This window comes from Phyllostomus hastatus, unplaced genomic scaffold (assembly GCF_019186645.2).
Source record: "Phyllostomus hastatus isolate PE091 unplaced genomic scaffold, TTU_PhHast_1.1 phas_contig_30, whole genome shotgun sequence".
Classification (NCBI taxonomy): Eukaryota; Metazoa; Chordata; class Mammalia; order Chiroptera; family Phyllostomidae; genus Phyllostomus; species Phyllostomus hastatus.
Window position 1 is genome coordinate 5,171,270 of NW_025333841.1, and position 144,179 is coordinate 5,315,448.

Sequence of the window (144,179 nt, forward strand, 5' to 3'; positions counted from 1 at the left end):
CTCTTGCTTCTCTTTCTCCCTCCCTTCCCTCTCTAAAAAAATAAATAAAATCTTAAAAAAAGAAACTTATATTCTATATGATTGTGACTGAAAAATACCATAGTAAAGATGGCATTTACACTAACAAAGTAAACAGTGTGTTTCACACACTAGAATCATGTTATGCGGTTGACTGTGGTTCTCAGTGTCACTGATATTGTTCATCTCTCAAACATTTTACCAATATGCCTCTCTCTCATGTAACTAAATTAAGTAACAAGATTAATATCTCTTTCTGTGACTACCCATGTGGACTACTGTAACAAAATATCATAGACTAGGTGGCTTATAAAGAACAGGCATTTATTTTTCATTGTTCTGGAGGCGGGGAAGTCCAAGATCAAGGTGCCAGCAGATTGTCTGGTGAACACTCATTGCCAGGTTCATGGACTGCAGTCTCTCCCAGGTGTCCTGCCATGGCAGACAGGCTGAGAAGCCTCTCTGGGTTCTCTTTGACAATGGCAGTAACCCCATTCATAAGGGATCCACTCTCGTGACCTAATCACCTCCCTAAGGCCCAACTACACTACCAAATACCTGCACATTGGAGATTAGGTTTCAACATATGAATTTGGGGGACGCAAATATTCATTCAGTCAATAGCACATACACAATAGCAAACAATGCCTTTGTAGTCAAATACACAGAACCTGTTGAAAGAAAACCCCTAATGTAAATTTATTCCTTACATTAACACTTCAAAAGATCTCTCCCTAATGAGTGACTCAGATGATAGATTAATTGCAATTTTGATTTCCCATATCAAGATGCCTACATCTTTTTAGCTTTATTATACTTCAAATATTAAATTATTAAGAATGTATACAGCACAATAATTAAACATGAAAGCCAGCTCAGAGGCAATGAAGTATAAAAGCAGAAATTGCTTCTTAATTCCTTTGACAATTACAAAATAATACAAATAAGTGAAAAGCTAGGCCTTGCACTTTCTAAAAAGACATTTCTGAAAGTCAAAATTGTGAATCCATATGCTGTATTCCTAATACTTGGGGAGCTTTAACAAGACTCATTTGCTAATAAGCAAAGCATGGATTTGGGGGTACCTCCTAAAATGCAAACCTACCACTTTTGAAATTTGCATTTAGTTTTGCATTTATCACCGATAAAAGCCTAGTAAGCCTAACATTTGTAAACATGGGACAGTCAATAACAAACTCTACAACTGCACTCCTTTCACAGTTCCACTACAGACCCTGATTATCTGTTTGGTCTCAAGTCCTATTAGTTTATCACAGCCATTATTGTCTCCCAGAGAGCAATGACTGAGATTTGGCCAAGTGTGAATTGAATACATCATACATTTCCTCCTCTGGGTTTCAGTACCCTCCATATTTGACACTGTAGAGGAGTCAGCAATTGCCTTTCAACAATGACATATCAATAGGAATTCATGTGATAAATATGCTGCTATTCTAAAAAACTGCTAGAAAAAAAGGGGTTAATGAACCATGGCACATTATGAAAATCTTAGATTCATCATGTCAGAATCATAAGCTCTGGTAGACATCGTGCAGTTAAATCCCCACAGAGGCAAGGAGATGGTGGTTTGAATCGGTTCATCTTGAAGTCAGGAGTCTTTTGGACTCCTGTCCACTATTCGTCCAAGATTGGGATTGGGGTGTGTGTGTGTGTGTGTGTGTGTGTGTGCATTTCAGAAAATATATCCCCTGTTTGAGGTCCCTAGCAATTTGTTTAATTGCAAGTACTTTCTCCAGAGCAAATCATAATCTAATCAGGTTTCATTGCAATAATTTCCCATTTGTGAATATTAACTCATGTTAACTCTTCAGCCATCACTATTATATTTGGACAAAACATAAATATAATCTGGGAGAACTTCCACATTACAGGCATTTTCTATTATTTATAAATAATTTTTCATACATAGCTTCTTAGGTTTATACTAAAAATGTCACATGCTAAGAAAGTAGCTATAGAATCATTTCTGTGGTCTTCAAAAGTGGGATGGTGGGTTGAGGTGGAAGAGGGTGTAGGAGGGATAAATGGTAATAGAAAAAATACCATAAAAATGAACTATTAAAAAGTAAGTAAGTAAGTAAATAAAAGACAATGGTGTCACTTCATTTATTTTAGGCAAACTAAGGAACTAGGGAAACAGAGAAGTTACCTTGAAAATGGAATTGCACAGCAATGGTAGGGTTTGTGTGTTTTTAGTGACTTCATAGAAGCCCATTGCCATAATATTTCATCTAAACTCTCAAGAGCAGATAATATAATCATATAATAACCATCTAAACTTTTTCTCTGATTTGGGTTCAACACCTATTCTGACAAAGTGCTTTCCTTGAGGGACACCTCAGCTTTGTATAGTCCTTCCTGAAAACTTCAAATATATGCTCAGTCCACCAAGATCAAGCTCCTCACACATCACCATCAAGGCATTTTGCCTCTTAACCTAATTCTGTTGCTACCTCTTCGCTTCCTGCTCCCACTTACTCAAAAGAGCTGAATCACTTGCCTCCTAGCCAGATTCTATCTAGATATCAAAGTTTTGAGGACTGCTTCATGGAAACCCATTTAAGGGAGAGCTGCAGGCTATGATCTTCTTTTGGCCTCTTGGCAACAAAGAACCCCAGTGCTCCTGTTGCTGACCATCTGGCCCCTTTTGTTTCAGTGTCCCCTGCGGGACAAGGGATAAGGGGAACCCATGCTATCTAGATGTTGCATTTCCTGACCTATGTGGGCTAATTGTCTTTTACAGGAACTCTGTCTCCAGGTTTGATGCCGTGTGTATCGGTAAACACCCCAAGCTTCAGAGCAAGGACGCCAGAGTAGAAATTCCAAACCTCTCACTTATAAGCTGTGTGACCTTGGGCAAGGTAATATAACCGTCCGCGCCTTGATTTCTTCATGTTATGTATTATTACCTAAGCCTCCATAGCAGTAAAACAAGTTTACCATACCGAATACACCAGTCCACTCAGTGTCATAAAATGAGTATGCCAGTTTTTTTCACCAACCATCACCGTAATTTAATGACAGTTTTGCACTAAGCATTATAGACAAGACAACAACTTTAAGACACGAAGCTCTTTCATGGAAACCATTTTGTTAAGATTATTGTAGTGAAGGACATGTACCGCATTTTCCAGACTACAAAATGCATTCTCTCTCTCTCTCTCTCTCTCTCTCTCTCTCTCTCTCTCTCTCCCCCCCTCCCCCCACCAGATTTGGGAGGAATAATGGTTGTTAATGCTGCTGTTGAGTTCTGTTTACATTTACATTGGTGAAATGTTATGTTATTTAATATTTTAGCACGTTTTTGGCTTCAAAAATTTTTTCCTATTTTCCTCTAAAACCTAGGTGTGTCATATGGTCCAGAAATACGGTATTCAGTGAGGACTATGCACAGTAAGTCCTCCAAGAATTCAGAGGAGGGACAGCCCACACTGACCTGGGGCCACAGTGTGGAAACGACCTATTTATCTTCTGCATTTAATCTCCAGTCTGTTTTAGCAAAGCCGTAATTTTCTTTCCTATTCCAGAAATGCATCAACCGTCCCTTATTTTAATGATTCTAGACACCAACCTTATAATGATAAACTCATAACTTACACAGCAGAAGCACGATACATAAGTCCTATGTTTTTGTTCATCTTGTGAAATTCACTTTCATTCAACTGTTCATTCTTTTCTGCTTAGGAAATAATACATACTCATTAAAGAAATTTGAAGAAAATGCCTGAAAAATCATCTATAACCACTTTTCACACTTTGGCATCTTTTATCCTATTTTTCTATGCACTGTCACTCTATTGAGATAATATTGAATAATTTGCTTTTTAAATAACATTTTAGTTTTCTCTTAATTTAAAATGTATAAGGACTGAAACAAAAATTCCATATAGCTGTACTACTAACAAACCCCATATGACATTTTTTAAAAACTTTCATGTGTTTAGCAAATTTACACAGTATAATGGTGCATTTTTTCACTGCATATATATCAGACTATATCTATATGTGCTACATAATCTACCAAAAGATTTTCAAATAGATTTTCAATTATTTGAAATTATAAACAATGCTGTGTTCGCTATTTTTATCAATATATATCACTAACACATGAACATGGTTGCGTGAATTTTCACCATATTTTTAGGATATGTTTAGAATAGTCTGACTCAAACTATAGGCTATTTGAAATACACAAGCCTCCCTTCGGGGATCAGGAAGAAACCCCTCACAAAAATGTGCTTCAGAGAATCTACAGCAGAGGTTCAGCAAGAGGGCTTTATGTCTGCTAAATCAAGAAACCCTTGCCATACCATTAAGATGCCAAGGAGATAAAAATCAAACTGGTGTTTATGCAGAAGCCTCTTTTTGAAAGTCACAAAGGCGGATACTCCAAATGATAATATTCTAAATCACAAGCACCAATTTTCTACGGAATTGTTTCTCAAATAGGTAACTCAATGTTATGTGATCCAGAGTAACAATAGGGATAGTATTCATATTATGATCATTGATAATTAACTTTAGCAGCTCAGAAGAGGCTCACTGAAAAATAATTGCCTTTTACCTGAAGATAATGAGCAGCATGAAAAAGTGCCTCCAAGCTGAATAGAGGAAATAACTCCAAATAATTAATTCAAGAAATAGAAGAAAAGTTTCAGAAAAAAAACTCTCAGATTCAAGAGGATTTTTGTGCCTATAAAAGAATAGAATAAGCTACTGTGGAAGGGGAAAAGATATAATTGTTCAGCTTCGGTGAATTTTTTCTGAAGACTCTTTCCATGCCTTTGGCCATTTCACGATGGGTGATTTAAGAGCACACCTGCCCACACCGTGCTGAGTGTTCAGCACTTTTTGACCCGAAACAGCATGACCCTTGTGCCCCACTCTCCCTATTCACCTGGTCTCGCCCCAAGCAACTTTTTTTTTTTGTTTTCCCGGATGAAAAATAGCCCTCAAAGGGGAATGTTCGGCCAGTGTGGAAGAGGTGAAACAGAAAATGGCAGAAGCACTAAAAGGCATCAAAATCAACAAGTTCAAAAACTGTTTTGAGCAGTGGATAAAATGTCTCGATAGGTGTATTACATCAAATGGAGAGTACTTTGAAGAGGACTGATGTTTAAACATGTGAGAGGAAATACACAATTCTTTATAAATAAACTCCAGTTTGTGAGGGTGTATATTGGGGAGATATGGAGGAAGAGAGCAGAGAGCTAAGAATGAAAAGTTGTGAGGTATGGGGAATAGATATGTTTGAGTCAATGTCTGTCTAATGGAAGTTACACATGGCAAAGGAGACAAAGGAGAGACGGGAAAATATAATTAAAGACATAAAATAAGATACACTTCCTCACACTGAAAACTACTGCTTTGAAGTAAACTTCTGAAAAATGTCACACTATGGTGTGTTGTTTGTAAGAAGGGCCACAGTCATTTTCCTCTGTATCCATGACCCCTTTCAATGTGACTTTGAAGCTCCTCTTGTTGAGTGGAATCTACTTCCCCACACCTTGGATTTGACTTGCTGACTTGCTTTGTCCATTAGAACGTAGTGAAAGTAACATTGTGTTAGTTATAAGCTATGTCATCCGAGGCTTTGCATACTTCTACAGCTGATGGAACCAGACCCTCTGATTAATGTGTAAAAAGCCAAGGACAGTTTGCTGGTGGGTGGAAATTTAATGTGAAGCAGACACAAGCCATTATAGCTGAAGCCTTTCAGCACCCAGCTGACCTATTAGATTATCACAGATGCAGGAGTGATCTCAGCTGAGACCAGAATAGCCAAAGGAACTAGTTATCTGATGGAAGAGTACTTCAGGCAAAGAGATTAGTATGCACAAAGACCCTGAGGTGGGAACATGCCTGCTGTTTCTGAGAAAAAGCAAGGAAGTTGGTGTGGCTAAAGGGGAGTAAGTAATAGAGAGAGGTGTAGGGGAGGAAATGAGAGGAGTGTGGTAAATTGTAAAAATAGCCACACATTATTCCTCTTCCTGCATGCTTGCCCTGGCAATGTATTGCAGGTCCTGCCATCACAAAATGGCTCTATATCTCTACTCCTCACATCTGGGTTGGCCCTGTGGCTTTCTTTGACCAATGGGCTATTAGAAAATATAATAGAAGCAGAAGCTTGAAAAGCACTTGCACATAAGGTCTTGCTCACTCACTGTTTCCATAAAAGTAAAGCATTAATGAAACTCATAGAAAACTGCCTGATACTCTATTTGAGCTACTTATATCCTACACTTTTAGATTCCCAGGAGTGGGGTGAGGACTTTTCTTTGCAGAATGAGGTTTAAACAATATGATGGAGATTGTCTGGAGCTGTACAATGTGTGGCCATCTTAAAGAAATAGAAGCTAAGAGAGAAAAGAATGGAGCCTGCTAAATTGGGAGTGAGGCTCACAACACAGTAATTTGAACACTTGGTATGGTTTCTAAACACATAGTATTTTATAAAAGAAAAAAGTCAGTAGAAAGGGGGAAAAGTTGGTAGCACAAAAGCACAAGTGAAAAATTGCATTAATAAACACTCACTAAACCAGGTAAAGAGAAACCACAACTTAAAAGCAGTAACATGAATTTGTGGTGTATTTGGGGGGAAAAAGTAATCCTTTTGATTCATCGTGAAAGTGGATAGCAGCTGCTATGTTGTTCTGTTCTACTCCAATCACTCACGTGAAATAATTCCTATCCCTAGCCTCCTGAGTTTGGTCTCTCAATTTTTCAGTAAAAAGAAATGGAGTCTTTATCAAGTAACATACTTTAAAATTAGCCTGGAACAACCTGTTCTTGTGAGGAAATAAGGATACCTTCAAAGATGTCTGAGTTGTGACATAGAAATCAGCATAAAATCACCATTATGGGCCTATGGAATTTTGAACATTAAAAACGTGACTATGGCCCTGGCTGGTGTAGCTCAGTGGATTGAGTGCTGGCCTGCAAACCAAAGGGTCACTGGTTCGATTCCCAGTCAGGGCACATGCCTGGGTTGTGGGCCAGGTCCCCGGTCGGGGGTGCTCAAGAGGCAACCACACATTGATGTTTCTCTCCGTCTAATTCTCCATCACTTGACCCCTCTCTAAAAATAAATACAATCTTAAAAAAACATGATTACCACCCCCCACTGCTAGTGACGTCTATGAAAGGCCACACGTTCATGGTGATGCTCAAAAGGGACAACACCAAGTGAGTAAGAAATAAGCTGCACAAATGCATACATGGTCGCAATCCTCAGACAAATTCTGTGTCAGGATGACCTGGGTCTGGGTATTAAATTGGATCTGTGGGCTTTCTCACCGACTGGGAACTTGGGGGCAGATGCTGCACAAGCACCTGAGCTCATTTTCATTTTTCACATTGCTGATGAAAACAGAACCTTTTTGCTGATGAGCTTGGCTCAAAACGGACTCATATTTTGGTGAGTTCTTCCTGAATAACAAAAAACCCACATATAAGAAGGTGGTGGCACAATGAGTTTAGATGTGTCCGGACCCCACCCTGTGTGTATTTTTGTGGCAACATTTTCCTAGGAATTCTAGGTACCCACAAGAAGATTTGTTGAGATATGAAGGAGTTTATACTACAGTTTAGGAAAAAATTAGGTTTTTGTTCACAAAAAATAAATGCATGCAAGAAGGAAGATTTGATGCTAACAATGATTAATGAGGGAAACATGTTGTCTTAATAATTATAGCTTAGTGTGGTTATGAAATTAAGAAAAAATATTGTTAAAGTCCCAAAATAGGAATGGCATAGTGTAAACTATCAAAAATCTTTTGAAGTCTAGAAAATGGGCAGTGGTTCATCAAGAATTCAGCTTTGGCCCTGGCTGATGTACCTCAGTGGACTGAGCACCTGCCTGCAAACCAAAGGGTCGGCGGTTTACTTCCCAGTCTAGGGCACATGCTGGGTTGCAGGCCAGGACCCCAGTAGTGGATGCTTAAGAGGCAACTGCACACTGATGTTTCTCTCCCTCTCTTTCTCCCTCCCTTCCCCTCTCTAAAAATAAAATAAATAAAATCTTAAAAAAGAAAGAATTCAGCTTTTATGCCCTGACCAGCGTGGCTCAATTTGTTGGGCATCCACTTGCAAAGCTGAAGGCCACCTGTTCAAGCTGACAGTGACCAGAGGGGAGAGGGGAGGCAATTATAGGGGAAAAGGGGAAGGGTTTGCAAGAACAATTATAAAGGACACATGGACAATAACAAAGGGAGTGGGAAACAGGAGGGGGAGGTGGGGAGGGGTGAGGGAAAGGCAGAAAACTGTACTTGAACAACAACAAAAAACGTTTATAAATAAATAAACAAATACTGCCTGTTCAACTCCCAGGCACATGCCTGGGCTATAAGCCTGGTCCCAGGTCTGGGCACCCACGAGGCACAACTGATTGATGTTTCTCTCTCACACCGATGTTTCTTTCTCTCCCTTCCTCCCTCCCTCTCTAAAAATAAATAAAATCTTTTTTAGAAAAGGAATTCAGATTTGCTCATCTACCAGAAGTCCACCTCATGAGGACGGTATTTCTTGGAGCTGTACTCTCTGTACTCTCTTCTGGGAACCCTGGGGACAGGGTGATCTGGAAGAACTGGTAAGGGAAACAAAAATATAAAGTCATAAAGTCTGCTACCGACCTTGTGTTGTTGGGTGGGAGCGCTGTAGATACCTGAGTATTTCTTGGCATTGATAAGAAAATGTTTTCTTCGTGCCTAGCATTCTTGGGCACTATTCTTAGCTTCATTATAAGGTAGGAAGGGCCACTGACTAAAATGGAAGGAAAGGCTCTGTTGAGGCTTCTGGCCTCGAGCAGCCAGTAGAAACTTCCAGAGGAGCTCCAGGTCACCAGCTAAATGCTGATGTGCCCCCAAACAACTCTCAAGGAAATGGGAGATTGATTAAAGAGGACTCAGAAACTGTGGAAAGGGTTCAATTAAGTTGATGTTGACCAGCACTGTTATTAATGAAAAAGTGTTAAGAAAACATTGGTTTGGGGTGAGGGGTTAATATCAATCTCAAAGATAAATCATTTTAGGAAAGAGTCAAAATGTCCCTTTTCAATACATGTCAAAGGCCTTAAGGTTTCGTGGTCAAAAATGAAGTCTGATTCCACAGGTTTGTGACTAGACTATTTCTGCTGCTTGAAGATGCAGGTCTTCCCTAATGGAAAACTACTGGAACAGAAGAATAACTTATCTTGTAAAACAGGTATTGAGATTCTTTGTGGTTGGGTAGGACTCTGACAAAACAGAAAAAGGTAGAGAACAAAAGAAATGAAAATAAAGAAAGGAACAAACGCTGATTTGTAAGAGAATGAGGAAACCAGTCTGACTAGAGTAGATGGTCCACAGCCAAACAGAAAATGGGAATGGTTATGTAGGGAAGGTCATGGAGGACTTGGGTGCCGGGGGTTGAAGTTTAATTAGGAATTGAGTTAGATGAATAAAATGATACTTTATGGAGATAATCCGGTAGCAATAAACAGGGTAGAGAGGAGTAGTGAGGCATTGAGAGGTTGGCGGAAGAATATAAAACCTAGGTGATGAGAGCCCGAGCGAGGGCCATGAGACTGGTGAGTTGCAAAGAAAGAGGAGACACACAGAAAAGCAGATGTTTTTCTTTGTTTTCCTATCGCAAAGGTATTATATGCTCACTTTAAAAGTTTTAATAATACTGTATAAAGTAAAAAATCAACACATATATACATATATATGTATGTGTATATATGTGTGTATATACACACACATACATACATACATGGTCTGGCACAAATAACATGCCTTTTTATTACAAAGTATATTTTTAAAGATTTTATTTATTTATTTTTAGACAGAGGGGAAGGGAAGGAGAACGAGATAGAGAGAAATATCAATGTGTGCTTGTCTCTCAAGTGCCCCCTACTGGGGACCTGTCCCACAACCCAGGCATGCGCCCTGACTGGGAATCGAACCCAAGACCCTTTGGTTTGCAGGTCGGTGCTTAATCCACTGAGCCACACCAGCCAACGCTATTGTGAAATCTTTTATTACAAAATCTTAAGCATGTGATTCTGTAACATAACAATATCATCCTCAACCACACCATAGGACATTTTAGGTGAAATGTTCAAATTAAAGCTATAAATTATTACATCCACATTATTACCTTACCAACAACACCCCAGCAGGTGTTACTTCTGCCAGATGCTGTGTGTGTGCATATATATACATTTGTGTGTATAAATGTGTATGTGTGTCTGTGTGTGTGTGTGTGTGTGTGTGTGTGTATAAATAAAATCGGTACAATCACTATTCCAAGTGATATTTCAAACTCCTAGATCACTATAGGGAAAAGGAGGACATGTACTTTGACAAATCTAGCAAAAAGTGATAAAAATAAAAATAAAGTGACAGAATTATGAATAAAATATTATGGAATTCAGTAAACATGAAAGTTTTCATTATGAATTAAAAGGTAGATATTATCAGATGGAGGAAAAATATCATCATGTGCTATTTTGAAAAGATACATTGAGAACAAAACAAGACAGAAAAGTTGAAAATATTGGAATGGATAAAAATACACCAGACAAATGCTAACAAAAATCTATTAATAGTAGAAGTGGCAAAAAATGTAAGCCAAAAAATGCATTGAATGAATAAAAGAAAGTATCTTTCTGTTGTGAATTAACACAATCCAATAAGATAATCATAAAATTTAATGCAATGAAAAAGAATTTCAAATATGTAAAGTAAAAAAGGTTAGAAATAGGAGACTGTGATAAAACTGAGATTTTATATACTTTTATCAGAAAATTTAGATTAGCCAAATACATAGGGAAAATCTGAATCACAATTAAAAATTTGATTTATTATGTATAAATGATATAATAATACCCAAACAAAAATACATTTACTTCAATTGTGCACAGAATATTTATTTTAAAATTTTACATTAGGATGCAAAATATACCAAAGTGTATAATTCATGCAGGAAGCATTCTCCATCCATGAGGCAGTATAACTAGTAATGAGGAAAACAAGCATAGAAAAGCCAAACATTAACGAAAACCTAATCATGTTGAAATATGTAAATGTACTTCTAAATAACTGAGTTAGAAAGGAAAACGAACTACAGATAAGGTATCAAAGAATGACTATTATCACACTGCAAGTGAAAGCTATGCAACAAGGTCAAATATATTACAGGAAAATTTATTATTTAAATGCATTAAATAGAAAATGAGAAAGACTGAAAAATAAACTAGGCATCCACTTAACTGTAGAAAGAGATCAAACAGAAGCCAAGACTGTAGAAAGAAGGGATCAACAAAAGCAGTAAGTGATATTTTTAAAAACATTTTTTTAATAGTTAACAAAAAACAAAATATATAAACAGTCCTATTAAGGGAAAGAATAAAAAAGAGGTATTTCCATACATATGCAAATTCATTCACATTAGAATATTTTACATAAAACTTACAAACAATACATTTAAAAATCCAGATGAAATGGAAAATTTTTACAAACAAACTGACAAAACTGACTCCAGGAAATGAGTCTAATCATCAAAGAAATTGAGAAGAGGATTTACTATATTGTTACTCCCCCACTTCCCAAACAAACATGAGAACAAAATGTTTTTATGGGTGAGTGTTACCAAATGTTTAAGGGAACAGTTTGTGTCTAATTTACTCAGACTGTAAACTAGAAAAAAAATTAAGTTGATTCACAGAGTAATACCATCCTGATATTAAGTCAGCAAGAGGAAATTACACAAAGGGAAATAATAAATGAGAATTTCCCAACAAATGTGCACATTGGTGTCCTGAGGATAGGTTTTGTCTGTAACATGATATCTTCTAAGGCCTTGCGGGCAGACAGGAAGAGCTTGGGAAGCCAGCTGCTTCTGCCCTGAGCAATCCTGTCCATTTAATTTCCCACAGCGTGCCATGATGTGAAAAAGGTACAAGGCACTGCTCTAGGAACATGTTAATAGAGTTTTAGGTGTGGCATGAAATATTTGCATAAACAAAACACTGCTACCAAGTCACTTTTATTCCAAGGATGCAAGAATAGTTCAGCATTAGGAAACCTATCAGTGTAATTAACTACACTAATGGATTAAAAAGAATAATCATATTATCACCCTAGCAGATCCCAGAGAGGGCATTCGAGAACATTCTACATCTTTTTCTGACAAATCTGTCACTTAGGAATCAGGAATAGCAGGGTGTTTCCATAAGTTGAAATAGGGTATCTGTCAGATTCAATAGGAATCATATTTGAGAGTGAAACAAGGAGGTATTGTTATTAAAGTCAAAAACAAGAGAAGGAGGCCTATTTTTATTCTCAGTATAAATCTGCACTGTCCTGGAAGTCATAAGATCTTTACCAATGTGCCAAAAAGAAAACCAAATCAGAAACAACCATTTGCAATGAAAAGACAAGCTTTTTCTCATTTACAACTGACGTGATTATGTAGCTAGGAATTAAAGATGATTCATGGGGGGAAGCACAGAGATAAGAACAGAGTTTAATATGATGCCTGGGGAAAAGATAATTGCAAAATTCTGTGTTGCAAAGATGCCACTTCTTGACAGGTTACTCAAAAGGTCCGAGGCACTTCCAGGGAATTTTTTTCTTTATACCAAAGTTGACAAGTTGACTCTATGATTCACCTGAAAAAGAAAATATAGAATAGCCAAGTAAATTCTGAAAAAACAAAAAGAAGAAGGGAGAGCAGCCCTATCAGATTTCAAAACATATCATAATGCTCCAGTAGTAATTTAAGCAGTGAGGTACTAGTGCAGTAATAGACAAAAATGAAACAAAAAAGAAACATAACAAGCATGCCAATATAGTTCATCATGAAAAGAAAATTCCTTAAAGGAGTTCATCATCACCAAGGCTTTATTATATGAAATGTTAAAGGGACTTATCTAAGAAAAGGAAGATAAAAAACATTTATAGTAAAATGACAGCAAACTCACAACTATCAACAACTGAACCTAAAAACAAAAACAAACTAAGCAAACTAGAACAGGAACAGAACCACAGAAATGGAGACCATGTGGACGGTTATCAGTGGGGAGGGGAAGGAGGGAGAGAGTGGGGAAAGGCACAGAGATTTAAAAAGCATAAATGGTAGGTACAAAATAGACAGGGGGAGGTTAAGAATAGTATGGGGAATGGAGAAGCCAAAGAAATGGTATGTACAACCCGTGGACATGAACTAAGTGGGGGGATGCTGGTGGGAGGGGAGGTGAAGGGCGGAGGGGAATAAAGAGGGAGAAATGGCACAATTGTGATAACATAATCAATAAAGTATATTTAAAAAATAAAAATAAATGAATAAAATCTTTTTTAAAAGTTAAAAAAGCCAAATGAGTGTAAATATAATTAATACAATAAATAATTTAGGAAAACTACTTATGTCTTCTGAAAAAAATTAACATAGGCCCCTACTGTCCATCACACACACACACACACCAACAGACACAAACAATTCCATATGGGTTAAAGGACTAAGAAATAAAATATGTAAAATATTAGAAGAAATATTGAGCCATATTTTTATAATCTTGGTGTGAGACAAAACCAAGGAACTATAAAAGAAAAATTAAAATGTTTGCCTATTTACATAATTAAATCTTTGTGGCAAATAGCATCACAAATAAACTTTTAAAAAGACAAAGGAAAGGCATTTGTAATACACAGCAGACAAAAAGATATCATCACTAATATTTAGAGACCTACATATCAACAATGAAAATAAAAGATAAATGACTCAAAAGAAAAATATGCAAAGGAGATGAATAAGAAATCTCCAGAAGAATACAAATAGCTAATAAATATATTAACAGGTGCTTAACTTTACTAGTGGATAGGGGAAAATAAAGGAATGAGATTGAAATTTCCATCCAAAATGCTGACAAAACTAAAAAGAATAATAGTGTCCAGCATGCCATGAAGGCCATTTAGTTCACTCTTTTATCTAGCAGGTGTATTTCTAGCTTATAAAAATGCTTCTAAACATGCAAAAGATAGATTTAAAAGAATGCTTTCCACAGCATTATGTGTAATAACAAAAAACTGTTAACCTAAAGATTTGTCATGTGGAAAGAGTTGAATAAATGATACAGTGCACCCTACTGTGGAATTCTACTAGCTGTTACAATGACTTTCTACTGAAGGGGAAAGGAAAGGGAGACAGGACAGCAAGTTTGGAACAGTACAGTTAAATTGTCACTTAACTGCATAGATAGGTTCTTGGGAACTGCAACTGTAAGGGAAACAATGTGTAATGAAACCAATTTTCCCGGAGGCTGATTGATAGAAACAAGAGTTTAGTGCCTATGGCACATTTCTGGTCACAAAAACATCACCAAACTTTTAAATAAAGACCCAAACACTTGTAATATCAAACACTGAAAGAAACAAATATGAGCCCTGACTGGTGTGGCTCAGTGGGTTGGGCCTCGTCCAGCAAACTGAAAGGTTGTGGGTTCAATTCTCAGGCAGGGTACATGCCTGGGTTGCGGGCCAGGTCCCAGGTTGGGGGCATGCGAGAGATCAATGCTCTCTCACATATCAATGTTTCTGTCCCTCCCTGCCTTCCCTTCTCTCTAAAAATAAATTTTTAAAAAATCCTTTAAACAAAAGAAAAACAAGAAATATAAGCTATACATATGAGTACATTTGAGAAAGATAAATAACAACAAGTAACAATGATTTCCCAACCTGCTTATTCTAGTTCCGGGTCACAGGTGGCTGGAGCATCTCCTGGCAGCTCAGGACAAAAGGCGGGATCCACCCTGGACAGGACGCCTTTCCTTCGCAGGTCCTCTCTCACACATCTACACTCACTTAGACGGGGATACTGCACACGTGCCACTCCACCTCAAATGAACATTTTGGGGTGTGGGAGGACACCGGAGTCCCTGGAGAAAACCCACGCAGACATGGAGAGAACGTGCAAATCACATAGACAGTGGCCCTGCCCAGGGATCCATTTTTTTTCTCACAAACTTTAACAAAAGAACATTGAACAAAACAATGTTACTAGAGGACCTGCTTCATGTGTAGGATGATTTCATTTAGTAAAACACACAAGAACACATTTACACATACAGAAAGTAGTCTGGAAGAAACAAAGCAGACATATCATCATGCCTGTCTCTGGGCAGTAGGCCTGGGAGAGAGATATTTTCATTTGTTCCTTTATATACTACCACCCAGTTTACTTGTATAATAAACATGTGATACACTTGTTACAGAAAAATGACAACATAATCTCACTCTATAACATTTGGATTTTCAAAACTATAAGGAAACATAAAAATGCTATATGAAATCTCATTGCACAGAGGCGATTACTATTAACATGTCAATACTTTTTCAGTCCCTGTTACGCATTTTTGGCATATCTAAGATATTATTCTATGTAATTTGGGGCTTGTTTTTCAATTAGTATAATATTATATGTATTCCATATACAAAATTTAGAAAATAGAGAGCCACAAAAGAATAAAAAGTACATGTATTCTGAACATCCAGAGATAATTGCTTAAGAAAAATATGAAATTCAAGTGCACAAAATTGGGTTAAGAATAATCCATGCATGCTGTCATAGATCATGCATACTGTCTCATTTATCCACGCATAACCCTCATTTATTTGTATCCATTAACATGTTATTTAGTTTTCATTAAGTCATACAATTATTAACAGCAATAATATGCTTTTAATTAATTAATGAACACGCACCCACTCACCCATCAAGAGCACTAGAATACTGACAAAAACTTCAGTTCACTCTCCTATTCCAACCTCCTTTCCTCAAACCCAATGACCATTACCCTGAATTTTTGGTTGATATTCTTTTGCTTTTTAATAACATATTTTAATCCCCAATATATGTGCCTAAATAATATAGTGTTTGAGTTTACTTTTTTTTAATAAACAGGATATCCAGTTATATGTACTTTTCTGGGATTTGACATTTTTTAACATCAGAGAACCAACATCCATCCACATTAATACTGTTTAGCTGTAGTGTATTCATTTCACTGCTGTGTAGTATTCCATTGTGCACATATACCCCAATTTATCGATTTTCCTTTTGGGGCACTTACTACAAACACTTTAGTGTATATTCTAAAATAGTGTATATCCCGAGTACATTTATATCGTTTCCCCCCACAAAATTTTAATATTATATATGCATCCATGTGACCTATTCCTCTCACTAATGAGACCTTGTAAACATATCCCCATTTATTCTAGTAAATAAGCCTCTGTGGTATACACTGAAATGGCTGCATAGTATTCCATCATATATTTACAATATCATTTTATTTATCCACCTCAATTGTTGAGCATCTCAATTGCTTAGAATTTTTATGCTGTGATAAGCTTTAGGATGTAAATTTCCTTTGGATTAGCAACTGGCCTGGGCAGAATTTATTGTAAGTAATATCTGAACAGCTCTGCACACACAGCCCTGCACACACAGGGCCTCCACTGATGAGGCAGTTAGCATTCTGCACAACTTGCACAACCTAGGTGCTCAGCACAGCAGTTTTTATATTACAAAACAATGGAAAGAACTTAATGAAGTAAATAAGTTATGTACTAAAATTACACTACAGATGCACAGTTACTGATATAGAAAGATGTTTATAATTTACTAAGTGGAAAAACTAGGTTAAATGGCAGCATAACATCATCTTGTAAAATAAAACAAACATACCTGTGAAACTACGGAAGGGCATACACTAAAATTTTACAGTATTATCTGTGAATATTGAGGTTATTTGAGATTTTAGCTTTTTCACTTTGCTTATATTTTGAAATGTTTTCAACAGTAAAACTTGATTACATGTGTAAACTAAAGATAAATAAATAATGATTTTGTGCACAATCAGTCAAAATTTTTCCTGAATATAAGAGACTTTCACACTGTAAGAACTATGGAAGAGAAAATAACAAAGAAGTAAATGAAAAATCACACATTATTCTATCTACCCAGACATTATTAGTTCACAATCTACAATGGACTTATTTCGAGTCACTTGTCTCTGATTATATATTTAAAATAACTGCAATTTCACTTTATATAATCTGTCCCCTGATTTCTCACTTAACATTATATAATATAAACTGACCATAAACATTTTAATGGAATAATATTCCATACATGGAAATAGCACACTTACTTAATTATGCCTTCAAAGTTAGACCTTAGTTTTTCTGTTTTTAAGTCTTCGAGATAACTGTGTGAGGCATGTCTTTGTACATGAATTGTCCACATTTTAGATAATTCTCTTGAGTAGATTCATTGAAGTGAAAATACTAAGTCAAAGAGCACAAAACTTTTTATATCCCTTGATATATATTGCCAATATTGTACCTACAATATATTCTAAAGCAGCATGAAATACTTGAGAAAAGAAAGTCAAAATACAGAGTCTGGCAGAAGTAACGCCTGCTTGAGTGTGGTTGGTAGGGTCATAATAGGGGTGTAACAATTTATAGTTTTAATTGGAACATCTCACGTAAAATGTCATTGATGTGCTTGAGGGTGATATTGTTATGTTACAGAATCACAGGCTTATGATTTTGTGATAAAAACCAGGCGTTATTTGTGCCGGACCCTGTGTGCGGATCCCATGCCCATCTTTAGTACTTGCTGCTTAACCTCTGATTAGGTAAAAACTGTTATAAAAACATCTATCTTATCTAAATGACAGAGTTGTTGTGATAATCAAATAAGAATATAGATTCTTCAGTTCCCATAAGTGTTACCTCCTCAGGAATGCTTCCATTAACTTTCTAGACTCCCACAGCATCCTATACTCACTGTTCCTTCTTGGCCTTGCAAAATTTATAAATAATTGTTCTAATTATTTGAACATTATCTCTCTTTCCCCCAGATAATTTTTAAGTTCCATTAAAATATGCCTGGCACACATTTGGCGCTCAATAAATATTTGTTGAATTAATGGATGAATGAATGAAGTGACAACACTTTGTAAACTAAATCATTAAACATTTGTAAGATATTAGTAGTAGTAGTAGTAGTAGTAGTAGTAGTAGTAGTAGTAGTAGTAGTACTATGTAGATAATTTCATTATATTACCTAATGAAAATTTCATTGTATGGCTTTAATGCTTGTCATGCCAACCAGAGGTGTGGGTAGCAATGTTGTTGGAAGCACCTGATAGTAGCTGAGGCTCGGAGAACCAAGTAGTTAGTACTCTAGGTCAGCATGCTTGGAGTTAAGGAGTTGTAGTCACCATTAGTCAGACACAAGGCAGTGGGAGGAATCCAAGAGGTCTGTGAGATTTGAAGCAGGTGGATCCTGGAGGTCAGAAACAAACTAATGGTAAGTGGTGTAGATAGTAAGGTGTAAAGGGGGAAATGGTCATAGAAAAGGAATTAAAGTAGATGGGACAGCTAAATTCCCAGCACCAGAACTCAAAGCATGGAGCTATGAATATGAGTCTAACACGAAGGCTACTTGAACTCAGTACTCCTTTATATCCTGTCTACCCAAACTGAAAATGACATGAGGAAGTGTTTGTGCCAAGTTCCATATACATGAGCAAGGGAATGGTAATAGCTAGTTGAGGAATGAGATCTGTGAATATAAACAGATAGGTCCTCATACTGATGAAATACAGTAAGACCATTTATATATAAGATTTTATAACAGTCTACACATAAAGTGGGAGCAATCAGGCTTTGGATCTCATAATCCTCATCTTGATTTTCAACAGCAGATATTATAGCATAGTGGTTAGGATCATGGACTCTGAAAGCAGGCTAGTTGGGTTCAAATCCCAGCTCAATCATTTATTAGTTGTATCCTTTGGACAAGTTACTTCACCTCTGTGTGCCAGTTTCCTCATCTGTAAAACAGGGATGATAGTACCTACCTCAATGGGTTATTGTGAAGATTAAGTGAGTTGATGCATGTAAGGACCTTAGAACAGTGCCTGGATATAGCAAATGCTATGTTAAGTGTTGTTATTATTATTAGTCACATGAGACCAAACAAAATTGGTGCTATAAAAAAGACACATTGTGTATTTTCCACTGTATGTTAACTTTAGCTAAAATAAAAAAGTCTCTAAATAGTTTTCTCATTAAAATAAGACTTTCACTTGTACCTAAACATAATTGACTATATAAAAACTATAAGCATTAATAAACAGCAAAATTTATCACAGCAATCCCATGTGTTTATTCTATAGAAGCTGTTTTATGAATATTATATTTTAAAGCTGTAAAGAATAAACACATATTTCCTAATAGCAAAAAAACACTATTAGGCTGCAGTACAGTCAGTCCATAATATCTGGTCTATAAGAAGGGATGCCATAATAAATTTTTGGAAGCTAATTCTACTAGAAACAGGAATATTTGAGTTAGAAGGCTTGTCTGTGGAAAGATCTGAACAGGAAAAGGCTTAGACTTGGGAAGACTAACTTTGAAGCCTGGACCTGGGGAAAGTTGGAAAGACCTGGACTACAGAACATGTTAGAATACCTGGATGTTGTAGACACTGGAAGACCTGAATGTTAGAAGATCGGTACACTGGAGATGGAAGGCGTGGATATTTAGCCCACTGTTGGAAGACCGGGTAGTTGTCGGAAGATGTGGAGATGCTGGAAGACGAGCAGATGCTGGAAGCCCTGGAGATGCTGGAAGACTCGGAGGTGTAGGAAGACATGAGTTTTCTGAAAGGCATGGCTTAGTTGGAAGATGTAGATTTTCTGGAAGACGTGCCTTTGTTGGAAGAGGTGGATGTTCTGGAAGACGAGGATTTTGTGGAAGATGTGGTTTTGTTGGAAGACATAAATCTGATGGAAGACACAGCTTTTGGGAAGACAAAGATTTGCTGGAAGAGAAGGATTTACTGGAAGACATGGTTTCTCTGGAAGTTGCGGATTTTCTGGAAGTCATGGATTTGATTGAAGACATGGATAGTCTGGAAGACCTGGAAGTGATTGGAAAGCATGGATTTCCCGGAAGACATGGTTTGCTGGAAGACGTGGATTTTCAGAGAGACCCGAATTGTCCGGAAGACCTTGCCAGTTCGGAAGATGTTGATTTGCTGGAAGACTTGGAGGTTACTGGAAGACGCAGATCTCAAGGAAGACATATTTGTGGAAGACAGAGATTAAGTGGAAGACGTGAATTTTCTGGAAGACATAGCTTTATTGGAAGACCTGGATTTAGTGGAAGACATAAATTTTGTCCAGAAGAAATGGATGGACCGGAAGGCTGGACTTGGTGGAAGACACGGATTGGTTGGAAGACCTAGATTTTTCCGGAAGATGTGGATTAGCTGGAAGATCTTGAAAGCATTGGAAGACGTGGATTTTCCTGGAAGACGTAGATTTTCCCGGAAGATATGGAAGACGTTGATTTTTGCGGAAGACCTGTAATTGCTGGAACACTGGATTTAATGGAAGACGTGGCTTGCCTGGAAGGCGTGGCTTGTCTGGAAGGCATGGATTTTTCTGGAAGACTGGGATTAGCTGGAAGACCTCGATGTTGTTGGAAGACTTGGAGTTGCTGGAAGACCTTGACACTGGCGCCGTTGGAAACCCTGGACATTGGAGACATTGGAAGCACAGGATGTTGGAGACATTGGAAGCCTTGAATGTTGGAGTTCATGGGTATTGGAAGCCCTGAGCACTAAAGACATTGCAAGTCCTGGACCTTGGGAGCCCTAAACATTGGAAGATATTGACACTAGAAGATCTAGACATTAAGAAATATTAAAATCAGACACCTTCAATATTGGGAAATATTATAACACTTAAACATTGACATATTCATGTTAAAAGACATAGAATTTGAAAGATGTGATCCTCATGATGCTGTAAGTCAAAAATGTTGGAAGCCCTAGATATGGGGAGGCCCAGCCTTTAAGAGATCAGGATGTTAAAAGACCTAGTCATTCAGACATTGGGGATGTTGCAACACCTGAATGTTGAAAGACCAAGTTTTTGGAGATATTAAAAGACTTGGGCATTGGAGGGAGTGGTCATTTTAGAAGACATTGTAAAGTCACAATTTAGGAGACACTACAATTTTTAGGAACTGAATGATGTAAGTGCTGGAAGATACCGGAAGAGCTGGATTTGGACTCAATGAAATATATGAGCTCTGGAAGAATGGTATGTAGGCAGTAATGGAGAATTAGAAACATAGTAAAATTTGAGGTTAGAACTCTGGGCTCTGAAAGTCAAGACCTAGAACCTGAAGGTTGATTGTTGGAGATACTAGACGACCTAGGCTTTTAATGACTGATACTGAGATTAGAAAACATTGGCATTGGAGATGTTGCAGGCTAAAAAGTGAAAGATACGGATGTCGTAACATTTAGAAGATAGGGCAATTAGAGATGTTGGAATCTCTGGAGCACAAACACCTTATGTTAGAGACACCGAAGAATTGAAAAGCCTAATCTTAGAGATATTGAAAGGTCATGTTGAAAGATATTGGCAACGTTGAAAGACATTAGCATATTAGAATCTGATACTACATTTAAAAACATATCATAAGGCTATTATAATAGACTTTATGACTATGGCATTTCTTTCACTAAAATACACAGGAAAAGGCCATTCTAGAAAGATGACAGAGAGGAAGCAGGAAAATCCAAGTTAAAACAAGCAGTTTCAATGGGCTGGAACCTAGCTTAGTTTCAATAAACTGGCCTTCTGGGTCTGCACTGCTTAACAGGATGAAAATGAAGAATTAGGTCCTGGCTGGCGTAGCTCAGTGGATTGAGCGCGGGCTGCGAACCAAAGTGTCACAGGTTCAATTCCCAGTCAGGGTACATGCCTGGGTTGCAGGCCATGACCCCCAGCAACCGCACATTGATGTTTCTCTCTCTCTCTCTCAATCTCCCTCTCTTCCCTCTCTAAAAAATAAATAAGTAAATAAATTTAAAAAAAAAGAAAGAAAATGAAGAATTATCAAAGAATAAGCATATTGCCCTGGCTGGTGTGGCTCAGTGGATTGAGTGCCAGCCTGGGAACTGAAAGGTCACTAGTTTGATTCCCAGTCAGGGCACATGCCTGGGTTGTAGGCCAGGTCCCTGGTTGGGGGCATGCAAGACGCAACTGATCAGTATTTCTCTCACACATCGATGTTTCTCTCCCTCTCTTTCTCCCTCTCTTCCCCTCTCTCTAAAAATGAAAAAAAAAAAAAAAGAATAATCAACATCAAGGTTAGGGAAACTACTTGACTTTAGATCAGGGGTCAGTAAACATTTCCTGTGAAGGGTCAGATATCAATATCCAAGGTTTTCCAAGCTGTACGGTTTCAGTTGTAACTACTCAAACCTGCCATTGTACCGTAGCTATAGACAATATGTAAATGAGTGGATATGGCTTTATTATTTTTTAATTTGGCCAATTTTGGCCCAAGGGCTTTAGTTTGCCTGGCCTAGATCTAGATGCTACCTCGAGGGTATGGTAAACTTCAGTACATTCCAGACAAGCATTCACATGCAGGAGAATGTATACAACAATTTGGAGCCCAGTGGTGAATAAATACACATACACTATGTATGTGATGATATTCAGGACACAAGGCTGGCCAGAACCTAAGACTGGAGTTTAGATCTCAAATTAATGGTTCAGGGACCTGAACAAGGAGATTCATATTCAGAGCCAAAATTAAGTGGCTAGCCCCCCAGATAAAGGTGGGCTAGGGTTCAGTGAGGATGACTCAATTTTGTAGACTAGAAGCTCAAGAAGAAAATTAAAGAAACTCACCCCCACAGACTGGGGTTCTCCTGCCAGAACTAAGCACCACTCTCTCTCGGGCAGAGACCAGCCAGCCCAGGGCAGACAAGAAGTCAGTGGCAAACCCCTCACTCTAAGTCCCACATTCTCATCGTCATGGCACTCATCACACCACTGCCAATGAATCAAGAGCTAATGCTAAGTGTTTGCAATGATGGAGGAGAACAAGAAGGAGGCTACAGTTTGGGAGGCACATCTCAGGCACTCTGCCTTTAGGTAATGCCTAATTTCTGATCTTACCCACCAGAGATTAAGTGACAAGTTTAAGAGATCAGGGTTGACCTGTAGGCTGAAGATCCGTAGTATATAATCAGATAGGGCTGAGGAAGGCAGGGACTGTCACAGACACTGCACGACGGAGAACACTGGCAGATACAGGTGATGAAGGGATGCTGGGGCTGGGCACTGATGTAAAGGTTAAGCAGTGGATACACAGGAGAGGGCAAAAGTAGGTTTACACTTGCGAGCCTGCGAGACACGGAGGTTACTCTTATGTTATCGCTTATTTAACCTGCATGTCTTTTTCCATATGAACTGTAAACATACTTTTGCCCACCACTGTAGGGACAGTGGGCAGCCACTGAAGAGTTTTGAACAAGGAAGTAACAGAATCAGAATCGTGCACAAGGGAAGTAAGTCCATCAGCAAGTAGCTAACTACCAAAGACTGCTAGATATATATACACACACCAGGACAACAAAGACTCCAAGATAAAACACTCTCAGGGTTGGGATGTGAGTTATGAGGCTGCTACTGTCATCAGGGGTTAAGGGACAGTGGGGGCTGGGATTAAGGCGGTGGACAGTTCTGGTGCTCAGCAGACACAGCACCAGAGTTACAATGAATACTCCTCATTCTGAATACGGCTGTTTTCAACTCCTTCAGTCACAGAACACACGAAACACAAAGTAGTTCAGAAGATAGTTATGAGGGATTGTCCTCACCTAGTAAGATTATTTAGACATTCAGTGCTCTCAATGACTAATACCTTGTGGTTTAAGCAGAAGTAGGTCCTGTATAGTTTTACCTGTAGCTCCTATCAACACGAGTGACTTAATTATCTTAAAAGTGAAACCAAGTTGATGGGTTATTTTCTAGAGAATAGGAACACTCTAGATGTGCAAAATCATTACCTTTAATCTCCACATAAATAAATATCATGCAATGATAACCACATTGTAAATATAGCATAGGAAATCATGCCACAGTTCAAAGAGTAACATAGGGACAAAGGAATTATTGTTTTAGGTATCTCTCAGAAGCAAACAAGTAATATTAAACATCAACTTTTATTCCTTCTGTCTTCTTAAAACCATCATGCATACCTTATTTTGAAAGAAATTAGATCAAATATAAATGTATCATAATTTCGCAAAGACAAGAATAAATCATTATGTTTTAGTTCTATAATGCTTATCCATTATAATAATAATAACAGCGACAATTTATTGAGCGCTTACTATGTGCCAGGCACTGTACTAGGCATTTCATATAATCTCATAGCAAGCCTATAATGCAGGTGTTTTTGACCCCGTTTTACAGATTTGAAACCCAAGTCTGGGATGGTTCAAAAACCTGTTCATAGTCACAAATCCAGTAAATTGAAACAGGATTGAAAACAAGTCTGATTCCAAAGCTTTAGGCCTTATGCTGGCTTCTCATGCCCCAAGAGCCGAAGGGTTATCCCGCCAGGACTAAGCACCACTCACCCAAAGAGATGGAGTCCTCAGCCCAGGGCAGCCAAGAAGCCAGCACCCAAGGCCTCAGTCTAAGTCTATGTTCTTCTCATTATTGCATTCATCTTTCCACTGCCAATTAATCCAGGGCCACCTCCAGGTGTTTGCAATGTTGGGTTAATTATTTCTCAGGCTTTATGTAATAGTGCCTGAAAGATGAAGTGCAATGCCTCACGCCCACTGGAGCCATATTTAATTTCTCGATATTTGTTATTCACGCTAATGAAATACACTATTTATCCTTTCATCTATTTTCTCTTTGATTTTATGGTTTCCAAGAACATATACACTTTGTTCACTTCACACATCACATTTCTGAATTCTTAGATAAACAACCAGAACACACTGACTTCAAAGGCCATTAAAAGGTAATAGTATGGAAAGTTCAGTGATCAATGTATTTCACAGCACAAACATGAGTCACGCACGCTTTAGACTATACACACTGTAGAAGCCCTTTATTAGCAGGCAGCTGGTGACAGCTATGAAATCCAATGTCTAGTTAAAAGAACCTTCTCTGCACTTTGAACTGAAGGCATTTTAAACAAACGAAAGGCTTCCTAAAAATGCAATGACAGTTTCCTAATATTTTCTACAAATTTCAGCAACCTGGGCCACCTTTTCTCTCCACTTTTTTTTGCCACTTTTTAAATATTTTTGGAAAGGAGGAAATTCCCATGCCCTTCATCATATTGAACACAAGAATTAACCTGAGCCATTTGATGACAAATAGGTTCTTTCCACTTGAACTGTATGTCAACTATACTAAAATAAATTTTAACTTTTCAAGTGGAGGGACTATTCTTAACTTAAAAAAAGAAAAAAGAGGCACCTGCTTCCATGGCAGTGTTATTAACTCCTAATTCTGCCACTTAGCCTATACCGACTTTCGCACCCTCCTATAGGTCCTGCTGACTTGTTCAACTCAATCCCATTAAAATGGTCTATCATTTCCCCTCATTAATGATACTTCTTAGATTATTCTAACTGGATATTCCCTTAAAGAAGAATTAGATATATCCCAATGTTTTATTTCAATTGTCCTGAGCCCCAGACAAATATTGCCATGTAAAAAGGCAAAGTCTAGGCATTCCTATGACAACTAAAATCCTATAACAGTCAGTTTCCCACTACATGAGTTCATATTCAGTTTCTGGTTTGTGTTGCTTGATATAAAATTTGATTTCTCCAACTCTAGTCAAATTAAGAGAAAAAAAATTGCCAAGGTAGCAATCTCAATGAATGGTACAATTACCAGCAAGACACATTCTTTAGAGGCATACACGGCCACTGATTAGACTCATAAAACAATCACTGACTTAAAAATATTCACCTCCAGATGTGATTAACACTATGCCAAATGGCATTGAACCTGGAAACAGTAAACTGCACAGAGTTCTCTGCTTGGGTTTATGAAGACAATAAATATAACAAGGTAAAATGTTTTACTCAAAATATCTATTCATCATTATTTCCCATAAACCTAGTAACTCAGAAGAAAAACAGTGATTATCACATAAGAAACTCACAGGAGGTACTGTCTTTTCTTCCAGGAAGTTTATGCTATGTTTGTTTCCCCTCTTTTTTTTTCTATGACATCTACATCTAACTCTCTTTTCTGGGAGGGACTAAAATGTGGACAAGCTAGAACCAAATGCACAATTTTTAAAATAACAAAGACAAATGCATTAATGCTACTACTTAACCTTGGTCTCTATGAATGGGTTGGCCAAAATGTTCCTTTGCCTCTTTCCGTGCGATAGCTCTAGTAGCGCTTAGCTGTCTTTAACTTCATTCAAAACAATTTTGTCACATTATATTGTGACAGCTGTCATATCAGTGTGCATTAAAAAAGACTTATCAAAATGGGTTAATTTTTTGTGTGGTATTTTAATATTGAAGATGGAAGAAAATAAACAATTTCAGCATATTATGCTTTATTATTTCAAGAAAGGTAAATATGCAACAAATGCAAAAAAAAAGGTTTGTGCAGTGTATGGAGAAGGTGCTGTGACTGATCAAATGTGTCAAAAGTGGTTTGTGAAGCTTTGTGCTGGAGATTTCTTGTTGGACAATACTCCATGGTCAGTTAGACCAGGTGAAGTTGATAATGATCAAGTTGAGACATTACTTGAGAATATCAATGTTCTACCACACGGGAGACAGCTGGCATATTCAAAATACCCAAATCAATAAAGTTATTGGTGAAAAAGAAAAATGTATCTTTTATGGGAAAAAACTAAACAGACTTTTTGGCCAACCCGATACTTGCAAAAACCAACCAATGAGATTGATACACTTTCCTGTCAAGGTAATGATGTCAGAGGTAGAAGGACCTTAGAGACATAGTAGTCCTATTCTCTCATTTGACAGATATCAAATAAAAGTAGGGAGATTTGATTAAGACCATCCATTTACCTAGTGGCAAAGCAGAAACTTGAAATCAAAGTTTCCTAGCTCCTGGACTCATACCATTTGTGTTGTATTTTCTATTATGATTCTGTTTACACTTCAGGAGCTTTCAAAATATACAGATGCTTGGCCCCATCCCTGATTCAGCATACCTAGGGGCAGGTCCCAGAAATCTGGGAATTTTTTTCCACATCTCCCCATCATGATTTTGATGTGCAGTCAGTATTGAGAATCACTGTGGCTTAGAACAACAGCGTAATGGTCTCTGGCACCGTGACAAGTTACCAGCTCCAAAGCACCCTCTAACACAGGGGTGTCAAGATCATTTTCACCAGGGGCCACATCAACCTCACAGTTGCTGTCAAAGGGCCGAAAGTAACTTTAGGACTGTATAAATGTAACTACTCCTTAACTAGGGGCAAGGAACTCAGTGCCACTGGGTAGAAACAAGGGGCTGGGCCAGATAAAACAAGGTGGAGGGCCACGTGGGCCTTGTGTTTGCCAGCTGTGCTCTAATGAACTTTCATCTCTTATCTGCTTCTTTTGAATTTGTTGAGGAATGTCTTTCATCTCAACTGTAACTATGCAAGCAAGCCCTTTAACTTTTGTATTTTTTCCCTTTCCTCTGATCACTTCAAACTCACATACAGGTAGCCTATAATTCAGACCTCCATAGGGTGGGGGGATGTTACTGGGTTTCTACCACCTTTAAGGAAGAGGAACTGGCAATATCTTTTTCTGGAGGATATTCAGCTGTTCAAATCACTGGGAAGACCAGATATGACAAGAGATAAGATTGATGGAAGTGAAGTCTAGCAGCGTCTCCCCCAGGATTAGGTACCAAAGTAAAGCCAGGAATCCATTATAAATATACTGCCTTTCCAGACCAACCTTATACAATTGCTGAAAGACAAATTAATTGATATCAAATTAGTTAAAAGGAGAAGATTTGGATCCTTTCTGTTGAGATAGAAAGTTAGGCTTAAACAGAATTAAAATATATTGCAGAATGAAGAGAACAAAAACAAACTGACCAACCAAGTAGAGGATCCCCCCTCCCTAGGTACTAGAATTCACTCCTAAATCCCGCATTGTAGGAGAATTTGTGTTGGAGGAACTTATGAGCTTTGGGGGAACTCAATGAGCCTTGGGGGGCTCATTGAGCCAGGGAAAGGAGTATTATGAAAGCTCACACAATTGGTTTGTTCACTTAAATAAAACACTAGATACAGTGAATCTTGATGGAATTTTAATAAATTTACACTAGCAATTGTGATTGTTGGGCAATTCATTTCTATTTCTCTCTGATCTCAAGGTGAGGACAATCATGCATCAGTGAAAATGCTGGTCACCACAGTAGTGATAGGGAGGGAAATAAGAAGGTTGGATTTTGTCTGGAGATTAGCAAGCTCTGTCTTCTGTTCCACGTTCACCCTCTAGCACACAGGTGGCAAACACAAGGCCCGAAGACCAGATCCGGCCCTCCGCCTTGTTTTATTCATCCCGGCACCTTGTTTCTACCCAGCAGCAGGGCCGACCCCTCACTTAACTGTTAAGGAGTAGTTACATTTCTACAGTCCTAAAGTTACATTTGGCCCTTTGAAGGCAACTGCGAGGCTGATGTGGCCCTGGGTGAAAACAAGTTTGACGCCCCTCCTCTAGCACAGGGATCTCCACACCAACAGAGCTGCCCAGAATCTGAACCGCAAAGTTCAACTATCTGTGCACACAGCCTTTCTGCCTGCTGTTTGTGGGATGTGTTTGAATGACACAGTCCAATACTCCAAACTCTTCTTTCCTATTGAAACAAGCTAGCAGAGAGAAAAGACTTACTGACCTTTGTTTGAAAGTTTCTTATTACTGCTGTATAGGGTTATGGGTAATTATTTAAGTCTTGCCTAAAGGTCAGTAAATAGTCCACCCAATGATCTCTTTCCTCTGAATCACCATGGCATTTCCATTTGCAGAGGAGTTGCTTCAACATGCTTTGTGTTCTGCATGTTAACCTATGCTGACCTCTTTTATCAACCTTCTCAACTGTCTTCCGAGGGTGAGAATCCAACAGTTCAGCAATGCCACTTAATTCAATGTCTCCAAATTCTTTCCCACCTAAACACTTTGCAGATGCTACAATCTTTTCCATTTCTTGTACTGCTGGAAGGAAACTTTCAGAATCAGGTACAACCTCATTCCAAAGTTTCTGCCAAGCTCCCTTAAGGGCTGATCATTGTATTTCTCTCACAATCCTTCTACTATCACTAAAGCATTACAAACAGACATTCTGCCAAGTTTCTTTCACAGTAAGTTCTGGTGTCTCTCATAAGACCTGCAAGGTAGGCAAATGTACACCGAGTACAGTACGTCGTGAACATTTCTAGCATTCCCAGACACATGCGTTGAAGGAGTGCAGTTGTACTGAGGCAGGGGTGGGTAGGTGGAGATAAACTTTAACACAAGAATCAGCATTTACTATCACACTTTCATCAGTGGGAGTAGTGTCCAGAATCAGCAACACTTTGAATTCAAGATTCCTTAGTTTAAATACTGTTTAACCTCAGGAGCAAGACATTTCAAAAAACCAGTATAAAAAGAGTTTCTCAGTGATTCAAACTTTATGGTTTCCCCTCACATAGACAGAAAAGTATTTCTCACGTTCTCTTCAAACAGGATATGAATTTTGAAACCTGTGAAGCAACATGGGTTTAATCAGAAAGGTACCCCAAGCACTGGAACAAAGCAGACCTTTGATCATGTCTTTTCCAGGCTCGAAGCCTCTGGCCTTTTTCACAATGAGTGTGCGAATAGGCACGTGCTTCCAGAACAGGACCATTTCATCAGCCTTGAACACCTACCTGTTCAGGCAAATAGCCATTTTCCTCCATGAGTTTCTCCAGGTATCCAGGATACTCTGCAGCATCTTCACGGTCTCCTTCTTCTGCCAGCCACTTCTTTTCCTACAGACTACAGCATTTCCTAAACCCATCCAACCACCATTACTCGTGGTAAGTGTTAAAACTTTATATTTAGATCAAAATGTAAACTTGCATTTTTGTGAAAGAGGCCTATTCAGCCTCTTTCTGTTTTAGAAACCACAAAAACAAATCTCTTTCCATTTTCTCTATTTTGGCATTTCAAGTTATGTATGATTTTCTCAATGATTCCCGTATGCCCCTCAACTCGCTGGCCCTAATGACTTTCTCATTTCTCTCCATCGTATGAACCATAGATTCATTAACACCAAAAAATGCCCTATAGAGGTCTTAGTTCCACCGTTATCAAGCACTGCAAGAACTTTCATTTTGTTTGCAATACACATCACCTTTCTTGCCCTCTCCACCAGCCTTGCATTTATTTCTATCATCTACTTTTTGCTTTTTTGATTGGATGCTATTCTTACCCAAACTTATGCAAATTTACGATTATTGAACATTTTGCATCACTCACTGGTACACAACACTAATTTGTAATGTAGGAGAAGCAAATGACAACATTCACGAGACAAATAAAAGGGGCAAAACAGCTTTTGCACGACTGCACATGTGTGATAGATAGCTGCAAAGGAAGCAACAGACAGAAGAACAAGGGTAGAAGCGAGCAACTCAAATGTTGGTCTCATCACAAGACAACATAATGGTGACTTGAACTTGCGTATTGTTCCAAAACTCTCAAAGGTGCAGCAGACTAGGTCGACTCCAATTCTGCATGAGAATGACTTGCAGTTGTGGAGAAATCATGAAACTCAGGAGTCAAGGTCAGGCCACCAGGCTGAGGTGAGGAGCCCAAATATCGCCATCTAGGAGAAAGTAGACACGAAAATAGGAAATGAAGTCAGGAGCAGAGGCAGTCTGCCCAAGATTATAAACTAGAGAGGCAACAGAAATTTGGGATAATAATATATGCCAAATTGCCCTTACAAAGGCTGACCCAATTTGCATGCTCACTAAGAGTGGATGAGAATCCTTCTCCTCCATATGCTCACCAACAGGAAATATTACCAACCATTGTGCCAAGCAGAAGGTGAATAACAAGGTATCTCATTTTGGTTTTAATTTTCATTTCTTTAATCATGCTTCCATATGGTAAGCCATTTCCGTTTCTTCATCTTTACCTTAGTTTATATGCTTTGTCCATTTTTAATTTTTTTCTTGCTGATTTATAGGCACCGTGAGCATATTAGGGAGCTCTTATTTTTAATTTTATGTTGCAAACATTTTGTCCACTCCTGTCATTTACTTTGTAATTTTATTTAAGATTTCTTTTGTTATAAAGATGTTTCAAATATTTATGTAGTCAAATGTTTCATACCTTGCTTTGAAACGCTTGCTCTTCCCTAAGATAATAAAATTATATTCACTTATTTGCATTCATTATTTTTCTAGTTCTGTGGTATTATTTCAAGGTATTGAGGAAAATATGGACTATTCAATAAATGGTGGTAGAATAACTGACTATCCATCTACAAGAGTGTCTGAAGGCCTTTCTCAGTGGTGTTTCCCAGCTTAACCAGAGACACAGGAGTTAAGGTAAAGAGCCCCACGGAGACCAGATTGGGGGCTCAAGTGGATTCTAGTTGGCCACTCCAAATCTCCAGAGGTCAGTGTAGCTTGGGGAGGGGAGTGTTTCCAAATGAATAAAGAATTACTTTATATTTTTCTGGTTTAAATTCTGTTCTGCCACCAATCTATACTCCTGACTTTTAACTGAGTGATTGTACCAAGTCCTCAGCTCTCTGATCTGCTGATAACGGATTTACTAATAATTTATAAACAGTCACGGTTTGGCACAACTGAAGCAATTTGAAAATGAATTGGCTGTTAGATGCGATTAGGTAATTACTGTTGACTCTATTAGAGCTAATAATGGAACTGTGGTCATATCGGCAAATACTCATTTTTTGGAGGGAAAGCCGAAGCAAATGCACATAATAATGTAATGAGTAATTTATTTTATGGAAAATGTTAACAATTGTTAAATTCAGGTGGTTGGTAGCTGAGCACTCATTACCCTGTTCCATTTCTCTGTAGGTTCGAACAATCTCACAGTAAAAAAACTGTGTGCGCATACCTTATGAGTGCGTGAAGTAATAATCTGATGTTTCGAGGCTATGTTTTAGGCACTGTAACATAGGTCCCTTTCCAGATTAAACACAAGATGAAGAGTTACAACTAAAGAACAACTGATTGTTGGAAGGAAATCACTTTAAAAGAAATCATTTCCTCTCTTTAAGTCACTAGATTAAATACTAAAGCACTACGAAGCCTGAATCCCAGTGTCAATCGAATGGTGAGGCTCAATTTCCAAGTATTCTTTTTGTCTACCAAATTTGGGCAAAATATAGTAATTTTACCTGAAACCAGATTATTTGAGCCTGGGGACAGTTCACCTTTGTAATACTCATGACAACTGTTTTCTGTACCATACAAAAGATAGAGATTAATGCAAGACCGTAAGGAACAAAGAAGAGCATGAAAACTGATAACCCTGGGTAGGGAGCATGACTCCCCTATGTTTAACAAAACCATTGGGTAAAAGTTCATTAAACCAAATTTCAAATGCCAGACTATACTTCTCCCTACAACATTCACTTAGGGTCAGAGTTTCATCCCATGTTCTCTAACCTTGCTAAGAATATGTCACTTATGTAAGATTCTGGAGTCACGTGAGTATGAAGAATAAAATCTCTGAAATCAACTCCCTATGTTATCTTTTAGTTCTGCAAACTATACAGGAACTTGAGGCTCCTAGGATGGTAATGAATAATGGTATAGTCAAGTGCACCCCTCTTTCCGGTGGTTTTCCAAAGCACATGTATCTACAGGGTTGAGAGTGTAACATCGCTCTTCCAGTCCTTGTGAGTCTAAGGCGCCTGGCATACTCTGTAAGGAGAAATGAAGCCTAGCTGGTTGAGCTCTGTAGTCGTGAGCTGGGCTGACACTGCTTAAGGATCCAAAAGGGCAGGATGTTCTCAGGATGTTTTTCTGCCGGCATTTCAATCAAGAACAAGGTGGGGCTTTTTTTAAAGAACTTATTTACTTATTTTTAGGGATAAGTGAAGGGATGGAGAGAGGGAGAGAAACAGCAATGTGTGGTTGCCTCTAGAGTGCCCACCACCAGGGACCTGGCCAGCAACACAAGCATGTGCTCGGACTGGGAATCAATCCGGGGACTATTTGGTTTGCAGGCTGGTACTCATTCACCAGCCAGGGTGGTTGTTTGTTTGTTTGTTTGTTTGTTTGTTTTTAATGCTACACCCTGTGAGGATTTATATGTACAAACAGGATTGTGTTCATTGCAGCTTCTGTTGTGAAAGGACATTTGCTCTTAAGGGGTTTGTTTTTACACAAGCTGTGCAGAGCTCATTTTCCCTCTTGAAAAACCTTCATACACACACACACACACACACACACACACACTCACTCAAGTGGTGAGTTCAAAAATGCAGACCATCAGAATCATTTAATTACTTTAAATTATAATACCCATAAACACTAATCAATGATGAGGCTTCCATAAGAAATCTTATTTTCAGGGGGGAGTAATGGGGGCGGGAATGAGGATAACAGTCATTGAACAACAATAAAAGAAAAAATCTTATTTTTTCCAAATTTATAAACTACCCACAGTGTATTTATTAATATGATAAAGATGTCATTCAACTGACTTTTGAGATCAAAGAGCAATATAAGAGCACTTCCAAAATATCCAAAATTTCAGAAATTCACTCATTTCCCTCAATCATCTCATGCTGACAAAGAGCTTATCATGTACAAGGCCATGTGAATAAATATATTGATTTAAAAACCCTTGATCTCAAGGAGCTTAGTCTTCTAGGGGAGATAAATGTAACACAGTATAAGGCAGAAAGCCACACATTCCATAAGAGTTGCAAACAACGTGTCATGGGGGCCAGATGTACTTTATCTACCCTGGTGAACTCATACCCTGCTTATCCCTCATCGGAAGAATGCTGTAACTTCCTGACTCACAGCTGGCAAACACAAGGCCCGCGGACCAAATCCAGCCCTCCACCTTGTTTTATCCAGCCCAGCACCTTTTTTCTACCTGTTCTCCTTGCTCTAGTTAAGGAGAGGTTACATTTACACAGTCCCAATATTACATTCGGCCCTTTGAAGGCAACCGTGAGGCTCATGTGGCCCCAGGTGAAAATGAGTCTGACACCCCTGTCCTAAGTCATCTGCCTGCCATTCAAGCCTATCTTCCACAGTGCCTCCAGAGCAAAGTTTCTAAAATAGGGGTCTAATCCAGTACTCCCTCCACTTTAAACGACTCCCATGAGTCCCCACAGCTTACTCCATAAAGCCCAACATCCCTCTGTATGACAGTACCTGTCCACTTTCCCAGTCTTATCTTTTCCTCCCTCGTCCCTCATTACCTGTGTGTCAGACATTTAAGGGGCTATATCAATCATCCAGATTTCTTTCATCTTCAACACTAGTTCAAGCACCACCTCTTCCAGGAAGCTCTCCCTGTTCCCTCCAGATGGCTCTGAAGCACTGATTGGAACTCTCAGAGGCTCCCTCCCACACTTAACTATGATTACAGCATTTTGACATTTCACTGTAGTGCCATCTGTTTCCCTGTGTTTTAATCATTTCTGAATGCCTTGACAGTATCTGCCAGAGAATAGATCATTTCATTACGTAAAGGCTGACCTTGGAAGGGAGTAAGAACTGCATGTAACGCTCACAAAAGGGTTAGCATTTCAAGTGGCTTTTGAAGAACAGGTAGGATTTCCAGTGCGTGGAGAAGACGGTAAGCAAGTGGGAGGTAAGAGGGGTCAAAGGCAGAGGCAGGAAAAGGCAAGGTATGGGGATTAGGTGAGATCAGGATAAAAAAAGAGTGGCCGAAGTGGATAGTAAAAAACAAAATTGGAAAAGTCTGTTAAGGAAAATCATAGAGGGCCTCAGATGCCTGATTTCTTTGGTGAGATGGAGTTATGTTTAAATGCCTTGGGTTTGGGTTTGCAATGAATAAAAAAGCAGCTGTTGAAGATTAAATCTCGTCCATTCTTTCTTGTTACTAGGTCTCAGCATAAACATTCCTAAGGAAAAAAGTCATAACTATTTGTGTCATAAGTAATTTAGGGACATCACGCTGATATTTATTATCACATTGCTATTTTGTTCTTGCACTTTAACCTTTGATAACAAAGACAGTCACAAACACCTTCAATTTCCTTCTATGGTTTGATGGGTCACTAATCAAATAGACATCCACAGTTCTTAATAATAATCTATTTTTCACATTAAAATTTCATGGAAAATTGGGCATATTTCTTACTGGGTCCCAGGATTTTTTTACAGCTGTGAAAAATTCTACACTCAAAAAGTCAAAATGGAGTCTATGCTGCAACAGTGCCCTCTTCTGGCTCCAGTGTGGAATAGCTAAACTCCAGGTCAAGAACTAAGGCATAAGCCAAGGTCATGGGGGTAGGGGGGGTGGCCGGGGGAGCAGGCCTGCAATGTCTGTATGTCCCCTTTCATGTTAAGCAGAATGTTGACTTGAAAGCTCCTCAAGGGAATTAACTCACTTTAGCAGGCCAGGAATTGGGCAAGTGTTTTGACAAATTCCATTTTTTCCCTTCCAAAGATTCTAAGAAAAGGCACATTAATTCAAACAATAGTTTTCTGATCTCCTCCATTTGCTTTTTCTCTTTACCTTATTTTCACTGTCCTGTGTAAGACAAAATGAAGCATTTAGTTAAGGACTGACTGCTTTAAGGAATCCAGCAATCATGGACCTAGTGACCTCGTGGAGGGCCAGGTTCCAACCTGAAATACAACGAGGCCATTTCCTCAGGCTGGTGCTAGATGCTATTTGCCCCATCTCTTAACCTTAAGGGTAGCAAACAATACAAAATCAGTATACGACGGCTCCTCCCGATGACAACTGAAAGCAGCTTTTAGCCAGAGCCTAGCACAGCGGCCTCCTGCTGGGAATTAGATGACTTAATACGTTAATATGATAGGGCCAGATGCACTGGAACTCATGGAGTGTGATCTTCCTCAGAGGTGCTAGGATTGCAAGTAAAGACTGCACTGCAAGTCCCCAAGTGCACAGGCAACCCTCTCTGCAAAAACAATTTCAAAGCCCTTTCCTGGCTACCCGTGGTTCCTTCAAAGCACTTTTTTTCAACCCAATTCTAAATAAGTCCTAATTAAGGGACCATAGGCTTCTCTTGTGCCTTACTTCTATGAGGTTTTGGTGGTTCCAATGCAGAGCTTTACAACCTGGAACCCTAGGATAAATTCTTACTTTCAGTCCCCTCCAAAGTCCATACTGTCCCTATGGCCTCCATGAGCAAAGCACAGGGCTGTGCTCCCTGAGACACAGGTGGTAAAGCGGCAGTCCCTCCTTCCTTCAGCACAGCCAGGGAGGCACGTACACAGGGCAAATGCAGCTCACTGCCACAGACACCAAATGATAGGTACCACAGAGGTCTGGGACGTGGGGCCACAGAGAGAGGAGGTCATCACTTCACAGTTGACTTGCAAAGCCTGGCATTAGGGTGAGGGGAGGGTGGCCAAGTCATGGGACCAGATCGTGCCTTTAACATTTTCATATATTGTTCATCATGGAATTTTTGCATCAACTTTGAATGTTCAAGATATCATGTTTAACATTTTTCATCGATTATTGAATGCCTTGGTGCCCCCTTAAAGTTTGCTCCTGAGGCTAGTGCCTCACTACATGTGCCCTTGTCCCCGCCCTGGTGATTTGAGTGAGGGCATTAAGTGATGGGCATGATTTTGCAGATAGAGGAGTAAAAGGCAGCCCCGTGGAGGAGGAGGCTGGAGAGAAGTACTTGGCTGGTGGGCGGGCTGGGAGCTTTTCGGAAAGGCTAATTTGTGGCAGCCCCAGAGGAAATCAGCTTGGTTAAAGCGGAATACTGAAAGGACATCTGCTTACCTGGTTCTGGCTGCTCCAGGCCCCGCAATCTCCTCTCCTAAAGGCCAAGGCACGATCGAGCCCCTCTGGGGAGGATGCGTCTGGTCTTTGCAAGGCGCCTACTCTGAAGTGCCATCCCTCAGCACAGACTTCCACAACCGGCTGCTCTCCACAGAGACCAGCCCTTGAAGTGGCCCCTCTGGCGTCCCACCCGCGGTGCCCCTTGCTCGTCTGAAGTCCACTCCCTCGGCGCAGGGTGGGCTGGTCCCCCGCAGGAATGGGAGGACTGTATGCTGTCACTTCCGACCGTATGTCAGGACACTTCCTCATTTATGCTGCTCAAACCCCTGGCCCCCGCCCCACGAGATCCCAGCAGTGCAGCCAAAGGGCCTTTTCAATTAACCATCTCAAGACCAAAGTCATAAGACACTGTAAAGGGTCCGTTTGTAATTGGATGCAGCTTAACAGTCGCGGATGTGCCTGATCTTTTGGACAGGGGGCAAATTTTACCGCTGGAGCAAACATCAGATTTGGTTAGGATATAGTATTCGTTCGTTGATTTTTGTGAAAAGTCACCAAATTAAGTATGTGTCAACATTTAGTACCAGCAGTGCATCCTAACAAGCGCGCGCGCGCGCGCGCGCACACACACACACACACACACACACACACAGAAACATCGCTAAAGCAAGCTCTGTAATGCTGCCTGTGCACACTTGAATCTCTATCAAGAGCTGGGCAGAGAAGTGTTTAGAGAAGGGGGGCGGGTTCTGGTGGGAACTGGCCTGACATAAGCGGAGTCCCCTGGAACTCCAGCTTTGGGGGAAGGGGGAAGGAGGGGCTGAAATGTGTTGCTCCCACTTAAGCCCTTTAAAAGACCTCCAATTTCTCAAAAGCTCTTTGCAAGTGCCTGACTCCAGGTTACTTTGGCTTTCTTGCAAAGCAATTAAAATGGCTTGTCCAACTGAGACTGGTAGCTCAGGGAAATACTCCTAGAAAATGTATGTGAAACATGGCTGTTTATGCCACACAGTCGTTTTAATGTTAACATACACTGAAAGCAACCAGGGCCTGAAGATATCTATTTCCCCAAATCTCTAAACACATATTTTGCTTGAGGAATCCTGTCTGCAGATTGTTGGTTGTTTTTAAGGACTTACTGAATGAGTCACAGGAAAAATAACAAGAACAAATGCCAGAATTAGCAAATAAAAAACACACGTCACCCAATTACAACCAAATCTTGGATAAATGAGAAATACTTTCATAATATAAATATGTCCTGTGCCACACATAGGATACACTTGTACTTTATAAAAGTATTTGTTGTTTACTTGAAATTCAAATTCAACTGAGTATCTTGTGTTTTTTTTTCCTGGCAACTCTAGGAACAAGGCAACGACTACTTGAATTCTTATAGTCTAACAAACAAGACACAAGTCTATACTGGCAGTCAAAAATATCACGAGGGTTCTTAATAATTAATACATGCAAAGTAACAGTCACATTGAAATATTATAAAAGCAGTACATCTGTGTTTTTGTGGAGAAGACTGTCAAACTGACCGTTAAGACTATTAAGGCTTTTAACAGGGATTTGCAAAATACCCACTGAGGGCGGAATCGGGTTTGTAGCCATTTTTTTTTTTTGGTATGGTCTTTGAGCTAAGAATGGTTTTTACATTTTTAAATGGTCAAATAGAATCAAATGAATAATATTCCATGGCAAGATAAAGTTATGTGAATCTGAAATTCCAGTGTCCATTAAAAAAGTCTTATTGCAACCCATCTATGCTGTCATTTGCTGAGTGTCTTAGGCTGTTTCCCGGCCACAAAGGCAAAGCTCAGTCAAAGCTGGAAATATGCCCTCCCTGGCCCTCTACAGAAGCAGTTTATTGACCCCTGATGAGATGAAAACATTTCCTGCCAAGTGGTATAACCAATCATTCGCTGTGTTAGCTATCACTCTAAGTGAGCTGAACATTTTCTTTACTTGCAGAAATTGCTTAGCAGTCCTTTTTTCTCAGTGTCAAAAACAGACCATGTTCACACTGATGCAAAATTTTGATAAACTGAAAAACAATGGTGTTTGAGATTTCTTTGAACAATGCAGGCATCTCTGTTTTTCACGATTTCTAATTTACTCCCTTGTCCACTCCCACACTGCCTCACAAACCAGAATATTTCTGTGGTGTTTAGTTGGATCCCAGATCCCGGCACCAGTCAGTACTTTATCAAGTAGCTAGCCTGCCACCTAGTGGGGAAAGATATAAGTGCTCTATGTGTATATATACAATGTGTAGGTTTGTATACGTGTATATCTATGTATTTACTTATTTAGACAAACTGACTCGTTATAGGCTGTAGAATCATGAGCAGATGGTAATAATAGCAATTCCTTACATTTGAATAGTCCTTTGCCAGTTACAAGGCATTTCCTCATATAGTATTTTAATTAATTCTCCCTCAGGACAACGCTGTTACGAGTGGATCGTCTGTGCTGTTTTTCAGATGAAGAAATTGAGTCTGAACATGGGCTTATTCAAGGTCATACAGGTGGATTCAAACCCAAATGCCATGTTCTGTTTGCAGAACTTAAGCCCTCCGAACTTACTTTTCCTGGTTTCTACATTTCTAGCTCTACTATATGAACTGTTTGAAAGCCTGTTTGGCACAAGTACATTTATTTAAAAAAAAAATCCAAGGATAGACTCCTAAAACAAATATAAGCCATCTGAAATATCCCCTCTCAAGAAAAAAATTCTGTGAAGACCAACAAAACTGTTTTTCTTGGTAAATGTTTAATTGATGTTTATTAAAAACAGGGTATGAGTTAAGATCCATCTTGTGATGGAAAGTGCATAAATTGCACAGAAGACTCTTAAGGCTTAATCCTTGGAGGATTCTTTGATTACTGGCAGAACACCTGTCACCAGCCAGCTTTAAATCCTTTTTTGATTAAGGCATAATAACATTTTTCCAATGCAATGTGATTCCAATACTTTTAGGCCTACAAAATGATCTTTGCATAGAGCTTTGAGTAAAACACAGAGGTCTCAAAAGGAGATCCGTTTTAATTGGTCTGCATCTCAGGAACTTCCAGGGGCTTGTTGTGAATCTGCAAAGGGAACTTTGAGCTCCCTGTGCTAAACCTCATTTGAGAAGGGAGACTGATGGGCTCACCCAGGACTTAACTAAGATGCCTCTGTAACAGTCCGTGTGCTTAGTGATGACCAAGGAAAAACCTTAAGAAAGAATCATGTGTTCAATGACATCCATCTGCTGAATGTGCACTTGGGAACACCATGGGAATATACTAAATCATGGGCCACCTGCCAAATGCAGCTGTACTTGTCAAGCATATCCAAAAATGCGCAAAGGGTCAATGCCAGAAAGAACAGTTTCCACAGCTTTACATATCACTGTTCTCCGGCTGTGCTTCTTGCTGGTGAACACCCCTCTAGTGGGAACAAGTATTACTTGCAAATAGCTATACTTCCATGTTAAAATTTTAGCTTGAAGATGACAGCGGTCAAAGGATAAGGGGGCTGGGGGGCTCGATGAAAGAAGGTGAAGTGATAAAGCAAACACACACACATATCCCATAGACGCAGACAATAGTGTGCTGATAGCTAGAGGGAAAGTCGGTGGTGGGAGGTTGAGGAGGGCTAAGGGGGGTGGGATGGGGACAGAAAGAGACTTTGCTTGGGGCGATGGACACAAGATGCTGTGTGCAGATGCTGTTGTGTTGAGTTTTACACTTGAAAGCTGTATGGTTTTAAGAACCAATGTCACTCCAATAAATTCAATTTAAAAAAAGAACTGACAATGGAAAAATAAAAGTGGGAAGGTGAAAGCTGTTCTGGTTTAAAGACAGCAGATCTCTCCTGAGGGATATGATCACATGGTTTGTTAACCACAAGCTTAATGTTAAACCACTTGAGTTAAAAGAAAATATTAGAAATATGGACCTGGCTGGTATAGCTCAGTGGATTGAATGCCAGCCTGTGAACCAAAGGGTTGCTGGTTCGATTCCCAGTCAGGGCACATGCCTGGGTAGCAGACCAGGTCCCCAGTGGGGGACACACAAGAGGCAACTACACATTGCTGTTTCTCTCCCTCTCTTTCTCCCTCCCTTCCCCTCTCTCTAAAAATAAATAAAATCTTTAAAAAAAGATATGGTGAATATTAGAAAGAAATATATATTCCCTACTCTTAATATTTCTCTCTATGTGGAGGTGTATCTATTAAAGAATAAATTTCAAAAAGTAAAAAATAAAATTTCACCTTGAGGTAGGGGTGTGAAAACTAAGTCACAGGAATTAAATTATTTTTAATTTAAATATGGGACATATTTAAATATGTGTCCATGGGACACAGGAATTAAATTATTTTTAAATTTTTAATTAAATTTATTGGGATGACTTTGGTTAATAACATTGGTATCAAGTATGCAGTTCTAGAATACGTCATCTATATATTGTGTTGGGTGTTCACCACCCCAAGTCAAGTCTCCGTCCCTCTTCATTTACCCCCACCCCTTTACCCTCTCTTACCGCCCCTCAGCACCCTTCCCGTCTGATAATCACCATGCTATTGTCTATCCGTGTTTTTCTTTTTTGCTTAATCCCTTTAGCTTTTTCACCCAGCCCCTCAACCTCCTGCCCCTCTGACAGCTGTCAGTCTGTTCTCTGTATCTATGAGTCTGTTCTGATTTTGCTTGTTACTTTATTTTGTTCATTATATTACACATAAAAGTAAAATCATATGGTACTTATCTTTCTCTGACTGGCTCATTTCACTTAGCGTAATGTTCTGCAGTTATACCCATGCTGTTGCAAAAGGTGAGATTTACTTTTTTAATAGCCAAATACTATTCCATTGTGTGAATGTCCCACAGTTGTTTGATCCACTCACCTACTGATGGGCACTTGGGCTGTTTCCAACTCTTGGCTACTGTAAATAGTGCAGCAATGAACATAGGGGTGCACATATCCTTTTGAATTATTGTTTCACATTTCTTTGGATATGTTCCCATAAATGGAATAACTGGCTCATGAGGCAGATCCATTTCTCCATTGATGATCTACATTTACTATTTCTTTTTAAAATTTCTTTCAAGTTTTTATGTTTTAAATTTTTTTGATATATTGAGGTGACATTGGCTAATAAAATTAGATAGGTTTCAAGCGTACACTTCTATGGTGCATCATCTGTATATTGCACTGTCAAATCTCTTTCTGTTACCATATGTTTGCCTCCCTTTATCCTTTACTACCTCCCCCAAATGGCCAGGAGTGAAATTCTCTTATTGCTAGACTTTCAGCACACTCTTAAATTTAATCACAGGCGATCCTTACCGTTTGTAAGCTTGGCCGATGATGTGATTTGCATCATAGGTAAAGGAGTTCTCTCACACTCTCGGCTGGACCTGATCCTGGACCTGTTTCACGGATTGCCTCCATTGTCCTCACAGCCAACATTCAGGTTGGGCCACTTCTAGCTGCTGTGGCCTGACCATTTATGCGGCTAGTAAGTGGCTCAATTCAGATGTACCTCAATAATTATGCAGAGAGGACAAGATCGATCATTTTTAAATGTGCCCCGAGGTTCACTACTAGTTTCCTCAATCCAGTCAGGTCATCCTAACTATGTCCCACAGCACACATGTTCCCTAAAAATGCCCCAGATGGCATGTCTCAGTTGGTTGAGTGTCATCCCACAAACGGAAAGGTCACCAGTTCATTCCCGGTCAGGGCACCTACTTGAATTGCAGGTTTAGTCCCCAGTAAGGGCACATACAAGAGGCAACCAGTAGATGTTTCTCTCTCATATCTTTGTTTCTCTCCCTCTTTCTCCCTCCCTTTCCCCTTTCTCTGTAATCAATAAAAGGGAAAAATTTAATCATTCCCTAAAACTGCTAGTATTTATATCACAACTGTAGTTCATACTACTACTACTGTTACTAACAACAACAACTGACACACACAGTATTCCCTCTGCCTAGGCACTGCTCTAGAAGCTTCATAAACACAAACTAAACCAGTCCTTATGGATTGATTGTACCTGTGGGGTACAGTATTATTATCATACCCTCTTTAAGATGTTAAAACCAGGCCCTGGCCAGGTAGCTCAGTTGGTTAGAGCACCATCCCAATGCGCCAAGGTTTCAGGTTCAATCCCTAGTCAGGACACATACAAGAATCAACCAACAAATGTATAAATAAGTGGAACAACAAATCAATGTCTCTCACCCTTCCCTCCCTTCCTTTCCTCTCTCTCTAAAATCAACAAACAAAATATTTTTAAAATGTTAAAACCAAGGCCCAGAGAGGCTGAGAGACATGCTCAAGTTCATGTGGCTAGTAAAACTGTGGGGCAGTGTTTAAACTCCAGCAATCTGATTCCAGGGCCCTAGCTTTCAACTAACGTTGCCTCAATTCCAAGGCACAGTCAGAAGACAAGGAACACTGCCCACCCAGGGAAGTCCAATGACCCAGCTTGGTGTTTGCTCCCTTCCATGATCTAGCTGCATATTGTATTTTCTGCCACAGCCCAGCCTAGTGCACTCCGGCCACTTTGAGGAACCCATCACTAACAAGTCATGCCTTTCTTCATGCTGTTCCTTCCACGTTACCCTCCCCTCACCCTTTGCTTATTGAAGTTCTACTCATCCTTTAAGGCCCAGCTCCACTTCAACCTTCTTGGTAAATATTTATCCGAAGGCCCAGCTGGAGGTAAACATTCATCCCAGAATCCTCCCTCATGGCCCTTTATCGAAATTTCTCTAAAGGTACTTAGCACCTTTTACCTAGGGTTGGAATTATTGACATTCGTGGCAGCCACATTCACTAGACTACAAACTTGCTAAAGAAACCCCAGCTCAATGTCTCCTTCTACCATGACGTTTCCTTGGCTACCCAAAGATTATTAACTCTTAGGCTCCCTCAACACTTAGTCCTGATCTTAATTGTCTCTGAGACTTCGCCCCGGGGTGCTGTCATTAGTTGGATATCTGCCTTCCCCTAGAAGATAAAGTCCTTGAGGGCAGACAGTATTGTATCTGTCTCTGCCTCCTCAGCCTAACAAACTCTCTTGCTCACGTGCTTGTAAAATGAGTGAATGAATGAATGAATGAATGCTTTCCTGAATCCCCCCAACCAAATGTAATCACCCCCTTCTCTGAATTCCAATAGCTCCTTATTCTTCATTGTGACATTTCTGTTTTCTTTTATCTTGTGTTAGAATTGTCCATAGACAGGGCTTGGCTTCTTTTTAGATTATAAGCATCCTAAGGTTGGAGCTACGCCTTTGGCATCTCCATGGATCCATTACTTAGCAGAATTCCTGGTCCCATAAATGGGCTGGATAAATATTTTCTGAATAAATTCATCAAAATGAATATGGCTCCTTAGTGATGGGCTTATAGCTAGTCCCAAAGAATAAATGAAAGAGGACTGTGCTGGGTGGGAATCACTCATCCGGGCTGAGGTGACAGCTGTGTGACGGAATAGCTGTGAGCTACGGGCTGTGTCCCACCTACACAAACAAGCAACCACCATTCATCACTGTCGGTACTGACATTAAAGGCAATTCATTATTCTTTGCTTTACCACTGAAGAAATTAGAGGAACATCACTTTTTTCCCCAAGAGAATAGAACAAAGCAATCAAAAATGTATAAAGAAAACATTATTTTTAGGTTCATACAATAGCTGCACATGTTCAAGGAAAGGAGAACGATGCATTCATTTGCTAATGCAATTGTATTCCAGTCCTAGTACAGTGGACCCTTCGTATCTATGGGTTCCAAATTCATGGATTCAACTGACTGAGAATTGAAAACATTGTTTGGGAAAAACAGGTTATGCTGTTGCTGACATGTGCTATGTAATTAATTCTATGATGGTTGTATCTGGACTGAACATGTACAGACTTTTTCCTTGTCATTATTCCCGAGACAACACAGTATGAACAACTATTTACACAGCATTTATATTACATTGTAGTAGGTATTATAAGAGGTGATTTGAAGTATAAGGGACAATGGTGATAGTAAATGACTACATCACTGGTTTATATATTTATTGTACTATATTTTGATCATTATTTTAGACTGGACCCTTTCTACTCGTAAAATAAAACTTGCTGGAAACAATATGCCATGTTACACTGGCAACAGCCTCATGCATCTCATATTTATTTGGTCTCCTGATTGCATCATTTCTATTGAGCTTGATTTAATGTCATGTTGTTTTGTTCATCACAGTCCTCAAGCCTACAAAATCCATTGGTAATATGCCAGTAGGAGGCCACACCAATTTATTGAACTGAAACAGAATTAAAAGTAATTAAAGACTACAAAGTGGAAAATCAGTGATGGTGATTGCTTGCCAGTCAGGCATGCCCCACAGCCAGATTTTGAAGAACAAAATGGGTACGATTTTGAAGAACAAGAACAATGTGACAGAAGCAATCAAAACACCTGCTTCATTGAGACTAATTCCAGAAGGGCTCTGGCTGGTGTGGCTCAGTGGATTGAGCACTGGCCTGCAAATCAGAGGGTCACCAGTTTGATTCCCAGTCAGGGCAAATGCCTGAGTTGCAGGCCAGGTCCCCAGTAAGGGACACTCAAGAGGCAACCACACATTGCTGTTTCTCTCCCTCTCTTTCTCCCTCCCATCCCCTCTCTAAAAGTAAATACATAAAATAAAATAAATCTTCCAAAAAAATCCCAGAAGGGCACATTACACATGAAGAAACTTCTAATGACCTAGAGCGAACATCAGGCACACAGGCACATCCCTTTCAGCACCATCATGGTCAAAGCCAGAGCGGATAGTTTGTGGTGTTGAAAGACAACATCGCACTGCAATGTACTGTTGAATTTAGCTCAGGGTGCTTTAAAAGTTTCAAGAATCGTTATTCATTATATAACATGACCGTGAGTGGTGACTTTGTAACTGCTGATGTAGAGGCAGCTAACAAAAACATTTTGGAAACTCTAGATAACCTGATTTTGAGGAAAACCAAGCAAATCACAATGGACATTTCTGAAAAGAGTGACATATCTTCAAAAAGAGACTCAGGCGGGTCCTTTGGGAGGTGTGGCAGAAGTGCGTATGGTTGTGCTCGGCAATGACAGCTCCATGCCTATTATTGTCCCCAAAGGCCTTCCACTGGGACAAGAAATGGAGGTGGAGGGCAGTGATATTGATGAACTTGACCCTGTGTAGGCCTAGGCTAATGTGTTGGTTCGTGTCTTAGTCTCTAACAGAAAACTTTAAAAAGGAAAAATATAAACTTAAAAAGCTCAGAGAATAAGGATATAAAGAAAATAGTTTTGTAGATGTTCCTGAAAACCCTTCTACAAAACTATTTTCTTTTTTCTTTTTTTTAAAGATTTTATTTATCCATTCTTTAGGGAGGGAAGGGAGGGAGATAGAGAGAGGGAGAAACATCAATGTGTGGTTGCTGGGGGTCATGGCCTGCAACCCAGGCATGTGCCCTGACTGGGAATCAAACCCACAACACTTTGGTTCACAGCCCGTGCTCAATCCACTGAGCTATGCCAGCCAGGGAAAAACTATTTTCTTTATATCCTTATTCTCTGAGCTTTTTAAATTTATATTTTTCCTTTGTAAACGTTTTTGTTTGAGAACAACTATAAAGGACACATGGACAGAACCAAAGGGGGCTAAGATCCAGTGTGGGAACTGGGGATGGCTGGGGTGGGGGGGAATTGAGACAACTGTACCTGAACAACAATAAAAAAGAAAAATGATATAATGTCTGGCATCACGAAATAAACAATAATAATGGCTAACAAAAAAAGAAAATAATTTTTTACAGCTATACAATGTGCTGTGTTTTAAACTGTTATTACGAGAGCCAAAAGTTAAGCAATAAAATGTTTAGAAAGTAAAACATAAGTTTCAGTAAACTAAGGTTAATTTAGTATTGAAGAAAGAAAACATTTTAAATCCATTTCTGCAGCCTGAGGGTACATGTTTATAAAGCCTACAGCAGTGTGGAGTAATGATCTGGGCCTTCTTCACATTCATTCCACTCACTCGCTGCCTCACGCTGGGCAACTTCCAGTCCTGCAGTCTCCAGTCATGGTATGTGCCTTATACGGGTATAGCATTTTTCACCTGTTATACTGCATTCTTACTGTACCTTCTCTATGTTTAGACATATTTAGAAACACAAATATTTACCATTGCATAACAATTGCCCACAGTAGTTAGCACAGTAACATGCTGTACTGGTTTGTAGCCTAGGAGTCATTGGGGCCATATGCTGTAGCATGTAGGTTAGTGTAAGTTCACTCTATGATGTTCATACAACGAAATCACCTAATGATGCCGGTCTCAGAACTCACGCCTGTCATTGAGCAACCCATGGCTGCGTTCTCTGCCCACTCCCCCGATTCCATGGAGCTCCTGTGATGGAGACACCAACAGAAAATGAGCCATGGGATGAAGGAAAAATAAAATGAATAGAAATCCCACTGAATTATGCCAGGATTGATTCTCTTACACTTGACCTACCTTCAAAACGCATCACTTTTACTCATTGTAGGCCACTACTGTCTCTCAGTACAAGAGGTTTCAAATTTTATTCTTTCTGAAGTTTTCCTGAAATGTGATTAGGTTATGAGTATAGTATGAAATTGGATATCCTCAGTAAAAAAAAAAATGTTATCTTTTCAAACTTCACCTTACATAGAAGAATCTAAAACCATGGTTCCATGTACTATCTCTTTGTTAAGTAACTATCACTATCCTCTTCCAGCTGTTCTGCAAATAAAAACTTGGGCTACTGGTTTTCTATTTGCTATCTTTGGGGTTAGGGGAAATTTTATATAAGCAGTTCAGAGAATTCTACTCATTTATTCAAGTACTTAAATATATATGTTTCATGTTTCAATAATATATAATTACTAATTACCAATCTAACTATGTCCATTTTAATAGCTCCTTATGTAGTAGAATTTATTTATATTTGGCTTTAAATTACCCATATTTATCCTCTTTTTTACATTTGAGAACAATTTGATCCCCTAAAATATCTCTGCAATGAAAAATGCATACTCTGGCCCCTGTGAAACCCAAAACACATTGGTACAAGATGCTTTCCTAGCTCTCCATCTGTGCCTAGCATCTATTTTATCAAAACGCCAGAGAAAGAGATATGCTGAGTCTAAATATTTGATAGAAGAACTAACTAATCCTTAGCAATTAGTTTCCATACTAAACTCCGGCACTCTCAGATTGATCTAGAAAGAAGGCATCTCTGTAAGCATGTGCGTTCACTGCAATATTAATATTCATGAATTCATTCATCTGTTCACTCAACAAATCTTTCCTCTGCTGCTATTCTGGGCATGTCACTGTGCAAGGCACTGAAGATATGTAGAGTAACTCATTATTTCTTCAAAAGATGTAAGGTAGGTACTATTATAATTCCCATTTTACAAGTGGAACTTAGAGCAGTTATGTGCCCAAATTTGCAGAGAGAGCAAGTGGCAGAGCCCCTTGAAAATAATTTGATTCCCAGTCAGGACACATGCCTGGGTTGTAGCCCAGGTCCCCAGTAGGGGGTGTGCAAGAGGCAACAACACATTGATGTTTCTCTCCCTCCATTTCTCCCTCCCTCCCCGTGTCTATAATTAAATTAAAAAGCTTTTTTTTTAAAAGAAAATAACTCAGACGGCATAGACAACTTTGACTTAATCTTTAACTTAAGGAATCAGTATTTAATAAAAACTTCTAAGCAGAGGATTGATAAATGGCAGGGCACTGTGAACAGATCAGATTATTTACTGCAACCTTTCTCTTATTAACTATGCATTGCCTTAACAAACTATTCCCACTACTGTAAATGGCACTAAATTTGGCCATTCAGGATCCCAGTAGCTCAGCACACATTTCTCAAGCACTGCTAAAGCCAGGAAGTGCTGTGACTTCCCAGGATCCCAACACACAATTGTTTTGAATCTAATTAAAAACCTAGGGATTTTAGTTACTTTGCAAACCTGTTCCAAATTCATTAGCAAGACTCCAACCACAGGCATTCATAGAGGCTGTGCAGGCACCTACAGCTGTCAGGAGAAGAGCAGCCTCCTCCTTACCTAAGGCCCATGCAAGGACCCAGGCATGATTAACGGTGGATCTAGTGAGCCAATGGGGATGGCAGACATCAGAAAGGCTCACTCTCAGAATTTGAGGGTCAAATTAAAAAGTTCCTCCTGTACTACAAGGAATCAACATAAGCTTGATGGCTGCTTGTGTCATTCCAGCAGGCAGTCCAATTCCAATCAACCTTGTTTTTCCATGTTTCCTTAAACCCTGTAAGAGTCAAAAAAAAAAAATCCTGCCACTAAAATAAAAACAAAACTAAACTAAACTAAGTATCTAATAGAAGGAATTCTCTTGATGAAGGAGATGGTCACACTCTTTGAGCCCCATTTTCCTCAAGGAAAGCGGACTAAACAATGCCGAGTGCCTCCCCGGGAGGCCAGATGGAATGCAGTAAGCTGATTTTCAGAGGCTCAAGTAAGAAGCAGCAGCTAAGACAGAATTAATTCAAGTTACTGTTTCCTGCCTGTTTGCTTGATTTTTAACAACCAAAGAGCTAAGAAGAAGGCCCCCCTTTTGCTCTTAAGAACTACTCGAGGGTCTGAGCTAAGCCTCCTTCAGTGTTGCACCCCCCTGCAGCTGTCCAAGATTTCACACATTTCTGGATTTCCTGTAACAGTCTCTTTTTTTTTTATGGTCACACCCTATGTTTTTATGGAAGAAATTCCAAGCATAGAAAAAAGGTCACTATGAGTTGTATTGGGTGAATCAGAATCATAAGGAGGAGAGGATTGGTATTTTTCTAAAAGATCCTCATATGATTCTAAAGTTCATCCAAGACTGAGAACCATAATTTCGACAGTTTCAGCCTTGGGAGGTTTCTAAGTAATTGGAATTCATGTCACAGGCAGTAGCAGTCACTCTCTAGACCAGGACTGTCCAATAGAAATATAATATGAGCCATGGACATAATTTTCAATTTTTTAGAGGACACAGGGCAAAAAGTAACAGGTAAATTAATTTTATAGTGCATTTTATAGAGGAAATAGATCCAAAGTATTATCATTTCAACATGTAGTCAATAGGAAACATGGAATACTTCATTATTTTTTCTGTACTAAGTCTTGGAAGTTTAGTGTGTATTTTACATATATAGTATATACTCTGTACTGAACAGCGGGGCTAGAAGTGAAGGCACTTTTCTAGCATTAAAGTATGTTTGAGGAAGTGCTCCCCAGATGGGTATGTGTTTTGCCTCCATATGAGCTACCAGTCTACAATGGCAAACTTTATTTTTATTACTTTATATGGTCATAAAGGCAAACATGTTTCACCAAGTTGCTGGAAGGGCTGGTCGATATTTGGTTCAACTTCATTATCTATTAGCAAAGTGACTGACTCCTGAGGGTCAGAGGTTTGTACCACATGGTACTGATAACGTGTAGCAGCGCAAAGACTCTGGAGTCTCAGGCTGTTGTCACTATCCTGAAAGAGATCAATAGTTGAAAAGGCTGTGTCTGTCCTAATTTTCCAATTACTTGATTAACCAAAAATTATTTTCTCTAATGAAATGAAGACGCTCATCAGAAACTTCATTTTATGGTAAAAATTAAAATACCGAAATATTACTTTGTTGGGATTTTTTTTTTTTAGCATAATAGGCTTTGGACAGCTCATTCGATGCCTCCTCAGCTGTCAATTTCAGCAGACATAAAGAATGAGGTGGTTAAAGGACCCAATTAACTGTGGAGGTTCCCAGTTGAATAGAGTGATTGATTTCTGGAACAATCCACACATCTTGTAGGAATAATCAGAAGCCTCATTAACAGACTCGTATTAAACAAAAGGGTACCTGCGGTGTTAAAGGCCAATGGTTGGTTATACAAACCTCTTTAGTCTCTTGTCAGTTTTTTTAAGGAAACAAGAGTAAAGTTCACTTAAATACTAATAGCCACCTGCCTGATATTCAGGAGTGTGTGGTAACTAAAGTCTTTCCGAAAAGAAGATGCTTAGTAACTATCAACGTGTGCTTCCCTTATATGCAATTGTGTACAAGAGAGATCTGCGGGTCATTGTGTTTGGGCCGTTTTGTGCCTTTAATTATTCTCTTCAGTGGCTTGTGTTGGAATTAACCTGGGTGCTGTTCCACCTCCTTCAATGTTGGCCTCACTATGCCTTGTCACTGTTACACCCCAAAACTGAGCAAATAGCAACAAGTAGATAAAAAATGACATACAGACACTGATTCTGTCGCACTTAATCATTGACTGGGAGCCCCTATACACAAGCACTGTGCAGGACCCTCCAAGAGACACAAAAGTAAGGGGGACAGACCTTCTACCCTCAAGATGCTTAGATGCATGAGAACATACAAATAGCTGTAATATATTTTAAAATCTAGGTATTCACAGGTATGCATATGCAATATTATGAGAGATATATCTTTTTACAGACTTCTATCTGTGCGATTTGTTTCCCTGTCATTTTGACTAGGTGCAGGTGAGAAGGGGGCACATGGGTGAGAGAGGGAAAAGAGACAGGTGGTTTTAATAAGCAGCAACACCTGCAATCAGAGCTTGAAGGATGAAAGCTACAGCTCCAGCTTCCACAGCAGGGGTTTACTTCTACTTTCACTACACAGTGGTCAGCAAACCCCCATTTACCGAGAAAAGTAATGCATCCTCAAGCCCTGGCTGGTGTAGCTCAGTGGATTGAGTGCGGCCTACGAACCAAAGTGTTGCAGGTTCGATTCCCAGTCAGGGCACATGCCTGGGATGCAGGCCACAGCCCCCAGCAACCGCACATTGATGTTTTTCTCTCTCCCTCCCTCCCTTCCCTCTCTAAAAATAAATAAAATCTTAAAAAAAAGTAATGCATTCTTGCTTGTCCAATTTTACACTGACAGGATTTGGGAGTGAATTTTTCAAAAAAAAAAGTGAAATACAGATTTCCCAATCAATGACACTTTTATAAGACACTGAAATGTTTGCACAGAGAAAGCAAGAGAATCTTCATTATGGGGCTCTCACACAGCTCAGTTAACCTGGCCCGACTCCTGAGCCATACTAGGAAGATACAAGCAAATGACTGTGCCCAGCAGTTGGAGCAATAGACACGGTGAAGGACTGTTGGTGTTAGAGAAATCCTTTCCCACCAGGAAGTCTAGGGCCTTGTTCTCTCTACCTGCTCTTCTTGACCTTGAACTTGATAAAAATGTTTAGGATTTGCCACTGAGTATGCAAAGCTGAGAATACTGGAGACCACCGAAGATTTTCTATCTTGCTTGTGGTGGAAGGGACGATAGGGGTGAACGTGAGATGAGCCTTTAAGGATAGGATGAGTTTGAGCAAACTGAAGAAGAAGCACGTGACAAAGGCAGTGCGTATGTAAGAAAAGTGAGAGAAAAGCCTAAAGAAATGAGAAGAGCCAGAGTGGGGAGATCCTACACTTCCAGACAGGAACTCTGGCAAGCGCATTAGAGAGGTTGAGCCAAAGTTCTTTGGAAACAAACAAACAAACAAATTCAAAGTTCTCCTTTGGGCCGAATACAGTACAGTGTCCCTAGAATATTCATTAACCAGGAATCAGGGAGGGGAATGAGAGGACGATACAACAAAGGTGAAAGAACAATTAGAAACATCTCTCTTTCCTTGGCCAAGTGCCTCTCCCAAAGCTGCTTCAGCTGCCCTCTGTCTTTCTGAAGCCCCGTGTAATGATGAGGGCTATGGGCTGAATGTGTAGTGAAGGCAGCTGGGCACAGCCATGGCTCCCACCGCCAGCTGAGAGAGAATAAACATCGCGGCCAGTATGCTTGGCTTCAGAGGAACACAATTACCATGCTGCTCTGCATGAAAAGGCAGGCTGAGATTCAATGCATTCCACCATAATTAATTTTTTATGATGTTTATTACTTTTTTATGTTTATGCTTTAATTTTTATTGAATCGATTGAGGTGACATTGGTTAATAAAATCATATAGGTTTCAAGTGTATAATGGTATACTACATCATCTGTGTATTGTATTGTGTATTCACCACCCAAACATAATTCTTTATTCATTGGTCCAGAGATTTTCAAACTTTAAAAAAATACAAATCTAGTTCATCCCACACTTCACCTAAATAAAGCTTTCTTATTATTATTTATTATCATTTCCCCTGCATTTATTATTTTTCCTACAAGGATAACTCTAAAGGATAGTCTATCCTTTGTAAAATGAATGCAATTTTGCACTTGAAGCTTACTGTATTTTTCAGACCATAAGATACACCTAGGTTTTAGAGGAGGAAAATAGGGGAAAAAATTTGAAGGAAAAAATGTGGTAAAGTATTTAATAACATAAACAACATAATATTTCACCAATGTAAATGTAAACAGAACTCAACAGCAGCATTAACAACCCATTATTCCTCCCAAATTTGGAGGGGAGTGCATTTTATAGTCCAAAAAGTACGGTACATGTTGTTTCTTCAGAACACTAAAGGTCGGGCCAAGGGAAGGAACCAGATTTGAAACCACAGAGCAGGGGTGTCCAACCCATGGCCCACATGGGGCCCAGGATGGCTATGAATGTGGCCCAACACAAAACCATAAATTTACTTAAAACATTACCTACTTTTATTACTAAGTTTTATTACCTAGGTATGTACATTTTCTATGTTAGTGACTGCTCAGTGATTTTAAAAGACTATCAAAAGGGCTGCTGCATAATTAGGGTTATTATGTGAGGACTGTTTTGCTCATCTGTGGTGGTGGATATCACAAAAATTATGCATGACATTTTTTGTTGATCAGTTTTCCTTAATGTCTGCATATTTGATGTGTGGCCCAAGACTTCTTCTTCCAGTGTGGCCCACAGATGCCAAAAGGTTGGACACCCCTGCCATAGATACTCCAGTCCCAAGGAGACAGGTAGAAACAGCAGTGAATGCCAGGAGGAGGAGATGGAATACTTAATCGTGAATAGGGTTCAATGCAAGCAGTCTTTACTCCTGTGGCTTTTCTCTCCAGAATATTTCCAGAATATGAACTGGCCTGTTCTACTGTCTCCATAAATACATTTGCAGCTTCCACTCCTCTTGTCATAATTCTCAGTTTAATCCTTGAATGCAGTGTTAATTCCATCATTTTAAGAGAGTGATCACTGTGATATGTACTGACTATAGAAATCATCAGGGACATGAACATTCTGAGAGTATGACCATACTGGACCCTGCTCTCCTTAAATCTGAAGGAAGACAAATAGCAATTTGCTATAATTTGCTATAAAATAGCAAATTATAGCAAATTGCTGTGAGTGACGAAGTCCTCTTTTTCTCTAGTTGCGGGTAGTGTTGCTCATTCCTAAGACTGTGGTTGAGGGGGGACATAAAGAGAGAAAGGAAGTCTCAAGCTCACTCCTGCTTCACTGTGAGCATGTGACTAATACAGCCCTCGACCCCATTCAAGGTTCGCTTTTCCATATTTTCTCAGGTTGCCAGACTCCATGTGGAAAACTATGTAAATAAACTAGGGATATATAGAAGAAAAATAGACACTAATGCTCTCGACAAGAGACAATATACCAGGTATAACTTTCTACACTGCACTTTGTTCCTCCCTGTGCCATCATGACCTAATTTTCAGTGAGGGACTTGCTTTTGGTCAGAAGCATTGGCTATCCCTGCCGTGCTGAGTGAAGCATGCTGGGAGCATCTTCCGGCTGAGTTTAGAGTGTCTGGAAACTGGGTGAGTCAACAAGCGATCGGACCATAAATGACAGGCGGTCATATGGAGGAACGCTGTTCAGCGGCAGGAATGAGTGGTCAGGCTGCACCAGGATACTGCGCAAGGCTTTGGGGCCCTGGCGATCTGGATTGTGGGGAGGGAGGAAACAAGAGTAACAGAGGCCAAAACCATAGAATGGAGAATGGCAGGGAGAACCAAAGCCGGGCAGAGAGAAGAGTTCAATGCAGGAGCTGTCTTCAATGAGCAAAGGGGCCAAGTGTCACCAGGAGGTGACTAGCCCCAGAGATCAGACTGTGCATCTGGGGGAGGCCGATTTCAGTCCAATATGGGGCAGAACTAGTAAAGATGGCCAGAGACTGAATGAGCTGCCTCAGGAAACACTGAGTTCTCTATTGTTTTTTTTTTTTTAGTTATTTTATTGTTGTTCAGCTACAGTTGTCTGCATTTTCCTCCCATGAGCTCTCCATCCTTGGAGGTGTTCAAGTAGAGAAAAGGAGAAACTACAGGGTCCAGCACAAATAACACCCCTCTTTTATGAGCTGGTAATCTATATCAAATCTTTTATTACACAATCATAAGCAAATCATTCTGTAACATGACAACATCACACTCAAGCACACCATATGACACTTTAGGTGAGATGTTCAAATTGAAGCTATAAATGATTACACCTATATTATTGCCCTACCAACAACACTCAAGCAGGTGTTCCTTCTGCCAGACCCTGTATTTATTGGAGACTTCAATTGAGATATAGGGATTGCACTAAATGGCCTTTTAAGGGTTCTTTCCAACTCTGAGACTATATTACCATCTCCCATTCGCTGGTCCTCAGTTTCAACTGGGTCTTAAGTGCTAGAAATCTCCCTATATTATAAATGAGGACATAGCTGAGCTCCCAACCTGCTTTCCCCAACAAGTGTGGCCTCTCTTGGTGGGTCTGGGGACACAGTAGGGACTTCAGGCAGGTAGCTCAAGAAAGCTCTCACTCCAACCTGAGCCAAGCTTTTCACCTAAGTCAGGTATAGGCACCTGTACCAACAGCCCCCCTCCAAGTAGCTCATGAAGCTCCCCCTCAGCACTCATCTTCCCACACACAGGCATCATTGTGCCCGCGCCCAGACCTCTGTGTGCAACAGCAAACTCCTGTTTGCAGGCTCCCTTGTGATAAAAGCCTCTAAAAATGCACATGCTCAGTGACATGCTCAAACCTTCTTTAGCGCCAAAGCAGTTGCACAGTCAGCACCTTTAGCCTGGCCTCCAGCCTGGACAGATATAGGTTGCCACAAGTACTCTCCAGGTCAAGTTGCTAAGCAGCTGCAAGTCTCAGATGTGAGCCAATCACAGAGCACACATTGGCTCTCTGCTATCGGTTTACCATTCTGCTCTTGCTACAGAATGAACCTAATGCGGAAACTTGGGTACAAAAAAAATAATGCAAATATATTCCAACCACTTCACCCTTGCATTCTGACACAACACAATAATCCTTCCATTTCCCAAGAGAGATATGCAACTAAATACACTGTATCCTATTTTAACCGGGGAAACCAAAAGCCTTCTCCTGGACATTCATTCCTAAGGGGCTACCATCCGTATCTTCACTTCTGTCACATATAAGTAATAAAGTCTTCAGCAATCTCTGATATGTAAAATAAGGCAAATTGTTGATTACCATGGCCCATCAGTGACAGAGGACATTGCCAAGGTTGCATTTTCTGTGGCCTCACTTGAAGTGGCTCTTTCACCTCTCTAAATTGTCTTACAGCAAAACCCTGCCATTGTTTAAATAAGACTTTCAGGAAGTCACTGACAGCCATTCTTGCATACTTGAAAGCCATGTAGTATTTTGCTCCTCAGCGTCTGCATTGTGCCCTTTTTTCTCTTTTGTATCTAAGGAAATGAGTTCCTTCACACAATGGAGACAAAAGTTTCCTTTGCTTCCTCAAATAATGGCAACTCCATGCAATTCCATTTGGGGCAATACAAAAACTTGTGTGGCATTCTGAGCTGGTTGGCATCCTTGCCATTCCCTCTGCAACACTGGATGTAGCTGCGAGTGCCCTACAAAAAGCCCATGTGACTCTGCCCCAGGGGATCAGAGGATGTTTTGGGGCTGCACTTCCTCTTCTGCTTCTCAGCCCTCTAGCCCTGTCTTCATGTCTATGATTTCCAAGGGCATTGACACAGCCCTTTTGACAGCAGTGAGGTGTGCTAGTCAGGCTCCTGGTATTTCAGGAGCACTGATTCTCTGGCTGCAGGACCTCCTGGGATACCTGCTCTATAGCCCTGGACCAGAGCAGCCTCATTGCTGAGCCCAACTCGGGTCTCAGGACCCCAGGAAGGAGGTTGTCACCCAGACTCCATGCTGGGTAGGGCAATGATCCGTTGACGCTGTTTTGTCCTTTATAGGTCACAAGTACTTCTATGAGCATTTCAATCTGATTCTATCATTTAGCCTTATCTGGGATTAAGGATGGGGGATGCAATGTTACTGCCATTTTACAGATAAGAAAGCAGAGACACAGAAGATGCCCCGGGTCATATGAATAACTGAGGGACTCAGTATGAAATGCTGTTGAGTAATACTACTGCTCGTATTCCTAACAACAATAACAACAATAGTAGCTTATGAATACTATGCGTACGAGTACTGACAGAAAGAATCTAGTGCACATTAGAAAATCAATGCTTCTAATTAAATTTCGCAACTTCAGTTAATAATCCTCTGGCGAGTATCTCCTATTGAACAGAATCAGCTACATAATTTGTGGGGCCCAATGGCAAATGAAAACTTGGGCACCTCTTTCAAAAATTAAGAATTTCAGCACTATGACAGAAGAGCAGCAAACCAAGCTTGGAGCCCTTCTAAGTAGAGGGCCCTATGAGACTGCACAGCTCACAGACCCTGCTTTTGAGCCCTCGAGAGCCAGTGAAGTTTTTAGGACAATGTTTAACTGTAGAGGCAAGGCAGGAAACATGTTACTGGTTTTCCGATTCTTCTCATTTCATGAAAACTTTTGGTTTTGTTACCTCTTGTAAATTTGTGCATCACCAACAGTATCATTAGTACCAGAGAGGTGTCACAATTCCTACATGACAAATCAATTTTTTTCACTGATTCTTTTTTTATGATTTTATTTATTTTTAGAGAGGGGAAGGGGAGGAGAAAGAGGGAGAGAAACATCAGTGTGTGGTTGCCCTCTTGTGTGCCCCCAACTGGGAACCTGGCCTGAAACCTAGGCGTGTGCCCTGACTGGGAATCCAGTTGGCGACCCTTTGGTTCACAGGCTGGTGCTCAATCTACCAAGCCACAACAGCCAAGGCTGATTCTTAAGATAATGTACTTCTTGTGGAGTTCTGATTCATTTTGATGACCCTCTCAAATACCCTTTCAAAAACCAAAAAACTAGGAAAGCAGCTGGATCACCTTTCCTTCCTCTCTTAGGCCCTTCATTTAAGAAAGGATACGTTGAGTATGTTAAAAACTAAAGTAAGCCATAATGAGGAGTAAGGTTCCCTCTGTTAACCCAATTATGAAAAACAAGTAGTGTCATTGAAGGCACAGCCTCACACAAGGCTGTGCTAAGTAGTTCTCACAACAGACATGCTAGACATTTTCAGTCTGGAGAGGTCCAGTCTGTCCCCAGCTATAGCCCCACCCATCATGATTTTTCCTTAGCCCTCCTATTTCCAAGCCACAATACACATAAAGAATGCTAAAAACCCATCAAATATCCCTGGCTGGTGTGGCTCAGTGGTTTGAGTGCCAGCCTGTGAACCAAAGCATTGCTGGTTTGATTCCCAGTTAGGGCACATGCCTGGGTTGTGGGGCCAGGTCCTCAGGTGGGAGAGCATAAGAGGCAACCACACATGGATGTTTCTCTCCCCCTCTTTCTAAAAATAAACAAAATCTTTTTTAAAAACCATCAAGTCAGATGAAACATGTAATGTAATGTTATTTAAGTACACTACGATCATTTTTTTAACTTTTAAAGATATTTATTTATTTTATTTTTAGAGAGAGAGGAAGAAAGAGAGGGAGAGAAACATCAATGTGTGGCTGCCTCTTGCACCCTACTGGGGACCTGGCCGGCAACCCAGGCATGTGCCCTGACTGGGAATCGAACCGGTGACCCTTTGGTTCACAGGCTGGTGCTCAATCCCCTGAGCCACACCAGCTAAGACCAATCAGTTTTTAAATGAGAACCATGTTTTGTTTCTTGTAAATATAATAATACGTAGAAAAGTGTATTTACTAGGCTGGTTGATATCTTGGAGTTTGGCTTCCTGCACTTCATGATCCTTTTTTCTTGACAAATGACTTACCGTACTTAACTAATTCTAAGATGTTATTTTCTTCGCATTTTCACATCTCTGAAATCAGAATGCACCTTTTAACCAAAGGAATTTTACAATCACTATCAGCCAGGAGACATTTGAAAGGGAGCTTTCATTACCAGTATATACTCAAACTTTGTGGTGGCTTATCATGATATATGATAAAAATATGCATCTAAATAAGCCAGAAAAGTTCTTTCAGTAAATATAAAATTAAAATTCCATGGATATGAAAGCATTACATGAGAATTTATTTGGAAGTGGTTTTCTTTTTCTTTCTTGGTATCATATAAAAATGTAATTACATAAAAAAGCATCTCAAATGTAATGAATCATTTCATATCTTCAATAGAGTGCAATATCTGCCAATAGGTACTAATAAAAGACTACATTTTAGCCCTGGATGGTGTAGCTCGGTGGATTGAGCGCGGGCTGCAAACCAAAGCATCGCAGGTTCGATTCCTAGTCAGGGTACATGCCTGGGTTGCAGGCCACGGCCTCCAGCAACTGCACATTGATGTTTCTCGCTCTCTCTCTCTCTTTCTCCCTCCTTTTCCTCTCTAAAAAATAAATAAATAAAATCTTTTTAAAAAGACTACTTTTTAAATGTCTTTAATGGTATGCTGTTTTGGGTTTGTTTCTTTGTTTTTTATTTTTTTCTGCTTACAACTAGAGATTCCCCAACCTGGAAATCCAAACACTAGTAAAAGGTACTAGACTAGCTACACTGGAACACAGAAAAATGGACAAATCATTTCTTTCCTGTGGTCATATTTTCAGAGGAAGTCAGAGAATTCCATTATAAGCTCTAGAGAAGCACTATCACATAATATATATATTGTAAGCCACATATGTAATTTTAATTTTTATGTTGTAACATTTTAAAAAGTTTAAAAACCAGGTGAAATCAATTTTAATAATGTTCTTTAACTGAACATATCCAAAGTATTATCATTTCAACATGTAATTAATATAAAATATTAATAAATGATTTTATTTCTGTTTGTCCTATCTCAGAAACCTGGCATATATTGCTATTTCATACTTTCACTATAACTCCGTTCACACAAGCCACATTTCAAATGCTCAATAGCCAGCCTGTGGTTAGTGGCTCCCATATTGGACAGTGTAGGTCTAGTTGATACATACACTTAGCAGCAAAATAAAATAATTCCTTCCAGGATATTTTGCTCAAACACGATCAGTCACAGAAGTGTTTGGCAGGAATTCAAGAGCAACAGCTACTTCCACTGCAGTCTTATGAATGTGAACTACCATAAACTGATTAATCCAACAGTGACTATACATTGCTCTGGAGCAATGCTGCTTAAGACAGTCTAGAACACTGGTTTTCAAACTAGGCTACTGGTACGTGAACTCTTTGCAACAAGTGTGCAACAGGGAGAGTTTGCAGGGAATCCACTCTGTGGTTCTTGATTTGCATATGTATTTCTGCCTGTAATTGATCTGCCTAATAAACAAAAATTTTCCCACATGCTTAAAATTAAGCATTATCCCTGGCTGCTGTGGCTCGGTACACTGAGCACCGGCCTATAAACTGAAAGGCTGTTGGTTCCACACACACCTGGGTTGCGGGCTGGGTCTCCCTATTTGGAAGTGCGCGAGAGGCAACCAACTGATGTACCTCTCGCACATCAATGTTTCTCTCTCTCTGTTTCTCCCTCCTTTCCCCTCTCTCTAAAATAAATAAATACAATTTAAAAAATAAATTAGCCCTGGCTGGCATAGCTCAGTGGATTGAGCTCGGGCTGGGAACCAAAGTGTCCCAGGTTCGATTCCCAGCCAGGGTACATGCCTGGGTTGCAGGCCATAACCCCCAGCAACCGCACATTGAAGTTTCTCTCCCTCTCCCTCCCTCCCTCCCTCCCTCTCCCTCTCCCTCTCTCTCTCTCTCTCTCTCTCTCTCTCTCTCCCCCCTCCCTCCCTTCCCTCTCTAAAAATAAATAAATAAAATCTTTAAAAAATAAAAAATAAATAAATTAATTAAAATGAACCATTATTTTCCAGCTATTCTCAATACTCATAACTTAAATCTGTCATTACCTGAAAAGCACCTCCTAACTAATAGCAGCATACACTGTTGATTCTGATTCTATTAAATATAACTGGAATGTTTCCCTGTACTAATAGAGTATTTACACAGGTAAAACTTATGCCTAGAAATTATATGTGATTTCTTTCAGGTAAGGTACATCATTCATTAAACTAGTTAAAACCTATTTTCTCAGATTGTATCTCGAGATATCTTTTCTAATTAAAGTCAATCTTACTTCATTTTATAAATAATCACATTATTTTCTTTTTCTAAGATTTTATTTATTTATTTTTTAGACAGAAGGGGAAAGAAGGAGAAAGAAGGAGAAAGAAAGTGGGGGGAAACATTGATGTGTAAGAGATACATCGATCTATTGCGTCTCTCTCATACATGCCCCAACCAGGGACCTGGCCCACAACCCATGCATGTGCCCTGACCAGTAATCAAACTGGCAGCGTTTCAGTTTGCCCAACCCACTGACCCACACCAGTCAGGACAATAATCCCATATTGTCTACCACCTATGACCAAAAATAAAATATAGTTTGCCAGACCAACTATTTTTAGCTATATGTATTTTTCTCTTTCATAAATATGCTTGAAAAATTTGATTCTGTGGTCTAATAACATTAATGGATTTTTTCAATTGTTATACAAGGTGGGAAAAAGTAGGTTTACAGTTGTAATAAAAATAACACAATAATTAATAAATAATAATGCAAGAATAAACTGTTTCATGTATTCACAACTGTAAACCTACTTTTGCTTTCCCCTGTATATGATTCTTAATTATTTCCAGAAATGCAACAATAGAGTTCTAAAAACATATGAGGATTTGTTTACCAAAGGAAATTATGACTGCCAACAGATTCTTTGTTTCATACGTGAATTATAATGTTAGCTATATATTCCATTGTTTGGTTTGAAATTACATGAGAAACAGAAGTATTTGATTTCTTAACCTACTTTGAAGTGGATATAAATTTCATTATTATTCCAATTTTCTACATAGTTTGTTGGTAAACTATTTAGCACTCATTGTCCCATAATTGATTCCTCCATGGTTTTAATAATGTTCTTCAGAATGTGTATATTAATTCATTTTTTTACATTGAAAAGTGAAGTCAGACATTTTTTTGGAAGATATAGCTGATTTGGCTGATTATCTTGATATGAACATTGCTTTGCCAATCAAGTTATATTATAAATATTTTCTATGAAAACAATGATCCAAAGCTGTGGTCTAATTCATTGGATCATGCAAAATGTGATTAAATCATGTTATTTAAAAGCACAAGTATTTATAATATGCCTGAAGTAATAACTCTGCAAATAATTAAGTTTATGATAATAAATTTCAGATACTAACTTGAAGATGTGTGATGGGATAGATAGTTTCTCAAAATTATTTTAGGTGGCCTATATTTAAAAAGTATGAAGACCACTGCTGTAGAACAGTCTCTGAAGTCCAGAGGAAAACTGAGGTGGGGGTTTGGGGAGTAAGCCATGAAATTTAGAAAGGTTTTTTTATGTTATACCTATTTCTAATTTCTGAATATAGTAGAAACCACTTTAACTTGATGTATACTAGCTTATTTGGCAAGGAGGTTGTGCAACATGGCAATAGGTAAAATCTTAGGAATGTTTCTGAGCAATCCACAAATACTGCACTTACTCAATATGGTCACTAGGTGGCAAACGTGCACGTGGCGGGAAGCCCTCTTCCTCCTCTATCACTGGCTCACTCAATCTTCCATCTCCTCCTGCAAAAAGGAAAAAGATACAACAACATGACATCACGGCAGACAACAACATCAGGAAGCCTTTGTTTTAAGTCTTTACTTTTACCAGGGAAAGGGATCATAATAAGCCCTTATGATCTCTGAGAATTTCAGCAACGACCTTGTCTATGAAAATCTATTCTTCATGAATACCATTTACAAATAATGCTAATGAACACATCTCTACAATATACACGTGCACTTTCACCACAAAATCCAAACACTACCTAGCTAGGAACTTCAGCTCTTACAAAACCAAAAAGCAGCAGCAGCAGCATCTATGACATTCCATACATGAGGCTAAGCCCTTCATTTCACTGAATCTTCAAACTGCTCTAAGAGGTAAGTGCTAATATTACTTTTCATTTTACAGGTGAAAAAAAAAGCAGAAAAATGGCTCCAAGTCATTGAGCTAGTAAGTGCTGCAGCTTAGATGTAAATAAGGGGTTTGGATTGGTTTTCAAGTTTGATAGCCATGCGCTCCAGTTTCACAGTGCGCGATGTTTCAGTGGTGTGTGTGTCTACGTACCTTTCTATACTTGGCTATGTATGTTTCTATTTCTTTGCTTTCCTGTGATTCTATGCCTGTGATTCTGCGCATGTGGAATTATGTGTGTGTGATCAAACAACATGTGCACTCCAGATCTTTTTGAGATCATTCTGGTAATTTCTACATCTGCTTCAATACAATCATCAGAGGGAGCTCGATGATTTTCATTTCATTTTCTTAAAGAGGCTAAGTCACATTAAAAGTCACAGCTTCCTTCGAAAAAGTATTTAAATATTTGCGTGTCGTTTTATATGTGGTTGAATCTTTGTGTTTTCATATGTATATATCTGCATGAGTCTCTATGGCTGTTTCTGTTTAAGTATGATTGAGTCCATGTATGCCTGTGTTGGCACATGTATATAAGTGTGTGCATTCACACATTTGATGTACATTTAGGACTGTATGCCGAATGGGCATAGGAGTACAATTGTAGACCATTGTGTGTGTGTGTGTGTGTGTGTGTGTGTGTACCAATTGTGCATATATTGGCATGTCAGGGTGCACATCTGTGCATTTGAGTCTCTGCATATGTCTACATTTTTAATGTGTTTAGATCTGCATTTTCTGTAGATATATATGTGTGTGTGTGTGTCTCTTTTATATGCTGAGGATGTTGTATATTTGGGACATACATCTTACATCTGAGTGTACATCTGCATATGTGTTTACAGGGTGGGGCAGAAGTAAGTTTACATTTGTGAATACAAAAAATGCAGAGTTTATTATTGTATTATTATTTATTAATTATTGTATTCTTTTCCATGTGAACAACTGTAAACCTACTTTTGCCCCACCCTATATGTGTCTGTACGTGCAAATGCATTTATAGAGTTCTGTGTGCATATACCTTTAAGAGGGGTTTGGCGTGTGTCACCCTGTAACTGGGTGAGATCTTGTCTTTTAGGGGTGTAGTGTCCACATCTATGTGTACATGTGTAAGTCTGTAGGACTGAACCTCTATTCCCATGTATTTAACTACATGTGTATAAGATGCGTTCGCCTGTGTATATCTTTCTGTAGGTCTTTATGCCTGTGCTTATGTGTATATAGGCTTCTTCATTTGAAAGTCTCTGCTAAATCTATCCATCTATCTCTGTCATATCTCTCTATATATGAAAGCATCTCTCTCTAAATGTATATACCACTGTCTGTATGGTATGTACAGGTAGATATCTCTTTATGGATCATGTTTTATCCATATGTGCATGTATGTGTCTCCATGTACAAGTACATTTATGTGTGCACAACTTTGTGCTGTGTATTTGCCTATGTACACTCACATGCATGAATATTCTCATGTGTGCCCCATGTGCATTTCCATACCTATGCATCTGTACATATTTAGATGTGGTCATGGCAAGTATGAACACTTAGGTTACATGTGCAGGCGTGAGCATACTTATGCACATGTGTTTTAATAACAACTATGCTTCTGTGTATATATGCATGTGACTCTGTGTGCATGAAAGTGCCACTAAGTACACTTTTAAAACACATTTATCTACCTATGAATGAAATCTCTGTTTTGCTGTTTGTTTAAATGTCATTATCTCTGCAAAGCAGTAAAAACACATACACCAGTTTCTGTATATGAATGACTCTGTGTATGTATATGGGTATGAGTGCACACAAACATACATGTATCTGTGCAGGTGTGTGTATATTTATCTACATTTCTGCATAAATGTGTGGTGGTGTCTCGAAATGTGCATCATGAGCCTCCAGAAGCATCTGAGTGCTTTTTTTGTGTGTATTTGTTTTTTTTGCATCTTTGAGGTTATAAATCAGTAAACAGATAGGATGGTATATATATATATGTCTCTGTGTTCTCTGAGTCAGTGTAAGTGGAGTGTATATTTATGTGTACATATTGCTCTGTGTCTACACACATAACTGTGGGCATTTGTATGTATATGTGTATCTGTGTATCCATGAGATGATGCCTATTGGGACTCCTGGTTTTGTTTGTATTTGTGCAAACAAATGTCTGGCTGGGGCTTTAACAATGTATGCTCTGTAGGATTACGACAAACCTGTAGGTCTCTGTCAGTATAAACATCTGTGACACTGCATGTATGTGTCTGTATTCTGTTGGATATGCACTAATCTATAACAAATATATGTGTGTGTAACTGTGAACACTTTCTTCTGGAAAGATTTTCCTGGTCATCTCCACCCCTGCTTTTCTACAATACAGCCAGCAGAGGGCGCTCAAGATTGTCTTCCTCTCTGGAAGTTGCCAAGGAAATAAACATTAAAAGATAGCCTTCTTTGAAAAATGTTGATTATTGAAGATGGTAACTATGGTCTAATAATATAGGCTTTTTATAATTTAAAGACAAAGAGCAGGTGGCTGCTCTGATCTTCCAATCCCACAGCCATTGTTGGAGACCCTGGCACGTACCTTCCTTCCCATCTGTGGCCCTAGGCAGGGTCCATATGCTGCCTCCTCCATCCTTCTGGCTCCCCAGGCTTGCCTGTTACAAAGGGCTCCAAAGTTACTTCTTCCTTCTTCCCTAGAAGACAGGAACCAGTGTCATCCCAGTATCTACATGAGGACTAGGATCAGAGAATTAGAGTGCATTGTGTGGGTCACAGGGCCAATCGGTGGCAGAGGCAGAATTAAACACCAGACCTGACTGACACCATGCCCATATTCCTTCTGTTCAACCACTGACCACGTCCACTATCGCATGTGCCCCCGTCCCAGCACCAGTGAGTGGTGGGGCCAAGCCTGGGACAGAAATTCTCATTTAATTCTTGGAATAGCCTAAAAGGAAGTATTTCACCATGTTTACAAATGGATATACAGGCTCAGAAAAGTGAAGTCACTTCCCAAGGCTCTGTGTGACCATGCAGGTCCTCGGTTGGTATCCTGTGGAGCAACATATCGTTGAACATTAAATGTGATAGAGTGCGGACCTCGAAACATGAACCTGTATGTTCTAGAGTGAGCATTACATCATATGCTGCTTTTCTTTGTGAGGTATGCTTTCTGACTACAGTCTAGCAAGTCTTGGTATTACTAAGGGTATCCATAAACTTTTGGGCAAGTTTGCATGTTGTGGGGTGAATATGTATGTTGTGGATTATATCTCTCTGTGTATGTAGTAGCATGAGGCTGGGAGAACCACAGGGGTGTGTCCCTGCCATCAGAGCCAGTTTATGGATTAAGTACCATGTCTCTGTGTAGTGGTGTAAGGTTAAGTATTGTAGGATGACTCAGGTGGGTGAGGTACATCTGACTGTGGTACAGAAAACCTTTTTGTTACAAGGGAAGAGTCTTTGTATTGTGGGTTGATTCTATGTGTTTTGGGGTGATGAGTCTCCTGTTGCGGGGTGAGTCTACCTGAAGGAAGGTGAGTCTAGGTGTTGTGGGGTAAATATATGGGTTGTATGGTGTGTTAGTAAATTGTATGTCTTGCGAATGGGTTTTGTGAGCTGTCGAACTGTGACTAGTATGACTCATGCATGCACTGTGAGGTTGTTCTCTACAGTAGGGAGGCACAGCTAGGAGGTGTGAGGTAAAGCCATGCGTTGTGGGTTGCCTATGAATAATGGGCCTTGTGGGTACTGATCATCTGGTTTGGAGTAACTGTGCTTTGTGGGAATGATTCTCAGTGTTGTGAATTTTATAGCTGTGATTTTTTATTTTTTGGATATACTGTCCTGGAAATCTCTGGATCATGGAACATGTCCTCACATTGTAGGGCATGTGTAGGTGTTGTGGTCTATACCTTGCAGTCTGTAAACTGTGGGATAGATCTTGGAGTAATGGGATGAGACTGTGTGCCATGGATTGATTCTAGAAATTCTATAATAAATTATTGCCTCTGAGGGGCAGTGTTTGCATCTTAGGGTATGTCTGTGCCTTATGGGAAGTTTATATGAGTTTTTTTAAAAGGCGGGGGATTTCTTGGGTGTGGGGTCGTATCTCTATATAGTATGGCATTTGTAGAGGTTGTGGTCCAGTGTTGTGCATTACAGGGCAAGGCTGTATTATATGGGTTAACTCTGGATATGGTATTGCATGTGTCCTGGTGTTGTCAAGAGCATGCAGGTTATTAGAGACAAGCTTGGGTGTCGGGGAGCCGGTGTCTGTGCTTTGGACTGCTCTGTGCGCTGTAAGACATACCTGCCTTATGGTGTGATTTTGGCTTGTGGGGTATGCACGTATGTAACCAGTTTGGGATCTTTATATTGGGCGATGATTTATTTTGTTGCAGGAGTTTGTGTGGTAGGGCATGGCTGTGTACCATAGGGTATTTCTCTCAATACTGTGGGGCATGTCTGTATATCAGGAGTTTTGTCTGTAGTAGTGTGGATCATGCATTCATTTTGTGGAGTGATGTGAAGCTGTAATGATACTTTGTGTACATAGGGGAATCTCAGTGATGAGGGGCATGTCGGTGTGTTGTGAGGGCAACTTCATATGGGTTGAGTTTGTATGTTGTGATTTGGTTCAAGGTGTCTTGGAGTGAATTTGCATTTTGAAGAAAGTCTGACTATCGTGTGCTCATTCTGGAACTGTGAGACCGTCTCTGTATTTTCAAGAGATTTTGTACATTGTAGGATGCACCTTTTCATTAGAGGTTTTGCCCAGGTGTTGTGGGGGTGAATACATGCACCATAGACTGTGTCTAGGTTGAGGGTAAAGGTTATCTCGTAAGGCAAAGCTGTGTTGCAAAACACATCTGGGGAGGACAGTAAGCATGCAACATGGACATGCCTTCACCCTGCGGGGTGAGTCTGTGCACCCTAGGGCAATTTGGGGGGCTGGAAACACATGTTTTCTCTGTAAAGTATTTGTCTTGTGAAGAAATTGTATGTGTTTTGCGGTAAATCTGTGCATCAGAATGCAATTTTGTGTCCATGGTAGAAACTTTTGTGTCATAGAGTGCATCTGTCTATAGTAAGTTAGCTGTATAAGGGTATTATGGAGCTAGTGTGTGCATGGTAATACATCTTCATGTTGTATGACAAGAGTATGAACCTGGGGGTGTGGCTGGATATCTGTGGTCTATTCTTACTCTAGTGGGGTGAACTTATGTTTTAGAGTAAGGCTATACATTATAGGGAGATTTTTGCATTTTTGTGGAACTTACCTCTATGTTATAGGGTATATCTCAGTGTTATGGGGTAAATATGGGCTTTTGGGGGACAAGCTTGTTCATTTCAAGTTCATTGCAGGTATAATGAGGTGCTTCTGCAGTATTATGGTGTAAGACAGTTTTGAGGCAAACCTATGTGTTATAGTAATATTGGGTAACTTAGGGAGCAAGTCTTGGCAGTTTTGGAGAATTTTGAACTGTGAGGCAAACTTATGCATTGTGATGTGATTCCGTGTGCTGTGGTGGGAGTCATGTCACGGAGCATGATTGACATCTTAAGCTGGTCTAGATATTGAGAAGTGACTGTGGGAGCTATGGCAGAGGCTGGGCACTGTAAGGCTCAGAGGCATGTCGTGTGGATGGTTTCTTTGTGTGGTACTGCATGTTCGTGTGTTTAGGAGCATAGGTGGTGGTTGTGGAGTATTCTGAATTATTTGCTTTGTGAATGAGTCTATGCATTGTGTGATAACCCTGTGTACAGGGGTGCAAGTCTATGAATTGTAGTATGATTTTGAAAGTTGTGTAAAATTCTATACATTGCAGGTAAGCCTATTTTCTGTGGCATGTTTTAGAGCTATTGGATGAGACTATGGTGGTGGGGGAGGGGTGGGTCTATGCATTTGAGTATGTAATCAGATGTTAGAAGGGGTCCGTTCATTATGGAGTGTATGTTTTTAGAAATGTTCATAAGTTATTATGCAATAGTGTGTGTTTCTAGGAAGTCTCTGTCTTATGAGGCAACTTTGTGTATTGTGGGATGAATACAGGAGTTGTGGGAGAAGCTGTCCATTTTGGAATGAATGTGTTTTTATGCACTTTGGGGTACTGTGAGGTTAATCTGGATGTTGCAATAAGAATTCTGTGGTATTGCAGGATTCTGTGCACTGTTTTCAGAGTGTTCAAGTTGTGATTGTTTTCTGTATATTGTAATATGTGCCTGGGCATTGTGGGACAAATATGAGTTGTGAATTTATTCTAAGTGAGGGTAAATCTATGTGTTATCTATGTTTGGTGCGGGGTGGGCTTGTGTATTTTTGGCTGAGTGTGAAGGTCTGGTAGAAGTTTGGGAATGGTGTGGTGTGTGGTGAAGTGAGTCATCATTCTCTGAGACAGGTCTGTGAGTTGTTGGTCGTAGTGTGCACTCTGATGCAATTCTGTACATCCCGGTACAACTAAAACACTTGTAAGCTGAGTGTGAATGGTGGTGTTTCTTTATATCCTCTGTAGGGCAACCATAGGTTTGGTGATGGTGTTTCTATGGGACATGTTTATATATTTTAATATGATTTGACAGATGTTTTTAGAGCCTGTGTGTTGCACTGTGTTTGAGACTCTGTGGGCCAAATCTGTGTGCACAGGTCTGAGATGTGTGGAGGCAGTGTTCTGTGGGGCAAAGTGTGTATTAGGCTAATTGATGTCTTGAACAGTGAGCTGAAGGGCCCGCAACATAAATCTGTGCATTATGCAAGGGGGTCTATACACCTGAAAGCAAGTCTCTACACTGTAGGTAGTTTCTACATGCTGTAGTGCTTGTGTGTGCCCTGCTTGGGCTGATCTTTGCACCATCAGGTAAGAAGATTAATGGTACAATTGTTCTATATATTGTAGGACAGATTGTGTATTGTGATACAATTCCATGCCTTCTTGGGTGAGGTGGTTAAGTATTGTCATTGACCTTAAGTGGTTTGGGGTCAGTCTTTGTGCTGAGATATGTGTGTGTGACACATATATGTGTCATGAGTTGACCCTATATAACATGTGGGGAGTCTATACGCTCTGAGGTGGTTTTGTGTGCTTTGGTGTGGGTCTGAGTGGTGGCCAGAGTCTTGGCACTATACCTGGGAATGGTGAAGGGTGTCTAGATGACTGTGTTATGGGGGGGGCGGGTATGCTGGAGCATACACGTAAGTTGAAGTATGTTTCTGCACTGCAGGGAGAGTCTTGTGACATGAGATGTGCCTTTGCATTGTCACTTGATACTGTGCATTGTGGGGCATATCAGTGCTCTGGGATATGATTCTGTGCTTTTTGGGAAGAGTCCAACTTGTGTGTCTGTGACTGTCCATTGGCTTGTTTGCGATTCTGAATGCTGTTCGATGAGCTCATAGTTGGTGGACTGAGCCTGTGCAGTGGGCTGTGCATGAACATTGTAAAAGTTGGCTTTGAGCTGCAACACAGCTCTAGGTGCTTTGTTGCTCCTATTCTCCCTACAGGCCAGGTGTTTGCATTGCAAGGTGAGGGTGTGATTGAGGCACCTCTCTGTTTAGGGCATGTCTGTGCACTGTGGTGTAGCTATGCGCTTCTGAGGCAAGGTTGTGTGCTGTGCATTTTTGTCTGTGCATTAGTAGTATGAAGTTTGGGGGTATCATGGAATGACTGTGGGCATTATTAAATGATTCTGGATGTTGTGGCACAAATCTGTGCATCCTGGGATATGCCTTTGTGTTTTGGGACAAGTCTAGGGGTTGTGGTATGGGATCAGACTGAGCAGGATAAAATAGTGCTTCATGGAATAAGTCTGTGCATTGTGGATGATTAAGTGTTCTGTGATACATGTTTGCATTGCATACGCAGTGTTCTGACATCTGTCAGGACTGTGGTGCATGTCTATGCAATATATGGTGTGTCCAGGTGTGATTTGAAAAGTCTGTGTGCTGAGGGGTATATCTATGCATTATAGGGCCTCTTATGTGGTGAGGAAATTACAAAAGAGTGAACATGGGTATCGGTTCTAGTGTTTTCATTGTGAAGTGACTGTGTTCATTGCAGAGCAAATCAGCTTTGCAGAGTGAGTCTGTGCATTGGGATTCCAACCCATGTATGTTAGGAGAGTCAGTGTGTTGCATGGTAAGCCTTGTGTTATGAGGCAGGTCTATGCATTGTGGGGTTTATCTGTTTTGTTGGGGTTTATACTTGGTTTGCAGGGCATGATTTTACTGTGTGACAAGCGTGGTCATTGTGTGGCAGTCTGGGCATTGTGGGGCACCCCTTAGCATTGTGCTATTATCTTCAGCATGGTGGGGGGAGGTTGTGGGTAGTGGTTGTGTCCATACTTTGAGAGGCATGTGTGTTGTGTGGCATATTTCTGGGTTGTAATCTGTCAGCAGTGAGTTGACTCTGGATGTTCTGATGTGAGTGTGGGTAATGCAGGCAGAGAGTCAACATTGTGGGAGACATCTATGCATAATGGGGCGTGTCTGCGGTTTGTGGGATAAGTCTGTGATCACAGGTTGTATTTGAGTGCTATGGTCCCTGCATATCTATTGGGGAACTGCATGGGGACAACTGAAGGTGTTTGGGGCCATTGCATTTTGACATAATTCTGATCCCTTGGGGGCTTTGGGTTGGGGGTGATGTTTGTCCATTGTAAAATACTCCCAGGAATTGTGAGGCTAGGCTGTGCACGGTGGGGCAAGATGGAATGTTGTGATGGTGTCTCTGCTTTGTGGGAGGAGTCTGCATTGTGCAGTTCGGTCTGTACATTATAGGGCACGCTGAGGTATTGTGTATCAGTTCTGTGCACCACACAGTGTTTTAGTATGTCGTAGGACAAGTCTTGGTAATACAAAAAGAAGGTATTTACTGCTTTAAGTCTTCACTGTGTGGAGCTGATGTGTACGTTATATGCCCAGTAAAGGCACTGTGGGGTGTGTCTACTTTGTCACAGGATTCTGTACATTGGGGATCCTATCTGTGGGGAATGGGCCAATCCACGTGCTATGGGACTGGCATGTGTGCTGTGGGGCAAGTCTGGATTCTGTGGAGAGATTATCTGCATTGTGGGGCAAGTCTGTGCACTGTGGGCAATCTGGGGTGTACAGGTAATTTTTGTGGGTTTTGATAGGTATGTTGTGATACAATCCTGTGTGTTCAAGAAGTCTCTGTGTTGTGGATTATTTCTGCAATATAAAAGTATCGTAAGTTCTTTGTGTTGTGTGGCCAGGGTGCTCCATGGTGAGTATGTGTATTGTGGAGCATCATGTATAGCAGGGGTGTCAAACTCATTTTCACTGGGGGCCACATCAGCCTTGTGATTGCCTTCAAAAGGCCGAAATAATTTTAGGACTGTATAAAGGTAACTCCTCCTTAACTGTTAAGGAGCTGAAATTACATTTGGCCCTTTGAAGGCAACCGTGAGGCTGATGTGGCCCCCTGGTGAAAATGAGTTTGACACCCCTGCTGTATAGGATAGGGTGCAGTTAGTTGAATGGGATGGGTCTTTGCATGGATGTTTCTGCATCACAGATGTTTGTTTATTCCAATGTGTGTCTAGGTATTGTGAAGGGTCTAGGTGTCGCAGAGACTGTATGACAGCTGTTTCTGGGTGTTGTGAGCTAAGTACAGTGAGTGAACACGGGATACGTAAGGACAGGGTGGTGGGAGTGTGAGATGGTGAGGTGATCGTGTGCTTTATGGGGGCACACTCTATGTGTCGGGGTAAATTCTAATTATTTTAGGTGGAGTGTTACCATTATGGTCCAGTCCCATGTGTAGAAACAACAACAATAACAGCAACAACAAGATCAGTTAACATGGGTAATGCTAATTCTGTGCCAGGCACTGTTCTGAACAATGTTTAAGGCATTCGCTTATTTATTCCTCTTAACAACTCTAATGAGTACCAGTGTTACTCCTAATTTATACCTGAGGGAAATAAGGCACAGAGAGGTTAAGAAACCTTTTCATGGTCACACAATTAGTAAATGATACATGTGGGATTAGAATCCAGGCAGCCTGAATCCTAACTGTAAACTTTTGACCACAATCTATACTGCCCCTTTTTTTGTGGGGGCGGGGGGGCGGTAGAGGTTCTACATGTCTTTGGGCATGCCTCTGGGCCTCGGGGGTGGGGGTACATCTACATGTTGCGGCATGTCTTAGGTTGCAGCGCACCTAGGGATTGTCAAATTTATCCAAGTATTGTGGGGCTTATCTGTGAATTGCAGGGTGGGTCCTATTGAAAAGCCATTGTTTTATATAAAGTTCAGAAGTCGAGATGCTGCTATCTGCACTGTGTGGCAATGCTTTTTTTGTTGTGGCCAACTACGTAAGTTGCATGTCAAGCCTCTGCTTTAAGGGACAGGTGTGCAGAGATGTGATTTTGTGAGCTGTCAGAGAATTTTGTGATTTTACTGGAGTAATTATTTTGAAAGGTATTTTCCCTGCTGTGAGTCTAGGCCCTGGATTACGGCACACCTCTGTGCCTTGTGCAATGAGTCTGGGTATTGTTGTCCAGGTCTGTGCTTTATAGGAGTTTGTATATTGTGATGCAATTCTGTGAGACATGGAGAACCATGTTTGCTGTGGGAAATGTGTATATGTTGTACAGGGTCTCCAGGTATTCTGACGCTGATTGTTACATTGTGGGGTGCATTACAGGATGCTTCTGTTGTTGGAGGGTGGAAAGTATGTACAGGTGTTGGTGTGGATGATGCCTGTGCATTTTGGGTTTGTTTGTGTTCACGGAAAGTGTTTTTGTGTGGTGGGGCACATCTGTGCACTGGAGGCAAATGAGCATTTGAGTGGAGAATGAGTTTGTACATTGTGGAGTGAGGGTGTGTGTTATCTAATGCTGAACTCTGTGATGCTTTTCTGTATATGTTAACATACCTCTAGGCATCTTGAGAGATGTGATACGTGTCAGTGAGTGTGTACAGTGTATGTCCGCGAGTGCTAGGCTGTTTTGGAGCAAGTCAAGGTATTGTAGAGCCTGTCTATGTGTCTTTGGATGCATCTGTGCAGGGTGGTAAGGCTGCATCATGAGGTATCCCCAGATTGTTGGGTGAGTCTCTGTGTTGCAGCATGACTCAGTATTATGGTGCAAGTATTATAAATGCAAGAGCATGCATTTAGGAGCATGTTTGTGAAGAGTTCATCTATATACACATTATGTGAAATAATTAGTGTGTGGTAGGAGGTGTTTGTGTAATACAGGGCTTCTTGCTGACTTGTAGGGGGCACTTGTGTATGTGTTCATTGTGTTGTGTTGTGAGACTGTCTTGTGGGATGTGGCTGGGTGTGATGCATGCAGTATGGGCATTGTGGAATGAATATGTGTATTATGGAGCAAGCCTGTGCCTTGCATAGCAAATTTCTTAATCGTGATGCAGTTCCATGTGCCGTGGGTGGCACCTGGTTTGCAGTTCCGTTTGTGTTCTGTGCAGCATGTGGGTGTTGTAATGAGGGGCCTGCATGCTGTGGAGTGTTTATAGATGTTCTGGAGCTAGTCTCTGTGTCATGTGTTGAATCTTTGTGCTGTCACATGATTCTAGGTATTAGAGTTAGACCCTTTTCACCTTAGCAGTAATGGTGAGGGGAGGAGGGTGGACAGAAATATACAGGGTCCAGCACAAATAACGCCCCTTTTTCTTACAAAATCTTTTATTACAAAATCATAAGCATGTCATTCTGTAACATAACAATATCACACTCAAGCACACCATATGACATTTTAGATGGAATGTTCAAATTAAAATTATAAATTATTATACCCATAGTATTTCCCTATCAAGTGCACTCAAGCAGGCCTTACTTCTGCCGGACCCTGTATGAACAATTTTAATAGTTTCTATGTACCAGGCACTGTAATAAGCACTTGACATATCTCAATTCAGTTAATACTCACAACAACCCTTTTCAGTAGATGCTATTGTTACCATTGTTTTACAGATGAGCAAACTAAAGAACAGAGAAATATACTTACTTACCCGAGGTAATACAATTAGAAAGCAATAGAACCTGTATTCAAACCCAGGTAGTATGGGTCCAGAGGCCAAGCTCTTAACCATTACACAAGCTGTGCATCTGCTGTAGCCAGAGTGGCAGCTCAATAGTATGGTAAAGCATGTCTGTAAATTATTATGGAGCTCTCTGCACACTGGAGAATGTTTATGTGCACTGCAGGCTTTCCATTTCAGAGTCAGTCTGTGTTGTGAGGCAATTATGTGCAGTGCAGAAATCTACGCATTTGCAGTCATGCCTGTGGATTTTAAGCTTTGTGGGTGTGATTATGTTGTGGGGCAAGTCTATGTCCCAAAGGGCTTGTCTATATATTTAGGGTGAGTCTCAGTGTTTGTGAGTGTTTGTGTGAGTTGCGGAGCAAGTGTGCACACTGATGGGAGGATCTACACAATGTGGTGGAATTCTGGGTGTGTCTTGTGTATGGGCAGCAGCGTGAGCAGGGAAAAAAGCTCTGCACTTTGAGGTAAATGTGGGAGTGGTAGAGCTAATGGTTGCAAGTGTTTTGGAGTATGTGTTACACTGTGTAAGCACCATAAAGAGCGTGTTTTTTTAAAAAAAATTCTATTTATTTTTAGACAGGGGGAAGAGAGGGAGAAAGAGAGGGAGACAAACATCAATGTGTGGTTGCCTCTCACATGCCCCACCCCCACCAGGGACCTGGGTCACCACCCAGGCATGTGCCCTGGCTGGGAATTGAACCTGTGACCCCTTTGTTCGCAGGCCAGCACTCAATCCACTGAGCTACACCAGCCAGAGCAGGAGTGTGCTTTTGGTGAAGTAAATTTTTATGGCAAGTGTGGGCTGCGACACAATTTGGTGCATATAGGGGTGGAGATTTGTGCTGTGGGATGTGTTTGTATGTATGCTCATCTGGGATGAGTTGCATCAATGCTGTGAAATGAGTGTTTCTATGATCTCAGGCACATCTGAACACTTGGGGAAGAGATTAGGTGTGACTGTGCCATGAGTGTGTCTGTGGTTGAACAAGTCTGCTCATCAAAGGGCCAGTTTGCATGCTGTGATGTAATGCTGTGCATTGTGAAGTGTGTCCATTTACTGAACTTTGTCTGAAGAATTCAGGGTGTGTGTTGTTGCTACAGGGCCACAGTGTGTGTTGTATGGTAACTGCACGGTTGGCGAGGGACTGGATGTTGCTGGGTAAGTGAGTGCACCATGAGGCAAGTATTTGCACTGTGTGATAACTGTGTTTGTTGTAAAATAAGTGAGGCACTGAAGGGAAAGGCTGTGTGTTGTGCCGAGACAATCATAGGAGATACATGGGCTGTAACCCGTACTGCTGCATCTTCATGCTGTGGATGAGCTTGTCTGAGCGCTGTGTGGAGAGTCTCTGTGCTATGGGTTTAATCCATGTACCACGGGCCCAGTCCTGAAGCTGTAGGGGGGAGTCTGGGTTCTTAGGAGCATGTCCTTATGTTGTGGGGTGAGTCTGTGTCTTGGGAGGAAGCCATGCATCCTGGGACTAGTTGCCAGAGGTGACAAGGTTTCTGTGTGCCAAGGGGAGGACATGTGTCCTATGAAGACAATTTGTGTTTGTGGGGTATTATCTATAGGCCGTAGGGAGAGTCTATGTGTTGTGTGGCACCTCACTTTGTGAGACATGCCGTGCTCTGTGGGGAGAATCTTTTGGCTGTGGGGAAAATCTGTGTGTCGTGGGAGATTCTCTGTGCTGTGGGCACAGTCTGTGTTTTGTGGGATGAGTCTGCTTGATGTGGGCAGCGTCTGGGTACCATGGGGCAAGTTCATGTTCTTTGGGGATGGTCTGTGTATTGTGTAGCAAGTCCATCTGTCATGGGAGAGTCTTTGTGTCTCTCTGTCTGGGTCTTCAAGCTATGCCATGAACTGTGTCCTGGGGGGAAGTCTTTGTTCTTGGGAGAGTGTGAGCTCTGGTGTGAGTCTGTGTTTTGTGAGTAGACACTATGTTCTGTGGGATGGCTTCCTCCCAAGACACAGACTCACCCCACAACATAAGGACATGCTCCTAAGAGTGCTGTGGGGTGAGGCTGTGTGCCCTGAGGAGGCTGTGTGTGCTTTGGGATGAAGTCTGGTGAGGGTCCATGTGATGTGAGGGGAGTGTGTGCCCTGTGGAGAATCTTAGCTGTGGGTTTAGTCACTGCGGCATCCGGAGAAGATGTGCTGTGGGGAGAATCTTTGTGATGCGGGAAGTATCTCCTGTACTGTGGAGTATCTGTGTGCTGTGCAGAAATCTTTGTGCTGTAGGAAGTCTATACACCACAGTCAGAGTCCATGTCCTGTGACGAGAGTCTGTGTGCTTTGGGGAGTATTTGTGTGCTATAAGGAATGTCTGTGTCCCGTAGAGTGAGCCTTTTTGCCATGAGAATATGCAGACTCCTGAGAGAATCTGTCTTCTCTGGGGTAAGTGTGAGTGCTGTAGAGAGACTGCATGCCAGGGGAAGGGCCTGTGTCACATGGGCACAGTCCGTAATATTGAGGTTGTCCATGTGCCACGGGTAGAGTCTTTAGGATCAGGTGCTTCTGTGTCCCTTACATGAGTCTTTTTGCTTTGGGGAAAATATGTGTGCCTCTGGGTCTGAGTGATATGGGAAATGTCTCTGTGCTATGGGCCAAAGGCTTTTTGCCGTGGTGTCTGTGTGCCATGGGAAGAGTATAGGGGGAAACGTGGGTTTGTGCTATGTCACTGGCGACCAGTAGGGTATGAGTCTGTCTGTGTCAGTGAAAGTCTGTTCCAGGGCAAGTCTCCTTCAATATCAATGAATAAGAATGGACAAAACTTACACAACAGGTACTATTATCAAACACTGTTCTAAAGGTACTATTACTATCCCCATTTTACATCTGAGGAAAGTGAGGCACAGAGCGATGGTCATTGGTAGAGGTTTGAAACTAGGCAGTCTATTTTCCATGCTCACATGAATCTCCTTGCCCTCTCCCCCGAGGGTGTCAGTGACCTCAAACCCTGGGAAGAGTTCATGGTCAGTGGTGGACATACTGAGAGCAGGTAATTTGAGAGGAAGAAGAAGGAGGTAGTTGTAACCCTTCCAAGGCTTAAAAAAAAAATACAATGCTCTTTATACAATAATGATTGTATACAGCTTAGCCCAGAAAAAATAATATCCTGACCGAAGAATAACTCCCTCAGCGACTCTGGCCCCCAAGACCACTCTTTTGCCTTTGCAGCCTCATTTTGCCACTGAACAGGAGGGAATGGGCAAGCCTTGGCAAGCTGCTGTTGCCAGGGAAACCAGCCTCAACTCACAAACAAATCCTAGCCTACTTCGGCAAGTCAAGAAATGACTGGGGCTGTGGCTGTGAGCCAAAGGTGCCCCTTGCAATAAGAGCAGGCAAGCCATCCTCCCACCCATGCCCCCTTGCTTTCTTTCAGAAGCAATAAAGGCGAGGGGCCAGCTCAAAAATCAACAGAGAAAGAAGGCTGTGTGGGGAATGGAGGTGGACGGTCAACAGTGGGTGGCAGGTAACTTTAATGGTCAAGTATTTCTGTGAGCAACATTTAACCCATCTCCCACTAAAAGACTCGCTGTTTTATGCTTGAGCCTTCTGCCTGCAGTGAGGAGGTGAACCACTGAGATATGCTACTATCTACAAGAAATGGCGGCACAGGTGCTATGGGTTATGACCTGCCCTAACCCCTTTAAGTCCCTAGATCAGAATACTGCCAGAAACAGGCTGGAAAACATTATTTCTGCTCCTCATACACTTTTTACATTTCCATCTTACATAATTCCAGGAACTGAGTCTAGACAGCTTTAATTCTCCACATACCTGAAGAGTAGAATAAGAGGTTGAAGGAAGAACCTTAGGAATAATACTAAGCCCAGGGGGATGTTAGTTTTTGAACACACAATTAGAATGTCAGGTGTGACTCAGAGGAACAGCACATTCAGAGCAGTGGTTTTATACATTTGGATTCCTCCATTTCAATTTGTAAAAAACATTCTAAGGAAAAATAAAAATTTTAAATTGTGAAGAACTGTAAATCCTGTTTGAAAACCACTGCCCTAAACTTCATGTGCCTAGAATTCGTGAAGAGCATAAGCATGAACATGACAATTTAGAAGGCTTCCAGAAGCTGCAAGAAAGTAGGAGTACTATTGTGGAATGTAACTATCTTAGGTAGAGAGAAAATGGCCGACCTGTGGAAAGCTACACCCTACCTAATGAGAGAACAGTCGTTGTCATTTCAAATCAGTGGAAGAAGGTTGGATTATTCAATAAATGATGCTGAAACAATTGGTGACCTATTTGGAAAAAAAACAAAATTAGATCCTACTTCATAGCATACACCAAAATGAATTTCAGATGATTAGAGATAATTGTAGAAAAGGAAGCAATGAAATGGCTAGGGGCAAAATACAGGTGAATATGTTCATCAAAGGAAACACATAAATAAAAAATCAAAAACCGATACTTATGGACATTTAAAAATATAACAGTGTGACATCTAAAAACAGCCCCACCATAAGTGATAAAAAATCAATAGGAAAAAATAATGGGAAAATAATGTTTTTATCACATATGATAAATAAATTAGGCAATATGTATAAGGTTTGAGTGCAGGGGAAGAAACCTTACCATTTAATCCAAGAAGTCCACATCTATACATTTATCCTAAAGGAGGAAACAGAAAAGTACACAGAGATGTATGTGGTAAGTTATAACAGCAAAAATTGCACATGTAAACAAACACTCAATAATCGGACATTTAACGAGACCCTATGTGACTGAAGATTATGCCTCCACAAAGCATCACATTCTTGTGGAATATTGCAAAGTATGGGGAATTTCTTCCAATACCTTGTTTAATGATTAAAGCAGATTGAAAACTATATGTACATATGACTTTCATTATATATATAAATATCTATATCAAATGCATAGAAATTTCTCCATATTTCTATTCATTTGCATGTATTCACAGAAGACAGACTGACAACAATTATGTTAATAGTAATTATCTCTAGGTCATGAGATTATGGGTAATTTTTATAGCCATCTTTATATTTTTCCAAATTTTCTGCAATGACTATATGATATTTTTATGATGTAAAGGGGAAAGACAGCATTTTTAACAAGATACTTTAATAAGTGTTATAAGAGCGGTGGGAGCACAGAAAAGAAAGTCTTGGAATGAAGACAATACAAAGCAAAGATGAAACGCACCCATGTACATACTGACAGAGAACCAAGCAAAACCAAGTCAGAACCTACTATATAAAAATTCTGGTCTTATTTGAATGTTAGTAGGTACAGAATTTCTTATACAAGATGGACTCCTGGAAAATTTTCTTCACTACACTGGAGAATGGTCACATGTCCCTGGGTGCGTCAGTCATTCTCTTTGCCGCAGTGCTCTGTTCATTACCCCCTCCCTTTGCCTTCAATATACTCTCCCCTCTTCCCCCTGCAAACATGCTACCCGCAGACATTTGCAGCTTGAAAAAAAAAATGGTCCATTTTGTGGACTTTCCTTTCAGCTTTTTCATTCTCATTTTTCTTCCTGGATTGCTGCTTTGTCATCTAACTCAAAAAACTACGTAGCTGTTTTTTCTCTTTTTCCTGAGGAAGTGTCAAAACAATCTGAATTTCAAAGAAATAAAAAGCCACCACTTTAGCTATCATTTTTTCCATTTTTCCCCCCTTGAAGAAACAGATCTACAAAAGAAATTTCCAGGCAAAAGGACACACAGCATCTTACACATTTTTAGGCACATTTCAGAAACATACAGAAAATCTTTGTGGATAGAAATCTCTGCTCTCCTTCTTACATCCATTTTCAAAGAAAAAAAAAACACTGTTTACTGTACAAATTGATGCCTACAAATAAAAATGAATTCTTTTCAAAATAAAGGCACAGTCACAATGTTCATTATTCTTTCTTCATGATTTTTCATCGTAAAACCAAATTTTGATCTTCCTCATTCAACACACACTCATCTCTCACATGAAGTAATTAATCTGAACATTACAGGCTGTCCGTCTTCTTACTTTCTCTCCTGTACAGACATCAGTCACACGATATTCTTTAATTTTTTTAAATAAGGAATGGTAGTAATCTTTTTCCCCATTGCAAAATAACATTTTTCTCTTGCTCCCTCCACACTGAGAAAGGATCAGTTCTTAGAACATATTGAATTGCAACCTATTTTATCACGTGTAATCCAAACATCGTAAAGCTGAAATATCGCTCCGAATGTAATTTCTCATTTTAGTGACATCTTCGTCAAGTCTTATTTTGGGAAATATCTTACCAGAATCACAAGGGGGAAGTTTCTATATTTTCTTCCAGCAACTCATTCACCATTTAAGACACAAGCTTTATACTAGAAAAGTGACGGTGGAATACTTGGAACATAATTAACCCATTTCCCCAATGCCACTGATTAGAATCAGAAATTCCTACACAGCTATGTATTATTCTATTCCATGAAAACATGCCACTTGCTTTAGAATGCATATTTTGGATATTTATTCTACAAAAGATTTCTCAGCTACTTACCAGCAGCCTGAGCTCTGCCTCCGCACCAGCTCTGAGGCTGTCGCACGGAAGGGGTGGGAGAAAAGCGGCAGCAGCCACTCGAAAATGGGCTGTGCTCTGAAGAAGGGATTGTCCCTGTGGAAAGAAAGGGAAATGCCTTGGGATTACCCTCAAAATTCCTCCAAAACCATAAAAACATATAAAGCATTACATGCTAAAAAACACATGCTCATCAAAGGACAGACTTTAATAGCTAAACCTCTGATACAAATCACACTTAAATTGCCTTAATTTCCAGTGAAACCCCTACAATGCCATGAGCTTTGGCTCTCCCGTCTCCTAGCAACAGTCTCATTAATTTTTTCCCCCTGCATTGGTTCTACCAGCCATCAGGTAAGGTCTAGTCTCTGGTAGTGAGCATTACCATTTTGTTGTTCAATATGTTTCCTCCACATCAGTAATAAAGAGAGCCAGGCATTCAATAACAAGTTCTCCAGAAGATTTTGGTTTCAAATGACATTCCATTCAAATGGCATAGATTGTTCTTGTCTTTTCCCTTGGTGAAGCACTGTCAATAGACTCCTGAACTAAAGATGGATCTCAGCAAAAGCTGTTCAATCCTTTCTGCAATCCCCAAATTACACGTAGCCCCATAGCTAAAAGTCCAGGCCCTCAACTAGTGTTGTTATCCACTGTGCTCAGAGGGAAAAAATAATGCACGAAATTCATCTGTATTTAGTCTTGTTAGCAAGACCAGAATTGATGCATTTATTTCTAATTATTACCATGGAAAATACTGACTATGCGTTAAGGAAACAGGAGCAGGTTATGATACAGTATGTATACTACTCAGATAAGTATAAATATACATAAAGAAATCTGGAAGGGTATATGCCAAAATATTAAGAGTGACTAGGTCCGGGTTTTCTATGGATGCTAGAATTTGAGGGGAATTTAAATCATTTTTCTCTTTGATTATTTAAGAACTTTTTGTCAATTAACATATATATCCCTTGTTATTTTAACAGTACACAACAATGTGAATGTACTTAATGCCACTAAATTGTACACATAAAACAGTTAAAATCCCTGGCTGGCATAGCTCAGTGGATTGAGCGCGGGCTGCGAACCAAAGTGTCGCAGGTTCGATTCCCAGTCAGGGTACATGCCTGGGTTGCAGGCCATGACCCCCAGCAACCGCACATTGATGTTTCTTTCTCTCTCTCTAGCTCCCTCCCTTCCCTCTCTAAAAATAAATAAATAAAATCTTTAAAAAAATAGTTAAAATCATAAATTTGACCTTATGTATATTTCACTAAAATAAAACAGAAAGAGAGACCATTCATTCACTATCCCCCCAAACATGTACTGAGTCTCAGCCACATTCAAATTATCTGTACTGGGGACAGAGATTTTTAAAATGAACAAAAAACACAATCTGTTCATGTTCTAAAAGTTCATAATAACAGCTACCTGAAAAATTTCAATATGGATTTTTATTATACATGACATACAGAACAGCTACATTTAGACATACTTTTTTTATTTCACCAGTTTTGGGTAATGTTTATAACTAGAGTTGTTACATTGTCTGCCTAAAAATATTAGACTTTCAGTGGGTAAAGGAAGTAAATAATTATCAATTAAATTTTAATATGTAAATATATATGTGCATTTGTATATTTATATAGAATCGTCATATGTTAAAAAGGAAGGGTAGGGAAAGTGTTCTGAGTTAAAGAAGGTTAAGAAGATATAACAACAAAAAAGGGGTATGGCACCAAATACAATGTGTGATCTTTGATTGGATCCTGAATAGAAAATAAGACAGCTAAACCCTGGTTGGCATAGCTCAGTGGATTGAGCACGGGCTGCGAACCAAAGCATCGCAGGTTCGATTCCCAGTCAGGGCACATTCCTGGGTTGCAGGCCACATGAGAAGCAACCACACACTGATGTTACTCTCTCTTTCTTTCTCCCTCCCTTCCCCTCTCTAATAAATAAATAAATAAATAAATAAATAAATAAATAAATAAATAAATAAAATCTTAAAAAAAAGAAAATAAGACAGCTATAAAAAACATTATGGGAACAATTGGGAGATTTGAATGTGGACTAGGTATTAGATAATATGATATCAATGTACCAGTTTTTGATAATGTATGATAATATAAGATAATGAGCTTGTTCTCATAAGACACATGTTGAAGTACTGACAGGTGCTTTATGTCTACAGATCACTCTGAAATTATTTAGAAAAAATAATATAGAGATATACAGCAAACATATCAATGTTAATAATTGGTAAATCTTGAGCAAGTATACACAAGGGTTACTTTGTGTTATTCTTTCACCTAAAATACAGAAAATAAAGAATAACTTATTTTAATAAAAATAATCATTATACAGTAATTCCATTTAAAGTTAAAATTCATATATGTTTTGGAATTAAGGACAATTAGGTTTATAATCTCTCAGAAACAGCTTTCTATACTGACCAATTGGATGATGAGTGTCATGCGCCATCTAGTGATAAAATCCTGATTTACCGTGACTGAAGCATTTCTAAAAAACCCAATTTGGAAATTGACCTATTAAATATTACTGTAAGTTGCTTGTAATAAATAAAAATAAAAATATTTCTTATTACTGTGCATCAATATAGTTAAAAGGTCCCATTAATTTTCAGTACGTGTTCTTGGTTATAGGGGAATGCTTCTGCTCAGGTGCTCTAAAAACCTGGTACGAGTCCGAATTTGCCCCACAGGCAAAACTCAACTGCAGGCTCACATAAGTCTTGGTGAAATGTCCTGTGGTTCACCCTGGGACACGGTGAGACAATCAATATTGTGAGGGCTGTTTGTCACCACCTATCCAGCTGGCGGGGGGCTGCCAGGAGGCAGTTTCTCATCCATCTCCCTCATTCTGGTGAGACGTGGGAATTTTTCCACCTTGCCTCCTCCCTTAAAGTGCAGCTTCTAGTTGGAAAAACCAACTGGATATAATATGGAAACCGTTCCTCCATAATAGAGTGATGCACTGCTCCTGTCATCTGTCATTTTGCCTCTGTGATTCATTGTCATCCTGTGGGAATAAGGATGGGGAGATGACACCATGCTGACCTTCTGAGCTTGCTTTTGCTGTCATGATAAGTAATAGACTGTCTGAATCCATTTGGCACATTGTCTCCTTGCCAACTGAATATATGGCAGAATAGCAAGCCAAACCTAGCAACTCCTGTGCCTTAGAACAGCAGTCCCCAAACTTTTTGTCACCAGGGACCAGTTTTGTGGAAGACAGTTTTTCCACAGACCTGGGATGGGGGGATGGTTTCAAGATGATTCAAGTGCATTACATGCAAGCTCACATCCTGCTGCTGTGTGGCCCTGTTCCTAATAGGCCCAGACCTGTAACTAGTCCATGGACCAGAGGTTGGGGACCCCGGCCTTAGAGTATTTGTCATTCCTTGGCAAAATGTTATCTACAGATGTTTGTGTGTTTGTGCATGTGTGAGTGTGTATGCACATAAAGAGAAAGTACACAAACCTCATACATTCTGGTGAGATTTGAAAGCTTCCTTTTTGAAATTAGAAATATGGTAAGCTATATGATGTCCATTTTTATGACTTCTATTCAGCATTGTGTCAGGCTGGCAGTGGGGTGGAGAGTAGTGGCCAGTATAGTCAAATTGCACAGAGGTAAAAGGAATGAAGAGTAGCTATGACCACATTAACATAGGCACCCAAGTAACTACTTAGTCATGAGTAAAGGACTAACGAATCAGAAAGAGAACACTATATGGCTTCTTTGTGAGGCCAACATATAGTTTCAGGCCAAGTAAATGGAGGTGGCCCTCAGCTATGACTCGTCTTTCCTCCCAGGCATCCCAGTGCAGTGACTCTTGATGCTATTGATGTGACTTGCCTGCTTAGTCACCTAATGGAATATTTTAGTCCTACTCAGAAGGAACCTGAAGGGGCTCCCAATGAACATCAATAGTAGTAGTAGTAGTAGTAGTAGTAGTAGTAGTAGTAGTGCCTTCAATGCCTGCAATGCATCAAATATATTTTAAAAATCATAAATAACACCCCCCAGATTATTGGTCAACATTGGAGTAACAACACCTTATTCTGAAAACTGAAATTAAAGAGAAATTTTCCACCATTTTTCTTAACTCCCCTGTGCAGACTATATTTCAACAAAATCAAGTAATTAATAAAGAGAAGCTCCTCTTTTTTAAAGAAAATTTAGAGAGTTCCAGCCAAGATGGAGGCATAGGTAGAAACACTTCACTTCCTTGTACAACCAGAAGGATAACAACCAATTTAACAACAATAAACAATCATAACTACCAGAAAATAAAAGTATATGGAACTCTGACAACGAAGGAGTTAAAGAAACATTCATCCAGATGGGTAGGAGGGGTGGATACAGGCAGCTGGGTGGAGAGGACCCACGGCAAGGCAGCAAACCACTCGGGTAAGGCGGAGCTGGCTGACTGGGAAACTAAACACTTAAAACCTCTAGCTGTAAAATTATGTGGGGGGTGCGATGATGGGAGAAACTCCCAGTCTCAAAGGAGAGTCTGTTGGAGAGGTCCATGGGACACTAGAACGTACACAATCCTACCCACCTGGGAATCAGCACCTGAAAGGGCACAATCCACCTGTGGGGAGTGAGGGAAGAGATGGAGAGTGGGGCCAGAGCAGAAGGAGTGAGGCACTGCTCCCTCTCTGACCCCTCCCCCCACACAGCACCACAATGCAGTGACGTGGGTTGCCCCACCCTGGCAAATACAGAAGGCTCCACCCCTTACCATGTAACAGGTGTGCCAAGACAAAGAAATATGGCCCAAATGAAAGAACAGATCAAAGCTCCACAAAAAATAAAACCAAGCAATGAAGAGATAGCCGACCTATCAGATGCAGACTTCTAAACACTGGTATTCAGGATGCTCACAGTAATGGTTGAGTATGGTCACAAAATAGAGGAAGAAGTGAAGGCTATGCAAAGTGAAATAAAGGAAAATATACAGGGAACCAACAGTGACAGGAAGGAAACTGGGACTCAAATCAACAATTTGGAAGAAAAGGAAGAAACAAACATCTAACCAGAACAGAATGAAGAAACAAGAATTCAAAAACATGAGGAGAGGCTTAGGAACCTGTCAGAAAAATGTTAGTATTCCAACATCTGGATCATAGGGGTGCCAGAAGGAGAAGGGGAAGAGAAAGAAATTGAAAACTTATTTGAATGAATAATGAAGAAAAACTTCCCCAGTCTGGCAAAGGATATAGACTTCCAGGAAGTGCAGGAAGCCCAGAGTCTCAAAGAAATTGGACCCAAGGAGAAACACACCAAGGCACATTGCCATTAAGTCACCCAAGATTAAAGATAAGTGGAAATTTTTAAAAGCAGCAAGAGAAAAGGAGACAGTTACTTACAAAGGAGTGCCCATAACACTATCAGCTGTTTTCTCAGAAGAAACCTTACAGGCAAGAAGGGGCTGGAAAGAAGTATTCCAAGTCATGAAAGGCAAAGTCGTACATCTAAGATGATTCTATCCAGCAAAGCTTTCATTCAGAATGGAAGGGCAGATAAAGTGCTTCCCAGATAAGGTCAAGTTAAAGGAGTTTATCATCACCAAGCCCTTATTGTATGAAATGTTAAAGGGACTTATCTAAGAAAAGGAAAAAGATCAAAAACATGAACAGTAAAATATCAACAAACTCACCACTATCAACAACTGAACCTAAAAACAAAACAAAAACAAAAATATAATAAGCAAACAACTAGAACAGGAACAGCATCACAGAAATGGAGATCACTTGGAGGGTTATTAGTGGGGAGGGGGAGGAGGAAGAATGGCAGAAGAGGTACAGGGAATGAGAAGCACAAGTGGCACGTAAATTAGACAGGGAGAGGTTAAGAATGGTATGGGAAATGGAGAAGCCGAAGAACTTATATGTACAACCCATGGACATGAACTTAGGTGGAGGAATACTGTTGGGGGTGGGTGCAGGGCAGAGGGAAATAAAAGGGAGAAAAATGGTACAATGGCAATAGCATAATCAGTAAAATATATTTTTAAAAGCAGATAGTAATCTGAGACTCTGGACTGTAAGGTCACCAATGGCACTGTGTGTGTGAGACTTCTGGGAGTCTGGAGCTAACCCTTGGATCCCCATTTGGGAGACAAGGAGAACAGCAGTGCTGAGCCACAGCAGGCACACTAGCAGACTCAACAATAGAGCCATGCCTGCCACACCTGCGGTGAGGTCCGAGGCTCAGGACCCATCTCAGCAGGAAAATAGAAACCAGTATCCGGAGGGCTGACAGAATTGGAACCACATTCCATTGAGGCTATATCCTGAGCTCTTGATGTTTCCATGCCTGGTAATGCTTAAAAAAAATAAAAACACAGACTCTAATTTCATTTAAATCAGGAAATAAAAGAAAAAGACGGTATTTACCACCTAATGCCCAGGAAATCGAAGAATTTAACACATTTAACTACTTTCCTTTGCATAAAAGGAAAGTCAATTGAATTTCCTGGCCATTTGCCTCTATCAGAACATTAGCCTCTAGCATGGGATTGCACCTGTGCAATCTAGCAAAAATTAAATCACAGAAAGTCACCTAGGAAGCTCTATTCTTCTGCTGAGAATTTGAACAAAAGTGTGATTTTGATCTGAATTCAAAGGCTTTCATTATAAGAAGAGAATGCCCAAAAGTGGACCTTATTTTAACCCAGCTGGAGACATTAAGGACTAAAACATAAGGAGAAAGCAGGAGAGCACAAATGAGCAGGACAGTAATGAGAATTAGTGATGATCCTGAAATGGTTCTCTCCAGTCTGTTCATTAAACACGAAAATTTCATGGCCTGGCCTTCATATGATATAATATAAATGTTTCACTATTTTAAAGATTCTCCTCTGGAGTTCCTCTAATCTTTCAGAAGGCAGTACTACAAACTTATCAAAATAGTCCCAATGTTGCCTGAAGAACACAGTGAGCACTAGTGTTATTTCTTCTGATGATGAAAAAAACTTGTGCGCCCTGGCTTGTGTGGCTCAGTGGATTGAGCACCGGCCTGTGAAGCAAAGGGTTGCCAGTTTGATTCCCAGTCAGGGCACATGCCTGGGTTGTGGGCCAGGTCCCTGGTAGCAGGGGACATGTGAGAGACAACCACACAATGATGTTTCTTTCTCCCTCCCTTCCTCTCTCTCTAAAAATAAATAAATAAAATATTTTTAAAAATACTTAGTAACTACGCAGCAAAGTATGCGCGAGAGGGAACATCCAAGCACTGTACCAGGTGTTGCGGTGCAACAGTGAATAAGACAGACAAGGGTCATGCCTTAAAAGAACTTACAGGGCCCTGGCTGGTGTGGCTCAGTGGATTGAGCACTGGCCTGTGAATCAAAGAGTTGCAGGTTCAATTCCCAGTCAAGGCACATGCCTGGGTTGCTGGCCCCCAGTAGACAGTGCATGAGAGGCAACCACACATTGATGTTTCTCTCCCTCTTTCTCTCTCCCTTCCTTTGTTTAAAACTAAATAAATAAAAAATCTTAAAAAAAAAGAACTTACAGGTTTATTTTTTAATACATTTTATTGATTATGCTATTACAGTTGTCCCATTTCCCCTCCTTTATTTCCCTCTGCCCTGAGTGCCCCCTCCCACCTGCCTCCCCCCATCCCATTTAGTTCATGTCCATGGGTCATACGTTTAAGTTCTTTGGCTTCTCCATTTCCTATAATATTCTTAACCTCCCCTGTCTATTTTGTACCTACTATTTTTTGCTCTCTTTTTAAAGTACATTTTATTGATTACGCTCCCAGGGACAATTGTCCCCACTTTTTTTCTCCCTTTATCTCCCTTCTACCCTGCACCCAGCCCCACTAACTGGGAGCCCCTCTGGTCATTCCATACAGTTCTGGGGACATCACACAAAGCTGAGGACGTGGGAATATGGATGGGGACCCGCGACCCTTGTCAGGGACATTTGCTGAATGACTGCAGAGAGCACCAGTGTGGCCACCACTAGCCTACACAGCACTTTTGTGCAAACTACAGAAAGGTGTCCCTTCAGGGCAGATGGATTAGTACAAGATGCCCCTCTGAATTAGTAAGGCACCGCCTGTTGTTGGACACATTAGAAATGAGAACCCTCTCTGGGCTTACACAGCCCTGTGGGCCTATAACATAGCACACGAAACGTGGGTGATTGTCACGCCTTCCTGCCCACTCTCACCAATTACACAGTTATGCACAGCAGATCTGTGAGCAATGCCAGTGGCAGTTTTTCCTTCTGTCTTGGTGTTCTCTCCTGGAACCCTGTAAGACCATTCGATTCAGAGTTCTATGAGCCAGAAGGCCACTGCTGTGTCTTGTAGCTCTCTCCGCTCCTAGAAGGCTTCCTCTCCCTTTCTCTTTTGCATATTTGCTAAATGCCTATTATGAGCAAGCCATGGCTCCTCACCCATCCTAATGTATTACAAGCACATGCACTTATTCATCTTCCTAAAGCCCACGTATGAATGTTTCATCCCTCGCCTACTTCAAAACCTTTGTCTTCCCCAAGCACCGAGCACAGAACTTGAGTCCTGGCCAGGGGATCAGAAGTCCTGGGTTATGGTTCTTACTCTAACACTGACTAGTTTGTTGTAAGCTTGGACAAAACCTAAGATCTCCTCTAAGACCTTTTCTACCCCTAAGCTTCTGTGCTTCTCAGCTCTAGTTCATGCTATAGGTTTAGTCATGGAGACAGAAAGTAGAATTGTTTGCCTCATGAGAGTGAGAGGTAGTTCCCCAGAAAAATCTAGCTTTCTCCGGCAATCTTTGACTTTTAAGCGTATGAAAAGATGCTTACCTCATGCATATTAAAAGATATATAAATTAAGGTACATGGAAATATAGGTTTCCAACAATTACATTGAAAGAGAAAAAAATGTTTAATAACATACTTGGCAAAAGAATGGAGAGACACATAAGCTGATACTGTAGTCCCTCTTTATCGACAGGAGATGTTTCAAAAGCCCTAGTTGATGCCTGAATCTGTGGATAGCACCAAACCCTATATATACTATGTTTTCTCCTACACCTACACATCTATAATAAAGTTTAATCTATAAATTAGGCACAGTAAAATAACAAGAATAACTAATAATGAAATGGAACTATTATAACAATATATTATAATAGAACTTATGTGAATGATAACCTATCCCTCTCCCGCTCCACCCCTCCCGCCCCCTCTCTCATTCCTATCCGGTAACAGAGAGGACGACAAAGTGACTACCTGGCAGGAACATATACAGTGGAGATGGTGGACAAGGGATGCTTCACATCCTGGACAGGGCAGTGAAGAAGCCTGTGGGATTTCACCACGCTATTCAGAATGGCATGTAGCTGAAAACTGATGAATATTTATTTCTGGAATTTCCTATCTAATATGATCAGATCCTAGTGGACCATGGGTACATGCAACTGTGAGTGAGAGGAAACTACTGTATATTCCTTGTAGCAGTATTAATGCATCCAACTCTTAGAGGTAAATTTTCAATATTCATTGGGGGGCAAGAACATAGGTATTATTTTTGACCCAGCAATTCAACTTCTAAGATCTGTTTCCTAAAAAATAGACTGTTCCATTTCCCCAGTCCATTTACTCTCCTGTGCTCCTAGAACACGCTCTTACATATTTTTCCCTCTTCTCAAATTCCTAATGTATTTTTTCCCCACAGACTCAGACTCAGGTGATGGTCTTGTTTCTTCTTTCACTGAGAAAACACAAGTCATCAGAAGAGAATTCTGCAAGCTCCCACCAATACGCACCCCCTTTTATTTGCACCTGCACTCATATTCTCTGCCTTCCCTCCAGTTGTTATAGATGAACCATCCACGCGAAGGCCAGCCCCTGTGCCCGTGCACAAAATTTTACCCCCAACAGCAACTCAAGGACATCCTTCCTGTAATTCTTTTCCTTTCCTACATCATTACATATCATCCCTCTACTGGATCACTCCCATTAGCATACATGCACGCTGTCATTTCACCCATAGCCTCCTTCCCTCAGTCCCCTGTAGCTACTGCTCTATTTACAACAAATTTGCTGTCCCTTTACAGTAAAGCTCTTCAAAGGAGCTGCTACAACTCGCTGTCTCCAGTTCTTTCCTCCCCTCTACTCTCCCATCCATTCCAACCAGGAGGCTTGCATCCTCCCACTCCACCAAAACTCCTCCTGCCAACATCTCCAATTATTCCTTCATCACCATTTCACGATCATTTCTCAGGCCTAGTCTCACCTGAAGCACTTTTCTTTTTTCCTAACGCTTTATTGTAAACATTTTCAAAGGTACAGGGGAAATTGAAGGAATTGTGCATTGAACACATCCATCGTCTCAATACTAAAATGAAACATTTAACTATATTTACTTTCCATAGCCCATACCATTTGTATCATGATACTCTCCCTTTTTGCTCCCTTTTTAGAGGCAGCATGAACCTTGGGCATTTTCCAGCTCTAGAAGGATAGGTCACCTTATCCTGTACATTGGAGGAACAAAAACTGAAGGAAGGTAGGGGATGGTCGACTCAAATGGTCAGATTTAAGGAATGAATGAGTAATATAGTTATATCACCTATTGCTTTTTTTCCTAAAGATTTTATTTCTTTATTTTTAAAGAGAGGGGAAGGGAGGGAGAAAGACAGGGAGAGAAACATCAATGCATGGTTGCCTTTTATGCGTCCCCCAACCAGGGACCTGGCCTGCAACCCAGGCATGTGCCCTGACTGGGAACCGAACCAGTGGCCCTTTGGTTCGCAGGCCAGCACTCAATCCACTGAGCCACACCAGCCAGGAAGCCTATTGCTCTTTTATTCAATTTATACTAACAATAATTTATGGTTTTTTTTCCCCAGGTGTAAAGGAAAATGAGACTGTTATCCAAGAGAAGAAAACCCAGACAGATAAAAATGTATCAAATGAGACATAGGGAACACAAATTTATAAAATTCACTCCAAAATTGCCCTGTAATCCTCTTTCATACAGCACCACACAACTGGAGCCAATAAATGCACCATTTATTCAGAAAAGTAAAGCCACTCTTTTTTTCAATCAAATAGATTGCAAGTGTCTTAGTCAGGAATTCAGACTTTCTACAATGCAGGAAAGAGGTACTTTGAGTAGGAGCAGGAAGCAGATGAAATAAGGAAGTGGGAATTCAGTGGGAATTTAATTTGTATTTGTTTACACAGACTGTGCAGTCTAGTCTCAGGTCCTTTTTATTTATTTAAAATGGTATTTCTGACTTCTTTAGCTATATCTGATTTTCTTTTCTATTCTCCTATGGGAATAACAATATGATTAACAAATATGTCACTGATACACAAAGTTAAAACAAAATTACCATGGAAAACTTACTTTATTTTCCTTTGATTTTAAGCAGAGTTTTCATATAGACAAGCTCTTGCTAAAATAATTTTAATTGTATATGTAGCCAGTCACCTGCATTTCCCTGAAAGGTGAAATGATCATTTTTATAATATATAAGTTAATACTAAACAGCATACACTACACATTAGATAAGCAATTTTATATTAACTAAAGTGTTATATACTGTCAATGTATGATGATGATAACAGTCACTAAATTATACAGTCAAATGTTTCAGATCAGTGTTTTCTAAAATGTGGCAGCGTGCTTCTGAGCTGCTTATTCAAAATGCGCAGTCTACTGTATTTCATCAGTGTGCACAAATATTAAAAGAAATATAAAGATTTTAAAAGCAATTTTCTAAAATTTGAATGGAAAGAATATCCCCCTGATCATTCAGTGCTCAATTAAGGAAGTAATCTCTCACGGTTTCCTTATTTAACTTAACCATTTTTTTAACAATGTTTAATAGTGGCCAAATTCTTCCTACTAACCAGCATGTTTCTTGAGTGCCCTTTGTCCTTGGCGTCCTGGCTCTTGGAACACAAACAAGCTAAGTCAAAAAATTACTTTTTATTACATAAGTCAAATAGACTTAAGAAGGCCAATGTGTCAAGAGAGATAAATTTTTCCTTAACCATGGTCACATCAAAGAGAAAGAGCAGTTCAATAATCCACTCTTTGGGATTATCAGAGCCACTTTTACTTGGCACATAAATTCAAGAACTAACTGTAACGGTTTAAAGGTTTATCTCTACCTCCTTCTTCACTAACCCACACGTATAAGAGACTCAGGAACTCATACAGATGGTTGTACATCTTTCCAGTAAAATGGTCATGTGATTAAGACATAGTGATTCCCAGTTAAAATGTATTCCCAAATTCATATACAAGGTGGGACAAAAGTAGGTTTACAGTTGTGGATATGTGATGTGAAAGAGTTAATTCTTGTATTATTATTTATTGATGATTGCATTATTTTCCATACAAACTGAAAACCTACTTTTGCCCCACCCATCCTGCACGTTAATATGTCTAGTTGTCATGAACAGCTTGAAGAAAGACTTCTACTTAATTGGTCCTATTGAATTGTTAAAACACAGATTTCTGGTCAAGATGGAGATATAGGGAAACACAGCTCATCTCCTTGCACAACCATATCAAAATTACAACTACAGAACTACCATCACTCAGAACTGTCAGAAATCGAGAAGTCTAACTATGGAACTAAAGAAACTGCATCCATCCAGACTGGCAGGCAACACAGAGATGTGAAGATGTGAAGGCTGGTTCTACACCAACAAGTGGCGCATAAAAATCTGGGAGGGATATCTCAAGAGCAAGGTGTTCCAGCTCCACATCAGGCATCTCAGCCCAGGGTTCCAGTCCCAGGAAGATAAGTCCCCATAAATTTCTGGCTGCAAAAACCAGCAGGGACTGAGTCAGTGGAAGGAACTTCTGGATTCCCAAGCAGTTCCTCTTAAAGTGCCTGCACACGGACTTACTCAGACTCACTCCCAATGAGGTCCAGCACCAGGGCAGAGGTTTGAAGGGCATCAGTGGTATAAAGGGAAGAACTGAGGTATCTGACATCTGGGCGAGAGCTGAGGGACAGCTTTCTCCCACACAGAAAGGTAGGCAGAGGCCATTGTTCCTTTTCTGAGCACTCCCTTCACAGAGCCACACAGCTGGCAGGCAGGTACTATATCTGAGACTCCATCAACCAGGCTCACATGGTTTGCTCTGCCCTGGGGAATCCCTGAGGCTCCACCCTACCTAACTTATGGCCTGCCCAAGCTGTTAACAGTGGCTTTTCCATAGGAATAGCTGGTCTTGGCTCAGGCTTCACATCTTCCTAAATCTTCTCAAACAAGCAACAACCAGCCTCTGTGAGCCCCAGTCCCTGTACCGTTGGCTAAGCAGCCCCAGGTCCAGCACTAGCAGCAGCTGGCCTCAGAAAAAGAACTAAACAAAAGGGAGATAAGCAATCTATCAGAAGCAGAGTTCAAAACCCTGGTTTTAAAGGTTTTGGAGGCTTAAGGAACTTAGTGAGGACCTCAACAGCACAAAAAAGACCAGTCAGCAATGAAGGACATACTAATGGAAATAAAGGACAATTTACAGGGAATCAACAGTAGAATGGATGAAGCCAAGAATCAAAACAATGATATGGAATACAAGGAAATAAAAAAACAACCAATCAGAACAACAAGAGAAAAGAATAAAAAAAAAATGAGGATAGTGTAAGGAGCCTCTGGGACAACTTCAAGCATACCAACATTTGCATTATAGGAGTGCTAGAAGGAGAAAAGAATGAGAAGGAAATTGGAGATCTATTTGAAAAACTAATGAAAGAAAAATTTCCTTATTTGGTGAAGGAAATAGATACGCAAGCCCAGGAAGCACAAAGAGTCCCAAACAAGATGGGTGCAAACAGGCCCACATTAAGACATGTCATAATTAAAATGCCAAAGATTAATGATAAAGAGAGAATATTAAAAGCAGAAAGAGAAAAGTGGTTAGTGACCTAGAGCCAAGATTGCTCTACCCAGCAAAGCTATCACTTAGAATCAAAGAGCAGATAAAGAGCTTCCAAGACAAGAAAAAGCTGAAGGAGTTTATCATCACCAAACCATTATTATACGATATGTTAAAGGGACTTAGCTAAGAAAAAGAAGATCAAAACTATGAATGATAAAATAGCAATAAACTCATACCTATCAACAACTGAATCTATAAAACACACTAAGCAAACAAGAAGAAGAGAGAATCATGGCTATGGAGAGTGTTTTGATAGTTGCCACATGGGAGGGGATCAGGGGTAATGGGTGAAGAGGGGAGGGGATTAAGGAGTACAAATTGGTAGTCACAGAATAGCTACGACGATGTAAAGTACAGTATAGGAAAATACCGTAGCCAAGGAATTTATACACATGACCCATGGACATGAACAAAGGGGAGAGGATTGCCTGAGGGAGTGGGGGGTGCTTGGTTGGAGGGGGGCAAAGAGGGAAAATCAGGAGAACTGTAACAGCATAATCAATAAAATAATTTTTTTGCATTTTTAATTGTTTTTCAAGTACAGTTGTCTCCATTTTCCCATCACTACTTTCCCCCGCCCCACCCTCAATCCTTCCCCCTTTTGGCTTTGTCCATGGGTCCTTTCTATGTGTTTCTTGACAACCCTTCCCCTTCTTTCCCCCATTATCCAAAAATATGAAATGCTTCACGAATTTGCATGCCATCTTTACACAGGGTCCACGCTAACCTTCTCTGTATTGTTCCAACTTTAGTGTATGTGCTGCCAAAGCAAGCACTAAAATATAATTTTTTAAAAATGTTAAAACATCTTCCTAAGTAGTGGGAAAAGATAGCTGGAATGAGAAAGATGTGTCCACAGACAGAGAATGTACTACAATAGTTCCTTCTTTCAAGCCATAAATCTACCAGTTTAATTTGTCAGATTCCAGTTTACATGAAAACTAAGGTAGCAATGATAATTTGATTTTCAACACCAATGCTAAATGGGATTTGATGCAGTTAAAGATAATAAACTTAATGTCCAAGGCCACGCCTACAGGAATGGAGCAGTTTTCATCAAATTATACAGAGGGACAAATGGTTTTCTGGGTTGCCTGCTTTGGTTTGCAGCAAAGTTCCAAGCATTGAAAACAGAGTTTTGTGAATAAATTGTTTTCTCAGACTAGACATTTCCCATAGACATACATATTGATGTGGTTTCACTCCTGCTGTTACAACACAGATGGGTACCTCTTCCAGCCACGCTAACTGCTTTAGTCTAATGAAGTAACATGATTCAAGCTCACTTATGTGCATCCTTGTGTAAACAACATTAGAGAATGTCAAGAAAAAACATTCATCCCAATGAAAGATGATAATTTTTAGAGGCATGCATGTAATGAATAAAAATTATGCACATAATAGCAATAAGGATGCAATACATATGATTATATAAACCTGATTTTGTAAAAACTCTTAAGATTTCTGGTTACCTGTTTAAGACAATCTAAATCAAGAACATTTGGGCAGTGAACGGAACTTCCAAAACACATCAACCAAGTCACGCACTGGTTACCTCTGACAATTCAAGGCATAGCACAGAAAGGCATTCAAAAGGAGAACTTAAGGTCCCAAAAGATAGTAGACATTTACTAAAGTAGATGGCCTTTGTCATAGTCTATAGGTGAAAATATTTTAAATCTTATTTCTAGCATAGGTTACAAACTTTTCTACATTCTTTATAAATTTTGAGAAAAGTGGGAAGCCAATTTTCAACATTTTGTTTCAAAATCAGCATATATTATTCCCTTAAAATTCCACTGATCATACCTTTATCTTTCCACACTGTCTTCTGACCAATTTTGTCTCCACTGTTATTTCTCAAACATTAGTGACTCAGTAGCACTTTGTCTAAATATTAATTATGAAATACAAAGGCAGATTAGTAGTAAAAGGGAAAAGATTAAGTAACAATGAAAAGCTGAGAAAGTTAATTAAAAGGAAAACAAAGAATAAGTACGGTAGCCATGAAATCTACTGTTTACTGTGGCTCGCAGAACTCCAACTACAGAGTATACGAGGTCTGTCCACAATGTATCCAGCATGTACTATGAAAAATAGAGACATTTATTGCAGAAGATACGAGACACAGGAAACATTGTACATAGGACAATGATGCCTCAGTCCCCTTCAAAGTAGGCACCTTGGGACCTCACACAGTTCTCCCAGTCACCATCAGCTGCCCCATTGTATTTTCCTGAATCTCATTAATGGTCTGGAATCTTTTCCCTTTCAAAGGTGATTTTAGTTTTGGGAAAAGCCAGAAGTCACGGGGTACCAAACCTGGGCTGTAGGGGGCTGAATCACCTGGGTGATTTCATATTTTGTCAAAAAACTTCATGAGATTTGATGCATGAGCGAGCACATTGTCATGATGAAGCTGCCAATCACCAGATACCTATAGCTATGGCTTTCTGAATCATCCAAATAGTTTCCACAGAGGAATGTTCAAGCTTAATTCAAACTCAGGTGCAGATTTGTTGCTCTACTTGCCCAGTCTTTTGAATGGGACAGCCACACAGTACATATGCTTACTCCACATTGTCCAACATCCCCACTGACTTGTACAGTGAAGTCGTCATTGTTCACGCACGTGCATACCAGTCCACTCTCCTTGGCTGCCAGGTTACGTCAATGTCATACAAACTATTCTTGTAACATTAACAATGGCTTAACTTTTTCAGACAAGCCTTATATTTCACAGTCCCAGCTTCTGTGCTCTGTAATCTATTGCTGTATTTGTACTGAAGCCACATTTTCCATGAGCTACTCCTAGGCAGTGACTGAAGAAGGCAGGTGTACTTTAGTTATATAAGGCAGATCCAATCCTGGGAGATGCAGGACTCCTCCCACTGCCAGTCTTAGTTTGAGGACCCCCCACTGGCTTGACAAATTTTCTGAGAACTTCACTGAGTCAATAGATTCTTTTACCTACCCTGGCTGGTATAGCTCAGTGGAATGAGTGCGGGCCTGTGAACCAAAGGGTCACCAGTTTGATTCCCAGTCAGGCACATGCCTGGGTTGTGGGCGGGGTCCCCAGTTGGGTGCGTGTGAGAGGCAACCACACATTGATGTTTCTGTGCCCCTCTTTCTCTTTTCTTCCCCTTTCTCTAACAATAAATAAAATATTTAATAAAAAACAAAAGATTCTTTCACCCATTCTTCCATATCTCCTTCACAAGGGTCAATCTGCATCGTTGACCTTTCAGCAATCCCAGCCTCCCCTGGCAACCTTCACCTTCCCTCATGGCCATTCTTCCTAATAACTCTGCATATCTAATTCCTTCTTGGCATCTGCTCTTGGGAACCTGAACATGGTACCAAGAGTAGTCTGAGAAAGGTAGTAAGCAGGGGATTTGGGACTGGCTTACTTGTGATCCAGTGTCTGGCACAGAGTGGTAATAAAATTACTAAAGACTTCCTAGTGCTGACCTGGGAAATGTCTCAGTGAAGGGAAATGCTATGACAGGTGTGACAATTCAGGCATTTGAGAGATATGGGTGTAACAATACCTGTGAAAAGAGTAGAGTTAGCTGGTTACCTGATAACTTACACTGATGCCCTGAGGAGGGTTAGTAAGTCTGTGGGCCTCTAACAAGCAGTTAATGGCTAAGTGTGAGAACAGCAAGGCCGGGAGGGTAGCTCACAAACAAACCATTACCGCCTACAGTGAAGAGCAAACACAACTAAGGAACTGTTAAAGATTCCATGTGTGTGTGTGTGTGTGTGTGTGTGTGTGTGTGTGTGTGTGTTTATTTTTTTAAATTACTTTATTGTTGTTGAGTTACAGTTGTCTGCAACTGTAGCGTTTTCCCCCCACTACTCCCCCCACCCCAGCCACATCCACTTCCCTCCCTTGCTTCCACCCTCCCCCTTGGTTTTGTCCACGTGTCCTTTACAGTAGAGGAACTGTTAAAGGTTCTTACTCGAGTTACACCGGTGATCACTTTATAAGGTATATAAATGTCTAATCACTATGGTGTACACCTGAAAATAATATAATACTGAATGTTAACCGTAATTGAAAAGTAAAATGTTAAAAATAATTAAAATAATAAAATTTAAAGGTACAGGATCAGAGATGTTCGGGCACACATGTTCCTGGGGCTATATTAGAAGCCAGGGAAAAGCTATTGCCGATATTATTCAATGAGGAGGAAATACTTGAGTTGTCCCAGCAGAAGGTAGAGGGAGGAATAAAGGGGCTGTGGGACGGAGTGTGAATGTGGGAATGGTAGAGTATGGAGCTCAGCAAATCTTATCCCCAAAGACAATGATAAAACTGGACAAAGTTGTCATAAACAGCTGTTACAGGTCTTTGTAAATTGAGCAAAGGCATATAACATATTGAAAAACATTTATATAAGAAAATGTACTGAACTTCGACAGGAGCAGTGGGGAAGGGGTCTTTTCTGTTGAACCCCCATCCTTACCAGTTCTGAAAGAATTACTACAAAAACCAGCAGCACTGACTTGAGAAAAAGGTTCAAGCCTTGGGGCTCGTCAAAAATAACAGAGCTTAGTGGTAAACAACTGGGAAAGGACAAGATCACAGCTACTTGAGACTACAATCTGGCTGGAACAAGCCAGCCAGAAATGTGAATAAAAACAAAACAGCTATCATGGGCCCTGATAAGCTGCCAGAAGCCTCTGCTGTCCCGGAAGGCTGTGTTCATGCGTAAGGCTGCTTGTCGTACGCAGGTGAGACCAGAGAAGATCCCAGACATCTACTTGTTGCTGTTGAGTGTGAGGCCTTGCACACATGCAGAGAAGACCAGAAGAGATCCAGGAGAAAGGAAAAGTTGGGGAAGACTTGCATGCAGACTGCCTCTATTTCGAAAGCAGTTTTAACAGATCCATCTGCAAGAGGAGAAGCCTCACTGACTCAAGATGTTCAAGCAAAACCTCTGAATAATCGCTGGTGGGCCACTATATTTAATAATCCAGTCACAGCTCCTGGGAAACCATGCCAAAGAATGAAAACAACTGGGCAGAGATGGTGTGGAAGAAATAGGCTCTATAAAATAGTTGAGGTAATTTACTAAGCCAACAGACAAAAGCAACAACAACTTCTAAGAGGGGGGACGAGAATCCATATTTGCTGCAATATGTTATCTAAATGTCCAGTTTACATCAACATTTTACAGAACACAAAGAAACAAAGAACTCTCTATACAGAGGAACAAAAGCAGTCAATAGAATTAAAATGGTACACTAGAAAATATCTAGTTAACACAAAACATAATAAAAATGAACCAAAAAACCATAAAAAGATATGTGACATAGAGAAAACAAGCAGCAAAGTGGCAGAGTAATTCCAATGATATCAATAATTATATGAAACACAAAAGGGTTAAACATAAATCAAAATGCAGATTCTCCAAATGAATTTAAAAATACAATCCAATTATTTTCAGTGTACAAGAGACACACTTTAGATTGAAGGACACAAATGTGTTGAAAGTAATAGTAAAAAGGATACACATGTACACAGCAATCAGAAGAGAACTGGAGTGGCAAGATTAATACCACAATACAAAAGTAACTTTAGGACAAAAATTATTAGAGATCAGAGGGACATTTTAGAAAATGTCAATTCATCAGGAAGCTCTAACAAAAGAAATACATACCTAACAACCCAAAATACATGAAACAAGATCGGACAGAATCAAAAGGAAAACAGACAATTGAACGGTAAAAGTTTGAGACTTCAGGGTCCTCCTCTCAATAATTGATCAACAGAAAAATAGCAAGGATGTAGAATGCCAGAATAACACTATCCACAAAGGCAGCCTGACATCTGTAGAACATCCCACTCAACAGCAGAATACACCACCAGGTTAAGCCACCAAGACCTGCTGAGGAGACCGCTGGGGGCTAGGTGAATTTAGAAAGGACAGTGGAGACAGGAGAGGATGTGTACCAGTTGTGGTCCCAAGAGCAACTGCAATGACTGGGGTTGTAGTTCATCCCACTAACCTCTCTCTTCTGAGTTTTTCTCAGAAAAAAATGTACATAGAAACCATGGAGCAGCTGTTCCCTAAACCCATGTGGAAAATTAGAGATGTGCAAAGCAATGGAAGGACTTTGGTGATCATAAAAGTGCACCGTTGAATTCCCCATTACCAGAGAGTGAAAATGACCAATGGCCCTGGCTGCTGGGTTCTGAATTCATCACTACATTCAGGCTGAGGCTACTGAATTTTCAGGGACCGAGCAACAGGCACACCCACGGGCAGACCCATTCTTAGACCATGCAGGCGTCCTTGAGCTATTAAGAAAAACCCTGTGAAAGGCTTGGAAAATATTCTAGATCCCCGATGTTCAAAGCTTTGTGTAGATCCACTGCACTGAGTTGCAATGACTACATCACTTAGGGCTTATGATTCGTCCAGCTTTAGGGAACCCCAGAAGCCAGCCCTATACCTGCCTCCCACACACAGGAAACATCACCAGCAGCACCCCAAAACATACACTGATTAATGATTTCAGTTCCTCAGAGATGATGTCAAAATTATGAAAAGATGCCTGTCTTGGATTTCAAAGTATGATTTTATTTTAGTTCTCTATAAGTGCAGGAAATCTGCACATGGATATGATACATACAGTAAAAACAGCAGTAGGCAAGAAGTCAGAAACGGTGATCCCAGCTTGGTTATTAAGAAGCTGTGTGAACTGGGGAAAGGTCCATTTGTTTTCTGAGCCTCTTTCCTGATGCATAAAACAAGAAGTTTGGATTTCATTATCTCTAACCCCCCTTCCCTTTAGATCCAAATATGATTCTGAGGACAATCCATTTCCTTCCAGTTCAACCAATGGGATTACCCCGTCATGCATAGCCTTAAATGACCACAAGGTGTCAGAATATGTTCATCTAACACTTAAACAGTCCTCAACAATTGTGCTTATTACACATTAAACTAGAAGGCTCATTTTCACATACCTCACACATTTGAAAAATTTTCATAACCCTATCAGAGAGATCAGGCAAGTATTATCAAGAAAATTTAACCTGGATAATAGGGAGTAATAGTTCCTATCACCCTTAGCTTCTTCCAAACATTACATGCTTATTTTCTCCATTAAGTGTTCATTTGCACTATTTTTATTCCTGAGGTCTCATTCTTACCCATTGTTCAAAAATAGCTCTACCTGTTTATAATAGCAAAAATAATAATTTCTAGAAATAAATCTAACACAAAATACCTAAGACCTACATGAATGCAACTATAATTACTAAAGGATATGAAAGATGATGAGGATAATTGAAAACATCTCCCAGTGGTCTGCAAAGGTCAGTTCTGCACAAATTAATCTTAATTCAATACATTTTTCCCATTAAACCTAGAAATCTCAGTCTAATTATTTATCCAGAAGAGAAAATGGGCAAAAATGATTGGACTGTTTTTAAAACTGTAGAAACTGCTGAAAACAAAAAGAAGTTGCACATGCCTTGCAAAATATCAAAATGTTTTAGACTAGTCATTGTAACAGTGAAACAGCACAAGACTAAGAAGACAGATCTGTGGACCAGAGTAGAGTCCAGAAGCAGAATCTGTATATATAGGAATTCAGTGTATGATAAAGTTTGAATTTAAAGTAAGTGAGAAAAGGATCCCTTAAGGAGTAATTGCAGAATCAACTTTATTTGGAAAAATAAAATTAAATGCATTTCTAAACGCATGAATTTTAAGGGAAACTCTATTCCATTTTTTCCTTTTATTGATTCCAGAGAGAGGGGAAGGGAGGGAGTAAGAGAGGAAGAGAAACATCATGTATGATGTGTGAGAGAACATCAATCAGTTGCCTCTTACACATGCCCCAACTGGGCACAGAATCTGCAACCTACGCATGTGCCCTGACCAGGAATTGAACGTGCAACCCTTTGGTTTGTGGGACAATACCGAGCGAACCAAGCCACACTGGCCAGGGCTGAAGCTCTTTTTAAAAAAGTGTTATGTAATAAAGAAATAGGAAAGAACTAATACCTTTCTTCTACGTGTTTCATTTTCCTTCTCTAAAAAAGAAATAACACCACCTACTTCACAGGGGCACTGTGAATGTTTAAAAAGCTGGTGAACGGCATGTTGATAAGTACTGAATACATGTTAGCAGCGTAATAGAATCACAATAAATATTTAGCAATAAATTAATTTTTTCATTAGACTGGGAAAATAGAGGGCTGGAGAATAACTCATTTGATCCAAATCACTCAGCATATAATGGATCTAGAGCTCATAACTGAGACACTATTGCAACCCAGGTCCTCTGAGTTCCAGCTCAGTTCTTTTTGCTATAGATTCTCTCTTAAAAAAAAACAAAACCATTTTTACACTGAAATATTTCATTGATTTTTCACATGATTGAAGTTATCTGTTGATTTAGGAACTCTGACCTGATAACCTGCTACTGTAATTCCTAACCAGGATGGCTCAGTGGGTTGGGCATCGCCCTGCAAACCAAAAGGTCACTCATTTGATTCCAGGTCAGGGCACATGACTGGGTTCTGACCAGATCCCCAGTAGGGAGACTGCGAAACACAACAAATCTATGTTTCTCTCCTCTCTTTTTCCCTTCTTTCCCTGTCTCTAAAAATCAGTAAAATCTTTTAAAAAACTGCTGCTATAAAGTCAATATTTCAAAATCAACTTATATTTAACTAAGCATAACTATTAATTTACAGTTTAAAACCTACATTTTATTTATTTTCTGAGATATTTTTTATTCAACCCACAGTAAAGGCTTGGTGTATACCCAAGGGTAGGAGCCACTGAACTATGAAAAATGCACTTGTTTATTGCTGGAGAAAAAAAACTGTCAATCAGAACAATAAACAGAATGATTGCAACCTGTCAAAGAACCACCTAAGAGTCTACTGTCCTATGCCGTCTCTCAATAGGGAACTTAATCCTACTGGTATACAAAGAGCTGATAGCCATTTTGTAAAAGGGGCTAAATGTTACAGGCAAAAGTAGTCCCACTGATGGCATCAGCATGGTAATTTAGTCTAATTATGCAAAGATTTATTTCTCATAGATAAGCAAGTCTTTTCATTTCACTTCAGAAGAGGCGGGATATGGATCCAAACAAGGAAGGGGCATGTAGTGACTCCTTGTGCTCTGAGTCAAAGGAAGAGTTGATAGTGGCTGCTGCAGGGAAGGCTGGGAAAAGGCAGAAAGACACTGGCCAGGAATTTGGAAAGAAGTGTAGCAGGGAGGTAAAGGAAGAAAGTTAGGAAAGGGTGGGCACTCCCGGGAAAGAGGCGGTGCTAGTCCACGATGTGCATTTCACGAGGGGTTTGGATGTCAGTCCTCCTAGAACTAAATGCCTTTTTGAAGCCACTGAGGTTGTGAGTTTGGTTCTATTCTATGTCTACCACATTTCAGCCCAGTGGCTTTTATTCATGTCACTTAATTTCTGTACCTGTTTGCCCATCTGTAAAATAGACAAATAACAACTATTGCCACCACTTCGTGGACCATTTGAAACATGGCAATAGATCTAGAATATTACATGAATAAAAAGGAGTGCTGTCACTCAAGATATCTGCCCAGCCTGGGTCACGTAGACCAACAACAGGAAGTAGAGCCACACCTATACTCACGCTACTATAGGCGTATGCTTGAGCAGACAAGAAAAGTAACGATCAATCCTTCTTGGCCCTACTTTGTGGCATGTAATGTGAGGATACCAACATGACGTATGCTACAGAGAATTCATCCAAGAACCTGCCCTGACTTTTCCTCACCCCAGTTTATGATTGCTTCTGAGGTTCACAAACAGGCCAACTCCAGCCAGAAAAAAGAAAAAAGAAAACTTCACCTGGGGCATGTTAGAGAGAAAGGAGGATGCAATTCCCTGGGGTCATAAACAAAAGGAAATTAACGTTTGACTTTTGTCAAGCAGAAATTAGAAGTCTCCCACTCACCCAGCTACTCTGCACCTCTGTACCACAAACCATTTCCATAATTTATAATTCCATTTTTTTATTGTTGTTCAAGAATAGTTGTCCCCATTTTCACCCCACCACAGCCCCCCACCTCTCCCATTATAATTCCATTTCTGTCCCTTCTCTTTGAGGCTTATTTTTTACCTGGAGGACTTCTTATCATCAAACCATCCCAGATGTTATTCTGAACCAATGCGATATTGGGGAATTTCCTGACAAAGATTTTGAAAACATTGCAACAAAAGGATAGCATTGCATTGTGAGAATTCCTGGCACCGAATTTTGTCATATATTTGTGAAAGTTGCACAGGCTTGGCTCTTAGATGAGAGAGGAACAGACCATGCACTTCTGGTACTATCTATGTGCACTTGCTATCCCAACAGCACTTTCATTTCCACTGCTCAGAAGTGTGATTAGTTTTACAGTAGAATGAGACACTCAGTCTTGCCCAGAAACAACACTGCGGCGAGAAAAAACAGCAGTGCCTTTTCAAATAGACAGCAGAGGTCAGCAAAGCCTGCACTCCCACTCCTGGGAAGCTCTGCAGACCCTGACATTCGCATTGCAAATTCCAAGTCCATTAGCAACCAAACCTCTCTTTTAAGGATCCACAAGATAATTGAGCGAAGGTTTTTCCTAGATATAGCGAGTGAACACTAATTGGTTCAGTATTGGTATAATGAGGATGAACAAAGCCACGGCTCTCGTCATTATGCAGTAAACACAAACACAACAGGCTTCAGGAGACATTATTTTCCAAAGAATAGGCTCCTCTCAGAATTGGTAAGGAGCAGGTGATATAATATAGAAATAAACACAAAGCATACATATGATATGTATCACACTTGAATGAGAAGACCGCAATTAAGGACAGTCATTTAAAACTATAATTGATAATTTTAAAGTAAATACACCCATGTAACTGAATGCAGACAGCAAACCCACTATACAGCTGACCCCTGGGCAGGAAGAAGAAATAAACAGGAGGTGCATTACATGCTATTAATTATTTTCACTGCTACAGTTGTTTGCTATATAATACAGGTCAAGGGGTTAGCCTGAAGCTTCTCCTAATATATTAGTAAATAAATTTGAACAGATTTTAATTTGCTAATGGAAAGGTCTGGGCCAGTTGCAAATAAGAGTGAGGCTACTTTGTCTCCCTCATTAGCATGCAACCGGGATTGTCCTTTCCATTCATACAAAATGTTACATTTCCATAAAGTGTAGTGTAATTTGCCAGGAAAAAAAAACTCCGTAAACTATATTAGAATAAAGATAAATTTGTATCATGTGGTCCTTCTCGCAGAGTCTTTATAATAATTGCATGCCTAACACCTGCCTTCAAATAATACTGCCTGCCAAATAATACCTCTCTGAATCTTCATAGTATGTGAAAATGACTGGGAATAAAATAGCTATTCTCCTAACTTCCTTCTAAGTGTCTATACTTATAGCTATAGCCTTTATTGTGGTTTACCAGTGTGTTGCAGGTTTTGTTTTGTTTTGTTTTGTACAGAAGATTCTCCCTGGTAGGCAATTTTAAAGACTTAGTCTACCTTAGGGATTTATGATTTTTTTGGAAAGCTGATATAAAGATAACATAACAAATCATTCATTGCATGCTATGTGACGAAAGCCCTATTTTGAAGTGAAATGACTGTTTCAAGTTATATATGGTAGGCAATTTAATCTACTTGTAATTCATATTTTCAGGGCATCCTGCCTCCACCCCAATCATGTATTTGACCCACTGAAAATAATCACTAAAAATTGTAAGATGTACATTCTGAGTAAAGAACAGCCCAAATCCAAAGTTTAGAACCATGGAAGTAAATTTGATTGTCCATTCTCATCTTCATTCTTCTTCCTCACCTGGACCCTGGGGTGACTGTATTTCCCCTCTGACACTCCCCTTCCTGGTCTAGACAAAGCTCCAGCCTCTGAGAGCCTTCAGTCAGGCGGGAATCTCTGCCATTGTTACCCATGTGTAATTGGGAGTTCCCAAGATTTCATTCTCTCTTTGAAGCAAATCTTTCCCTGGTGCCCCACAGTGCGGGGCAAATCCTTTTAGGTGGCAGGGCTCTGAGGGCCAGCTGGGCGGGCTGGTTCCTCAGCTTAACTTGGGAGGCTGGGAGATACAGTAAAAAGATGGAATAGGAAAAGGCTCTCATATAGAGTCTACCTCCCAGGATTGTGACTATGTAAGGGAAGACTGCGAACTCACCATTAAGGGGAGAGAATGTTAAGGAAGGTCAATAACAGGAGGAGGAAAAATTATGTGAGAAAATGTGAACTTATAAAGTATGATAACTGGAGTTAAATTGACCGAAAAATCTCATAAGACTTCTCTCAGAGTTTCATTCTCACAATTGTTTTGATGGCTGAATCTGCATTTCAAGTCCTGAGCTCTCACACAAATAACTAATGGTCGATTTAGTGTTTTGTAGTTTTAAAGAAATACTTTGATGTGTATTGTTGGATTAGATGTTCACCAGAGCCCTGTGAAGTTGGCAGGACTCAGAGAGGTGCACTGACTTGCTTTGAGTCACACAGCAGGGACTCAAGTCACCAGCCCAGTGGTTCCAAGTCCCAAACTCTCTTCAAGACCCTGTGCTGCTTTCCCCCAACCTTAAGCACCTAAAAGCTGTGCCACACCCCAAACCATTGTGTGGGAACAGCCTAGGTGAGTGCGTGGTGACATTCTGAAATCCCTCAGGATATTTGCCCCACACCTTTCTCTCTCTTATCAGGATCCTTGGCTCAGTTCAGAAACAACAGAGAATTCTCTGGTGGTCTTCACCAAAGAACCATCCATCCCCAACCCCCAGCCCACCCAACTCGGACCCTTTCTCAGCAAGCAGCAAATAGCTTTAGAGCTCAGAATGGGAAGAAACACTATCGTTCACGGGACTCAGTTTGTAAGGTGAGTTGCGGGTGGGAGGGAAAGTGTCTGACTGACTCACTTCTCAGGAGGCTGGAGATGTCTAGGGCATAGCCTGGCACGCTGCAGAGAGCTGCTTGACGTGAACCTAAAGTGAACTAAACTAATCTTCCAATGCACACGGCACAACAGACCACAAGATCCCCTGTCACAAGATCAAAGGAACCTACCCCACATCTTCCCCTCAAACTGAAGTGAAAGAAACATGTGACGTCAAGTTCTTTTTAGAACAGAGGTGGCACACACAAGGCCTGCGGGGAGAATCCGGCTGTCTACCTTGTTCTACCCGGCAGCAACGCCGAGCTCCTTGCCCCTAGTTAAGGAGCAGGTACATTCATACAGTCCTAAAGTTTCATTTGGCCCTTTGAAGGCAACCTCAAGGCTGATGTGGCCCCTGGTGAAAATGAGTTTGACACTCCTGTTTTAGAATCTGCTAAAGCAGCCCTGGCTGGCATAGCTCAGTGGATTGAGCGCGGGCTGGGAACCAAAGTGTCCCAGGTTCGATTCCCAGCCAGGGTACATTCCTGGGTTGCAGGCCATAACCCCCAGCAACCGCACATTGATGCTTCTCTCTCTCTCTCTCTCTCTCTCTCTCTCTCTCTCTCTCTCTCTCTCGTCCCTCCCTTCCCTCTCTAAAAAATAATAAAATAAATAAAATCTTTAAAAAAATAGAATCTGCTAAAGAGATGTGGAACTTCTGGACGAGCTACCTCACCCACATCACTCAACAGAATTTTGTTGTCCAAGTATTGTGGTCAAAATTTGGTAGAAAAAAAAAGAGAAAAAAAATAAGACTGTGCCATTTAATAATTGCAACAAAGACAGAAACATTAAATAAGCCCAGGTAACAGACACTATTCTGCTCAATCATGGGGCCATTTATCATTGATTGCTCATCGTTTCATCTGTTACTTCACACAAAAATAGAGGACCTCATTCTTCATACTCTTGAGTAATATATCTCTGGGACATCATTTTGAAGAAGTACAATCCCCTCTGAAAAGAAATAATTGCAAGCAACAATAGCAGAAGGTACCTCTGTGGCATGTGTCTCCTCAGGGGCAGTCCCTTGTCTATTCTACATTGTCATTCATACTGTTTCATATTAAAATAACATGAGGAAATAACCCCGCCCCCCGTCAGTGTGGCTGATAGCTCTTTTCTAAAACTATTGACTACCTGCATGTAATATGGATTCTATTGCATTAGCTTCATGGTTTGTATCTTTTGAGCAATTCTTTCCTGTTTTATTCAGTGCTGTGCTTGGGCAACTAGGCATGAGAAATGGCAGGAAAAGGTGTATATGTTAATCTTTACTAATGTCCCACCTTTTATTTTCTTTTTTTAAGATTTTATTTATTTATTTTATAGAGAGAGGGTAGAGAGGGAGAAAGAGAGAGAAATATCAATGTGTGGTTACCTCTCATACACCCCCACTGGCAACTTGGCCCGCAAGCCAGGCATGTGCCCTGACTGGGAATCAAACCAGCAACCCTTCGGTTTGTAGCCCAGGCTCCATTCACTGAGCTACAACAGCCAGGGCCCCACCCTTTACTTTCTTTTGTGATGCAAAAAAATTCCCACCTATTTGGAAACTGGGAGGCTTGGAAGAGCACCAAAGCTAGTCCCCTTAATTGCAATCAATGCCTCAATTGTTATTCACACATAGGTCAAAGTCAGGTGCTTTTAATTTCAAAGATCTTCCTTATTTTTATGGTGGAGAATAAAATCAAACAAACAGAAACACTAGCAACTTGCACTTTAAGGCAGCATTGTATAGGTTGCTTTAAAATACGAAATGTCTGCTAACTGCGCTGTTTTCAGTGAGTGTAGGTACTTATTATGAGCTGTGCTGGTATTCCCACTATAAAGGTGAAACACTAAAATACATGTAGAAAAAGACACTGCATTCTGAGAGCACAGCTGAATGCATTATATCTCAGAAGAAGTAAAACTGTCCTTGATAGACGGAAGCCCAGGTCATAGCATTGAAGGAGGGAAAGGAAGCAAACCTTTAAACAAAATAATTGAGGTAAATGTGGGACCTTTCCCCCATTAACTTGCACCTCAACTGTCCATCTCACTTTACAGAGATAATTATGTGATCATTTTCAATAACCAGTTCTTAAAGTTCTAGGTCTCCACTTTATTTTTTGTACTTTATAAAATGTGGATTCATTTTGTTTTTGTCAATTACAATTTGTTTTCAATTACAGTTTACCTTCACTATTATTTTATATTACTTTCAGGTACAGTGGCTAGACAATCATATACTTTACAAAGTGGTCCCCTCGATATTGCCAGTACCCATCACACACCATACATACATTATTGACTGTACTCCCTATGCCACACTTTACATCCCCATGACTGTTCTGTATCCACCAATCTGCACTTGTCAATCCCTTCACTGACTTCAATTATCTCCCTTGCAAGAGCTACAGAAAGTTTGGAAATTGAAGAGAACTTTTAGCATAGAAATAAAAAATAAAGCATCATATGGCAAATTTGACATCTTGGTTGGTAGTTTACATTGTTCAAAGCCTAAACTTTCTCTCAATTCCTATAAAATTAAAGGTCATTAAAATTTAATGCAAATGGATTTTGCCACTATGTTTGCATAACACAATTCAGTAATGTACAAAAACATAGAGTATGTTGTTTGTAATTAAAAATATTGCGCATAACCAGACCATTTCCAGCTGCTTTTATTAGGAGGAAAGAATAAATCTTAAAAAAAAATCTATTGCTGGAAAAAGTAATAGGATAAAGTGCCCTAAAATCAATTTACCAAATTTCTTTTAATCAATTTTCAATTTAAATGTTATCTGCTATTTAAATCTGAAGGGGCATATTTGCCAACCGTCTTTCCTAATCTAACAACTATCAGCCAACAAAGGAAATTTACAGATATTAGTGACAAGGACAGAATCACTAAGGGAAACCTAATGCTTCTAAATATTTTACTGTTGAATGTCAGAAGTTGCGGATTTTGCACAATTCCCAGTACTGTAGCTATTACCCTACACTTTATCTCTCCCTGATGCTCAATATGATGTACAAAAGTGACAACTCTTGATTTATTCTACAAATACCTCCATGTTGTCTACATATATAGGGGTTGGCAAAAGTAAGTTTACAGTTGTGAGTACATGACAGAGTTTATTCTTGTATTATTATTTACTTATTAATTACTATAAACCTACCCCCTTAATTACTTTTGCTTACCCCTGCATTTTAAACATTTAGCCACTTTGATGGAATGCTTACTTTTTAATGGGAGACCACATTGTCTGCTTTTTCTTTCTTGAAGCTGCTTTAAATTGGAAAAAATATGGGTATATTTTTTGTCAAAATGCAAATATTAAGTATAAGCTTCTTTGTCAGCTAAAACCATAAAAACGATGGTCATCACTTACACTACTTTTTTATCTCTATACTTGCTCTTTTTTTTTAAAGATTTTATTTATTTATTTTTAGTGAGGGGAAGGGAGGGAGAAAGAGAGGGAGAGAAACATCAATGTGTGGTTGCCTCTCCAGTGCACTCCACTGGGGACCTGGCCTGCAACCCCAGGCATGTGCCCTGACTGGGAATCGAACTGGAGACCCTTTAGTTTGTGGGCTGGCACTCAATCCACTGAGCCACACCAGCCAGGGCCCTATACCTGCTCTTAAAAGAGAAATACAATATGTGAATAGGCCAGGGTTCAGTGTGGCATGAGTTAAAGCAGCATAGCCATATAACCTCACAGCTTCAGTAAAGGACAGAAAAATTCCTTTGTAGCCCTGGTTACAAGGGACAGGATTTCCCACTTAGAGAGTAATGGTGTTATTGAAATAGAATTACTTCAAATAATAACGGTAATTACAACAACACTAGCTATCATTTATTGAGAAACAGCTCAAGTTTACTGGGTGCTTACCAAGTGCCAGGTACTATACTAAGTAATGTATATGTGTTATCGCCTTGTAGCCTCTCACTAACACATAAGGTAGATAATATTATTATCTTCATTCTAGAGACGAAGAAACTGAGTCTCAAAGTTAAGTAAGTATCCTAAGACCACAGATCTGCTAAGTGGCCAAAATGGGACTCACAGCTGGATAGTCTGTCTCCAGAGTACACACACCCCCTTGCCTACCACGCTCTATAGCCTCTCTGATAACAAACACACATACAGTGCTTTCTGACTTGTAAAGTGCTTTATACATTTTTCAAGTATTTCATATCCACCCTCTCAACACTGACAGCACCTCTATCTGCCTGTCAAGAGGAAACGTAGCCGGTTTGGACACTTCTAGGGACACAGAAACAACAGTGGTGCACTGGCAGAGCCCCTCGAATCTGGCATCTGACACACCTAGACTCAATCCGTGGTCCAGGATTTCTTGGCTTTTGTGACCTGGGGCAAATGACTTCACCTCTCTGAGATTCCTTTTCTTCACCTGCACAATGGGTTTTGTAGTTCATTCAGCCTTGCTTTCTCCAGTGTCACTACTCCTAAGATAATGTACATGAAGGTGCTTTGTTAGTTACAAAGTGGTAAAAAGGGAAATTCTTCACATGAAGTCCACAAATGGGCCGGGGGAGGTTTGCCAAACTCCTTGGTATTATCTGAGAACTTGACCTGCGTGTGTGGATACGCATTTTCATTCTGGGAAGACTGACCATAGTTTTCATCAGATTGCCCCAAATGAGGTTGAAAGCTGCTGCAGTATATAAATACTCATTCTGTCTTTAGGTGACTAGAGAAGATAAGTGTTTCCTTTATTGGATACCACTGTCTCTTTACAGTTTCTTCTTATATCTACTTGGCTTCGTTTTATGCAGGCAACTAAAGCAAGCAAGCACACTGCCACTTCCATGTGCCAGCCTTCCCAAGACTTAACGTCAGTTCTCTCTCTTCATGCCTGCCCCTAAGCTGGAGCCTCTACTTCACTCATTTATTCATTCAATATGTATTAAATGACAAATTTAAGCACAAACCCTGGGCTAGGTACTAGGGATATAGTAGGGAACAGCACTCCCTACCTCATTAAATGTAGTAGTCTAGTGGAGAAGACAAACTTTGGTCTTAAAAGTGGCAAGAGCCCTGGCTGGTGTGGCTCAGTGGATTGAGTGCCAGCCTGCAAACCAAAGGATCACCAGTTCGATTCCCAGTCAGGGCACATGCCTGGGTTGCAGGCCAGGTCCCCAGTGGAGTGCACTGGAGAGGCAAGCACACATTGATGTTTCTCTCCCTCTCTTTCTCTTTCCCTTCTCCTCTCTCTAAAAGTAAATAAATAAAATCTTTTTTTAAAAGTGGCAACAAAGTGCTAGGGATAAATGTGCTACCTACAGATGATTCCTCTATCTTTTTCACATAGAGAATGCTGGAATCCTTCTGTAGTCCAGTGAGTTCTTTCTCAATGCACTTCATATGTCTGCATGTTTCTTTTAAAATGAACCAGAAAAAAAAAACCCACAGGTGTATTATGACCAGCAGAGCAAGCATCATCTCCATCATTACAGACACTAAACTTAAACTAATACAGCCTAAAATCAAACATTATATTTTCTAAATTCTGAGGTTCATTATTTTTACATCTTTATATATCTGAAAGTGAGAACTAACTGCATATATTTAACATGAAGCATTTTACCTCTTTCAATAGACATCATTTGGGATCAAAGATTCAAGTTCTCAGCAACAGACAGAATTTTCAAATGGTGGAAAGATGGTAAATTTCGGGGCAACCACATCTCGCACTCTTGACTCATATATAGTGAATCACGAACTCTTTCAAATGTTGGACAAGGCCCTCCATGACTGGGCCTCTGCCCAGGCCCCCAGTCTCAGTTCTTACCACATGCCTGCCGTCTTGAGCCCTATGCACCAGGCCTAAATTGCTTTCAGGCGCCAAACGGGCAGGTCGTTTCACGTATGTAACAGCTGTCTATTACCATATATTCCCCCAACTAAACTGTGAGCGTGTCCATGGTACACTGAAAGTCCGCATCTCTAACAGCCAACACAGTTCTAGGCATGGTAATGTTTTATGGAACACATTAATTCATGAGCTCACCATAGGGACTAAAACCCTGAGCCCTTTTTACACGGGTTGCTAAGCCCATCTCTTCCATCTTGTACTTTTGCCATTGGTTTCAAAATCTACCCCTTGATACTATCCTGTCTCCAGAGTCTTCCCTAATTATTCCAGCCAGAAAAGAGTTCTCTCTTCTCCGAATCTCCTCTCGACACTTGCCATGAGGCTTTGACAGCAGCTCAGCAAGCAGAAGTGGGTTTCATTGGAACAGTGTTTCTCAGCTGTTCTGTGAACAGGCCACTTATTTTAGACTGGACACTTAAAATGATTAAAAGCTTCAGAATAGCCCAAAGCATGTGGATGGTAGTGGCCTCGCAATCACTATTTCTCTGTGTTTAAGAATGTACCCACAGTTATTGCACATTTATGGGGCTCTTTGTGTGGAACTGTCAACTACCTTGATGGCCTATGCTCTTTCAAATACTCTGTAAGCCAGCGTCCCCCTATCTTTTTGGCACCAGGGACTGGTTACGTGGAAGACAATTTTTCCACAGACTGGAGGTTGGGGGATAGGTTTCAGGATGATTCAAGCACATTCCATTTATTGTGCACTTTATTTCTATTATGATTACACTGTAATATATAATGAAATAATTACACAACTCACCATAATGCAGAATCAGTAGGAGCCCTGAGCTTGTTTTCCTGCAACTAGACGATCCCACCTGGGGGCGATGGGAGACAGTGACACGCGAAGTGTGTTGCTCATGTCCAGTCTCCTCTGTGATCTTGTTTCAGTTGCTGTCACTGCAGAAAATCCTGCTTCACAAAGATAAGAGGTTGGAAACAGAAGCAGGCTTTTTAGTGCTTTTGTGGCAATCTCAGGATATTCCGCCTTGACTTTAATCCAGAACGTACGGAGATTTGAAGTTGTCTCAGACATAATTTGAAGGCCACCGTCATTTGCGATCTCAAGCAGTTGGTTCTCTTCTAGCACAGACAAAGTCGATTCACCCGGCTTATTCACAGATGGGTCGCAGATCCATTCCTTCCCAGTTCAGGGTCTACTGTAGTTGGGAAGTCATGCTCCAACTCTTCTGAAAGCTGAGACAGGTGATCATGCACCAGCTGGGAGAGAGAAGGCCCTGGTTCAGTCTCTTCAAAGTCTCTGCTAACATTTGAAACATGTCAAATATCGCAATGTTCACTTCCTATAATTCCAGTTTGGCTTTGAATGCAGCCACTGTATCTGCTGACTTGAACAGAGTTGTCATCCTCCCCTGAAGTGACAGATTGAGTTCATTGAGTAGGTTGACTATGTCACACAAGTAAGCAAGTTTTGTGACCCATTCTGTGCCACTGAAATGTGCGGCCAGTGGTGACTTTTTCTGAAAGAAATCTCTGGAGCGGCTCTCGTAACTCAAAAACTCTGGCCAGTGATCTCCCTTTAGAAAGCCATCCCACTTCTGTGTGTAAGAGAGGACGTGTGTGCTCTGCGCCCATCTCCTCACAGAGCTGCAGGACCAGATGTAAGTTAAGGGCACGTACTTTAATGCGGTTGATAATTTTAATCACATCCTGCAAAACGTTGTTAAGTTCAGGTGACATTTTCAGCCAGCCAGCGTTTCTCTATGGATGACACTTGCATAGACTCACATTCAGAAGCGGCCTCTTTGACTCGAGTAAAGAAACCAGAAACCTGTCCAGTCATGGCAGCTGCTCCATCCATGCATATACCGACACAAAATGACCAATTCAGCTTTCCTGATATGTAATCGTTCAAAGACATGAATAGCTCTGCAGCTGTGGTGTTAGTTGGCAACAAAAGTACAAAAGACATATCCTCATTCACATCCTCCTGAAAAATATATTGCATAAAAAACAAGCATTGTTGGCTTCTTGTCAACATTGGTAGACTCGTCTACCTGGATTGCATACCATGGTGCCACAATATCCTCTGCTATTTCATCTATTTGTCTAGTTGTGGTGTGAGCTGAAAGAGGAACACACGCCCCATTTGAACTGCAGTCTCTCCTAAAAGTTCACGAGAAATGTCCTTAGCAGCAGGCAGGATCGACTCCTCACCAATGGTAAAGGGCTTCTTAGCTTTAGCAATGCGGTCAGCCACTGGGAATGATGCTCTTAGTGCAGACACATTTGAAGTGGTGGCCTTCAATAATTGCTTCTATTTTCTGCGTTCACATTTTTTTTTCTTTAAAAAAACTCCAAAAGCTTGTCTTCTAATGCAGGGTGCTTGGTCTCTACGTGGTGAAGCAGTTCAGAAGGTTTCTTGGCTTTTTTGGATAGCCAGTCACTACATATACATAGTGGGCTTGGGGAATGTGAATCACCTGTTGCAATGAATGCGTAATTTAAGTAGGACTCTTGGTATTTTAAATGCAGCTTTCTTTTTTTTTTTTGGCAGAGTCTTCTGCTGACTCATCATTGGGTCTTTCCCCCTTTGCAAAGCAGCTCTCCAGCAACGTTTGTTTTTCACTCATGTTGGCTAGGGTTAGCTTGTGGGCTCACCAAAACTGCGACTGAGACAAGTGCACAGTGTGGGAAAGAGGTACGGATGGAAGTGGTAAATAAAATAATGGGTGGGCCATGCATTGACTAAAACAAGTGTCAGATTCTGGCTTAAAGCCTGCCACCGGATGCAGCTTAATTGTCACTGGCCACTCACTGATAGGGTTTTGATAAGTCTGCAAGCAATTGATTTATGATGGTCTCTGTGCAGTCAAACCTCTCTGCTAATGATAATCTGTATTTGCAGCTGCTCCCCAGCACTAGCATCACCACCTCAGACCATCAGGCATAGATTCTCACAGGGAGCATACAACCTAGGTCCCTCACATGCGCAGTTTACAGCAGGGTTCGTGCTCCTATGAGAATCTAATCCCTCCACTGATCTGACAGGAGGTGGAGCTCATGCAGTAATGTGAGCGATGGGGAGCATCTGTGAATACAGATGAAGCTTTGCTTGCTCACCCATCGCTCACCTCTTGCTGTGCAACCCGGACCCTAACAGGCCACAGACCAGTACTGGTCCATGGCCCAGGGGTTGGGGACCCCTGCTCTAAGCCAAAATCTTACATTTCCCAAGCATCATACTATCTTTCCTTGGTGCTGAAACTATGTTCTCCCTCGTACTTGTACACATGAACAATGGTACACCCAACTCCTCACTTACGTAGGTCATGCCTCATCTGGCACACCTCTCCTAGCAGTGCAACAAAAGAAATCACATGCCGATCAAAATATGGTCATGTAGCTGCAAAGGACTCGTGGTACTCCAGGATGCCCAGGTGCTCTGGTTAAGGTTCAGCGTGACAGAGACTGCAGTTAGCTCGCCAAATTTATCACATGTTTTAAGAGGAACAATGCCTCTGACTTCTACAGACTTAGAACACACACCCTGCTCAGATACTTGGACATGTGCTTTACAGCTTCCCAGAGCATATGCAAATAACCTATGGCGTCTCATGATAGAGCTATCTTGATCCTATGAGTTACATCCAGGAATCAGGGTAGTCATATGGTAAACAGAGCATTAGAGTACCAGTTAGGAGAGTTAGCTTGGACTCTCGGGGCCAGAACACCAGTATCAGTCCCTCTCCTCATTGTATAGATGAGGAGAGCAGTAAAATGATAGGATCTTGAAGGGCCTTCCTTCTTTTGCACAGTCTGTGAGTCAATGGTAGAGACTCATGCTATTCATTTGCTAGGTAGCCCATAGCCTAGCTGAGGGCTGGGGGCCAAACACCTGTATGATTAATAAATAAATGAGATGATTTATTTTTGTATTTGACATTATTTTGCTTTATGAGATGTGTGTCTGTGGCATTAATAACCCAATTGACACAATCTTTCTTTATGAAGTTTTCAGGGATAAAGGGTTCATTCAAGCCAGCTTAGACTAGTTTGATTCAGACTTTCTGAAGGACTCACACAGACTCAGCTAATTAGTAAGGGTGTCATCTCATCACTGACCGAGGAACCCTTTTATTCCTCAAAGTCACAGCAGAACAGGAAGCATTCTGTGACAGCCCCGAATAGATTAAGGAAATCCCATTTAACATTGACAAATTCACAAATCCATGAGTTTGGGCAGGCCGCGTAATAGTAAATCACCTAAAAATGACAGAAAGTTTGCTGAGACTTCAGTAACCATAACCGGGAGTACAGATAGCAAAAAGAAGACTCCAGAGCACTGGAGAACAAACTATTCCATCCCCATTTTCAGCTAAATATCAGCTTAAAGTTTTCAGGACAAAATTTTAATTTTGAGATACCTACAGTGAGACTTTCAGTTTTACTGGAATAAGAAAAATATATTGGTTTTTGAGAAACAATGTAGAATGATTCAAATTAAGCACTCCTCTCTGAAAAAAATAGTCCTGGGGCTGTAATTCATGGGAACATCTGATTCAAGGCCAATGTGCTTGGGCAGGGAGAATGAAATATGCTACCAGATCATTAACTCACTGAACAAGGAGGCCAGAGACATGAGTCTGTTCCTGGCTCTGCCACCCATCATCCTACCCATTCTGACAATGTGCCCATCCTCCTTCCTCTAGTGGCAATATGGATATTGATAACTCCTCCCCTGGAGCAAGAAGAGTTTGTGAGATATGATCTTACAAGAGAAACACTTAGACCCCATGACAATGTGTCCTGAGGATTCTGGATAAACGAAACACCGACACGTGCAGCTTTGCAGAAGGCCAGTTTCCAATATAGAATTCCCAGCTTCCTAGGAGTGCTGAGTCACAGTGCGGCAGTGAGGGAGCACCAGCCTCTTGTCCCCAGACTACCCTTCTTTTCTTCCCACTCCTACCCAGGCTCCACCACTTGCATGAGGATCTTTACGGCCTTCATGTGTGGATCCTGGGCAGCCTGTTCAAACTTCAACCATTGTGACCCAACGATTCTATTTCTAGGTATATACACGAGATGACTGAAAATGTATGTCCACACAAAAATGTGTATCATAGCAGCACTCTTCATAATAGCCAAAAGGTTAAAACAACACAAATGTCCATCAATGCATAGTTAGATAAACAAAATGTGTTATATCAATCCAATGGCATATTATTCAGCCATAAAAAGGAATGAAGTACTACAACATGGATTAATCTGACAAACATGCTAAGTGAAAAAGCCAGTCACAAAAGACCACATATTGTATGATCCCATTTATATAAAATGTCCTGAACAGCCAAATCCATAGAGACGCAAACTAGATTAGTGGTTGTCAGGGATTGGGAGGAAAAAGGATTAGGAGGTGACTGCTTAATTGGCATGGGGTTTCCATCTGTGGTAATAAAATGCTTCTGGAACTAGATAGCGGTGATGTTTGCACAGCATTATGAATATACTAAGTGCTTGCCTTTGTCATTCTGGATAGCTATAACAAAACATCATCACAGAGTTCTGGAGGCTGGAGGTTCACAATCAAGGCCCTGAGGGCCCTCTTCTTGGTTCATAGCTTGCATCTTCCCACTGTGTCCTCACCTGGAGGAAGTGGAGAGAGACTCCTCTGACCTCTTGTTATAAGTGCACTAATTGCATTCAGGAGGGGCTCCACCCTCATAACCTAATCTCCTCCCAAAGGTTCCATCCTCCAATACCATCATCTTTGGAGATTAGGATTTCAATACATGAATTTTGAGGGACACATTCAGACCATTAGCATTACCACTAAATTCTTTGCTTTAAAATGTTTAAAATAGTAAATTTTATGTTATGTGCATGAGTATTTTACCACAATAAAAAAAAAAAAGAATCTTGGACTTCCAGCCAAGATGGAAGCATAGGTGGACGCATCATACCTCCACACACAACCAAGATAGGAACAACAATTTAGAAACAGAATAACAACCAGAACTGACAGAAAATTGATCTGAATGGAAGTCGGACAACCAAGAAGTTGAAACGGACCTGTGCATCCAGACCAGTAGGAGGGGCAGAGACAAGCAGCCAGGTGAGGGGAGGGTCTCAGCGTGGAGAGCAGAGAGAGTTGGGATGGGGCACATAAGGCATCCGGGGGCGCTAAGGCATCTGGGGCTTGCAAGACTGCAGCAGGTAGACCCTGAGTGCACAAGCGGCAGCTGGCAGACCTGGGCCGAGGGGTGGCAACCAGCAGACCCAGTGAGGCGGCAATTGTGAAGCAAGGCAGCGTGTGCAACCCAGGATCCCAGCACTGGGAAATAGAGCTTTGGGGCACTGATTGAGGACACCTGTGGGAGTTGAGGCGCACAGAGAGACACCCAGCCTCACAGGAGAGGTCCGTGGAGGGTCCTACAGCATGCACAAGCCCACCCACACGGGAATTGGCACCAGAGGGGCCCAGTTTGCTTGGGGGAAGCAGCAGAAGAGAATGAGGTCCCACAGAGAATGGAGCTACCACCATTGTTTCCTCTTGACCCCGCCCCCACGTACAACCGTCAGAACCCAGCAACTGGGGTGCCCCACCCTGGTGAACACATAAGGCTCTGCCTCCTACTGTAACAGGTGCGACCAGACCAAAAAAAAAAAAAAAGAGAGATGGCTCAAACAGAAGAACAAATCAAAGCCCCAGAATCCATTCTTTTAAGCGACAGAGGGATAGCCAACCTATCAGATGTACAGTTCAAAACACTGGTGATCAGGAAGCTCACAGAATTGGTTGATTTTGGTCGCCAATTAGATGAACAAATGCAGGCTACGATAAGAGAAATCAAGGAAAATGCACAGGGAACCAATAGTGATGGGAAGGAAACTGGGACCCAAAACAGTAGAGTAGACCAGAAGGAAGAAAGAAACAACCACACAGAAAAGAATGAAGAAATAAGAATTCAAAAAAATGAGGAGAGGCTTAGGAACCTCCAGGACATCTTTAAATGTTCCAACATCTGAATTATAGGGGTACCAGAAGGGGAAGAGGAAGAGCAGAAGAGCAACAAGTGGAAAAGTTATTTGAACAAATAATAAAGGAGAACTTCCCCATTCTGGCAAAGGAAATAGACTTCCAGGAAGTCCAGGAAGCTCAGAGAGTCCCAAAGAAGTTGGACCCAAGAAGGAACACACCAGGGCACATCATAATTACATTACCCAAGGTTAAAATTAAGGAGAGAATCCTAGAAGCAGCAAGAGATAAGGGGACAGTCACCTACAAAGACTGTCAGACCCATCAGACTGTCAGCTGATTTCTCAAAAGAGACCTTACAGGCAAGAAGGGGCTGGAAAGAAGTATTCCAAGTCATGAAAAGCAAGAACCTCCATCCAAGATTTGCTCTATCCAGCAAAGCTTTCATTTAGAATGGAAGGACAGATAAAGTGCTTCTCAGATAAGGTCAAGTTAAAGGAGTTCATCATCATCAAGCCATTATTATATGAAATGTTAAAGGGATTTATCTAAGAAAAGATTAAAAAAATGTATAGTAAAATGACAGAAAACTCACAATTATTAACAACCACACCTAAAACAAAACCAAAAGAAACTAAGCAACTAGAACAGGAACAGAACAACAGAAATGGAGATTACATGGAGGGTTAGCAACACGGGAGTAGGAGGAGGAGAGGGGGGAAAATAGTATGGAGAATAAGTAGCATAGATGGTAGGTAGAAAATAGACAGGGGGAGGTTACGAATAGTATGGGAAATGTAGAAGCTAAAGAACTTATGACATGTGGACATGAACTAAAGGGGGGGAATGTGGGTGGGAGAAGGTGTACAGGGTGGAGGGGAGTGAAGGGGGGAAATGGGACAACTGTAATAGCATAATCAATAAAATTTATTAAAAAAAAGAATCAACCAAAGAATGCATCAATAAGTGGAACAACAAATTGATGTTTCTTTCTCTAAAAGTAATAAATAAAAATTTAGAAATCAGAAAAAAAGGAATCTCAAACTCATTATACAAACATATTAATGATCAATAACCAACAATTTATATGCTTAAAATTTTAATATATTGGGAAAGCAGGTAACATTTGCTGAAGTTCAATCATATATTAATTTCTCTACTTCTCTATAAACTCACAACCACCCTTGCCAGGTAGGCATTTTGATCTCCATTTTAAAGGTGAGCAAATTGAGAAGTGAACTCTTTTATCCAAGGTCACACAACTGTAAATGGAAGCGCAAGCATTCAGATTCAGATCTGACTGACTCCCAAGTCTGTACTCCAGATTATATTAACAAAAGAGAAAATGTGGTAGAATGTGGGGCATCTGCTAGCAGTTCAGAAAGGTTTAAAGAGCGGAGTGCCTCCCACACCAGGAAATCAGCCCACTTGGGCATTCTGCAACTGAAACAGTGGTCTCTAAACTTCTGTGATCTCCACCTTTACCAGTGATAAAATCTCAGCATGGGCTCCTAATATGGGCATATTAATTATATGTATTAAATTATATGCTTGGACTACTAACAAATCGCATGTTAGCTATTACTAAAGAGCCATTTATTTCTTGCTCGGATCAACATTAATACAAGTTTTAATATTTCCTTTCTACTTCCCGGATGTATCATCTTGTACACACACCCTTAGGGGTAAGATTACTCTACTCTGGAGAAAGCAAGTCCTGCCTCTAGCAATCTGATCGAAGAATCACTATTGATGACTTACTTCACTCAAGTCTCTTTGCTAGTCTCCCCAGATGGTGCATGTATACACTGACCACTACTCCTGTTGTCTAGTCACTCACAATGTAATAAAGAGCCAGTCACCTTCCTGGACTATTCCCATCTAAGGCAGAATGAACTAAGTATTATGCCAGACACTGGTTAAATGCAAAAACCCTTTAAAGATTGGTCACAAAATAATTTGAAAAATAGGTTGCTATGTCCATTTCAATTACAATATTAAAAACAAAGGAAAAAATGACCTGGATGGAGGTCATAGGTTAAAATAATCATTTATTCAAAATTTGACATATACCAATTTTAGTACACACTGCATAATGTGTGTATGTGGATATGCACATGTGTATACGACACATACATAAGATATGCACCAAGTTTGGGGAAACAAGCCATCAGATACATGAGGAAGAGAACTTGACTTTAGAAAATATTTCTTAGCAATAACATGATTTTCACCTCTAAAGCTTTTAATCATGAAGTTAGGTGATTCATTTTAGATGTGGCTTTTATCTTTCTCATGTACCTGGTAACTAAAACTTTTTAAATAAAAATATGATTGGGCAATCATTAATGAATTATAAGTAAATTATACATACAATGCCCCATTTGCCATTTCATCATGGAGATAATTTGTAAGTCCTTGGACATTTAGTAGATTTAAAAGAAAAATATTTTTCCAAATACATACTTTCTCTGCTCTGGTTTAAAAATAAACTCCAATGTGATTTAGAAAATGTTCTTATTTCTGCAAGGTATTGTGATTTCTGAAATAATGAAGTGTAGTACTTGAAAATCACATTTAATTTACTCTGAGGGAAGCAAGCTAATGCCGTGTGAGGTTGCTGGGGAAACAGAAAAGCTTCTTTAGGTCAGTGTTGTAGCAGTGAAGTAAGCCGATATTTCACAATTTATTCATAGTTGTAGTTCTAAACTCTTTCCTCATTTTTAGCAACATATTCCTAATTGTACATTAACTATTCACATGCCCCTTTAATCTGGTCTTATTTTGGGTAGTTGATCAAGATTTGTAAAGTAAAAAAAGTCAAGAATTTAAGCTTCTCTTTATCATAATCCCTATACATTTTAAGTTATATTCCTAAAGCATAATTCAATAAAATAAAAATAACATCCGGTTTCAGCACCAGAGAAGCTCATTTTGGGCAATGGAAGCCCATTTATCTTTAAACTTTTAGATGAAATAAAATAAGGGCCCTGGGCTTACAATGACTCTAATTATTCAGATAATCCACAAAAGCCCTGATTTATGCTAAATACTTAGCTTTAATTAGCCAGGGGCTACATAAAGGAGGGGAGGTCTTAAGATGAGTGTTGGAAAAAGAACATATGTGGCAGGCACTATTAGTTGCTTTTCCAACATCCATTTCCCTCCCCCTTTCTCTTATTCAGGCACAAATACCTCTCACTATAGAAACTGCATATGCCAGATACCCACAACCTATTATAACCTTGCACTTAAGAAACAAGTATGTGACTATCGCTTCTCTGACCAGTGGAACCTGAGGGAATTTGGCTAGGGAAAGTTGTCCTCCATAATTAAGAAAATAAGAATAAAATTCTCCCTCTTACTCTCTATCTCACATGGGTTTTTTTTTTCTGCATGTTATCTGGAGCTGCTGCAGCCATCTTGCAAACAAGAGGAGAGACATTATCATAGTGCAGATGCTGAGGATGACAGAGCAGAAAGATGAATGAACCCCTAGGTCTGATGAAACTGTTGAGCCACTGAACTAAATAATCCCCAAACCAACCTCATCTGGATTTGAGATAATAAGTCGTCCTCCTGGTTTCAGCCACTTTTAATTCTGTATTCTGTTAATTGCAGCAGAAAAGGATCATAACTCTTAGAAATATGATTGACTCTCTCCAAAGTCACCAAATTGAATTTTGTCGTGACCTAGACTGTAAATCAGAATGTCAGAGCTTAGAAAAACTTTTAGAATTTGTGGATTGGAATGTTGAGGGGAGAACCAACTATGGGATTTGTTCTCCCCAGGCTACACACATCTTCTCACTTCCACACAGGGAGATAATAGCTGCCGCAGTGAGATGCTGCACTGATGAGATCAAACCATCACTGAAGTGTCTTAGTGCGGGGGGAGGCGGGCAGAGACAGAGACAGAGACAGAGAATGAATCATGAGCATAAGATGTACTCCTACACCTTCAGTTTATAGATGAGAAAACTAACATCTAAGTAAGGTCTTAAAGCAGTCCCTAAAAAGACAAAAACTAATGAGTGAGTTTTAGAGGCGGGGGGAGAGCACATTATTGCCAAAGGATGGACAATACCAACTGACCTGAAAGGCAATGGACACAGACCCATTGTTTAATGCTCATCTGCGAATATCTACACACAGGCATCAATCAAGAAAGACCTAAAGGATCCTTAGGTCTGCTTATCCAGCCTAACCTCCACTGTCTGCTTTTCAAGGCCCTCTGCAGCCTGGCTTCTCTTTGAAAGTATTGCTGAATTTTTCCTTGCTCCCATCATTCTCTTGCATGTTAGCATTCCGTGAACATGCCAGGCTCACTCAGCCAGCCTCCTTCCCAACCTTGAAAGCCCTCCATTATTCTCTATTGTCCCTCTAAATCCCATCCTTCAAGTGTCACATAAACATCACCATGTGTGTCATTTGATGGTGACAGCAACAAATGATCCCTCTAATCTCTGCCTTTATACATATGCAACATGCTACTTTGCTCAAAACTTCAAATTATTATAAAAAATAAAATGGAAGGAATATAAAGTAAAATGGAATCCAATGGAATTGTTCTTAATCCAGCTAATGATACAGCATAACACACTTCATAGCCTTCTGGTTTTAAGGGCATCAAACAAGCCTCAGAGTAAACTGTATTTAGTTTGGTTATATCATATTTCACTCAAAACTTGGAGCCAAATTAGGGGGAAATAAAGTGAAAATGGCAGGGCAACAATTATAACAACACATAGTACCAGAGCTGAATGCTCTGAGAGGTCATTTTGCCCATTGCCCCATTTTGCAGATTGGGAAACTGAGGTCCAGAAAGGAACTATGGCCCCGGATGGTGCGGCTCAGTGGACTGAGCACTGGCCTGTGAGCCAAGGGATCGCCAGTCTGATTCCCTGTCAGGGCACATGCCTGGGTTGTGGGCCAGGTCCCCAGTGGGGGTTGCGCGAGAGGCAACCACACATTGACGTTTCTCTCCCTTTCTCCCTCCCTTACCTCCTAAAAATAAATAAATAAAAATTTTAAAAAATAAAAATGAAAGGAACTATGGCTAATTCCTCATCCACTGATATTTATTCTTTGTCCCCAAAGGTAGGATTTAGGACAGGGGTGTCAGACTCATTTTCACCAGGGGGCCACATCAGTCTGGTGGTTGCCTTCAAAGGGCTGGATGTAATTTTAGGACTGTATAAATGTAACTACTTTTTAACAGTTAAGCGACAGCTCGGCGCTGCTGCCAGGTAGAAACAAGGTGCTAGGCTGGATAATAAGGTGGAGGGCTGGATTCGGTCCATGGGCCTTGTGTTTGCCACCTATGATTTAGGACCTCAAAATAACAGCTATCTTCAAATCTTAATACTTGTCATTGCTCCAACTATCTAAACTCATCTTGCCATGGTCGGATGCACAGCATCCAGGAGCCTGGATCTTGCTTCCTCACATGATGTTTCCTGAAATTTGATGATGTTTTCCTGTTTCTCATATTTAAACACTATCAGCACCAACATAAAAATGACATCACTCTATTGTCAAAATAAATAAAATTTCAAGAAAAAAAACCATTCATGGCAGTGAACTGATGAAGCTTCATAACTCCCTCAGTGATTTAAAACACCAATCATTATGGGAGATAATACAAAGTAGTATTATTCTGATTTTAGTTTTGCATGGGATAAATTTCAATTACATGAATAAAAGCAATGTTGCTTTGCAGAAAATTTCCTGTACTAAGAAAATAGAAACTGATTCAGTGCTGGGTTCCTCTTTCACCTCAACTTCCAGCTAACAGTTCTCCTTTTGCAAAAAATAAAAAAAGGATTGGTCTAGGTTGATGTTTTCATATTAGGCTGTGCAGATATATTAGGGAAAATGGTTTGTCCATGGTCATTAAAATATTCTAATGCTGTGTTTTCATTTCCATGATAATTTCTTTTAAAGTTTCCAAGGTATATTCTTTTTTTTTAAGATTTTACTTACTTATTTTTAGAGAGAGTGAAAGGAGGAGAGAAACACCCATGTGTGGTTGCTTGTCATGCACTCCCCACTGAGGACCTGGCCCACAACCCAGGCATGTGCCCTGATTGGGAATCAAACCAGCGACCATTTGCTTTGCAGGCCAGCCCTCAATCTACTGAGCCACACCAGCCAGGGCTCCAAAGCATATTCTTATAATCAAGGACTACCATGCCATTTTTCTGCCCACTTATGTGTTTGTGTTATCAGTTTAATGAAAGACAAGTAGAGAATTCTTGTAATTGTTAAAAGCTAGAGAAAAAAACCCACAAAGGTGGACATGTTAGACAAAAGATGTGTTCCTGCCAAACAAAGTCCCTATATACAACCAGATGTCATTTTCTGACCAGCAGAAAAAAGTGGGAATAGGGAATCATCTCACATGGTCTATGTATAACAAGCACATACCTGATTTATGTGTATTACTTAAAATATATATTTATATATGTAAATATATAACATGTTACACTATACTTTTAATTTGTATTAGTACATTCTTATTCTAATAGCATTTTAAAAATAATTTAATTCCACACTGGGATTAGTAAGAATTTTTTCTCCCTTAAAAGTGGTATCTATTTTACTCAATTGAGAAAAACAGGCTTAAATGATCTCTCAGCCCCTTGTGGCTATGACATTCCATGTGTCTATTACAGCTGACACAGAAATCCTGTTCACAGAGCCCAAGTGAATTGAACTGAAGAACTAAATAATATTCAAGGAACTCTCCTTTAAATAACCCAAGAATGACTGTCCTAAATTTTCTAATTAAAGACAATACCCCAAATTGAAAACGTATTGAGGAAAATAACAGTGCTACGGATTGGCCAGTGTCTTGGGATTGGCTGAAATTACTGTAGCTGTCACCTCGGTGGCACTTTTCATGAAGGACAAATACTTGACACACTGTGCCTGGCACAGAAGGAACTACAGAGGTTGAGAAGAAAGCAAGATGTTTCCCTTCCCCAGGTCAATATCTGCAATGCTATCTCACAAAGTTTATTTTTTTTAATTTAAATGGGATACTCAATAATAGAAATGGTTGAAGAAATGTTGTTTGCAAATTACACAGTTATTCATGAGGGAAAGAGTGTGTCTTGCCCTTTTCCTCCTCATTCGTCACACAGAGACCTCCCAGTCTGGCTACATCCTTGACGAGTAATATTTTTTATAATGTTCTTATAAGTGATTGCTTGCAGCATCTTATAGTCTTATCTCAGCTTGTGCAGCTTCTCATTAATATTCTGTACATATGGAAGAGTTTTCTATATCATTGTCCATTAACAAGGAGAATAATCACTCATTCAGTTATCAAGCAGTCAGCAAAGACCTGGCCTTGTGCCCTTAGTGCAAAGAATCATGGGATATCAGGAAGGTTAAATGTGGTTGACATTATGATAGTTACATTTTTTATATAATTAGAGTTCTATAACCAAGTTGATCAAAGATAAGCAAAGAAGTATTAAAGTCTTTTAGGACTTAGAGACCATGTTAGTGACTCTCTACCTCTTAGTAGAATGACAAAAAACATATTTCAGCTGATACATACCAACGAACATTCTTTTATGGCAAACAAGAAAAGGTCATAAGTTTACTTATAAATGACATATTATTACAAAACAGCTTTGAATGAGCAGTGAGTTAAGTGATACTAAGAAAACTCAAAATTGAAATGGGACCGACTTGGGCATAAGAAGAGAGAAATAAAATAGCTCACTGACTGAACAGAGAGGTCAAAGGTTCAGAATGACTCAACTGAAAATAAAACACACCCTACTGCACCTTGGTGGTTATTATTTAGCCATTCAGGCCTTTTTCATTTCTACATTCACAGAATCTCTGTATAGACATCTTATGGATGAAAACATTTATATATATCTTTTCCAGTGTCAGCAATACCAGAAGGAGGAAAAAAAGGCAACCAGACTTTGAGGCATGTATGCCTCTAAATAAGGGATGTAATCTATTGTAATCTATTCCAGATATAGCTAAAAGTCAGATTTCACAGAAGGATGGTGGCTACACAATTGTCAGTGCTGTTACTAAGGGGCTCACTGATCACATGAAGTGATAAACATCTGCAAAAAGAGTGGCCATGGCAAATGGATAGGAAGGAAAAAATCCCAACAGTTCCAGGAAAAGAACCAATGATGGCACCTGGAGACTGACTGGCTATGGGAATGAAGAAAGGTGATGTTCCAGAGTAAGGAACTCTATACTTACGGGTAAAAGGCGTCAGTTCTCTTTCCTCCCTCACTTTCTACTTATGGTATCTTGAGCAACTCCTTTACTATGTCAGCAAACTATTTCCTCATTTACAAAATTGGTATAACTACATCAATTCTGATGTAGGAATCAGATGAGCTTATGTCAATGGAAATACTTTTCAAAGGTCATTGTGCTAGATAATATCAGAACCAATTTTGGTAACCCCACAGAGTTTCGAATCTAGGGTAAGTTGCTAAGAGAAATGTTGGGGACTGCCCTGCCTGGTATCAGAAGCTGTAACCCCCACCAAAGAGAACACTGAGGGAGTGACCTTGGACCGTGAGCCAGCAAGGAGACAAAAGCTTATCTCCCTGGCAGGAGCGCTGCTTCTGCTGCTTCATTCATAACTGAACCCCAAAGCTTGGTCGGTTAGCCAATGACAGGTAAGATTCCCCAAGGGGGGAACGATCTAAGATAGGCATGATCACGTGGGAGGCCCCCAAGGAAGGACTTTGGGGGCTACAGCAAAAGGGGGTGATGGACCCTCGCTCCTCGGCTTTGACATAGCCTGAGTCCTCATCATCTGGGAGAAAATCTCATCTCTTGGTTGCCTTAGTTCCCTTGCCCCACCTAAGCCTGATACAATGACAGGGTGGTGCAGCCCTGTGCTGGAAAGGGTGGGTTCCCCGGGTGATCAGGCCTAAGAAAGAATATGTAAAATCCTGTGAAACCTGCTTTGTTTAGAATGCTCTCAGTCAAATGATGAGGATCCAGAGAAAAAGTAACTTTGTTCCTTAAAGGTTTTTACAGCTCTTTGACCCTGACTCAAAATAGGCCCTCAGACTTCCTTGTTACCTATTGTTTGATCCTTACTTCCTGGTAATGAGTAATGAGCTTACCTGAATTCTTATGCAGAGGAAACCAGTAAAAAGCCTCTCTGGAGGGGGATGGGGCGCTCTCCCCACCAGAGAGAGTGGCCATTCCGTTCCTACTTCCCCACAGGAGTTGGTTGTCTCTATGTTTTTTCACGTGTTGACGAGCCATCCACAACGTTCCGCGGTCACTGCCGGCCGGTGATCACGTCAGCTGGCACCCGGATGTGGGGCCCGGAAGGAATCCAGAGCATTTTCCTGAAGCCAGTGGCTACGAGCCACCGCTGTGGAAAACGCATCAACTTCGGGTGGACTTACGCAGAACTAGCCCAGGTAAGGGCCCACGACCCGGGACTCTTTCTCCGGTATGTGGTAGGATGCGTTGGATTACAGGGAAGTAGGTCTCTTCTTTCTAAAGGTCACTCCTGTCTTTCACGGCTGCCTAGAATAGCGTAAATAGTAACTTAGCTCTCAAATTTGGGAGAGAAAGCAAACGGTTTGCCTTCAAAAAAAAGAAGTCAGGTGATCTGTTTTTGGCAAAAAGCCGCTTATCGCAGCGACTTTTCAATCATTGTTTTTTCTCTCCATCCGCCTGGATCAGGGAAGCCAGTAGGTTATGAGAGTTCCGGTTGCCACCGAACTCCGAAGATCGCTTCCCAGGGTTTAAGGTTTAGCCATAGGTTTATATGAATGAGGGCTTTGGCATCCGCCAAGCTCGGAAGATAAAAGGCATTTCCTCCTCCGGCTTGGGAAACCGAGTGTTCCCATATGAGTCGGAACCTCGCGGGGGGTGTCTGGGATCATCTCCTGAGAAGGTAGGGGCCTTACAGGGAACTCCCACACACCGTTATCTCCCTAGTGGGGAAGTGCGTAGACTGATCGCCTGAGGCGCTTCAAGCTCCTCCCTTGAAGGGAGGACCCAAAGCACAGACGCGGAGTTAGGGTCCAATTCCCTTTCTCTGACTGTTTTTCACCAACGGCACACTTCGATCCATGACACTTTTTCACTAGCTAATTAACACAGGGTCAGCGCAGGCGGCGGAAGCAGGAAAAATAAGAATTGAAAAGTCACCGTGACAAGCAGCTTTTTGCCAAAAACAGATCACCTGACTTCTTTTTTTTGAAGGCAAACCATTTGCTTTCTCTCCCAAATTTGAGAGCTAAGTTACTATTTACGCTATTCTAGGCAGCCGTGAAAGACAGGAGTGACCTTTAGAAAGAAGAGACCTACTTCCCTGTAATCCAACGCATCCTACCACATACCGGAGAAAGAGTCCCGGGTCGTGGGCCCTTACCTGGGCTAGTTCTGCGTAAGTCCACCCGAAGTTGATGCGTTTTCCACAGCGGTGGCTCGTAGCCACTGGCTTCAGGAAAATGCTCCGGATTCCTTCCGGGCCCCACATCCAGAAAGAGGTCTGAACATGGAAGAAATGATGAGTTGGAAGGTGCTGGTGGGAAAAGTGCTCTCCATTACCTAAGCTCTTATTCAGAATTCCAGTTTAATTCTTCACATAAAAGCTATAAGCTTGAGTAGGATTTCCATGTTGGAAAGCCTTTTTATAGTGTCTTCAAAGTTGAAAATAATTGGTCCTTGCTAGGGGAAGAGAGACAGAAAGTGATTATGTTGCCAGGCGTCCTTGAAACCATGCCACGTCTACAAAAGCCTTCCTGGGCCTGCACCTGGGCAAGGCTGGAGTCCCTGTCTCCCCGCCATCTTGTTTTTGAGTCCTTGGAGGTTCTTTCTGGATCCTTTCAGTGTCACCTAAGTAGAGCACAGCTTTCCCAAGTAGCAACAACACTCATAGTGAAAGACAGAGGTGGGTAATTCCTGAGTCTCAGACAAGAGTAAGTTTCAGTAAATGGCATATCTCAAAAAAAAAAAAAAAGAAAAAACACCTGTCATATGGCAAGACAATGTAGCAGGAATATTCCATATCAATTCTCCAAAGCAGGTGGACTTCAGAGTTATTTCCCCTACATCTAGGCATCTCAGCCTGGCCTGTCTCTTTTCACAGGGATTCATCAACCACCTGTGTCCACTGTAGTCCCCCAGCACCTCCTCTGAGACGAAGCTCATGTATAAGAATGTCCTCTTATCAGATCCAGCTATAGCAACTATGCTCGAGGTGTAGAACTATGAGTGGACACATCACAAAGGCGTAACATGGACACCATTTGAAAACATGCAAACACACACACAGGAGGGGGACCCCCCCAAAAAACCTGGAATTTATTTAAAAAATGTGCATTTATTCTTATATGTTTAAACTTTAGTCACCTTCAAAGTACTCTCCATTTGATGCAAGACACCTATCGAGATGTTTTGTCCACTCACTGGTCAAAACAGTTTTTTCCACTCACTGCTCCAAACAGTTTTGGAACTCATCAATTTTCATGCCTTTTAGTGGATTTGCCCTTTTTTGCTTCACCTTTCCCACATCGGCAAAACATTTCCCTTTGACAACTTTTTTTTCATCTGGGAAAACGAAAATGTCTCTCAGGGTAAGATCCAGTGAATAGGAAGGGTGGGGCATAGGGGTCATGCCATTTTTGGTCAAAAACTGCTGAACACTCAGCGAGGTGTGGGCAGGTGCATTCGGAAATCACCTATCATGAAATGGGCAAACACGTTGAAAGACTCTTCAAAAAAATTCACTGAAGCCAACCGCAGCCTCTCACACCAATGTCAGCTGGTGCACTGAAACGTGGGTTCCTAGAACACTTGCCTAGCAGGGGAAGCCTGTACTATGAGGGGTCTGCCCTCTAGAAGATAATTCCACTTTTGGGGTCCCCCCTCATACACACAACATTACACTTCAGTTATATGATTTCGCTCCCCAAAATAACCTTGTATAACACCTTAGTGTTTATCATCCTATCATACAGTTGAAAAAAAAGAACACTAACCTCAAAACCACAATGAGATATAACCCCACACTTGTTGGAATGACTATTACAAAAAAGACCACAGATAACAAGTGCTGGTGAAGATGTGCAGAAAGGTGAACCCTTGGTGCACTGTTCATAGGAATGCAAATTGATCCAGCCACCATGGAAAACTGTATGGAGGTTTCTCATAAAAATTAGAAATAAAACTACCACATGATTTAGGAATTTCACTTCTTCAAATATATCTAAATAAAATCAAATTATCTCAAAGAGCTACCTGCACTCCCGTGTTCATGGCAACAGTATTTATAATACCCAAGATATGGACACAACCTAAGTGTCCATTGAGCGATGCATGGATAAAGAAGCTGTACTATACAATAGTATGAAACTAGAAATCAAGTGTATGTTATTAAACAATGTGATCAAGTAAGAAATCAAAAGTTACCTAGAAACAAATTAAGTGAACACACAACAACCCCAAATCTTTGGGAAACAGTGAGAGCAGCCCTAAGCGGGAAGTTCATAGCTTTGCAGGCCTACCTCAAGAAGGAAGAAAAGTCTCCAATAAACAATCTAACCCTGCACCTAAGAGAATTAGAAAAATAACAACAAACAAAACCCTGAGTAAATAGAAGGAAATAAATAATAAAAATGAGAGTGGAAACGAATGACAGAGATTCTTTAAAAATACAAAAGATCAATAAAACATAGGGCTGGTTCCTTGAAAGAATAAACAAGTCCTGCCTGGTGTGGCTCAGTTGGTGGGAGCATCGTCCTGTACACTAAAAGTTCACGGGTTTGATTCTTGGTCAGGGCACATGCCTAGGTTGCGGGTTCGGTCCCCAGTAGGGTGCATGTAAGAGGCAACCTATGGATGTTCCTCTATCGCATCAATTTCTCAATATCTCCCTCTCCCTCCCTCTCTCCTCCTTGCTCTCTCCCTTCCTTTCTCTCTAAAATCAATAAGCCTGTCCTTAGAAGAAGATATACAAACAAACAAATATTGAGAGCCTTTAACCAGATTCATCAAGAAAAAAAGAGAGAGGACCCAAATGAAGGAAGAGAAGTAACAACTGGCACCACAGAAATAGGAAGATTTGTAAGAAAATACTATGAACAACTATATGCCAATGACTTGCACAACTTGGGTTAAATGAATAAATTCCAAGAAATACACAATTTTTCAAAATTGAATCAGGAAGAATCAGAAAATCTGAATAGAACGATTACAACTAATGAAAGTGAAGCAGTAATCATACTTCCAGCAAGCAGAAGTCTTGGACCAGATGGCTTCGTAAGTAAATGTTATCAAACATTGAAAGAAGAACTAACATCTCTCCTTCTCCAACTATTCCAAAAAAATTCAACATGAAAGAAGACTTCTAAGCTCTGTTTATGAGGCCAGCATCATCCTAATCCCAAAATTAGATAAAGACACTAAGAAGAAAGAAAATTATAGGCCAATGCCCCAGATGAACATAGATGCTAAAATCCTCAACAAAATATTAGCAAACCACATCTAGCAAGACATTAAAAGATTATACACCATGATCAAGTGGGATTTATTCCAGGGATGCAAGGTTGGTACAATATTTGAAAATCTATAAATGAGAAACACCACATAAACAAAATAAAGGATAAAAACCACAGGATCATATCAATAGATACAGAAAAAGCATTTGATAAAACCCAGCACCCACTTATAATAAAAATTCTCAGCAAAGTGGGACTAGAGGGAACATACCTCAATGTCACAAAGGCCTATATGACTAACCCACAGCCAGCATCATACTCAACAGGCAAAAACTACAAACGTTTCCCTTAAAATCAGAAAAAAAGACAGGGTGTCTTTCACCACTCTTTTTTTTTTAAGATTTTTAAAATTTATTTTTAGAGAAAGGGGAATAGAAGAGATGGAGAGAAACATCAATACATCACTGCCTCTCATACACCCCTTACTGGAGACCTGACCCGCAACCCAGCATGTGCCTTGACTGGGAATGGAACCTGCAACCCTTTGGTTTTCAGACTGGCACTCAGTCCGCTGAGCCACAGCAGCTAGGGCCACTTCCACCACTCTTATGCAGTGTAGTACCAGAAGTCCTAGCCACAGCGATCAGACAAGAAGAAATAAAAGGTACACATTGGAAAGGAGGAAATAAAGCTGTTATTTTTCACAGATGATAAGATATTGTATATACAAAACCCTAAATACTCCACCAAAATACTACCAGATCTAATAAATGAATTTGGCAAAGTAGCAGGACACAAAATTAAATTTCAGAAATTGGTAGTATTTTTAGTACCAATAATGAACTATCAGAAAGGGAAATTAAGAAAACAATCCCATTTGCTATCACAAAAAAAAATAAGTAAAGTACCTAGGAAAAATTTTAACTGAGGAGTAAAAAGAAACTGAGGAAGATTTGAATAAGTGGAACCATATGCATTGTTCATGGATTGAAAGAATTAAAATGTCCATATTAGCTGAATCATTCTACAGATTCAATGCAATTCCTATTAAAATGCCAATGGTATTTCTATGACAGATCTAGAACAAATATTCCAAAAATTTATGTGGAACCAAAAAAGACCCTGAATAGCCTCAGCAATCTTGAGGGAGAAGAACAAAGTTGGCGGTATTATTCTACCTGATATTAAGCTAGACTATAAGGCCGCTGTAATCAAAACAGCTTGGTACTGGCATACTAACAAGCATATAGATCAATGGAACAGAACAGATTGCTCAGAAAAAAACCCATACTTATGGGCAATTAGTATTTGACAAGGGAAGCAAGGACATATAATGGAGTAAAGACCATCTCTTCAATAAATGGTGTTGGGAAAAGTGGATAGCTACAAGTGAAAAAATGAAACTAGGCTCACCAACTTACACCATACACCAGGATAAGCTCAAAATGGACCAAAGACTTAAATGTAAGTCATGAATCATAAAAATTCTGAAAGAAAACATAGGCAGTAACATCTCAGACATCATTCATAGCAATATTTTTGCCAGTATATCTCCTTGGGGAAAAAAAAAGAAAAAGAAAAGCAAAGATAAACAAATGGGACTACATCAAACAAAAAGCTTTTACACAGCAATAAATAAATAAATAAATAAATAAATAAAAATCGGCCCTGGCTGGTGTAGCTCAGTGGATTGAGTGCGGGCTGTGAACCAAAGCATCACAGGTTCAATTCCCAGTCAGGGCACATGCCTGGGTTGCAGGCCACGGCCCCCAGCAACCGCACATTGATGTTTCTCTCTCTCTCTCTCTTTCTCCCTCCCTTCCCTCTCTAAAAATGGATGAATAAAATCTTAAAAAAAAAAGAAATTTCTCTGGTTTATGGTATTTCTGTTGAGCAATTTATAAAAAAAAAAATCAACAAAATGAAAAGGGAACCCACTGTATGGGAGAACATATTCATCAATGATACATCTGACAAGGGGTAAATTTCCCAAATATATAAACAATTTATACAACTAAACACCAGGAAGACAAACAACCGAATTAAGGAATGGGCAAAGGACCTGAATAGACACTTCCCCAAAGAGGACATGCAGATGGCTGATAGACATATGAAAAAATGCTCAGTGTCACTATTCATCAGAGAAATGCAAATTGAAACCTCAATGAGATATCACCACACACCCAGCATAATGACCATCATTAATGAATCAATAAACAACAAGTGGTGGCAAGGATGTGGAGAAAGGGAAACCCTAATACGCTGTTGGTGGGAATGAAGATGCAGCTACTGTGGAAAGCAGCATGGAGATACCTCAAAAAATTAAAAATGGATCTGCCTTTTGACCCAGAGATCCTACTTCTGGGAATATATCCAAATATATGTGGAAATATATGACCCAAAATGCTAATTCTAAAGAGCATAAGCACCCCTATGTTCATTGCAGTGTCATTTACTATCTCCAAGATATGGAAGCAGCGCAAGTGCCCATCAGTAAATGAGCAGGTAAAACAACTATGGGGCATTCACACAATGCAATACTACTGGGCCATTAAAAAAGAGGAAATCTTACCTTTTGTGACAGCATGGATGGACCTGGAGACCATTATGCTAAGTGAAATAAGCCACTTAGAGAAAGACAAGTACCATATGATCTCATTTATATGTGGAATCTAATGAACAAAATAAACTGATGAACAAAATAGAAACACAGGCATGGATAGAGGGGAGAGACTGACAGCTGTCAGAAGGGATGGTGGGTTGGGGGAACTGAATGAAAGAAGGTGAAGGGATTAACCAAAAAACATATTTACCTAATATACAGACAAAGACAACGGTGTGCTTATAGCCAGAGGGAAAGGGGGACGGGGCATAGGTAGAGGTGGGCAAAGGGGGGAAATGAAGACAGAAAGAGACTTTGCTTGGGGCGATGGGCACACAGTGCAGTGTGCAGATGATGTGTTATCGAGTTGTACACTTGAAACCTGTATGGTTTTATGAACCAATATCACCCCAATAAATTCAATTAAAAAATCAATAAATTCTTCTTTTTGGAAAAAAAAAACAAACTGTAGTATATATAATGAAATATTATTTCGCTACCAAAAATAAGCTAATCCTGCTATTTATGACAACATGAATGGAATTTGGGGGCATTATGCTCAGTGAAATAAGTCAGACAGAGAAAGACAAATACTGTTTGTTTTCACTTATATGTGGAGTAATTATAAAATTAAATTCATACGAATAGAGAATAGAGTGGTGGTTGCCAGGGGCATTGGGAAGATGGGTGAAGGTGGTCAGAAGGTACAACCTTCCAGCGATAAGATGAATAATATCTGGGGATCTAAGGTACAGCATGTTGACTATAGTTAACAATAATATATATTGTATATTTGTAAGTTGCTAAGAGAGTAGACTTAAAAGTTCTCATCACACACACGCACACAGAAGTTAACTATCTGAGGCCATGTCGGTGTTCACTAACCTTACACTGTGGTAATTATCTTGCAATACATACGTATACCAAAACTTCACACTGTACACCTTATACTTACATGATGTCAATATGTCAATTATATCTCAATATAACTTGAAAAAAAAGACATAGACAACGAACGTTTCACACAAACACAATGGCAAAGAAAGGAAGAGAAGCAGATTCATATAAAGAGATGCACTAAAAGAGAAAATTTAGACCCAGAGACATAAGGTGCCAGGTATACCTGCCTGCTACTGCCAGCTTGGAAACAGATTTACTCATGAAATCACATCCTCGGGCCCTCTTTCTAGGCCTCAGTATGTTTAAGATGGGAGTAGAGATGATGAGAGTTAAGTCTAGGCGATTTCTTTCGCTGCCTTGTAATTTTTTTTTTCTCTGAAAGCATACTACTACTAAGGGCATTGGAGTCTACTGAGTAGATCAAGTTTTGTTGCTCTTGTAACTTGAGGGCCTATTACAAATTTTAAAAATAACAGACCTTATTTTTAATATAGCATACAGAAATCCAAATGATATTACAAGTGTTGGTGAGGATGTACAGCAAGTGAAACTCTTGTTCCTCGCAAATGCAAATGCAAAAGCGTACAGCCACTTTGCAAAAGTATTTTGGCAGTTTATTATAAAGTTAAACAAAGTTACTACGACCCAGCAATCCCATTGATCTTCACAGTGGAAACTACACCCCAATGTCAGTGGGGCCCAAAGAGGAAGTTCTTCCTGCCCTGCCAGGAGAAACAATGCTCAGATTTCCCTAGTGGGGTTCGGTGGTGGTATAAGCCTGCGCCCCCAACCCCAAAGGGCCAGGTGGAGCTAGCCAACCACCAACTCAGTGAGCCATGAATTATTCCTTAGGAATGAAGGTGAAATAAAGACATTCTCAGACAAAGGAAAACTAAGAATCCATTCCCACACATTATCATTAAAGGATGGTGTTTAGGAAAATGTCTGAACAGAAAGAAATTGTGACAGAAGAAGTGTTAGAACTTTAGAGAGGAAAGAATAGCAGAATGGGTAAATATGATACACTATCTTTTGTCCCATGCGTTTCTGAAGACAATTTTATTCTTTAGCCTGTTGATCCAGTGGATTATATTAATTGATTTTTGAATGTTGAACAAGCCTTGTATACCTGGAGTAAATCCCACTTGATTATGGAATATAATTATTTTTACACAGTGGTGGATATGGTTTTGTGGAAGATTTTTGTGTCTAGGGTCATTTAAGATATTGGTCTGTAGTTTTGTTTTGTTTTCTTTTTTGTACTTTTTAAATCAGGTCTTGTTATCAATGGTTTATAAAAGTAAATGGAAATCAAAATACAACAGATCAAAATTTGTGGGACACAGCTGAAGTAGTACTGAGAGGGCAATTTATGGAACTAAATGCTTATATTAGAAACAAGTAAAGATGTCAAATCAATCATTTAAGTTCCTACCTTATGAAATGAGAAAAAAAATAAAAGGAAAGCAAAATAAACCCAAAACAAACAGGAAAAGTAAAGATGATTGTGTAAATCAATGAAATTAAAAACAAGAAAATAGAGAAAATTAATGAAAAATAAGTTCTTCAAAAAATAATTAAAATTGATACACCTCTAATAAGACTTATAAAGATAAAAATGGGAAGCTACAAATCACCAATATAAGGAATAAATCAAAGGACACCACTATAGATCCAGCAGTCAGTAAAAGGATAATAAGGAAATACAAACCACTTTATTCTCATAAACTCAGCAACTAGAACAAATTATTTTGAAAGCTCAACCAATATGAAACAGACATTCTGAATAGTTCTTAATCTATCAAAGAAATTGAATTCATAATTTAGGAGCTACTAGAAAAGGAATACCCATAGAAAAAAAACATAAAACTTCTACTTAAAGCTTACATCTTATGCAGACATTAATTTAAAAGGGATCATGCTGTTAAATGGAAAATTATAAAACTCTTGAAAAAATACATAGAAGAAAATCTTTGGTACCTAGAGCGGGGAAAACACTTCCTACCTAGATTTGACACCAAAAGCTTGATCAAGAACAGGAAAGAATAGATTTGACTCCACCAAAATTTAAAAATCTGTACTTCAGAAGACCACAGGTTACCTAATGAAAAAAAAAATTGCAAACAACAAATACAACAGTGTTGTATAAAGAATGTACTTAGACCCTGATCAGTGTGGCTCACTTGGTTGGGTTCATCCTGCAAAGCAAAAGATCGCTGGTTTGATTCTGGGTCAGGGCATATGCCTGGGTTGCGGGTTCGGTCCCCAGTTGGGGTATGTAGGAGAGGCAACCGATTGGTGTTTCTCTCTCACATTGGTGTTTCTGTCCCGCTCTTTCTCCCTCCCTTCCCTTCTCTAAAAGTAAGTAAATAAAATAGGTTTTTAAAAAGTTCTTTCAGCCCTGGCTGGTGTGGCTCAGAGGATTGCACCCTAGCCTGCGAACCAAAGGGTCACCGGTTCAATTCCCAGTCAGGGCACATGCCTGGGTTGCAGGCTAGGTCCCCAGTGAGGGGGACAGAAGAGGCAACCACACATTGATGTTTCTCTTCCTCTCTTTCTTCCTCCCTTCCCCTTTCTAAAAGTAAATAAATAAAACCTTTTTTAAAAAGTACTTTCAAAACTCAGCACTTAATAAAAACCAAACTTTGAGTGGTAAATACACAATACAATATACAGATGATGCATCATAGAGTGGTATACTTGAAACCTATATAATTTTTCCCTTTCTTTTATGTAGTTATTTATTTTAAATATATTTTATTGATTATGCTATTACAGTTGTCCCATTTTCCCCCTTTCGCTCCCCTCCACCCTGTATATCACCTCCCACCCACATTCTCCCTGCCCCCCACATTCATGTCCATGTGTCATACTTATAATTTCTTTGGCTTCTACATTTCCCATACTATTCTTGCCCTCCGCTGTCTACTTTTTACCTACCATCTATGCTACTTATTCTCTGTACCTTTTCCCCCTCTCTCCTCCTCCCCTTCCACTGTTGCTAACCCTGCATGTGATCTCCATTCCTGTGGTTATGTTCCTGTTCTAGTTGTTTGCTTAGTTTGTTTTTGTTTTTGTTTTTGTTTTAGATGTGGTTGTTAATAATTGTGAGTTTGCTGTCATTTTACTGTACATGTTTTAGGAAGCTCAGAGAGAACCAAAGAAGTTGGACCCAAGGAAGAACACACCAAGGCACATCATAATTACATTAGCCAAGATTAAAGATGAGAGAATCTTAAAAGCAGCAAGAGAAAAGGAGACAGTTACCTACAAAGGAGTTCCCATCAGACTGTCAGTTGATTTCTCGAAAGAGACCTTACAGGCAAGAAGGGGCTGGAAAGAAGTATTTGAAGTCATGAAAGGCAAGGACCTACATCCAACATTGCTCTATCCAGCAAAGCTATCATTTAGAATGGAAGGGCAGATAAAGTGCTTCTCAGATAAGGTCAAGTTAAAGGAGTTCGTCATCACCAAGCCCTTATCATATGAAATGTTTAAGGACTTATCTAAGAAACAGAAGATAAAAGACATGAAACCTATATAATTTTGTTAACCAATGTCACCCCAATAAATTCAATTAATTTTTTTTTTAATTTTAAAGCATACAGACAATCCAACTACAGATAGTTCCCTAACTTACAGTGGTTCAACTTCAGATTTTTTTTGACTTCGTGATAGTGTAGGATCAATATGCATTCAGTAGAAATCAAACTTCAAATTTTGAATTTTGACCTTTTTCTGGCCTAGCTATATGTGGTACAAAACCTTCTCATGATGCTGGGCAGCAGAAGCGAGCCACAGCTCCGAGTGAGGCACATGAATGTCAGTGTAAACAAGTGATGTCTTCAGTGTAATATGTTGCCCGCATTTTGGATTTTGCATTTTCCACTTTTGCATCCCACCATGTCTATAAAATGCACACCCATGTCTCCTGCTTCAGAGAAGAGGAAGGCAATTGCATAGAGAACAGCACAACACAAGAGACATTTCACCAAAGAGGATCTATACACGACAACTGAGCATTTAAAAAGATGACCAACATGATTAGCAATTAGGGAAATAGTATGGGAAAGGGGGGACTTGGCAATAGTTGCAGCCATATTCAAAATCATAGCAAAAATCCAGTATGGGCCCTGCTGATCCTGACATGCGCTGGACATCACAAGGAGAATGTGGCTATTGCTCGCCCAGGAACCCACTGAAAGCCCCACTGTCTGGCTCTGGCATTTGATGGTCTTAGCTTCTATTACAGAAGGCAGAATCATACAAAGGGAATGTCAATGAAGGGGGTCCTAAAAATAAAAGATGCCTCTTTTAATGACCAGAATTCAAATCCTAAGAGATGATATCCCCACTTTATTCCTGGTGGTCAGATAACATCTACGTTTATTTCTGAGTTTCACTACAGAAAAGGGGCATTGTAAAACAAGAGCACATGTAAAGAACAGCAATAATAATGCAAAAACATTGCTTTGGGAAGCGTAGAAAAGGAAGTCTAGCCCTTTGAAGGGCTAGAGAGCTGCTTTCAAATGTCGTACGAGTCACCATGGAGGGAAAATAGTTCATCTCCTGGGATACGAACTAGAACCAAGTGTTAGAGAGATGGATTTCAGTTTCAAATTTGGGAAAACCTCTAATGATCCAAACTGTTCCCCATGGGGAAAGCCCCTCTTTGTCAAACTGGAAAGGACACAAAGACACGGAGGCTAAATGACATGCTATTAAACAATGAATGGGTTAGCACTGAGATCAAGGAAGAAATCAAAAGACACCTTGAGACAAGTGAAAATAAAAACACGCCAACCCAAAATTTATGGGACACAGTAAAAGCAGTCCTAAGAGGAAAATTCATAGTGACACAGGTCTATCTCAAAAATGAAGAAGAAACTCACATAAACAATCTAACCTTAAACCTAAAGGAACTAGAAAAAGATCAACAAAGCCCAAACTGGGTAGAAGGAAGGAAATTATAAAGGTCAAAGCAAAATAAACACAATAGAATCTTAAAAAAACAATACAAAATATCAGTTAAACCAAGAGCTGGTTCTTTGAAGAGATAAACAAGATTGATTAACCTTTAACCACACTCATCAAGAAAAAAAAGACAGGACCCAAATAGATAAAATCAGAAATAAAAGAGGGGATGTAAAACTGACACCACAGAAATAGAAAGAATTATAGGAAACTACTATGAACAACTACATACCAACCAATTAGACAATCTTGAAGAAATGTGTATATTCCTAGAAACGTACAATCTCCAAAAACTGAATCAAGAAGAAACAAAATCTGAACAGACCAATTACAATTAGTGAAACTTAAGCAACAATAAAATTTTAAAAAACCTTCCAACAAACAAAAGTCCTAGACTGGATAGCTTCATAAGTGAGTTTTACCAAATATTCAAAGAAGAACTAACACCTATCCTTCTCAGACTAGTCCAGAAATTCAAAAGGAAGGAAGACTTCCAAACTCATTGTACCATGCCAGCATTATCCTAATTATACAACTGGATAAAAACACTGTAAAGAAAAAAAAATTATAGGCCAATATCACTGATGAACATAGATGCTAAAATTCTCAAGAAAATACTAGCAAACTGGAACCAGCAATAGTTTAAAAAGATATACACCATGAT

At 40.1% G+C, this 144,179-nt stretch overlaps 1 long non-coding RNA gene and 1 other non-coding gene across 2 annotated transcripts; both read right to left on the minus strand.

Moving 5' to 3' along the window:
* Nucleotides 1-11,521: 11,521 nt before the first annotated feature.
* On the minus strand, nucleotides 11,522-79,523 carry LOC123819115. The gene is made up of 7 exons (XR_006785778.1): nucleotides 79,460-79,523; nucleotides 65,840-65,951; nucleotides 62,780-62,867; nucleotides 29,844-30,784; nucleotides 19,566-20,631; nucleotides 14,754-18,375; nucleotides 11,522-12,691 (listed from the first exon to the last, which is right to left on the minus strand). It is a non-coding gene; the product is annotated as an uncharacterized LOC123819115 (long non-coding RNA).
* A 16,909-nt stretch (nucleotides 79,524-96,432) lies between these two features.
* Nucleotides 96,433-96,539, minus strand: LOC123819149. The gene has a single exon (XR_006785787.1). It is a non-coding gene; the product is annotated as a U6 spliceosomal RNA (small nuclear RNA).
* Between the last annotated feature and the right edge of the window lie 47,640 nt (nucleotides 96,540-144,179).